The 132234-nt window shown below is 44.0% G+C and overlaps 4 protein-coding genes across 6 annotated transcripts; 2 read left to right on the forward strand and 2 right to left on the reverse strand.

The window, feature by feature from the left end:
* Positions 1 to 26500: 26500 nt before the first annotated feature.
* On the forward strand, positions 26501 to 28302 carry LOC136044849 (coiled-coil domain-containing protein 81-like). The gene is made up of 4 exons (XM_065730379.1): positions 26501 to 26911; positions 27347 to 27500; positions 27705 to 27961; positions 28150 to 28302. Exons 1-4 carry the CDS (start codon positions 26501 to 26503, stop codon positions 28237 to 28239), a joined length of 912 nt encoding a protein of 303 aa, XP_065586451.1. The 3' UTR covers positions 28240 to 28302.
* A 30399-nt stretch (positions 28303 to 58701) lies between these two features.
* On the forward strand, positions 58702 to 65215 carry RFXAP (regulatory factor X associated protein). The gene is made up of 5 exons (XM_065730380.1): positions 58702 to 58780; positions 59344 to 59555; positions 60210 to 60773; positions 62961 to 63068; positions 64980 to 65215. The coding sequence occupies exons 1-5, from the start codon at positions 58702 to 58704 to the stop codon at positions 65088 to 65090; spliced, it is 1074 nt and encodes a 357-aa protein (XP_065586452.1). The 3' UTR covers positions 65091 to 65215.
* A 9281-nt stretch (positions 65216 to 74496) lies between these two features.
* SMAD9 (SMAD family member 9) lies at positions 74497 to 110696 on the reverse strand. 3 transcript variants are annotated; one of them, XM_065730243.1, is made up of 8 exons: positions 110658 to 110678; positions 101101 to 101196; positions 95840 to 96463; positions 89196 to 89453; positions 86792 to 86902; positions 85164 to 85385; positions 80566 to 80822; positions 74497 to 75742 (listed from the first exon to the last, which is right to left on the reverse strand). In XM_065730243.1, exons 3-8 carry the CDS (start codon positions 96249 to 96251, stop codon positions 75599 to 75601), a joined length of 1404 nt encoding a protein of 467 aa, XP_065586315.1. In that variant the 5' UTR covers positions 96252 to 96463; positions 101101 to 101196; positions 110658 to 110678; the 3' UTR covers positions 74497 to 75598. The 3 variants fall into 3 exon arrangements, with proteins under 3 accessions (XP_065586315.1, XP_065586313.1, XP_065586314.1); XM_065730241.1 differs by having other exon boundaries at positions 86765 to 86902; XM_065730242.1 differs by lacking the exon at positions 101101 to 101196 and having other exon boundaries at positions 86765 to 86902; positions 110658 to 110696.
* Positions 110434 to 115623, reverse strand: LOC136044851 (putative lipid scramblase CLPTM1). The gene is given in 5 exon segments (XM_065730381.1): positions 110434 to 110912; positions 113023 to 113052; positions 113055 to 113333; positions 113336 to 113676; positions 115592 to 115623. Coding segments are annotated over 5 exon segments (1161 nt in total).
* Between the last annotated feature and the right edge of the window lie 16611 nt (positions 115624 to 132234).

Here is a 132234-nt window from a genome sequence, read left to right on the forward strand (position 1 = left end):
CGGAGTCTGTGTCTGGTTTGCATTTAACATGTCTCTTATTAGACCTCTTTTATTTCCTAAATGCTATTCTTTTTCTCATTACAGACATGACCTTTTAAGAATCAAAGAAAACTCTTCTAGTGTGAATTCAGTCTCCTGACCAACTTCCTTTAAGGCAGCCTTTTCAGACAGGAAGCAGTCTTTGCTATATTTTTCATTTGTTCTTTGATCATTTCCAACTGCATTTCTGTAATCTTTTCTACTTATAACTTTTCCTTGAGTCTTAGCCAATTCTCTTTTTTTTTTCATTGCTGTGAATACCTTTAATCTCTGTTTTTCTGTGCAGCTCATTAGTCTAAACTTGAAGATGAGCATGGTGAGTTGGATGACAAATAAAAAGCATTCCTGAAATCTCATTCCTGACCAAGAAATTAAAGGGAACCACACTTTGTGCTATAATTTCTTAACAGTTCTATAGATAAGATCATCCCTGACCTCTGAAAACACTCAGAACCCCAGTCAGCAGCATTCAACTTCCAAGCATGGCAGTACCAGAGCATAGTGCACACCTCAGCCTTTCTTCAGAGGTGATATTTGCTGAAACTGCTATTAAATGATTGAAAACATGTGAAAGTCAAATAAATTAACTCTTCATCCTATCTATCACTTTGTCTGGTGCTAGATTGATTTTCCACAGTAAATTATAGTCCTACCTATACTGACAGTGAAAGTTAGAATGGAGAAACTATGCTCTGACAGAGAAAAATAAACATTTTGAAGCATTTTGTCAACTCAGAGAGATTTACCTTACTACAAGATACTACACTCTGTGAGATTGGTGAACACAATGTTAATGTCTGTTGCTCTTCTTAGTTATAAGGACAAAGGTTTTAACAGAATTCTATGTAAAATATGGACTGTTTGAGTATTCCTAAAGGAGAAGTTAATAGGGCATAGAATACTATATTTCCAGCCTGACTGCATTGTTCAGGAAACAAAAGCAAACAAATAAACAAAAACTTAATTTCTTCTTCAAAATACAAAAGTGTGTTTTTAAATACGTGGGTGGCCACTGTTTAATCTCAGTAGTCAACTATTGTATTTTAGCATCTTCTGCAGTGATTTGCAAACCTACTTGTAAATAAATAAATAAATGGTAAAATTAAATTCAGTAAAATTATATGAAATAGTAAGAAAAGCAAAACCTTCTTGAAAGGATTTTAGGAGTTAAAATACTAGTAAGGGTCTCTGAGCACCTGATTCAGCTGTGGATGTTCTTGTTCATTGCAGGGGAGTTAGATTAGATGACCTATAACTATCCATTTCAACTCTTAAGGACTCTATGATACATTGATTCTATGAAGCTTACATAGATTTCAAGATCCTTGCAGCTTCAATCAGGCCATGCAGCCATCACGCAGCTTCCTGAGCCACCATGATCAACAATGGAAGTCACTGGTTATCAGGAGCAAAGGTTAGACTTACTATGAGATGTGCCAGACCAGGATACCTTTGCAATGAATTTCAACTGAAATCTCCTTGCCTGTTTCTTTTTTACCAGCCCCATCCCTGAGACATTCTTTCAGGTTTGCTATTTATTTGTTTTGTTGTACTTGCAGCCTGATAAGAAATTGAAATTCAGGTGCACTGGGCAATCCCTGCTCCAAAGAATACCTTATCCAAACACAGAAAGGAAAAGAAGAAAAACAGAGCTACTTTTCTCTTTTACAGATGGACTAGTTAGTTCTTTCACGCAGGAAGATAACTGTTTTTGATAAAGTTATACCAAAGGCAAACAACAAATAATGTGAGTTGGACCACAGCACCTCAAATACTTGTCTGGGGTCCCAGGTGGAAGAATCTCTGCTTCTTGGAATACTCAGAGTGTAGCTATGCTTTGTGTCTCTCAAACTTCCCTCTAACACAGCAAACAAAAACTGTGCTAGGCACACAGCCTGTGCTTAGTGTTCATCTTTATATATCAGCAGCTAAATGTGACTTAAGTTTATAATATAAAAAGAGGCTCATGCTAGGGACTTGCACTATCACGATGACATTGAAACGTTTTACTTTTCATTATCTTTTCATTATGTTGTTTTTGTTACTAACTGCTAGCTAATCCAGAGAGAATAAGCATCATGTACTAAAAGGAAAACATACATGCAAATGTAGTCAGCGGATCTATCCATCTAAACACAAATAGTTCTGCATAAGGTCAGCTGAATAACTCTCCAGGCTTCATCAACAGCACTGAACAGATTTTGACCTGCTTGAATGGGTGTCAAGACACTGAAATCGTCCATAAATGCCGATACGCAGATAATCCCCTACTTGCAAGCAGAATCCCACCTTCAGTGTAGACATCCACTCCTAAAGTACCTACTCCAGACTCCCATGGCAATTAATGGAGGGAAACAGCTAGAGGAACAAAACCTCCCAAGATCCAAAGCATCTGACCTGTTTCAGGTAAACCATAATCTGATGATGCTATTTGTGGTGTAGAACTGATTTTTGACAATCATGGAGCCTAGAGTGAGTAGTTCTGCTGCTGCCACTTCAGAGGTTTACCTGGGAGAGATGATCTGTACACACATCTGCACTTCGAATGCCCTGCTTGCTGAACAGTAAGTTATAGAGTAGCCATAACTTACTGTTCTTTCATGTGTTTATCCTGGAGGCCCTCCCAGCAAAGATCACTGACTTTCTTACACAACAGTTAAAAAAAATGCAGCCATAGCTAGAGGATTAAAAAACAAACAACAACAACAACAAAAAAACACTCATTCTACAGGTCCTTTATCAATGGCTGCTTGCTGGAGCAAGTTTCATTATATTCATATAAGCTGGAAATTGGCCATTAGATAGTTGAGAATAACAAGCTTCATCAGCGAAGTAGCAATTTTCAATGGAAAGATTCCTCTTGTGTTCCTTTCCAAGACTCACAGCAGGGGAAAAGTGAATGGTTCTCATAATTTAAACCAAATAAGGATGTAAGCAGTTACACCACTCAGATTTGTTAGCAATACATAATTCAACACATTCAAGATCAGGAACAGCAATACAACAGATAAACCACATCTCCTGCAGGAGAAGGAAGGTCCCTCCCTCCAGATGTGTACCTGAGTGTGAGAGCCCACTTGCTGCACCCCATAACATCATGCTACCTATGACCAAGAGCTCCATGGAGTGTGTTCCACCTGCTGAAGGCAGAGGTTGTAGAGCTGTTGGGCAGCTTCTAGCAGGTTTGGCTATTGCCAGTTACCCTCCCTTTATTTTCTATTGGTTCATGTAATTTGTGGTTTAGTTTGATATTTTTGTGGATGCCTGAAAAATGTGTATTCATCTGTAAACCTGTCATTCATTAAAATGCAATCAGCAGCACTGTCAGTTAATTAAAGGTTGTGTATTATAGCTTCTTGTAATTAAACAGGGAAAAAGAACTGTTACCATGCCCAGTTACTAAACTATTGGTAATGTATAAGATATAACACAAGATATACAACATGTAATAACATATAATTTGGTAGCTGGAAAGAGCTTGAACAAGTACAGGCTGGTGAGTATTAAAGGACTGCATCCAGGTGAGGAGTTCATAGGACAGGAGAGACAAAGACCTGCTGAGTGTGTCCAGAGGAGGGACACAAAAATGATCCAAGGGATGGAACATCTCCATACAAGTACAGGGTAGGAGAGCTGGGGCTGGTCAGCCTGGAGAAGAGAAGGCTCTGGAGAGAACTGAGAGCAGCATTTCAGTATCTAAAGGGGGCTACAAGAAAGAAGGGAACAGACTCCATAGCATGGTTTGTTGTAAGAAGTCAAGGGGAACTGGTTTCAGACTAAAAGAAAAGAGATTTAGACTGGATATAAGGAAGAAAATTTTAAATTAAGTGTGGTGAGACACTGGAACAGGTTGTGGTGGATGAACCATCCCTGGAGATGAGACAGTCTGTCCTCATAGGAGAGGTGTTCCATTCCATGAATCATTTTTGTGGTCCTCCTCTGGATGCATTCCAATAGGTCCATGTCTCTCCTGCCCCAAGGAGTTTACATCTGGACACAGTACTCCAGGTGAGGCCTCATCAAAACAAATCAGATTTACAGGGTCACCTGCCTTTCCCTGCTGGTCACACTTTTTTTCATGCAGACCAGGATATGGTTGGATTGCTGGACTGTGAGGGCACATTGCTGGCTCATGTGCAGCTTCCCATCCACCAGTACTCCAAGGTCCTTTTTGATAATGCTCTATCTTTACAGCCCCCAGCTTGTACTGATAGTGGGGGTGCCAATACCCAGGTGCAACACTTTGCACCTAGATTTGTAGAACCTCATGAGAATTTATTGGGCCTACTGCTCAAGCCTGTCTAGGTCCCTCTGGATGTTATCCCATCCCTTGAGTGTGTTGACTACACCTCACAGCTTGATGTCATCTCCAAACTTGTTGAGTGTGCACTCGACCCCACTGTCAGTGCAATTGATAAAGATATTAGAGTATCAGCTTCTGCACTGACCCCTAGGGGACACTACTCATCACTGATTCCCATCCAGGCATTGAGCCTCTGACCACCAAACCAGCTCCTTGAGAGGGCAAACAAAAATGTGGGCAGAGATGATGGCCTGCTGCCAAAGGTCATTCAGGAAACTAAGTAAGGTACACTGGGCTTTTATGGGTAAGTAAATGGTAAATAGATGGGAAGCAATACTAAGGAGCAAATGTTTGTTTTTCAGGTAAGATCTTTCAGCTATTTGACATAAATTTTGAGTGAGATGAAAGAAGGGTTTGGTAGCAGGCTACTGGGTTATTTACTGTTGAAGCTAAGTTATTCAGGTGTTGTAGGGATGAAATCAGGAATGAAGATGGATATCCCACAAGATGGACAATAAAACAGCAGATGAAATAATAACAATAAAACTGCAGGAAATAATGACAATAAAACTGCAGGAAAATATAAGGGGATGCCCTTCAAACAAACAAACAAACAAACAAATTCTAACTTGACGACTGAATTATTGAGTTCTGAGATGATCATCCCCACTCAATGGGATTACAATAGAAAATTGGTGCTTAGCTCTCAGTTGTGGTGAATTAAGCAAGGAAATCAGGAAGAAACAGTGGACATCATCAAGTAACATAAAAATCCAGTTAATGTTTATCTATAACTACATTTATCACAAAAACGGTGCTGTCTTTTCCTCCATCTCCAAAAGGTTGTTGTAGGACAGGAAGAAGACAGTGTGATATTCAAAGGTATGGAATGGCATTTCTACGAAGTAAGACTCTCCAAGCTGAAAAAGAGAGAGCTGGGAAATATGATAGAGGTGTGTAAAACTATTTTTCCAGGGAGAGAATGAAAGGGGATCGACTTCTGTTTTGCAGTGCAAGGATGAGGGAGCAGGAAATGAAGCTAGTGGGATCTAGATACAAAATGAAGAAGAGACAGTACTTCACTCAAAAGGTAGCTGACAAAGAATGCAGATGCTGAGAGTTTACCAGTTAAAAGTTTCTAAATAAATTCAAACAACATCTGGTTCAGGAGGTCTGTGACTTAAAAACGGATGAAGGCTAGGAGAATATTAGAGGAGATTATATCCACTTGCCCTAATTTTAATTTCTTCCCTGAAATGCCTACCAACTGCCACTGCTGGAGATAAGATACTGGAGTCAGTGGACTGCTGGCGTGATCCCAATTCATATATCACTTCCTTTCATACAAGTTCTATGTAAGTCCAGTGCTCCTTTGGATGGATGCAGGTTAACAGAATTATGGAACAGTGGGTATATTAACACAACCAGAAATTGGATGCTACAGACATGCAATTAAATGTATGTCTGTCATTTAAAAGATGTGTCTACAGAGCCTGAGTGTGTCCTTCCACTTCTCTGCCTCAAGGCACAGCACAGAACAGCTCTCTTTACTAGAGTTAATACAATGAAAGGTTTCTCTCTCTAGAGGAGACAATAACAGACAATAATAATTTTAAAAATTATGGCAAATAGAACAGTAATTATTTTCTGGGACTGCTAAAAAGATGTCAGCATGGTGTTCCAGGTGTGTTAGTTGAAGGACTTCACAGTACAAGGAGGTTATTTTACATAGAGCTGGGATATGCTCAGCATTACAAATTGTCTATGCTGTCAGCTACACCCTCCTGCATTAAATCATTACTTCTCCACAGCAATTTTCCTCCAGACTACATTTTCAACATTCATGGCAGATATCCCAGAGGTGTATGGGGTATGGGTGGGATCCTACACATCACAGAAAACTCCCTGAGGCCTATATTGGAATACATAGCAAAGAAATTAGGCTCAAAACTACCTGAATTCTGGGACTTTGTGGACAAGCACAAAAATGATTTATCTCACAGAGATGGATTTTGGTATTTATAGCAGAAGTGTTATTGAGCTTGCTGAAACATTTAGGGAAAAACAGGAATTATTTAATAAAAATGCTAATGTATAGAAATATGACTTTTCACAGTCTTATGGAAATATCACTACAAAGTGTTCACTAAAACTTTGTATTTGAAATCCAAACATAGGTGGTTTTTTCACTTTCTGATTCTACCAGTGTCTCATCAAACACCCACTATTAAGGGACAAAACATTGTCTGCTGTTCCTACGGGACAGCATCCCTGCACAGGAGGGGCCTGAGAGCTGCATTAAAGCAGGACTCTTTCTGCAATATACCAGTGAAGGAGGAATGGCCCAGAAGCTACCTTCACACTTCCTGCTTCTGTCCCAAAAAGAGTTTCAGTACTTTGCTGATCTTTGATGACTCTACAGGAAATTGTATGGCTTCCAACTGTGCCAAGGGAGATTCAGGCTGGACATTAGGAAATGCTACTTCTCTGAAAGGGTGGCCAGGCACTGGAATGGACTGCCCAGAGAGGTGGTGAAATCACCGACCCTGGGGGTGTTCAAGGAATGTTTGGATGTTGTGTTGAGGGACATGGTTTAGTGAGAGCTATTGGTTATAGCTGAATGGTTGGACTGGATGATCTTTTAGGTCTTTTCCAACCTTGGTGATTCTATGATTCATCCCAGCTACCTTCTAGCTCAGGCATGTAAATTCCTAGTAATGTAGAACAACTGCAACAGATCAGTAAGTAATTCATCCATTTTGTAGATCCATCTATTCCCTCTGTTTTCCCCCTCCCCCCGGAGGGCGCGGCTCTGCTCACGTGGCCGCGTGGCCACTGACGGGTGCAGGGTTTTTTTTTTCTTTTCCCTTTCTCTCTCCTCGGTTTCCTTTAGGTCACTGTCACACATAACACCGTGACACCTGCTTCACTGAAGCCTTCCATTTTCCAGACCCATTCACCCCCCACAGTCCAGGAGTCTTGAGGGGAAGTTCATATAGTGAAGACAGAAGCAAAGGAGGCATTCAGTATCGCCGCCTTCTTGGCATCCCCTGTTACCAGAACACCCCCCTCATTTAATAGGAGACCCATATTTTCCCTAGTCTCTCTTCTACTGTTGACATACTTAAAAAAACAACCAAACAAACAAAGCAAAACAAAAAAAAATTGACCTTTCTTATTAGCTTTTATCTCGTCTGCCAGATCCAATCCAGGTTCGCTTTGGCCTTCCTCGTCACATCCATGCAGGCTCTGACAACATTCCTATATTCTTCCCAAGTGGTCAGACCCTTTTTCCACATTTAACTGACAGTGATGATGATGTTTATTAGCTCATAAGAAGTTGTCCAGTACATGATTTTTAGAAGGAGGCAACTGATTTATAAATTAGTTTCACGACATATTAATTTTTCATTATAAAACTGAATTTTCATATATATTTTTTTAAGTTGCAGTTGGCCTGTAAACCTAATAAGGATAGCTGAATTATATCCATAGTTAACCAGATTACACTTTGAAAATTGTAAGGTTACAGGAATTAATAAGGAATGAAGTAATATAGTTAAGAAAACCCAGACTAGCTTCCCTTCCCTTTTCAGTGCCTATAAAATCAAACTGTGAATTCATTTCAGATTCATCAACCCCAAAATCTTTCAAATGTGCTCAGACAGTACACAGCTCCATGACCCAAGATTTGGTGATTACAGTGGTGAAAGTGCCCTTGAGGGATTCTATACATTCAATTTTAATGATATTATGTATATACAGGATGCTTGTTGAACTGAAATACAAAAAACTATTACTGCCATAGAACAGGCAGGTCTGAATACAAGAATCAAGGAATTGATTTGTTGAGTAAGAAGATGGCATTTTCGCATATCTGTTTTCAGAGTACAACTACAATATAATTATTTTTGACAATACATTTGAGTACATTACTCTAATGTATTCTGTAAAATTAATGAAGCCATAGTAATGGCAGGTAGAGCAGCAGCATTTGACTGTTCAGTTGTTAATCATAGAGTCAGCTCTTTAAATCAAGATTTTGTTCATTCTCTTGGTAGCAGAAGCAGAGTCTCAAGGGCTTTGGAGAAAAGCAATCTATAAGTTAATGAAACACAAATTAACAACAACAACAAAAAAAAAAAACAATAAACTTGTAAGGTAAGTAACAAAAGATGGCAGATCTTCTGTAGAAAGAGACCAAATTATTCTGTTCAAGGAATCACTGTGTATGCCTGCAAAACCGAGTTTGTTGTCACCTGCTTCTTTAAATGCCAGCTATCTTGGCAGTCACAAAGAATGCAGTCAGTTTACCTCTTACATGGAGACTTATGTGCATATACAGCAGCTATTTTCTGAACTCAGGAATTAATTGTCTGCTGAGAAGATGTGTCTTGCTCACATTGTAAATAAACTGAAATACATACTCAGGTATTGATAGATGCCTTAAATCCAGGTTTATTTTATCCTCCTGAATCAATAATTTCCTTTCTAAACGGGGAATCATCTAATTTTGCTTTCAACGTCCCCATGGGGCTTATTGTGGGTTAATTATTTCTGAAACTACATGGGCAGAGAAGGTAATTCCGATATAGGCTCATCAAGAATCAGAATTGAGATCTCTCTGGAGATCATATTCACGCCATGTAAGAATAAAATTAGTAAGTTCCCTTTAGTCCTATAATTTAACAATCCTTCCAGCTGAGAAGATGAGAAAATTCTGGCAGGACAATACCAATATCTTGTTATTTTTCACATGCTGGCAACAAAGGTAAACCACAGAAATGCACTGATAAAAGATTTATGACACATCAACTGGTTTTTTCTACATTTATTTTTGATTTCCATAATGTTACTGGAGAAAAAATAAGGTCCCTCTACCTTGAAGAATTGTAGAATGTTTTAGAATTCAGTATAACCATTCTTATCAGCTGTGTTTCTAACAGAGATGAGAAACTCATCACGAAAGAGAAGGAGAGTTAGTTATGGGCTAGTGAGGAAGCAATGGATCACCACTGATGAAGGTTGTTGTGATTTTGTGGTATTGATACCGGTATCCCACAACATCATGCTGGGAGTGAAAGAGTTAATGCTCTTGCGGGGAGTGGAAGAGGGGAGGAGCTCCAGACCTGACAACATCCTCTCTGGATGCAGCTCATTTCTCTCGGTGTCCCGCGCGGATGAAGCGTGCATTCTTTGCCTGCAGTTTTGCTAACCTAAGTCCTCGTACTTTGGTTACCTCTCTTTGTAGTTTCTGCGATTTTGTTAGATTTTGTAAAATTACCGTTCCTCCTTGAATCGCTGCTGGATTTTTTAGTTTTTTTATTTTTTATTTCAGGTCCAGTACCTATGTACCCTTCTTCCCCCAACCCCGTTCCCGGAGCACACAGCTCTGTGCGGGCGCCGCGTTGTCACCGACCTGCAGTTTCGTTTTTCCTCCCTTCCTTGTTTTTTTCCTTTGTGTCCCTGTCAGGGATAACACCATGACAGTCACCTTGAGAACATTTTGAACTCTGCTTTAGGTAACTGGGCTATAAAGCAGAAAAAGTTAGGAGGCCTTGATTACGTGATTTTACATGCAATATATATTCATCTTTACATCAGTTAAGCTGTAGATTCCTTTTGCTTAATGAGCAGGAAACATGCCCCTAGAAAATTAACATTTTCCAAAACATCCCAAGCCAGGAAATTAGCAGAGTGAAATGAAGGCATCTGCAAAAAGAACCTTCCTGCTCCCTTCTCTTGTGAGGGAAAAAAAGAAAAAGGATTTGCTGTTTTCTCTGCTGTGCTTACTCATATTGCTTTCTTGGCTTTGAAAGGAAAGAAGAACCAGAGAAGAAAGCCTATCTTCCCATCAGAGAGGCTCAAACAAAGCAGCAACTCCTTCTGATGTGCTCTTCCCTTCATCAGCCTGATGAGTGTTGTGGGGACCAACTCCACAAAGTGGTGGCATTGAGAACAGCTGGAAAGCTAGCAGGAGAAGCAAAGAGTTGGGTTGTTACTAAAGCTGCAATGCCTGAGGCTGCAGGAGGGCTTAGAAATACCCAAAACAGGGCTGGATCATTAGAAAATACTCATCCCTGTCACCCAGATTTGTGAAGCAGGCCATTTCTCATTTTCCTTGGACACTTAAGTGCACACTCAGGGCAGGCACAATACTCAGAAGCTTTTAGCTACCTGCTTTATACTGAATTCACTCATTCGCTTTTGCTGACTGAAAGGGAAGCTGAAAACGGCAGAGATAAATATCTCAACCTCTACCTCCTGCCCCTCTACCGATAGTCTTCAGACACCTCCAGTCTCAACATAGGATAGTTCTCGCTGCAAAAAGTGCTAAAGCTTTAACATAAAAGAAAGAAGAGAGAAAGAATGAGGTTGACTGAGAGCATAGAAGCAAGTTTCCTCTACACAGTCTTCCAGCCACTCTACCCTGAATCTGCAGCGTTGCCTGGGGTTCTTGTGGCCAAAGTGCAGGACCCGGCACTTGGTCTTGTTCAGCCTCATCCCATTGGCTTCAGCCCAGCTATTGAGCCTGTCCAGATCACTCTGTAGGGCTTCGCTACCGCCAGGCAGATCGACACTTCCAGGCAACCCGGTGTCATCTGCAAACTTACTGAGGGTGCACTCAGTGCCCTCATACAGGTCATGTGCTCCTGCAGATCTCTAGCTGCAAGGAACAGAGGGCCCAGTATGCCCCCCAGACCCAGAGCAGGGGAAGGTCTGATGCCGCCTTGGTTCCATGTCACAGATGCGTCTCTAGATCTATCTGTGTCCATGACAGGAGGAGAACAGGCTGACAGGCCCACCAATCCTAAAACGGAGACGGAGGGGGAGAATGAAGGGAACAAAGAGGGAAAGGAATAATAACACAAAAAAAGGAAAAAAAAATCATCAGCAGCCATCTGAGGTGGAAAGTTAATTTAATAATTCTAATAGCAGAAATACAAATTAGGTGGCATTGATGCTAATCAAACAAATAAATGACAGACTGTTCAAAACCAAAGGCCTCACCGTAAAGCTGAAAGTGAGACAGCTAGGGAGCACACACTGCTGAGATGAGCAGTGAGAGAGGGCAGTCTGGTGATTTGCGAGCACTTTGATCTTTCCCTCTGAACAGACATCTGCTGCTGAGCTCCATGGAAATGCTGGTTCTCTCTGCCATCCTCTTCAGGCTTTCAGCTGGCCATCTCAAAGAGGGCATGCATGTTCCACGGGTGTCTTCTGCCTGAAAAGCATCCAGCCAAATTCTATGGGGCTAACGCAGCACCCAAGGCCAAGCATCAGACCTGGGCCAAGTGAAAGGCTGTGAGACCTGCCCCACGGTCTTCTTCGAGCTCTAAGGCCAGCCTGCCCTTGCTGCACCAAGGGACTAAGGGAGTGCTGCCACCACCAAGCTCCAGATTAACCCAATTAAGAAGTTTAGGACTGAGAAGTTCAGGCTAGAGCAGCAAGAACCTCAGAAGACAGCAGGCTCAACAACTCATGGTGAGGCCACCCTGCCCAAGGTACCCACCACCAACACCTCTGGTGTGGTGCTGCTGGCACACAAGGGATCCACAGGTCTAGGGAGTGCCAACCTCTAAGGGGCAGAGCTGGGCTCCTGCCATGTCGGGGTGGGCAGCAGGCTGCTGATGCTAGCGTCATAATGGGCATTGGCATGTCACCATGGCAACGTCTATGTCACGGCCAACCAGGATGGCTCTAAAGGCAGTGGTGGCTCCTGCATCATAAAGGAGCACCTGGCAGAGAGCAGATGCCTCTGGAAGGGATGAGCTCTCCCAAGGCTGTTGCCAATGCTGAGCAACCTGCTTGCGTGAAGCGGACCGAGATAAAATTCTGGGAGGATGGTCCCACGACAGAGCGTGACTACAGAATGCCAGAGGTCACCGACAAAGGTACCCATGTCCACAGGGGCACCACAGGAGCAGAGCAGCCACCAAGTCCTCATAGTGAGAGGGCGAGAGCCAGCACGGGGACCAGCATGGAGCTGTCTCTGTGTGGGGCTGGGACCATGGCTACACTTTCCATCAGCCACCACCACCCTCACACCCCGAGGCAGTGGGAGTGCCAGGAAGTGGCAGATGCAGAGTGTGACCTGCTTTTCCTCTCCCCTTCAGATCGAATTGCAGTCTGGGATGCAGTGGCTGTCTATGTACAGCAACAGCTCCTGCTACACAAGGTGGGTCAGCAGCTTCTTCACTCTTGTGTCTTGGATAGCTAGGGAGCCCCCTTGCCTTGGGCCACAGAATGCAGTGTTTTCTCCCCAGCACACAGAACTGCAAACTCACCCTCAAAATGCCTATGAAGTACCAGTGGGCTTCCTGCATGCATGGTATGACTTGTGCTACATGCTGTACTGTGCTGGGGCTGATCCCAGTCTCTGGAAGACTCCAGGATTCCACACTGCTGCTCCTGCCCTGACGGCTGTGCTGAGTGCAAAGGGAAGGAGAGGACCAGGCGGATCCTTCCCAAAGCTGTCCTGCTGCCCTGGCTTGAACTTCTGAACAGTGGCAGAGGGCATGCCAGGACCTGAAGCGTAGTCCCTGCACAGGGCAGCCTTCAACTCTTCATCCAGTCTTAACCCTTCTGCCCTTCCTTTCTCTTCCATGCACAGGGGGTCCGAATTCCTACTTTTGGTTCCTTCAGCATTGTCTCCAAGTGGATTGTGGCTGACGATGAAACCATTTCTGTGCAGTGGCCCGTGTTTCGCCTGGCCAGGAACCTTGTGGAAACACATAGGCTCATGCATAACAAGGAATATCTGCCAGGTAGGAGAGGGCTTAAAGCCTTTCAGGCTGCACAGACAGGACAAATGGGGCTACCAACTCCATTCTCAAAAGCAAACCACCGCCTGCATGGAGCCCATCCAAGCATGGGCTCGACCAGGCTGCTGACTTCAATGAGTAGCTTGGAAAGCAGCGGTGGAAGAGCCAGTGCGTGACAGACTCTGACACTCCTGTGTGACTTTGCAGGCCATAAGGAGGTGGAGCCCCTCAAATACTCTGAGGTGGCTGCAGCCGCATCTGTGACCCGGCAGACAGGGAAGGCCTGCATATTCGGCACCACATTCCTTGTCTCCCACTGCCTGAGCAAGGGGGAGAACATTGCCTTTGTCCTGAAGGACATAGGAGTGCTCCTCATCGAAGGTACACGAGTACAGATGAAGTTCTACTACAACTTCCTTGAGAAGATCACTGGCAAAGAGAAACTAGAAAAATTTGTTTTCAAGGTGAGCTTTGGCTTTCTCCGTGGCTTGGGCAGTCCCATGGCCCTTGCTATGCCTGCATGTGGCCTGCCAGGACACGGCCAGCTGCTTGGGCCGTGGAAGCGCTGTGGTGTTGTCACCCCCTGCCTTGGGCTGCTCTGGTACTCTCGAGTGCCTCAGCTGTAGCATGGACATCCCACATCCTTGCTGTTCCACCCTTCTAGGTCCCAGGGCTGCTGGACATGGTGGTGTCCACGGTGGCACCTGTAGCCTCCCTGACCTCCTCTGGCCGAGTCGTTGTCTTTCCCATGTGAGTATGTTTGTGGATGTAGACGTTGCTTGATGCAGCTGGTCAGCTCTCCTTCAGTACCATTTGCTCCTTGTGACCGTGGGTGTCCTGACATGGGAACACAGGTAAAACTTGGTCAGAAAAGTCAGCCAGAAAATAAACCCCCCTGTGTTCCGGCTTGTCCCCAGATATCAGAGGGGCTGTGGGCGGCCGAGTTTAGGTTCTGAGGGATGTCCGATGTGGCGCTGTCAGTCTGTGAAGTGTTGCTGTTATGGATTCGCAAAAGGAGGAGAAGAAAACGAGAGCTTATCCATTTCAATAGTACCGCCAATATTTCTTTTGAGTCAGCGTACCAGGCTCCCCTGGAGCTTGCTAACATCTAAGGTCCCAGGTCACATTACCTAGGGAACTTCAGAAAGTCTTCTCTTTCAAGAGGTGGACATTTCAGCACATCACATATTCCGTGTGTCCCTGGACTGTAGACCTTTCTGTGAGGGAGGGATGAAGGAATTCAGGTGACATTTCCATTCCATTGTGGCCAGGGTGACTACGTTTTGCAGAACAGTTCTTGGTACTGGAGCGCAGACAAAGCTTGAGAATAATGGCCTTTAAGCAAAATGAAAATCTGCCTGTGAGCAGGTGATCCCAGAGAGCAGAAAGGGCAGCTGGAGTCCTGGGTCACACCAATTTCTTCTCCTTTTGTGCAGGTTTCAGGAGGAGTTTGTACCCAAACCACCGCCCCAGAAGTCTCACAAGGCCTCAGAATCCCCTTTATCACCTCATGGAGAGGGCAAGAATGGTAAAGCAGCTTCCATCTCCTTTGCGTACCATACGCAAATAACGTGCCATGGCGAATTGCCTAGCTCATGATCACCCAAAGGCTCTGGCTTGTGCAACGAATCGCATGCTTAGCACAGCCTCTTGTCCTGATAACATGTCGTTTGGGACTGGCCTGAGCACCCCTGCGTGTCACAGGGCCACCAGTTTGAGTCACTCCCCTCTGACAAGATCACTTCTTTCCAATTGCAGAAAAAATTTCTGAACTGCCACCCCTCCCCAGCTGGATCAACGTTACCTTTAAAGTGAAAGAACAGACCAAGAAGGAAAAGAGTGATTTCAAATGGATGTCCAGGTGAGACTGCAGGCTCAGGCTTGGGATCTGAACGGGCTCTTCTGTTGAGAGGACAAGAGCCCATTCCCCATTCCCAGACAGTCACTGTTCAGAGTGGATGGGTGGGGATGGGGCTGCTGGGAGCCCCCTTTTCACATGGCTGGCCCCTCTCCAGGGCTCAGGAGAGACCCAGCTCAGCGCAACAGCTCTGTGTGGGCACACTGCGCAGTTGCAGCCAAGGGTCCTGGCTTGGCTTTGCGGGATACAGCCCCGAAGCCATCACCCACTCAAGCAGACCCCTCCCACTGTGTTCTTTCAGACAGCGGCCAGCAGTCCCGAAGGCTTCTGCCCGAATGCAGCGTAAGAAAATAAAGAACGTAAAATATTCTTCCAAAAGGAGAGTGAAGGACATGGCTCCAGCAAAGTCCTCTCCCAAAAGAAAATCGAAGGATGTGGATTCAGCACAGGTGGTGCAATCCCAAACATACTCTCCCAAAAGCAAAGCAGAGGAAATGGCTCCAGCGCAGGCAGTGCAACCTCCAAGTTGCAGAGAGGATCACGGCGCGGTGAAAGCCCCAGATAAAGGACGAGTGACAGAAAAGGCAGAAGCAAAGCCCACAGACCACTGTGGATTCATATTCCTGCAGCAAACACCAATAGTAGCCCTATGGTCTTCGAGGTCTGAGACCACCCTCCTCAAGGAGAGCTCCTACTACAGCTCCACTTCAGGGCCACTGACACACAAGGGGAACGCATCTAGGCAGAGTCAGCCACCAAAGACCAAAGCAGGGCTCCCCAGGCCAAGGATGTCCTATCCATGCTGATCAGGGCATGGGGTGCCCAGGAGAAATGGAGCTCCACCTGAGGCTGAAAAACAGGTGCGTGATTCCTATCTGTGCCATTTGTGGGTGTCATCTCCTTGAAGAAATGCAGAGGTAGTGGGACAGTTGCTCTGACAGACGGGGCAGCTGTATTCCTTAGAGCATTGGGATCTTGAGTTCCTCATTTTCCAATGCCACACTCTTTCTCCTGGTGATATACAGCGCACACCAAAGCCCACATGTAGCTAGGCATGAAGCTTTCTGTAGCTAGGCATGAGACTTTTACTTTCCAACTCGCTGCTCCTTTAGATCCCTGGTTAGGAGAGAAGGGCTTTTTGGGTGGGCTTGGCATAGCAGCAAAACACCACTGCTGCACAACTTGTAGGGACAGCATAAAGAGAGGGAGAGAAATGGCTGCTTGCCCTCACTGATCTGACCTCATCTATGATGGCCTGATCAAGCCACATCTATGCGCGTGGGAAAAGAGCTCCCACTCTATTTTCTTAGAAGAGCCTCTCCTCTTACAGAAACCCATCGCTTGTTGGACCACATGGAAAGAGATGGAGGAAAATAACAGAACGGTCTTGCAGAAAATGGTCCTTTGCTCTGCTTTGGTAATTGGTGCACTGAACAAGATCCATCGGCCTCACAGAGACGCTCTTTCCCCCTGAAATGCAGTTCCAATACAAAACAATTGCAATTCATCATTTAATTTTGAATAAAAACTACTCCCCCATCAAAACAGATTGTTAAGGAATCATGTTGTACTTGAAGAACTCAACCCAGGCTGGAGAAGCAAAAGCCTGCTCTCTCAATCCCTGAAACACTGTTTCTCCCTTCCACCCTCATCAGGCACTCAGCCAGCCCTCTCTATGAGGGCATGGTTGTGTTCCTCCCAGACAGGTCATAGCTAGCGGTGATGGTGGCACCAGAAGAGGTGGGGTGGGGCTGCCAGGAGCCCCCACTTCACAGGCCCAGCCCTTCCCCAGCTCAGCTGGACAGCGCTGTGTGGCAAAGGCTGTGTTGCAGCCAAGGGTCCTGGTTTGGGGTTGCAAGGTGTGCCTCTTCTGAGCACTGCTGTCATGGTATGGTGTCGTATCCCATTATCCCCAAAATATCACATCATTGTGGGGATATTGGGAACATTTCCGAAGCAAGAAGGAGAAGGCCAGAGACTTTGAAAAATGATATGTGGAGGAGGTACTATATGTAACCGAGCACTCAATCTCTTGTCATCACTCCTGGCTCCTCACCTCTTGTGGACTGCTCTGCTCCTTTCCACTTTATCTTTGTGCTCACTAAGTCTTGCAGAAAGCAACCCCCTTTTTTTGTCCAGCCAATCCTCAGCTGAGAATTGACATCAGAACTTACTAGTGCTACAACACAAGGTACAATGTCAACACACACCTTAATATGTATCCGTGAAGAGGCACTCCTTCAACAGTGAGAGATGTAGATTGGTATCTGTGGTGCTATTAGATGGGGAGTGGGTACTCCAAGCCAACAGCCCAGCAACGCCAGCAGGCTGACTGACAAGGTCAGTTAAGGTAGGTCAGATCTGCTAACACCCAGAAACACTTAAAAGATAGCACAGGTATGCCACAGTGGGTCACAACAAACAAACATGCTAAATATATTCCTCTTTACATCAATTAAGCTGTAGATTCCTTTTGCTTAATGAGCAGGAAACATGCCCCTAGAAAATTAACATTCTCCAAAACATCCCAAGCCAGGAAATTAGCAGAGTGAAATGAAGGCATCTGCAAAAAGAACCTTCCTGCTCCCTTCTCTTGTGAGGGAAAAAAAGAAAAAGGATTTGCTGTTTTCTCTGCTGTGCTTACTCATATTGCTTTCTTGGCTTTGAAAGGAAAGAAGAACCAGAGAAGAAAGCCTATCTTCCCATCAGAGAGGCTCAAACAAAGCAGCAACTCCTTCTGATGTGCTCTTCCCTTCATCAGCCTGATGAGTGTTGTGGGGACCAACTCCACAAAGTGGTGGCATTGAGAACAGCTGGAAAGCTAGCAGGAGAAGCAAAGAGTTGGGTTGTTACTAAAGCTGCAATGCCTGAGGCTGCAGGAGGGCTTAGAAATACCCAAAACAGGGCTGGATCATTAGAAAATACTCATCCCTGTCACCCAGATTTGTGAAGCAGGCCCTTTCTCATTTTCCTTGGACACTTAAGTGCACACTCAGGGCAGGCACAATACTCAGAAGCTTTCAGCTACCTGCTTTACACCGAATTCACTCATTCGCTTTTGCTGACTGAAAGGGAAGCTGAAAACGGCAGAGATAAATATCTCAACCTCTACCTCCTGCCCCTCTACCGATAGTCTTCAAACACCTCCAGTCTCAACACAGGATAGTTCTCGCTGCAAAAAGTGCTAAAGCTTTAACATAAAAGAAATAAGAGAGAAAGAATGAGGTTGACTGAGAGCATAGAAGCAAGTTTCCTCTACACAGTCTTCCAGCCACTCTACCCTGAATCTGCAGCGTTGCCTGGGGTTCTTGTGGCCAAAGTGAAGGACCCGGCACTTGGTCTTGTTCAGCCTCATCCCATTGGCTTCAGCCCAGCTATTGAGCCTGTCCAGATCACTCTGTAGGGCTTCGCTACCGCCAGGCAGATCGACACTTCCAGGCAACCCGGTGTCATCTGCAAACTTACTGAGGGTGCACTCAGTGCCCTCATGCAGGTCATTAATAAAGATATTGAAGAGGACAGGCCCCAGTACCATCGTCGCCCTGCAGAACACCACTCATGATCAACTGGTCTACTAGTAAGAGTGGTGAGTTTTTTTTCTGAAAGTGGTCAGGCACTGGAATGGCCTGCCTAGGGAGGTGGTTGAGGCACCATCCCTAGCGCTGTTCAAGAAGCGTTTAGATGAGGTGCTAAAGGATTTGATTTAGTAGTTGGGTAGGGATAGTGATAGGAGGATGGTTGGACTAGATGATCTTGTAGGTCCTTTCCAACCTTATGAACCTATGAACCTATGAACCTATGAGTAGTTCTCTATTGGAAGAAGTATTGGTGATGATCTTGAGGGAGATCACACGACATGTGCATGGCAATAAAGGGATCAGACCCAGCCAGCACGGGTTCACCAGGGGCAGGTCGTGCTTGTCCAACCTCATCTCCTTCTATGACTGGGTGACCAGACAGGTAGATGAGGGAAAGGCTGTTGATGTAGTCTACCTGGACTTCAGCAAGGCCTTTGACACGGTCTCCCACAGTATTCTCCTAAGGAAACTGGCAGCCCGTGGTGTGGGCAGGTTCACTCTTCTCTGGGTGGAGAACTGGCTGGAGGGCCGTGCCCAGAGGGTAGTGGTTAATGGAGTTAAGTCCAGCTGGCGTCCTGTTATGAGTGGTGTCCCCCAAGGGTCAGTTTTGGGGCCCATCTTGTTTAATATCTTTATTGATGACCTAGACGAGGGAATTGAGTGTACCCTCAGTAAGTTTGCAGATGACACAAAGCTGGGAGGATGTGTCAAACTGCCTGAGGGTAGGGAGGCCCTTCAGAGGGATTTGGATAGGCTGAACAGCTGGGCTGAGCAAAATGGGATGAGGTTCAATAAGACCAAATGCCGGGTCCTGCACTTTGGCCACAATAACCCCATGCAATGCTATAGGCTTGGGGCAGAATGGCTTGAAGAATGTAGAGAGGAAAAGGACCTGGGGGTGTTGGTTGATGCTCGGCTCAACATGAGCCGGCAGTGTGCCCAGGTGGCCAAGAAGGCCAACAGCATCCTGGCCTGTATTAGAAATAGTGTTGCCAGCAGGAGCAGGGAGGTGATCATCCCCCTGTACTCAGCTCTGGTACGGCCGCACCTTGAGTACTGTGTTCAGTTTTGGGCCCCTCACTACAAGAAGGACATTGAGGCCCTGGAGCGTGTTCAGAGAAGGGCAACAAAACTGGTGAGGGGTCTGGAGCACAAGTCTTATGAGGAGCGGCTGAGGGAGCTGGGATTGTTCAGTCTGGAGAAGAGGAGGCTCAGAGGAGACCTTATTGCACTCTACCACTTCCTGAAGGGGGGTTGTGGTGAGGAGGGGGTAGGCCTCTTCTCCCTGATAAGTAATGACAGGACGAGAGGGAATGGCCACAAGTTGCGCCGGGGAAGATTTAGATTAGACCTGAGGAAGCATTTCTTTTCTGAAAGAGTGGTCAGGCACTGGAATGGCCTGCCTAGGGAGGTGGTTGAGGCACCATCCCTAGCGCTGTTCAAGAAGCGTTTAGATGAGGTGCTAAAGGACTTAATTTAGTAGTTGGGTAGAGATAGTGATAGGAGGATGGTTGGACTAGATGATCTTATAGGTCCTTTCCAACCTTATGAACTTATGAACTTATGAACTTATGGTGATAGGTGAAAGGTTGGACTAGATGATCATATGTCTTTTCCAATCTTGGTGATGGTATGATTCTGTGACTCTCTGATTGTTGAGTACCTCAGCCTCCTCCTTGTCCGTTTTAACCAACCTGCCTGGATTGCTCACTATGGAAGGTACACCATCCTTAACTTTCCTTTCCAAGCTTATATATATGTAGGAGAATTCCTTATTCTTCTTTGCACTCCTTGCCAAGTCCGGTGTCATTTGTGCCTCAGCCTTCCTGACCTCATCCCTACACAGCATCCCTATAGAGCCCGGCAGCTCTCTCTCGCGAGAGGCTGACGTGGCGTAGGCATTGCCAGGGCAACGGCGGGGGATTTAAAACGGTCAGAACCTGGAAGTACCACTCAGTCCTCGTGATCAACTGCTTTGAAATAGGCACAGCCGGAGCTGCAGTGGCTGATTGAGGTACAGGGCAGGTTTTCAGGAGATTCCAGTCTCTCAGGAACCGAGTGAGAGCGGCCAGTCCCTATGGCTGTTCTCCAGAGAGGTTAACGAGGCGTTAACAAGGCGTAGGCGTTGCCAGGGTTTCAGCGCCTTCACCCTCACCCCTCAGCTGAATAGGGCTCAGGGAGGGCAGCGAAGTGTCACTACCCACTGTTTGTTTGTTTGTGCTTTTTCTTTTTTTTTTTTTAATATATATATATATTTCTTTAATTATTATTATTTATTTATTTTTAAGTTATTACAATTCATATCTCTCTATATTATTATTATTATAAACTATTATTTATTTATTTATTTACGTTCAATTTTTCATTTATTTGTTTTTATTTTTTTTTGTGCCATGGTCTCTACTAGACAGAGGGCTTGCCTTAAAAAGGCTGTGGCGACCCAGACAGAAGGTCTGCCTAGAAGCGTGGCTACACAGGTCTCTGGTTGCAAGGAGTGCCAGAGCCTGCTGCTGCTGGATGAGGGTGCTAAGCAGTTCTCCTGTGCAAGGTGTGAGCAAGTGGAAGATCTGCTTAGCATGGTGGTTGAACTGAAAGAGGAGGTTGAGAGACTGAGGGCCATCAGGGACTGTGAGCGGGAGATTGACTGGTGGAGAAGCTCCCTAGAGCACCAGAGAGAAAGGCACCGGGGAGATCCCCCGCAGTTGGTGGTGGACTCCCTGACCTGTCCCCGTAGGGCAGAAGAGGGATATCTTAAGGGATAGGGAGGGCTGGCAGAGAGTCCCTGCTCAGTACCCTGCTCGGTACTGTGGGCAATCTCCCCCTCTGCCTCCCCAGTGTCCCCAGATACCCCTAAGCAATAGATTTGCAGCATTGGAAGTTGAAGAGGTGATAAGGGGTGAAGTGCAGGAAAATTCCCGCAGGAGGTCACCAATGGCAAGGCAGTCACCTCCGTGCATTGAGACTGCTACTACTAAGAAAGAAAGGAAGGTGATCGTAGTGGGTGGCTCCCTTCTAAAGGGAACTGAGGGCCCCATTTGCAGACCAGACCCAAACCGCAGGGAAGCGTGCTGTCTCCCTGGGGCTCGGATCAGGGACATTGGTAGAAGACTCCCGGACTTGATACGCCCCACCGACTACTACCCGTTACTCGTAGTTCAGGCAGACTGCAATGAAATATCTCAGAGAAGTCTGCGAACTATGAAAAGAGATTTCAGGGGATTAGGGCGATTAGTTCAAGGGGTAGGAGCACAAGTGGTGTTTGCTTCCATACCTTCTGGGGCGGTGAAGGACACAGAATGGGCTAGGAAAACACAGGTGATGAATAATTGGCTGAGGGGTTGGTGTAGGGACAGACACTTAGGGTTTTTTGACCACGGGGCAGTTTACTCGGCTCCTGGCCTGTTATCTGTTGATGGGATGCACCTATCTCAAAGGGGAAAACGAATCCTAGCACAGGAGCTAGCTGGACTCATTGAGAGAGCTTTAAACTAGCTGTAATGGGGGAAGGGGATAAAACAGGGCTCACCAGTAAAGAGCCTAAGGAGTCTGTGCTGCAGAAAGGGGTGAGGCAGATATCTCAGCTGAAGTGCATCTATACCAATGCACACAGCATGGGCAATAAACAAGAGGAGCTTGAAGTCATTGTGAGGCAGGCTAACTATGACCTTGTGGCTATTACAGAAACATGGTGGGACCTCTCCCATGACTGGAATACTGGGATTGATGGCTACAAGCTCTTCAGAAGGGATAGACAGGGAAGAAAGGGTGGTGGCATAGCTCTCTATATCGAAGAGTGTTTTGATGTTGAAGAGCTTGAGGTTGGAAATGATAAAGTGGAGTCCCTATGGATAAGGATCAGGGGGATGGTCTTTAGGAGTGACATCGTGGTGGGGGTCTGTTATAGACCACCTAGTCAGGATGAAGAAATAGATGAGGTGTTCTATAAACAACTCGTAGATGTTGCACGATGGCCAGCACTTGTTCTCATGGGGGACTTCAACTTCCCTGACATATGCTGGAAATATAATACTGCGCAGAGGAAGCAGTCCTTGAGATTTCTAGAATGTGTGGATGACTGCTTCCTGACACAGCTGGTCCAAGAGCCTACCAGGGGAGATGCCTTGCTAGACCTACTTCCCCTAACAGGGAAGGACTAGTAGGAGATGTGAAGGTTGGAGATTGTCTTGGCCAGAGTGACCATGAAATGGTGGAGTTTGCTATTCTGGGTGACATCAAGAGGGTGACTAGCAAAACTACTACCTTGGACTTCCGGAGGGCAGACTTTGACCTGTTCAGGACACTTGTTGCAAGGGTCCCTTGGGACTTGCTCCTGAGGGGTAAAGGAGTCCAGGAAGCCTGGATGCTCCTCAAGATGGAAATCTTAAAGGCACAGGAGCAGGCTGTCCCGGAGTCCCATGTCGAGCCAGAGGAGGAAAAGACCAGTGTGGATGAACCGGGAACTTTTGTTGAGACTCCGAGAGAAAAGAAGAGTCTATGTCCTCTGGAAGATGGGTCAGGCTACTTGGGGTGACTACAGAGAACTGGCCAAGATCTGCAGGCAGAAAATTAGAAATGCTAAAGCCCAGCTTTAACTTAGACTGGCTACTGCTGTAAAGGAGAACAGGAAATCCTTTTACAAATATATTAACAGCAAGAGAAGAACTAAGGAGAATTTTTCTCCTTTACTTGATGAGGCAGGGAATGTAACCACAGAGGATAAGGAAGAAGTTGGCCAGAAGTTGCGCCGGGGAAGATTTAGATTAGACCTGAGGAAACATTTTTTCTCTGAAAGAGTGGTCAGGCACTGGAATGGCCTGCCTAGGGAGGTGGTTGAGGCACCATCCCTAGTGCTGTTCAAGAAGCGTTTAGATGAGGTGCTGAGGGATTTATTTAGTGGTTTAGTGGGTAGGGATGGTGTTAGAAGGATGGTTGGACTAGATTATCTTGTAGGTCCTTTCCAACCTTATGAACCTATGAACCTATACTTTTCCTCCTGGACTACCTGTCCCTGCTTCCACAGCCAGTGCATTTTCTTCTTCCTCTCCAGTTTGGCAGGTACCAGTTCAGCCCTTTATATCTCTTTCCTTCAAATGCGACCTGCATCGACTTGTATGCACCACTGCCTTACACGGGGAAAAAAACCCTATCCCTCACTGCCTGGGACATGAGGATGACGGGGGTTTTCGAAGGGAGAATCATAGAATGATCAGTCAAAATCATAGATTAGTCTGGTCCTATTTGGTGTCCAAACCTACATCACGTTTCAGCCAGTAATATCATAACTGCTGTTAATGGTTGGTCTGTCCCAGTGTGGTCTCTTGGGCATTTTGCATCTACTTCTGGTGACGAAGACAAAATGTACTGGCTTAGTACAGTAGAAGAATATCCACTGCACATACCCCAACACTGTAAGTTAGTGAAATTTTTGACAGGTATGTCCAGGTGACCTTTCAACTCCATGGGCATTAAAAGAGAGCATCAAATGACAACTGGCCATCACACAGAATCACAGAATCATAGAGGTTGGAAGGGACCTCTAGAGATCATCAAGTCCAACCCCCCTGCCAAAGCAGGCTCCCTACACCAGGTAAGGCAATCCTTGATCCACTTTAAAAGCAGTCTTGCACATCTCTTTTGCTTGACAGAAAGCAGGCTGAAGAGAGAGCATACCAAGGGTCATAAAATCATAGACTCATAGAATCACAGAATGGCCTGGGTTAAAAGAGACCTCAAAGATCACCTAGTTTCAACCACCCCACCATGCGCAGGGTTGCCAGCCACTAAAGCAGGCTGCTCACAGCCACATGCAGCCTCGCCTTCAGTGCCTCCAGGGATGGGGCATCCACAACCTCTCTGGACAACCTGCTCCACTGTGTCACCAGCCTCTGAGTGAAAAACTTCCTCCTAACATCTGCAGTGTCTCGGGCATGGACTCAGATGTGAACGATCCAAATCGTTTATTACAGGTTTTAACATCCCTTATATACTTTCACAATTTCTCTCTTGTAACTTTCCCACCTGCCTTTACATATCAACAATATAACTTCCCAAAACAGTCCTTAACCGTGCGTACAGGCGATTATCCAGTCAGGACTGTGAATCTTCCCAAGCCATGCACTCTTCCTCCAATTAGGGCTTGCCATCGTGCAGCTTACTTGAACTTGTTTTCCTCTTCTTCTGGAAGTGTCCTTGGTTCTCAGCCTTCCTTTTTTGTGCTGTTTATCCTGTTCCACAACTGCAGCTCTAAATATACTTTTTGTATTCCCACAAACATCTAACCTAAATTTCCACCATCTTAGTTTAAAACCATTCCCCCATGTCCTATCACGATAAACCCCTGTAAACAGTCATGTCCCTCTCCTGTTTGTATGCTCTCCCTTTGTTATGGTTTTATGATTTTTGTTGTATTATTGATATTCTACATCATAACATCATGTGGTGTATTGGGAGTTAGAGTTAATGCTCTAGCTCTGTTCTGGGTATACCTGACCGGGAATCAAACCCGGGCTGTGGCGGTGCGAGTGCCGGCTCCTAACCACTAGACCATAGCATTAACCACATGATGTTATGATGTGGAATATCAATAATACAACAAAAATCATAAAACCATAACACCTTTCAAGTACTGGAAGGCCGCAGTGAGGTCTCCCCAGAGCCTTATCTTCTCCAAGCCCAGTTACTACAGCCTGCCTTCTTAGAAGATGTAGTCCAGCCCCCGATCATCATCATGGCCCTCCTCTGGACCCTCTCCAAACGCTCCACAGCTTTCCTGCGTTGGGAGCCCCAGAACTGGACACAGTAGTTCAGATGTAGCCTTAAGAAAAAAGGTGCCCAAGTTAACAAGTGCTCCTGTAGATCTCTAGCTGCACGGAGAAGTGGGCCCAGTATGCCCTCCAGACCCAATACAGGGGAAGGTCTGATGCCACCCTGCATCCATTTGTCACAGAGGCGTCTCTGGATCTATCTGTGTCCATGACAAGAGGAGAGAAGGCCAACAGGCTCACCAGCCCTAAAAGGGAAAAGGAGGTGAAGGGAATGAAGAGGGAAAGGAATAGTAACAGAAAAAGGAAAAAAACACAGCGGCAACGACCTGAGGAGGAAAGTTAATTTAATAATTCTAATAGCAGAAATACAAATTAGGTGGCATTGATGCTAATCAAACAAATAAATGACAGACTGTTCTAAGGCCTCACCGTAAAGCTGAAAGTGAGACAGCTAGGGAGCACACACTGCTGAGATGAGCAGTGAGAGAGGGCAGTCTGGTGATTTGCGAGCACTTTGATCTTTCCCTCTGAACAGACATCTGCTGCTGAGCTCCATGGAAATGCTGGTTCTCTCTGCCATCCTCTTCAGGCTTTCAGCTGGCCATCTCAAAGAGGGCATGCATGTTCCACGGGTGTCTTCTGCCTGAAAAGCATCCAGCCAAATTCTATGGGGCTAACGCAGCACCCAAGGCCAAGCACCAGACCTGGGCCAAGTGAAAGGCTGTGAGACCTGCCCCACGGTCTTCTTCGAGCTCTAAGGCCAGCCTGCCCTTGCTGCACCAAGGGACTAAGGGAGTGCTGCCACCACCAAGCTCCAGATTAACCCAATTAAGAAGCTTAGGACTGAGAAGTTCAGGCTAGAGCGGCAAGAACCTCAGAAGACAGCAGGCTCAACAACTCATGGTGAGGCCAGCCTGCCCAAGGTACCCACCACCAACACCTCTGGTGTGGTGCTGCTGGCACACAAGGGATCCACAGGTCTAGGGAGTGCCAACCTCTAAGGGGCAGAGCTGGGCTCCTGCCATGTCGGGGTGGGCAGCAGGCTGCTGATGCTAGCGTCATAATGGGCATTGGCATGTCACCATGGCAACGTCTATGTCACGGCCAACCAGGATGGCTCTAAAGGCAGAGCACAGCAGTGGCTCCTGCATCATAAAGGAGCACCTGGCAGAGAGCAGATGCCTCTGGAAAGGATGAGCTCTCCCAAGGCTGTTGCCAATGCTGAGCAACCTGCTTGCGTGAAGCGGACCGAGATAAAATTCTGGGAGGATGGCCCCAGGACAGAGCGTGACTACAGAATGCCAGAGGTCACCGCCAAAGGTACCCATGTCCACAGGGGCACCACAGGAGCAGAGCTGCCACCAAGTCCTCATAGTGAGAGGGCGAGAGCCAGCACGGGGACCAGCATGGAGCTGTCTCTGTGTGGGGCTGGGACCATGGCTACACTTTCCATCAGCCACCACCACCCTCACACCCCGAGGCAGTGGGAGTGCCAGGAAGTGGCAGATGCAGAGTGTGACCTGCTTTTCCCCTCCCCTTCAGATCGAATTGCAGTCTGGGATGCAGTGGCTGTCTATGTACAGCAACAGCTCCTGCTACGTAAGGTGGGTCAGCACCTTCTTCACTCTTGTGTCTTGGATAGCTAGGGAGCCCCCTTGCCTTGGGCCACAGAATGCAGTGTTTCCTCCCCAGCACACAGAACTGCAAACTCACCCTCAAAATGCCTATGAAGTACCAGTGGGCTTCCCACATGCATGGTATGACTTGTGCTACATGCTGTACTGTGCTGGGGCTGATCCCAGTCTCTGGAAGACTCCAGGATTCCACACTGCTGCTCCTGCCCTGACGGCTGTGCTGAGGGCAAAGGGAAGGAGAGGACCAGGCGGATCCTTCCCAAAGCTGTCCCGCTGCCCTGGCTTGAACTTCTGAACAGTGGCAGAGGGCATGCCAGGACCTGAAGCGTAGTCCCTGCACAGGGCAGCCTTCAACTCTTCATCCAGTCTTAACCCTTCTGCCCTTCCTTTCTCTTCCATGCACAGGGGGTCCGAATTCCTACTTTTGGTTCCTTCAGCATTGTCTCCAAGCAGATTGAGGTTGAGGGTCGAACCAGAGTTCTGCACTGGCCTGCGTTTTGCCTGGCCAGGAACCTTGTGGAAACACATAGGCTCATGCATAACAAGGAATATCTGCCAGGTAGGAGAGGGCTTAAAGCCTTTCAGGCTGCACAGACAGGACAAATGGGGCTACCAACTCCATTCTCAAAAGCAAACCACCACCTGCATGGAGCCCATCCAAGCATGGGCTCGACCAGGCTGCTGACTTCAATGAGTAGCTTGGAAAGCAGCGGTGGAAGAGCCAGTGCGTGACAGACTCTGACACTCCTGTGTGACTTTGCAGGCCATAAGGAGGTGGAGCCCCTCAAATACTCTGAGGTGGCTGCAGCCGCATCTGTGACCCGGCAGACAGGGAAGGCCTGCATATTCGGCACCACATTCCTTGTCTCCCACTGCCTGAGCAAGGGAGAGAACATTGCCTTTGTCCTGAAGGACATAGGAGTGCTCCTCATCGAAGGAACACGAGTACAAATGAAGTTCTACTACGACTTACTCGCGAAGATCACTGGCAAAAGGAAGCTAGAAAAAGTTGTTTTCAAGGTGAGCTTTGGCTTTCTTCATGGCTTGGGCAGTCCCATGGCGCTTGCTATGCCTGCATGTGGCCTGCCAGGACACGGTCAGCTGCTTGGTGGTTTTGCCAGCTCCGTCTGCCTTGGGCTGCTCTGGTACTCTCCAATGCCTCAGCTGTAGCATGGACATCCCACATCCTTGCTGTTCCACCCCTCTAGGTCCCCAGGCTGCTGGACATGGTGGTGTCCACGGTGGCACCTGTAGCCTCCCTGACCTCCTCTGGCCGAGTCATTGTCTTTCCCATGTGAGTATGTTTGTGGATGTAGACGTTGCTTGATGCAGCTGGTCAGCTCTCCTTCAGTACCATTTGCTCCTTGTGACCGTGGGTGTCCTGACATGGGAACACAGGTAAAACTTGGTCAGAAAAGTCAGCCAGAAAATAAACCCCCCTGTGTTCCGGCTTGTCCCCAGATATCAGAGGGGCTGTGGGCGGCTGAGTTTAGGTTCTGAGGGATGTCCGATGTGGCGCTGTCAGTCTGTGAAGTATTGCTGTTAGGATTCACACCGCACCACCCAATTCATTTCAGTGAGAGTGTCTGAATGGGCTCTCACAACGACTCTTAAGGGATGTGGCCATACCTATGGAGAACCCTCACAGCTCCATTCATGTATCCTATGGCTTATTACCATCACAGATTACAGACTGGTTTGCATTGACTGCAAAGCATGCAATGTTGACCAAGTACAGGAATAACACAGCTGACTACAATCACGTTAAATCGTGGCATAGCCCTATAGAGTTTTCTGAGTTTCTTGAGGAAGAACTCAGCACAACCAAGTGTGTGAGTCTCACCCAACAGGCGTTGGAAGAGCGGAGCAAGCCACAGCTTATTTTCTGCTACCAGTTTGTCTGCAATGTTATCTTCCCCTCTTGTGGATGGCATCCTTCCACCACGCTAAATTCCTTCTCTCCTATGCTATCTTATGCTCTTGTTTACTTTCAAATTGAGTATGAGTCATTGATGTCAAATATACTTTTGTCCTTCAAAGTTTACTGCAAACACATTTTTCATAGAAAAGAGGACCAGAAAACGAGAGCTCATCCATTCCAATAGTACCACGAATAGTTCTTTGAGTCAGCATACCAGGTTCCCCTGGTGCTTGCTAACAGCTAAGGTTCCAGGTCACATTGCCTAGGAAACTTCAGGATGGCTTGACCTGCTCTCTAGAGGCTGAGATTTTAGCACGTCACATATTCCGTGTGTCCCTGGACTGTAGACCTTTCTGTGAGGGAGGGATGAAGGAATTCAGGTGACATTTTCATTCCATTGTGGCCAGGGTGACTACGTTTTGCAGGACAGTTCTTGGTACTGGAGCGCAGACAAAGCTTGAGAATAATGGCCTTTAAGCAAAATGAAAATCTGCCTGTGAGCAGGTGATCCCAGAGAGCAGAAAGGGCAGCTGGAGTCCTGGGTCACACCAATTTCTTCTCCTTTTGTACAGGTTTCAAGGGGAGTTTGTACCCAAATCACTGCCCCAGAAACCCCAGAAGGCCTTAGAAGCCCCTTTGCAATCTCTTGGACCAAGCCCAAGACAAGAAGTGATATCAGGAAGATATCCAGGTGAGACTGCAGGCTCAGGCTTGGGATCTGAACAGGCTCTTCCATTGAGAGGACAAGAGCCCATTCCCCATTCCCAGACAGTCACTGTTCAGAGTGGAAGGGTGGGGATGGGGCTGCTGGGAGCCCCCTTTTCACATGGCTGGCCCCTCTCAAGGGCTCAGGAGAGACCCAGTACCCAGTGGGCATACTGCGCAGATGCAGCCAAGGGTCCCGGCTTGGCCTTGCAGGATACAGCCCTGAAGCCATCACCCACTCAAGCAGACCCCTCCCACTGTGTTCTTTCAGTCAGATACAAGCGGATCTGGAGGCTTCTGTCCAAGTACAGCCTAAGAAAATAGAGGAAACACAATACCAGAAGCAAAGCAAAAGACGTGGCTCCAGCACAGGCAGCGAAAACCCCAAAATCCTCTCCCAAAAGAAAATCGAAGGATGTGGCTCCAGCACAGGTGGTGCAATCCCAAACATACTCTCCCAAAAGCAAAGCAGAGGAAATGGCTCCAGCGCAGACAGCGCAACCTCCAAGTTGCAGAGAGGATCGCGGCGCGGTGAAAGCCCCAGATAAAGGACGAGTGACAGAAAGGCAGAAGCAAAGCCCACAGACCACTGTGGAGCCATTTGCCTGCAGCAAACACCAATAGTAGTCCTATGGTCTTCAAGCTCTGAGATAACCCTCCTCGCGGAGAGCTCCTACTACAGCTCCACTTCAGTGCCACTGACGCACAAGGGGAACGCATCTAGGCAGAGTCAGCCACCAAAGACCAAAGCAGGGCTCCCCAGGCCAAGGATGTCCTATCCACGCTGATCAGGACATGGGGTGCCCAGAAGAAATGGAGCTCCACCTGAGGCTGAAAAACAGGTGCGTGATTCCTATCTGTGCCATTTGTGGGTGTCATCTCCTTGAAGAAATGCAGAGGTAGAGGGACAATGGGGACTCACTGCCAAGACCCTATGGCTCTGACAGACAGGGCAGCTGTATTCCTTAGAGCATTGGGATTTTGAGTTCCTCATTTTCCAATGCCACACTCTTTCTCCTGGTGATATACAGAGCACACCAAAGCCCACATGTAGCTAGGTGTCACGGTGTTATCCGTGACAGTGACCCAAGGGAAACCAAGAAGGGAGAGAGGAGAGAAAAAGAAACTGCGTCAGTGGCCACGCAGCCGCCCGAGCAGAGCCGCACTCCGGGAGGGGGAGGGGGGAAAACAGCAGGAAGAGATGAGTCTACAAAAACAATGGCACGATCTGAGAAGGAATGGTAACTTTACTAAATCTAATAAAATTGAACAATTGCGAGAGAGAGAAAGTTTCCAAACCAAAAGCTGTGAGCTTACGTTAAGGAGGAACTGCAGGGGAAGCACACGTGCTGAACCTCCACGGCAGCCCAGAGCAACGCGCCCAGGCAGAGCGCCGCCTGGCATCCGGTGCGGAGCTCCGCCCCTCTGCTGCTCCCACAGCATTAACTCCTTAACTGCTGCATGATGCTCTGATGTGGAATACCAGCATCAAAACCACAAAACCACAACATTCCACCCCTTATTCCACATCATCACATCATGCTTAACACACATCTATACATAACCAAAACAGTAATAACATAAGTTACATAGAAACATACATATATATATATACATATACATGTAATTACAGACTGCATTCCCCCAATATCAAATTCCCTTGTGGGACACACTGGACGTCCCCATTTTTATCCATTACCCACCAGGTGCACCCAGGTCCCTGCGCAAAAACGGTTCCACGGAGGGGTTTGCCCTTTCCAGAGGCTGGAAGGACCCACACCGCTTTTCCTACCATGCTCCTTACATGTACCACAGGGACCTTATCTCCCTCTATGGTCTGTAGGGAGCTGGACTGTGTAGGATCCTCTCGGTTGACTGATCCCCTAGTGTTGACCAGCCAGGTGGCTTCTGCCAGATGCTTCTCCCAGTGCTTAAATGTCCCGCCACCCATTGCTCTCAATGTGGTTTTTAACAACCCATTGTAGCGCTCAATCTTACCAGCAGCTGGTGCATGGTAGGGGATATGGTAGATCCATTCAATGCCGTGTTCTTTGGCCCAGATATCCACAAGAGAATTTTTGAAATGAGTCCCATTATCGGACTCAATTCTCTCTGGAGTGCCATGTCGCCATAGGACTTGTTTCTCGAGCCCTAAGATGGTGTTTCGGGCAGTAGCATGGGGTACTGCGTACCACCCAGTGGTCGCCTCCACCACGGTGAGCACATAACGCTTTCCATCGTGAGTTCGTGGCAACCTGCCACGCCTCCCCATATTTATACTTTTCCCATCGCCCTTCCTGCCAGAGAGGTTTCATCCTCTTGACCTGTTTAATTATGGCACATGTGTCACAGTCATGGATAACCTGTGCAACGGCATCCATAGTTAAGTCCACCCCTCGGTCTCTAGCCCACTTATAGGTCGCATCCCTTCCTTGATGGCCTGAGGTCTCATGGGCCCACCAAGCTAAAAATAGCTCTCCTTTGTTCTGCCAGTCCAAGTCTATCTGAGACACCTCAATTTTGGCAGCTCGATCTACCTGATGGTTATTTTTCTGCTCTTCAGTAGCTCGATTCTTGGGCACATGAGCATCTACATGACGCACCTTTACACCCAACCTTTTTGTTCGGGCAGCAATGTCTTTCCACAGTTCAGCAGCCCAAATAGGTTTACCCTTCCGCTGCCAGTTGTCCTGTCCCCACTGCTGCAACCACCCCCAAGTGGGTGCATCTTGCCACCATCCAAGAGTCAGTATAAAGATATAGCATGGGCCACCTCTCCCGTTCAGCCACATCTAAGGCCAGCTGGACAGCCTTTACCTCCGCAACTTGGCTTGACTCTCCTTCTCCTTCGGTGGCCTTCTGCAACTCGTCGTGTGGGGCTCCACACAGCAGCCTTCCATCTGCAATGCTTCCCAACAATACGACACGATCCATCATTGATGAGGGCTTAAGTCTTTTCATTCTCTGGTAGTTCATTATATGGTGGGCCTCTTTAGCACGTGGTATCTCCTCTGATGGGGATGTTCCAAATTTCTTGCTCGAACCCCCTCGTATGCTGCCAAAATCTCCTTCTCAGCTGGAGTCCTTCTCAGCACTCCTCTGAACCACTGTACGCTCTGCTCCAAAATCCAAGGGGTCGGCCTCGGGTCTCCCCAGAGGCTCCTTGCCACAGACTCCAAGTGGGACCTTTCTCTCCAGCAGCAGTGTAGAGGATGTTTTTTACATCCTGTCCCAACCGTACTGGCCCCAGGGCCACAGCACGGGCTATCTCCTGCTTAATTTGCTCAAAGGCCTGCTGCTGTTCAGGACCCCATGCAAAATTATTCTTTTTTCAGGTCACCTGATAGAGGGGGCTTACTATGAGGCTGTAGTTTGGGATGTGCATCCTCCAAAAACCTACTACACCCAGAAAAGACTGTGTCTCTTTCTTGCTAGTGGGTGGTGACATACTGGTGATTTTGTCAATCACATCTCCTGGAATGTGACGACGTCCATCTTGCCATTTTACTCCCAGGAACTGAATTTCTTGGGCAGGTCCCTTCACTTTGTTCCGTTTAATAGCAAAACCAGCACCCAGAAGAATTTGGATTATTCGCTCTCCTTTTTTAAAAACTTCCTCTGCTGTATCTCCCCACACAACAATGTCATCGATGTACTGGAGGTGCTCAGGTGCCCCACCCTGTTCCAGTGTGGTTTGAATCAGCCCATGGCAAATGGTTGGGCTGTGTTTCCACCCCTGGGGCAAATGGTTCCAGGTGTACTGAACGCCCCTCCAGGTGAAAGCAAACTGTGGTCTGCACTCTGTGGCCAAAGGAATAGAAAAGAATGCATTAGCGATGTCAATAGTGGCATACCACTTAGCTGCTTTTGACTCCAGTTCATATTGCAGCTCCAACGTATCTGGCACAGCAGCACTCAGTGGGGGTGTGACTTCATTCAGGCCACGGTAATCTACCGTCAGCCTCCATTCTCCACTGGCTTTACGCACCGGCCATATGGGGCTGTTAAAAGGTGAGTGAGTCTTGCTGATCACTCCCTGGCTCTCTAGCTGACGGATCAAGTTATGAATGGGGAGCAAGGAATCCCTGTTGGTGCGGTACTGCCGTCTGTGGACTGTTTTTGTAGCAATAGGTACCTGCTGCTCTTTCACTTTCAGTACCCCCACAACAGACGGATCTTCTGACAGGCCAGGTAACATAGACAGCTCCTGAATGTTGTCTGCATCTACAGCAGCTACTCCAAAAGCCCATCGGTATCCCTTGGGATCCTTGAAATGTCCCCTTCTGAGATAGTCAATACCGAGTATGCATGGAGCCCCCTGTCCAGTCACTATGGGATGCTTCTGCCAGGTTTTACCGGTGAGGCTTATTTCTGCCTCCAACACAGACAGTTCCTGAGAACCCCCAGTTACTCCAGAAATATGAATAAATTCTGTCCCTTTATAACTCGAGGGCATTAGAGTGCACTGTGCACCAGTGTCCACCAGTGCCTTATATCTTTGTGGCCCTAATGTGCCAGGCCATCTAATCCACACAGTCCAATACACTCTATTATCCCTTTCCCTCTGCTGGCTGAGGGCAGGGCCCCTCTATTGGTTACCTGCAGTGACAGGAGCAATTTTGTTGGTGGCTGATCTCTGCTGTAGTTCTCTCACCCGTGCTCGCAGTGCAAGAGTGGGTTTTTTATGCCACTTCCTCATGTCCTCTCCGTTTTCTCGTAAGAAGCTCCACATGGCCACACGTGACATGATGTTACTGCTGTCATTTGCTCGTGCAGAGAGGCGGTTGCCTTTGGTGGCTGAGACTTTCATCAGTTTCATCAATTGCTTCAACAGATTCTTTGGGTCATGCTCGTCTTCATCAGGTGTTTCCAATACTGACACAGGTTCATCCCTATTCATCAGTAATGACAGTTCCTCCAGTATAGTTTTCTGTGTCTTCTTCATCTCACCTACTTCTTCTGCTACTATAGCAGCAATGGAAGCACGTGATGGTGGAAACTGTTGTTCAAAGTTTTGGAGTGTAATAGTCAATTCATAAGCTGGGAGTCTTCTGTCTTGACCCTCGAATCTATGGAACATTGCTAACAGTGTACTTGCGTACCTCTCTGGTGCTGTTTTTGAGAGCTTACGATATACATCAGGTGTACACCTTACTCTATCAGGATCACGGTCCTGGTGTGGATTGTTAGGGACGAAATTGGGATCATACAGCATCTCTACTATGGCTGTTTCTCTCAAAAATTGGATGCCTTTCTCCACGGTGTTCTATCTTTCCACCTTAGGCTCCAGATCATCTTTGTAAGGATATCTTTCCTTTACAGCCACTAGTACTCGTTCCCAGAGGGTAGCGACTCCATTCAGACATCTGCCAATTCTTCTGTCGATAGCTGGGTCTCGAGCAATGCTTCCCAGTTGGCGGGCTTCACTGCCATCTAGGGACATGCTGCTGGCACCGTTGTCCCAACACCGCAGCAACCAGGTGACAATAGATTCACCTGAGCGCCGTACAAACTCCTTTCTTGAACCTTGTATTTCAGTCATCTTTAGGGGCTGACAAGTAGTGGTAACAGTGACTTCATCATCATCGCTGTCTTCTTCATGTCTCTCACTTTTCTTAGTGGCCTTTCTAGGTGGTGGTGGTGGTGGTGCTGAGAAGGGCCCCTCGCCTGGATCTTCCTCTTCTTTCTCTGCTTCTTCTTCTTTCCGTTCTAGGCGCAAGGATGTCCATGTCCATTTCTGGCCTTCCACAGGGGCAACCGACACTGATACCGGTGCTTCCTGTGATTGGTCAAGTCTAACTTCGAGGTTTTCATTTTTGCTTTGGACCTTGGTTTGGAAACCATTTATCTCCAGAATATCAAATATAGCTCGGTAAACACAAGCCAGACCCCAAACAATACATTCCTTCTCAGATCATCCTGAGTCATATGACTCCTTACCTAAACACTCACTGAATTTCTCAGGATCCCACAGGTGCTCAAGATCAAAATTGCATAACACTGGGGGTCCCCACGCTTCTAATTTCTTTCCTAATTTTTTCCACCTTCCCTGCCATTCAACACTCTGGTTTTGAGGAAAGATTCCTCCACATGATGTAAATTACTGTTGCAGAGAGTGCATTCAGAAAAACAGATAACACAGTTGCCAGGCTGACATCTTGAATATAGGTAAAGACCTGAAAAGAGTAACTGGAAACCAATCCAAATGCCGCATAATCTGTCACGTTAGCCCGGGTGTTTAGGCAGGAGGTATGTAACCCCCTCAGCACACTAAAGTAGCTGTATGCACACATTACTCCGGTGCTGAACATGAGGAACTTAAAAAGACGCCAGCATGCTATAAGGTACAAGAAAAACCTTAGTCCACTTAGCACCAGATTTACAATGGAGTATAAATACTGCATTGCCCGCATTGCGGGTGACCCAAGGGAAACCGAGAAGGAGAGAAAAAGAAACTGCGTTGGTGGCCACGCAGCCGCACGAGCAGAGCCGCGCTCCGGGGGAGGGGGGAAAACAGCGGGAAGAGATGAGTCGACATAAACAACGGCATGATCTGAGAAGGAACGGTAACTTTACTAAATCTAATAAAATTGAACAATTGCAAGAGAGAGAAAGTTTCCAAACCAAAAGCTGTGAGCTTACGTTAAGGAGGACCTGCAGGGGAAGCACATGTGCTGAAGCTCCACGGCAGCCCAGAGGAACGCGCCCAGGCAGAGCGCCGCCTGCATCCGGTGCGGAGCTCCGCCCCTCTGCTGCTCCCACAGCATTAACTCCTTAACTGCTGCATGATGCTCTGATGTGGAATACCGGCATCAAAACCACAAAACCACAGCACTAGGCATGAAGCTTTCTGTAGCTAGGCATGAGACTTTTACTTTCCAACTCGCTGCACCTTTAGATCCCTGGTTAGGAGAGAAGGGCTTTTTGGGTGGGCTTGGCATAGCAGCAAAACACCACTGCTGCACAACTTGTAGGGACAGCATAAAGAGAGGGAGAGAAATGGCTGCTTGCCCTCACTGATCTGACCTCATCTATGATGGCCTGATCAAGCCACATCTATGCGCGTGGGAAAAGAGCTCCCGCTCTATTTTCTTGGAAGAGCCTCTCCTCTTACAGAAACCCATCGCTTGTTGGACCACATGGAAAGAGATGGAGGAAAATAACAGAACGGTCTTGCAGAAAACGGTCCTTTGCTCTGCTTTGGTAATTGGTGCACTGAACAAGATCCATCGGCCTCACAGAGACGCTCTTTCCCCCTGAAATGCAGTTCCAATACAAAACAATTGCAATTCATCATTTAATTTTGAATAAAAACTACTCCCCCATCAAAACAGATTGTTAAGGAATCATGTTGTACTTGAAGAACTCAACCCAGGCTGGAGAAGCAAAAGCCTGCTCTCTCAATCCCTGAAACACTGTTTCTCCCTTCCACCCTCATCAGGCACTCAGCCAGCCCTCTCTATGAGGGCATGGTTGTGTTCCTCCCAGACAGGTCATAGCTGGCGGTGATGGTGGCACCAGAAGAGGTGGGATGGGGCTGCCAGGAGCTCCCACTTCACAGGCCCAGCCCTTCCCCAGCTCAGCTGGACAGCGCTGTGTGGCAAAGGCTGTGTTGCAGCCAAGGGTCCTGGTTTGGGGTTGCAAGGTGTGCCTCTTCTGAGCACTGCTGTCATGAGAATTTTTCCAAGAACACTGTGGGGTTACTTGAGATCATCTTAAGCTCTGCTTTTTGTAACTGGGCTATAAAGCAGAAAAAGTTAGGAGGCCTTGATTACGTGATTTTACATGCAATATATATTCATCTTTACATCAATTAAGCTGTAGATTCCTTTTGCTTAATGAGCAGGCAACATGCCCCTAGAAAATTAACATTCTCCAAAACATCCCAAGCCAGGAAATTAGCAGAGTGAAATGAAGGCATCTGCAAAAAGAACCTTCCTGCTCCCTTCTCTTGTGAGGGAAAAAAAGAAAAAGGATTTGCTGTTTTCTCTGCTGTGCTTACTCATATTGCTTTCTTGGCTTTGAAAGGAAAGAAGAACCAGAGAAGAAAGCCTATCTTCCCATCAGAGAGGCTCAAACAAAGCAGCAACTCCTTCTGATGTGCTCTTCCCTTCATCAGCCTGATGAGTGTTGTGGGGACCAACTCCACAAAGTGGTGGCATTGAGAACAGTTGGAAAGCTAGCAGGAGAAGCAAAGAGTTGGGTTGTTACTAAAGCTGCAATGCCTGAGGCTGCAGGAGGGCATAGAAATACCCAAAACAGGGCTGGATCATTAGAAAATACTCATCCCTGTCACCCAGATTTGTGAAGCAGGCCCTTTCTCATTTTCCTTGGACACTTAAGTGCACACTCAGGGCAGGCACAACACTCAGAAGCTTTCAGCTACCTGCTTTACACCGAATTCACTCATTCGCTTTTGCTGACTGAAAGGGAAGCTGAAAATGGCAGATATAAATATCTCAACCTCTACCTCCTGCCCCTCTACCGATAGTCTTCAAACACCTCCAGTCTCAACATAGGATAGTTCTCGCTGCAAAAAGTGCTAAAGCTTTAACATAAAAGAAATAAGAGAGAAAGAATGAGGTTGACTGAGAGCATAGAATCAAAGTGCTAGAAAGGAAACATTAGGAAAGCAGCTAGCTCCCACTTCTTTAAGATTTTTACATAACATTCAGAACTTTTAAAATAGGTTAGTACCTTTTTCAGATAGAAAAATAAAATAAAAAAGAAGTTGTTTCTGCCCTTTATAGATAATTGTCTCAAACGAAACCCATCTGTCATGTTGAAATGCAATTTAGTGTCTCATTATAGAAATTACAGGCAGAAAAACTGCACCCAGTTCAGGTTTTAAATGAATTTCTGCACTGATTTACTAATGTTAAGTGGTTTGAGGTATTGATACTGTGCCCAGAATGAAAATAAGTTTGGATCCTTTCAAAGTTTCTACACATTCCCTTCAGCAGATGTAAGTTCATTATTTTATTCATGGTCATTGAAAATTAGCACCACAGGTTCATTGTTCAACTGAATGTTGACCGTAAGTTGGAGACAGGATGTGCAGGTTGAACAGCTGAATATACATATGAATGTGATAATCAATAGCTGGCATTTTTTACCAATTCAAAATGAGCTGGTTACATTTCAAACTTACCACCAATAGAGAGGAAAAACACTCTGTACATTTACAAAATCAGGTAGCATACTCTCTAAACATGGAGATTCAACTTAAGGAAGGTAAAAAAAAAAATCACCTTTTTTGCCACAGTGTATTGTAGCTGTATTACATTGCAGTAATATTTACGGCTTACACTCAACAAATCTACTAGCTATATACAAAAAAGGTAAAGAGGACTATTAATGCCTCCCACTTTTGTTCTTCATTTGAGGAAATGAAGGACTAATCCAAGATCCTCAAGCGTGCTTAATCACAAATTAGTGCAGGTGTGGGATTAATTATCTCTGAGTATTAGAGACAGTGATTTGCTAAAGGTCACCAGGAATCCTGCGACCGTTTCAAAAAAGGAACATGAATGAGGTGAATATGAATCCAAACGTAGAACCAAACACTGCTTCTGACTTCCACAGGGAGTTATTTACAAACCCCAAGGAGACTGCTTTGATGGGAATCTCACTGGTTCTTTGCAGCTATGCAAACAACTGACTAATAAGCAAAAGGAGCTGTGGTTTTGCAAAGTATTTGTCACCCTGCAGTGATTATTCTGTATATGGTGGTTAAGTGTCAGCTGGCTTGCCTTTCGAAAAACAAGCTAAGCTAACTAAGAAACAGGATTAGGAGAAATAGTTTTAAATTGGAAGAGGGTAGATTTAGACTAGACCTTAGGAAGAAATTCTTTACAGTGAGGGTGGTGAGACACTGGAACATGTTGCCCAGTGAGGCTGTGGATGCCTGCTCCCTGGAAGCATTCAAGGCCAGGCTGGATGGGGCTGTGAGCAACCTGGTTTAGAGAGAGGTGTCCCTTCCTGTGGCAGGGGGTTGGAACTACATGTTCTTAAAGGTCCCTTCCAACCCAAACCATTCTATGATTCTAACTCACACTTGCTCTCCCGTGAAAATAGCAGTCATGGTGTAAACTTGCCTTTTTTTAACTTGTTCATGTAGTCACTTCTGACTTCAAGGATTAGCAGATGTGCCCCAAAGGTGAAAACTGGACAGCTCTTTTTCTTTTATCCCACTTTTAATGGTAAGTTATGTTCAAGTATTTTGTGGGTTTGGTTTTGTTTTTTTTTGCTTTTCTAGTTTTGAATATGAAATAGGATCAGTGCAATTCTCTGACAGAAGTTCTATCATTGCTGAGCTGATTAGAAATCCAGAAGCAACACAGCTGAGCTCCATTATAAGCTATCAGTAACAATCACCACTGGGAATTACTGTGTACTACCAAAGAACAAAATCCATTTTAAATTGGAATGAGAGATATAGGACAGTCAAGGAAGCTTGGAAGGTGACTGGGTAGTGTTATCAATTAAACAGTTTTTTAAAAGTAACCATTTTTCAAAGCTTTATCTTCTCATGTGGTATAAGGCCAGGCCCTCAGGGATTCTGGATGTCATCGGAGGCAAAATTTGGCAGGAAAGAGAGAGTTGGCTGTAAATCGCTTCTGATGGCTTGTTTCCTTGAAAGCCTGCTGTAGTATAATCACTGAACTTCTCAGAGCACTCAATCATGCAATTGCTATACTCTTAAGAGGGCTCCAACAAAATGCCTATCAAGCAGCCAAAAAGCTGTCACACGTACAGAACCCCTGCCATGGATTGAAGCCTTGAAGTCTGCACTCAGCTGACTTCCTGAAGCTGAAGGACATTTTACTCTCTCCCCACTGCTGTTTGACACAATTATCACGACCCAAATTTGATGCTGACCAGCTATGTGCTTCTGTATGAACGCGTAACATGAAAAGCAACATGCCATCAGCCCTGTTACAAACCCAGTCCCGATGGCTCCATTCTCAGAACAGCACAGGGAGATGTACGGTGGAGTTAATTAAAAAAAAAAATTAAAAGAAAAATTAAAAAGAAAATTAGCAAGAGTTTAGTGCCAACCATCAGCATCCTTACATTTATTTGTAGAACAGTGAGTTCAGTAGCTACTGGTTCTTCCTCATCTTCATCTGAAATAGCCTCTTGCAACCTTGCTGCTATTCAATCCTTGTCATGACCTGGGCCATCTCCCTGAGTGATCATTGCTGCCACTTAATAAGGAAATATGGTCTTACGTAAGCAGCTAGATTAACAGGCATTAATAGTACAGTAAAATTATTGAAATTTCCTCAGACTTCTTTTTCTTTGAGCTACTTCCTTCCTAATTTGGAAGAATCATTTCTATTTGCAAGAGGAAACCATACATTCCCTATAAATCAACTTTTTTCTCTGTGTTGAACTAGCTAGCATACAGCAAGACAAGAGGTCGAGGAATGTGACAATTCGCTCTCCCCCGAAACCACAAAAGAACCTCATATTGTCCACTGAGAGTGATCTCAGATGGTTGAGAATGCTCATTTTTAAGAATACCTTTGAGCACGTTTGTTTACATTTGAATCTAAAGCTGAACTGACTTGAAAAGAACATTGAAGGGTCATCCCAAAGCCCCTGCTCCCATGGCAACATTATCCATGCTTAGGATCTTTTTTTCTTCTCAGAATGTCCTCTTCTCTATATGCTTTTTTATATGCTTCCATAAAGTGAAAGCTACCGTACTAGGATTTAGCAGTGACTGGCAAAGAGCACTGCAATGCATGGTACAGGCAGAGGATGATGCTGGATGTGGGGAGCTGTTCATTGTGCTTCCACCTCTCTCTAGAGATGGTGCTAGCTTACAGCCCTGCATTGCTTCATGACATGCACTGTGCCTTTACTCCTCACAGTGTCCCTTGACTTCTAACTTGCATATTCCAGGTCATCTGCTGAGGATAAAGGGCCACTTCTTAGCTATAACACCTCTGTGAGAGGCCAACCAGCAGGTATTGTGGATCTTTGTTTACGTAACGTAAAAATAGAAGTCTAGTTCACTTTAGTGATGATACCAATCAACTTCAGCCCAAATTCCCAGTCAGAGTTCTTCTAATTTCCATATATGCCAATATAAGACAGATATTAAACTGCTGCTTGGACCTAAACCATAGGTCCTTCAAAAATTCTGTTGCCCAGATTTTAGATTAATTACTAATCCTATTACCTGATGTCAAAATTCTTAATTTCTTACCCCCATCACCTCTTCTTGAGCTGAGGCTATCTGCATCTGGAAGAGAATTATGAGTCAATCATGAGTCCTAACAAGCCAAATGCTGCACACAGTTAGCTGCCTATTTACAGTTTTAAAGACACATTAATCGTGTTAAGAGTTGCAGTGACTTATAAGCAATCAGGATCCCTGGGATAGGTTTCATTCCTCCTGGCTGAGTAATAGGCTGACACAGTCAGTTGGCATTTTTTGTCAGTGTAGGTCATACAGAAGTGCATACTCTTGTGAAGGAAGATCTGGTGCTAGGAGTTGAATGGAAATCTGCAGCTTCTAATACACACTTGTAGTCCCAATTCCAGTATTTGAACATGGAATGTTTTTTTTTAGAGTTTTCATACGTCTGTTCTTTCCCATTAGTAGCTCCTAAACTCAGGGCTCAACTATGCTTTAGACACTGCTAATATCTATTATAATGAGTAATACTTGTCCAGGGATGCAGGATAGCCTTTGTTTGGTAAAGCTCTTTTGGAAGACAATATTGTCTGCCATGTGATCATTCAGGTGAGACAGCACTGACCACAACAGACAATCTTTTGCTTACTGTGTTGGACCTGATTCCACACAAAACCCCAAAGTCTTAAGGTACTCCACACAGCATTTGACTTTGTGTCCCCCCCCGAGGTACTGCTTATGCCATGATTGCACAGTTCTCTTTAAAGTTTCCTGTAAGAACCTCTTCTGCAGATTGTGTTTGCAGATGGAAATCTTCATGTACTGTAGCTGACAGACACAGCTGACTTCAAGTCTAAAAGACAGTGGAGGACACTTTCTGCTCTTCTAAAAACTTTCATATTAGAAATAGTTCCCCAGTCAAACATTAGGGACTGCATCAGGTGGCTGCTTGTCTATATGCTCTTCCAAGGCATTTCACAAACTAAGAGATAGAGATCAAATGTGTTCTTAATGGAGGCAGCAGCAATCTGCAGAGACGGACAGCTTTTAAAATGCAGTGACAAATGTAACCAGCATCTGCTGCAGGAACAGTTTTATTCGTTCTTTTTTGCATACAGAAACAAGCATGGGCTTCATTCTTTTGCTGTTGTATTGGGGCCTTAATGATATTTGCTTCAGTTACAGTGGAGTCTTTTGTATGATTGTGCACCAAAAAATATTCATTTCCTTGAATTGTTTAAAAACAAGGAACAGAACATGGGACAGGATGCCATCCTGAATGAATTAGGAGGAAACATTGGTCTTGTACCACTGTCTCCATTTTTATCTTGTTTGTTTTTTCCACTGAATCTTTCAGAATCAACTATTTGGAGGGAGAAGGCCAAGTTCAAGACTTCCATGGAGTTATGCCAAGAGAGAATTTGGCCCCAGTGTTTCTTTTTGTGTATGATGAATTGGCAGCCTTGTGCCTGTAGCCAAAGTGAGCAGATGTAAGGAATTCTTGTGACAATTTTATTCTTTTATGCCTCAACAAAACATAAAATATTGCAAATAGGTGTTTTCAGCCTATTATTTTATACATCAAATGTGACTGTCGGGTATCCAGAAGCATTTGTTTTAGTTTACATTCAGCTCTGGAAGCCATCACAGAACAGCCATTAACTGTTATGCGTTGACTATTCTGCTGTTCTTCCTTTCCTGCTCCTGAAAAAAAGTGCAGAAGCAGCAAAGCTGCTAAAGAAGTGACAGATATCCTTGTAATTCATAGGTCACAAAACGCAGAAGGACTTTCAACTGTCAGGCCTCATCTACAGAACAGAGCTGTTGAAGAGAAAATAGTAAAAAAATTAAAAGATTTGGCAGTATGTTCACATATTCACATGTAGTTCTCCATTTGAACTCAGTAAACTTCTAACTTATCCCAGCCCCACCAGTAATCCTACAGCACTCACTAGTTTAGGCATTCTTTAGAATGGAAACATTTCTATGTTAAGTTCTGGAGAATCACAAGGAATTGTGTGAAGACAAATCTAATTTCCACATCTTCAGATCAAGAAGAATTTTTTATTTCAGTGACAGCACTCCAGACTTCATAAGAATGAAGTGTGTCTTTTATCACTTACTGTGTTTTGAGAAGAGTGAGAGAGGTTGGTTTACTGGTTTTTGTTTTGTTTTGGTTTTGTTTGTTTTCAGACATTTAATAAAAAATTCTTCAACTGTATATCTTTGACTTCAGCTTATTTAGCCTGTTTAAGAGCTTTTCGCTTATTTATTTAATTTTCTGGGCTCCCTGGTACAAAAAAGACAAGGACTTCCTTGAAAGAGTCCAGCAGAGGGCCACAGAGATGATAAAGGGCAGGGAAAACCTCCCTTAAGAGGAAGGGCTGGGAGGCCTGGAGCAGTTTAGCCTTGAGAAAAGAAGACTCAGAGGGGATCTGAGACATGTCTAAAAATAGGGAGCAGGAGGCAAAGGGATGAAGCTGGACTCTTCTCTGCAGTGTGTGGTGATAGGACAAGGGGAAATGGCCACAAACTGAAGCATAGGAAGTTCTGCAAAAATGTGGTGGGAACTTCTTCCCAGTGCGGTGACGGAGCAATGGCACAGCTGCACAGAGAGGTGGTGGAGTCTCCTTCTCTGGAGACGTTCCAGACCCGCCTGGACGCCTACCTGTGCAATCTGGGCTAGGGAGCTGCTTTGGCAGGGGGTTGGACTTGATCTCTAGAAATCCCTTCAAACCCCTACAATTCTGTGATTTATTAGTTGTCTTCTTCTTATGATTCTGGGACTCTTGGTAGGTGCAGCATTACAAATGAAAGAGACAGTTCACGTGCCACAAAAACTTCTGGGTAAGTAGTTGATAGAACACAATCTGGCTAGAAGAGCAACCACACGAGATTAGGAAGTGAGAATTTAGCACATTTTCCCTTCAAGGAATTTTTCTTGATGGCTCATATTTTACCTCTTCCCTTCCTTCTCCTCCTCTACCCTCTTTACCTCTCTCCTCCTCTCTCAGCCCATTCTGTTTTCCTTCCTTTCCCTTGCCTTGCCTTCCCTGCAGAACTTCAAATTATGCCCCATATTTTTTAATTCATCCCTCCCAAAACTCACAGCATGAGTTTCTGCAGTTGGTATCTCCTTAGAAAGACCAGTTTTCTCTCAGGATATATTTCTTCCTTAAGCCTTCCGCTATGAAATGTGAAGTCTGACTGTGCACCTCAGCTACGCATGGGAGGAACATTTTGAGAAGGAGAATGTGAGAAGACAGTGATAAAACTTACCTAAAATGTCAAAGCTGTTTTGCATTAGACATTTGGGGTAAAGGGGTCCAGGAAGCCTGGATGCTCCTCAAGATGGAAATCTTAAAGGCACAGGAGCAGGCTGTCCCGGAGTCCCGTAAGTCGAGCCGGAGGAGAAAAAGACCAGTGTGGATGAACCGGGAACTTTTGTTGAGACTCCGAGAGAAAAGAAGAGTCTATGTCCTCTGGAAGATTGGACAGGCTACTTGGGGTGACTACAGAGAACTTGCCAAGATTTGCAGACAGAAAGTTAGAAATGCAAAAGCCCAGCTTGAACTTAGACTGGCTACTGCTGTAAAGGAGAACAGGAAATCCTTTTACAAATATATTAACAGCAAGAGAAGAACTAAGGAGAATTTCTCTCCTTTACTTGATGAGGCAGGGAATGTAACCACAGAGGATAAGGAAAAGACTGAGGTTCTCAATGCCTTTTTCACATTTGTCTTTAATAGACAGAGCAGTTATCCACAGAGTACTTGCCCTGACCTGGAAGTCCGGGACGGGGCGCATAATGCACCCCCTGTGATCCAAGCAGAGACGGTCAGAGATCTTCTCCTCCATCTGAACTGCCACAAGTCCATGGGACCAGATGGGATCCACCCAAGGGTGCTGAGGGAGCTAGCAGAGGTGATTGCCGAGCCACTTTCTGCCATCTATCAGAATTCCTGGTTATCTGGAGAGGTCCCACAAGATTGGAGGCTTGCCGATGTGACTCCCATCTACAAGAAAGGCCGTAAGGAAGACCCGGGGAACTACAGGCCTGTCAGCCTGACCTCGGTATCATGGAAAGTCATGGAGCAGATGATCTTGAGGGAGATCACACAGCATGTCCATGGCAGCCATGGGATCAGACCCAGCCAGCATGGGTTCACAAAGGGCAGGTTGTGCTTGTCCAACCTCATCTCCTTCTATGACTGGGTGACCAGACAGGTAGATGAGGGAAAGGCTGTTGATGTAGTCTACCTGGACTTCAGCAAGGCCTTTGACACGGTCTCCCACAGTATTCTCCTAAGGAAACTGGCGGCCTGTGGTGTGGGCAGGTTCACTCTTCTCTGGGTGGAGAACTGGCTGGAGGGCCGTGCCCAGAGGGTAGTGGTTAATGGAGTTAAGTCCAGCTGGCGTCCTGTTACGAGTGGTATCCCCCAAGGGTCGGTATTGGGGCCCATCTTGTTTAATATCTTTATTGATGATCTAGACGAGGGAATTGAGTGTACCCTCAGTAAGTTTGCAGATGACACCAAGTTGGGAGGATGTGTCAAACTGCCTGAGGGTAGGGAGGCCCTACAGAGGGATCTGGATAGGCTGAACAGCTGGGCTGAGCTCAATGGGATGAGGTTCAATAAGGCCAGGTGTCAGGTCCTGCACTTTGGCCACAATAACCCCATGCAGTACTATAGGTTTGGGGCGGAATGGCTTGAAGAATGTAGAGAGGAAAAGGACCTGGGGGTGTTGGTTGATGCTCGGCTCAACATGAGCCGGCAGTGTGCCCAGGTGGCCAAGAAGGCCAACAGCATCCTGGCCTGTATTAGAAATAGTGTAGCCAGCAGGAGCAGGGAGGTGATCATCCCCCTGTACTCAGCTCTGGTACGGCCGCACCTCGAGTACTGTGTTCAGTTTTGGGCCCCTCACTACAAGAAGGACATTGAGGCCCTGGAGCGTGTTCAGAGAAGGGCAACAAAACTGGTGAGGGGTCTGGAGCACAAGTCTTATGAGGAGCGGCTGAGGGAGCTGGGATTGTTTAGTCTGGAGAAGAGGAGGCTCAGAGGAGACCTTATTGCACTCTACCACTTCCTGAAGGGGGGTTGTGGTGAGGAGGGGGTGGGCCTCTTCTCCCTGATAAATAATGACAGGACGAGAGGGAATGGCCACAAGTTGCGCCGGGGAAGATTTAGATTAGACCTGAGGAAACATTTTTTTCTCTGAAAGAGTGGTCAGGCACTGGAATGGCCTGCCTAGGGAGGTGGTTGAGGCACCATCCCTAGCGCTGTTCAAGAAGCGTTTAGATGAGGTGCTAAGGGATTTATTTAGTGGGTTAGTGGGTAGGGATGGTGTTAGGAGGATGGTTGGACTAGATGATCTTGTAGGTCCTTTCCAACCTGATGTATCTATGAACCTATGAACCTATCCCTTAGGCATGACTTTCTGTCTGTGCAGAAGCCTACACAGCCTCCCTTAACTAGAAACTTGTATATAGGCATAAACAAATGGTAAGAAAGAATCAAGAGAGAATGGCTATTGTTGGGAACACGATGTCAAACTACTCCAGGACTAAGCCATGTTGTTAAGCACAGCTACTGCTACAGAAGAGAGGATTAACCTCACAGACTGCATTTTGCTTTAATAACTAGCTTTGCCCATTAGCTGTAATTAAATTTACTTCATGGGGTAGCCATGATCCAAGTTTAAATGACTTTGAAGCATATATTTTATAAATATATCTATTTATATATATTTTTTATAAAGATGATTGGAAAACTTGAAGAATTAGATGCTGCTTTTTTTCTGCTTCAGTATCTGTGTTTCAATACAGAGAAAAATATATTTGAAAATTCTTCCTGATAGAAAATTAAGGGCAGCAGGTAAGAAAGTGATCTTTGCTCTGAAATTGCTCTACCTGTGCATGTAGAGGGCTACGGTGACTAGAGAACAAGTCTGAGGTATAAGGGAAGAGGTAGAGAAGAAGAGAAGAAGTTTTTGTCTTGCCACAACACTGGTAATGGAGAAACGAGCCTTCCCCAGAACATGGTGGAGGGGAAAGAAATATATGTGGAACATTTCCACTAAATTTAGCTGACTCATTATATTTAAACATTAAAAAGATTTGCAAACTATCCTAGCTAGTATGAATGGTCTCTATGATCCTTAATATTAATAATTCGAGTACCATCAAAATTAAGATTAATGATACCTACAGTTGAGCTGAAGATGCTTTACAGAGTTTTAAATGAGAAGGGGGTATTAGATTATCTGATTTGGATCCATAGTGTTCCACAGACCATTTCACAGATGTATCACCCAGTTCCCTTGTGTTTGGCTAAATACGTTTTCCAGCAGTTTAGTGAGGCCTGAATCCAAGAAACAGAAAGCTTGAGAATCCACCACTGCTTAATTAGGTTAATCCAGTGGCTAATCAGCTTCACTCAAAAAATTGTGCCAAAAGTTCCATCTGAATCTGTGTTAAGTAATGTTTCCAGAAGCATGGGGTTTTGTTTTGGTTTGGTTTGGTTTTTTTTTTGCTAATATTTCCTCTATTTAATTCAAGCTCTTTACTAATATTCTCTCATCATAAAGGTACTTACAATGATATCACACCTCAAGTTTTATTTTTCAGAGAACACATTTTGTGTCTCATTCTAAAGCTATCCTTGCATGTTCCTCTGTCTGAAACCCTTTTGTGAAGGTTCTTCTCATTTATTCTTTATATATACATATATATATAATGCTTGTTACTTTTAGTTCAGAATCAAGTTTCACCAGTGTTCTACAAGAAAGTAACCTTGTCTTCCTAACTGTAAGTATTGAAAGTGACCTTTTCTTCATCACTGGGAGTTTTTGGTGAGATAACTGCACACTGTGACGTTTAAACCATTTAAAGAACCACACTGTTGTAGTAGAGGTTCAGCACTTTGTAAGCTTGGCTTGAATTTCACGTTCTCAGCTTTGCACTTGGCTGTGATAACGACTACCTTGTTCGAGGGTGCTAGGGACACTGCCAAAGCCTCACTGTGATTTACCATACCATGCATCTGGAAATGGTCTGCAGTTTTCATCAGCCGTGAGTTTGTATTTATTTCTAGATCATTAATTCAAATGTTGAAAAATAGAAGGATTAGTACAACCCCAGCACAGACTGTCATATTCAGCTGTGGATGCCATGAGAACAATTCATCACTCATATCTGTTTAAAGAACCAGCTTCCAGACTATTTTCTTTGCTATTTCTTTCCAATTCATATACAATACATATCTCTAGCAGAATGCACCAGTACACTGCCAATACTTCTTCCAAAGCCTAAGTAAGTATTGTATTTTTAATCAAAGAAACATATACTACCCTAAAAATACGATTTAAAATTCAGACTCACTTAAAAAACCCTGTTTCCTATCGATGACCCGTTACTTATTCTGTTTGCTATCCAATTCCTTAACAGCTGTAACTCGCATCCAGTCTTCACTACTGAAGATTTATCCACCTGTGACTTTTACCAGCACATCCTGTAAATACTGCTTTGAGCCATCCTCCCTTTCTTTGGAATATCGCCACAGCACTACCAGCCTTCTTGTCCCTTGGAATAGCTGCTGGTGTTCCAAGATGTACAGATCTAAATTTCAGCAGACAAGAGGTCTATCTGGTCAGCACCTTGGGTCTCTGGGTACAAAGTACATAGGCCTGTAGACTTGAGAAAATTTTTCTTTCGCAGATGTTTAATATTGTCCTTAGTTGCTATTAAACTGTAAAACACTTTTCATTTCCTCTTCTGTTAGAAGAAAAGCATCATACATCTTATAACCAAGTAACAAAAAAATTTAAACTGCTGTTTTCTTCCTTATTAACTTTATAATCTCCATTAATGTACCTAAGCAGGATTTCTTTTCTAAAACTCTTCAGCTTCTCATTCCATTCTATGTGATGCTAGCATTCTGTAGCAATTTTTCTGCATTTCATGATTATGTATTAATTGCTAGAGACAGCTCCTACCATATTTTTTACTACACGTTTTTTAATTATAAACCCTATTCTGTCTTCATTACTGTGCCAAGACCGGCTCTAAGCCAAAGTTCTCCTTTGCAATAGATTGGAACTATTGGAACTATACAGTAAATTCTGCTCTTAGAAAAACTGTTTTCATTCTTTTCCTTCCTACACAATTGCATTCAATTATTATTTTTTTATATTTGAAATCTTAAATCTAATACACATTCTGTACACATTTATGTTCAGTGCATTTTTTTTTAATTACTGTTTCATGGAGAGTTTATTTTTCCACAATGACTGCAGTTAGTCTTGTTACTGGTCTATACATAACCACGATTTTTCCAGTCAGTAATAATTTCTTCTTTAACATAATCTAGCACAGTCACCCTTTCCTGCTGCATCTCTCACGTAATAAAATTTTGCCTCACATTTTTAGAAAGTTTTACAATATCTTTGCACTGGTGGTCTCAGCCATCATTCCCAGGTGTTCCACACTTCCCATTTAATAGCATGATGTATTTGTTACAGCATTGACTGTTGATCTGCCTGACGAGAGCATGCTTGAAAGATCGTTACTCTAAGTAACTATATGGGAATAAAGAAGCAGATAAGACTAATAATGCAAGAGATAGGTTAAAGAGCAACTCTCATGGATTACATTAAAGCACTTAGTAGTGCTGGCTGTCTTGTCTGTCAGCAAGCTACTGAGAAATTAAGGATATTATCTATCAGTTCACATCTGATGCTAGTGGAAATAGGTCAAATACATCTGCAACTCACCATGTCACTGCTAGCATGTGACACACTAATCTTTGCAACAACAAATCCAGGTCACGAGCAAACTAGAAAGACTAAACTCAGTGAAAGAAATGACTGGCCTTCACAGGAATCACTGCAGTTAGTAGTGGTGAATGATTTTCATGCTAATGCTCCTCTTTGTTCTTTTTGGATCTTACAATCTCACCTGAATAAAAAATAAATTAAAATAAAAGCATGGCAACTTTCTTTGGAATGAAGGCTGGAGCTCCAGAAGACATTGTCAACGAATAACATGGCTTGGAGGTCCAAATTCTGCTTGAAGTGCTATTTGCATAGACATGTGGAAATTGGCAGGGTTGACTTTGTTCTTACCAATTTTGTTACGGTTGCACAGGCTTTAAATCACAACTGAATTTGTCAGTTGGCAATCTTACATAATAGATAATAAACAAATGGATGTAAACATAGATTCAGATTATTAATACTGTTATAAAAACTAACAATAGAGCCTATTAAAATAGATGGGAAGGCAAACTGTTACATCTAGATTCTCCCCATCTTAATACAGGTAGTTTCAGAGGAGCACAGTGATCTAAACTTCCAGCTTGTGTTTATTACACAAAGCAAAGCATAACATATACAAAGTTCTCAAGAAATACTTGTCCTTAGTTCCTTGACTGAACAGTTACTGAAAATCCACAACAGCCAGGATAGCATTTTTGAAAAGGAAACTCTGTGCTCTGCTTCTTCAAAGAGCTGATCTTGTCTGACTGAGTGCTGTCACTTGAAGTAGCAAGGCAACTTCCTCACGAAACCTCCATGAATAACTGCTGCTTCTACAGATCTGCAGATGGACGTCTCATATGTACAAAGCTGTATAATCTCTAAATTTCCTTTTCTAGCATGTGAAGCCAGGAGCATGACTCCGCACAGCCAATGAGTTTGCAGTGACCAAATTAACTTTTAGTTTTCTGTATGCCAATAGCTGCTTCTAAAATAATAACCAGGATCTGGAAAGAAACTGAGTATCTACTGAGTAGTAGAAGCTATTGACCCCAGCTGGGAGAATTTCATCCAGTGAATCACAGCCTATGTCTGTAATGGCTAAGAATTATGCAGAAACAGACATGCCTCAGCCAAATGGGTTGGCAAGCTACAAGGGAGTTTGCAAAAATGTCCTGAAATAATACATGAAGCTCTTTTACCTGGAAATAGCTGTTAATGCTCAAGTGCAAAAAAGCTTGTCATATGCCTCCAGAAATACTTGCATCAGGTATATGTAGCTCCAAGTGCCAACGTGTTATGAAGACTATAAATACGAATGCTTTAGGTGTAGTTGCATGAAAGTGTTCCCAGCACCAGCAGTCTTGAAGCATCTAGTAACTAACCAAGGAGTCAGTCCTAGATGTCTCAAAGAGAAGGTAGATAAAGGCAATTAGAATTAAGAAGCAAACAACTATGCAGTGCTTTGATTGTTCATTAATGAATTTTGAGCTGTCCAAGAGCTGATCTTGGTCAGGTTCTTGGATTTTGAGCCAACCTGATCCAACTGGAAATCTGGACCCTGATTTAAAAGCAGGTAGACTCAAATGAACTTTCCAGTAGTCCATTAATTCTGGAGGTTTGCAGGCAAGCATTCAGATCCAAATTAAAAATGCTTTTGGTTGTTGGGATGAAAGGCAGAAAATAGCTGTATGCTCAAAGAGAGCATATTTGACAAGAAAATGCTATTCCTGTTCCTGAATATACAAGCTTTGTAATACGAGTTTTAGAAAGAAGAAATAATTTCTTAGACACAATTAGTCATGTTCCGAAGCCATGCTTCAGTTCTGCAGAGTGCTAATTCCTCCCTTCTCCCCTGCAAAAATTAACTCCTTTAGTTTGAATTTGACCATTATGAAGTCCCTATATATGAATTTCCTTTGCACATGTATTTGCCAAGCATTTCAAAAAGAATTCGAATAAGTTATTGTGCAAAATAAAACTGAACTGTTAGAAAGCCAGGAGTGTGGCTGTTTTTCTCCTCATTTTCTGCAGAGGAGAAGAGTGGGCTAGCAAAGCACATAGATCAGGAACATGCAAATCTTATTAACTGACTGTTATTAACATGTAATTTCATAAATCAGAGCATTTTGTCTTTATCAAAAACATTCTACATCTTTGTCATTCTCTTTCTCCAAAAATGGGTACACTGCAGACAAGAATTGTTATGCTCTTGCTTTCTGTCAACAGCAGCAACATCCTTAAACAGGATAAGTCCAAGCAAAAAAGTTCAACTTCTTACTGAAAAACAAAGCAGCAGAACTTGTGACTGCGTAGAAGTATTTGCAAAGTTGCTATTTCACACATTCAACAAAGTGACAGAAAATTGTGTAAAGATATCTCCAGTTCAAGTAAAGAACTTCCTGTGAATGGGTTAGAACCATCCATGAAGGGGTCTCTGATGTGTGAAATAAATCTTTCAGAAACCAAGATACTTTCAACAACTCGTGTGTGACAAATGCATGGCACTGAGCCAAAAATAGGAATCACAAATTTTGCTGCAAAGATAGCTTTGCCAGAACTGCGTCTTCCAACAGTGTGGAATGACATGTAAAACCTTACTAAGAGAACTGCTCAGGAAACATTTCATTGCTTGATTAACGTGTGAAAAGACGCCTCGGAACAAAACAAGTGTGAATGACTCTAAGGTGTGAGTGACCCCAAGAGGTGACTCTTTTAGATCATGGAACAGTATCATGGTAAACAAATGTTAGCAGCATTACCAAATATTATGGAAAGGAAAGAAAAGATGCTGAAATTCAGATACAGGCATGTGTTTCTTACACTTTTCAGTCTCTGATGTTGGCAACGGACAGTGCAGCTGATAAGATATATGCTCTGCTAATTCAGGATTGTTTCCCTTATCTAGAGCTTTGCTTCCATCTAGTTTTAGCTTTCTTAATAAGTGAGCTCTCACTATTTGTACTGGAAGATGATGTTTAACAGCATAAAAATTGAGCATATTGCAATTATTTGTTCTTATTTTTGTTAAAGTATCCCATTACTTATGTTTACTGCTTCATTAAGCAGGGTGACTATGTGTACTTTTACTACTTTAAGTAATTTTCTTCTCAGTTATTCACTCTTTCTTGGCTATACAAACAGAAATCTTTCAGCATTTGATTTTAAAATGGTCCTGAATCAAATGATTTCGATTGAGAAGGAAAACAAGAGACAAATAGAATTAGTAAGCACTGACCTCTATCAACACAATAGCTGTTCTGAACCACAAAGGGGTGCACCATAACTCACATGGAACACAATACATTTTGGGACATTCAGGGATGCTGGCTCTGCAGGGCAGGAGAGTATGCAAAATTAAATTGATTTGCTTGCATGCTAAAAGCAATAATCTTCCATCCATTCGCAGCAAGTGGAAATCATCTAGGCTAAGAAAATGGCCACCAGATAAGGACGACTTCAGCAATTAAAACATCATCAATGAAATAATGTTCTGCAATTTACAAATGCTAATTGTAATTAAAGCTGTTGAGCTCATAGGGACTAATAAATGTCTTATACAAGATTAAAGGCATACTCCAAATCATGGGTGTTCAACCTTTTGGCTTTCCTAGGCCTCACTGAGTGTGTAGAGTTGTCATGGGCTGCATATAAAATATATAATATAGTTAATGTATATAAGCAACAAAACTTCTTTGTTAATATTTTTTTTTATTACAACAGTAAATAGAACAACAACAACATCATAAAACTGGTGGGAAATTTGATCTTTTTTTGTGAAACTGAAGCATCAGTGTGGCTGCAATTCTTACAGAGTTCTCAAGGTGTTTGCCAGAGATTTTTGATGAAATCCTACTCTTTGTATACTTCATCCTTGAAAATATTTGCTCACAAATGTACGTGCTGTCAAAAGTGACGTCATGCATAAGGAGTAATTGTGAAGGGAGGATATTTATCTCTGGTAAGATGGGGCTTATAAAAGATATAAAGAGACATGAACCAATTCTCCAGTTGAATATCTGATTGCAACTGCACATTTGATTTGAAAACTTGCAGGAAATGCATTTATGATGACTGAAAATGGAGTCACAAATATACAAAAAAGTTGATAACTTTTTTTGGCACTCCTGAAGCTTATTCTCAAATTCCTCTATCAAAACAGAAATCATGGGTGCATATTTTTCATTGTACGCAGGACCATGGTGAGCCAGTGTTTAAAACACACAAAACTATTTGCTATAAATTGAGTTAGTGCTGCACTGTGTCCTTGCTATCAAGTAAAGATGAGTGATCTTTCCCTGCTGCTCAGCACTGGTGAAGCCACACCTGGAGTGCTGTGTCCCGTTCCAGGCTCCCATGTATAAGAGAGACCTGGACATACTGGAGAAAGTCCCGTGGACAGCTACCAAGATATTCAGGGCCTGGAGAACCTCTCCTGTGAGGAAAGACTGAGAAGGCTGTGACTGTTCACCTGGAGAAGAGAAGGCTCAGGAGGATCTCATCAATGTCCATAAATGGCCAAATGGAGGGGGTCAACAGGATGGAGCCAGGCCCTGTTAGTGATGCTCAGTGGCATCATAGGCCCAGAGGCCATGGGCATAAACTGGAGCACAGGAGGTTACCTCTGAGCACCAGAGCACTTCTGTGCTGCATGGATGACGGAGCACTGCTGGCACAAAGCTGCTCAGAGGCTGTGGGGTCTCCTCCTTGGGGATCTTCTAGGGATGTGGCCCTGGGCACCCTGCTCTGGGTGTCCCTGCCGGAGCAGGAATCTAGTCAGGTGTCCTCCAGAAGTCCCTGCCAACTCCAACCATTCTGTGATTCTGTGACTTATAAGCTGGTTTGTTTACATCTAATTGAAAGTAAACAAATGAAAGGGTAGACTTGCTTTCAGCAGACTTATTTATCTGCTGTCATGAGACAAAGGTAAAGACATAGAAAGATAAGAGCCTAAGGAAAGAAACCCATTTCTGATGGCCATTTTACATCAGCCACACATACATTACAAGCATTATACCATTCAAGCCACATTTATGTTCACGTAGTTGGGGTTATTTATTTATATCAACTATCTGCAAAAATAGATTAATTTGTAATTCATGAAGACAGATATGCTTCTGGCTTCCTAGTACTGTTGGGAAACAGAAGTAGCTGGATAGTATCAAAAGCAGTATTTATAGTATATGATAAAATTGGAATTAAACTTTTGTAGACTTACTTGAAAAACAAGTGTTAAGAAAATGTACTGACAACTGCAGTAACATTTGCTTTGTGATTGATGGAAGGATTCAGAAGTCACTGTTACCTGGAAATCAGTATCAGTGAGCACACTGATCACTGTGCACTTTGACATCCTTTGAGGGAATATCTGTTTTGAAGTTTCTGAGTTTTTGTGCTTTTCCATGACTGTGCCACTGTGCAATATAACTGGAATCCAAGAGCAGGGGAAGAATAAAAGGGAGGATGTCTAAGCAGTAAGAGGTACAATAAAGAAAGAAAATCTCCCATACCTATATACTTGCATTTTGATGATCAAATGAAGTGTTTCTAAAGAGATGTGCTTTAAAAATAATTACTTCTCAGATTTCTCCATCAGTCCTCATTCCCTTGTATCTTTCAAGTACCTTTCAAAGCTGTTTTAAAAATCCAAGTGCTCTCCTTCAGTTGACCTTTTCATTTTATAGCTGAGCAATAAGGTTACAAGATAATTTGCATTTAGATTATGTTTTCTTCGTAGGGCCATCACACCATTGGATGCATGAATTTCATTGTCCCTTCTTCTCACTGAAGTTCTTAATGTGGCCCGTGCTCTTCAAGATGAAGGCAAATGCACTTCTGTGTAAAATATGCAGCAATTGAGTGAACAGAATTCAAAACACCACTCACAGGAAAATGCAGATATAACTTTCAGAACTTGAAAATATTACTGCAGCTAAACTAATCAGTACTTTTTTGGCCTGTAAAGAGGACAGATCAGGCTCTCCAGTCACTGTCGACAATGAGAACTTGCTATGTTGACGCCTTATATTTTCTTAAGCAGGTGATTAATCTCTGGAATAAATCTTAATCCTTGCCAGCCTGTTTGTCACTGGTTTTAGGCAGCAGTGGCTTCCCCAGAAACTAGATTTGTTTATTATTCTCCTGAATTTTACCCTGTACCTGTTTGCTTTTTGTTGGTTGTTTTTTGTTTTTTTTTAATAATGTGTTGTTTCCTGAGACAATTAAAGACTATGTATTAAGAACTGGCACAAGGAGCTACAACGTTAAAACGAACCATTTCACAAATGAAAGAGAGGCAGCAAAAATTTGGCATCTCCTCTTAACTGTACGTGGGAAGGCAAAACATGATGCAGCTGCTCCCGGCTGGCTAGCAGTGATGTACAGATTAGGTACAACATTCAGAAAACATGACCTTCCTTCCCCAAAAGCTGAAATGCCAGAAGTTCAGCCCAAGAAAACTAATCTTCATTTGTTTTCCATCACAATGTTTCTCTTTCTCAGAAAACCAGTCAGGAAAAAAAAAATAGCATCAATGGTTGCTTTTTAGGAAGGACTGCATTTGTTAGTAGTTCCTAATTTATTTCCTGTTTATATTTCTATGCCCTCAAGCAAGCAGAGGACAAGGTCCTGTGGTAATGAGAATTGGGTAATACCTTACGTAGCAGTTCAATAACACGCTCCCTAAATATCAAATCAATTTGCTAATTAATTAACCCCCACAGTACTTTTGTTAGGCATTGTTAGTTTTCTGATTTATTTTTTTCCCTTGGTGAGAACTAGGCACAGAAACATGCTTTTAGACTCTCCAACGGGACCCCCAAGTGTCTGGGGCAGTGTCCAACTCATTCTAAAAGACAGGGCTTTTCCAGAAGAGCATTTGCATGGAAACCTTCACACTGGAAGTGGTTTTCTCCTTTAGCCCTGAGTTGTTTAAATCTACTGGTCTTACTGGACTGTACCAAAGCCCAGCTGATTCAGGGAGGTTTGAAAAAAGCAGCAGGGAAAGGCACTTCAGCTTTGAATATCATGAGTATCAGCCTCCAATATTTGCATTTTAATTATAGTGCGGGTGTGTGAAGTGAGTGTGGGTGGAGAAAAATGCTTTTATTTGGGAATCATTATTAATTCTGAATTATTTTAATTCATGTCAGGGACAGTTAGAATTTTAAGTAGGCGTTCTTTCAAGCTGCATTCAAACTGAAAGAAATAAACTAATATTATTTCAGTTGATCTATATTGCAAAAAAAAAAAAAAAAAAAAGCTCAAAACATTTACTGATACCCTCTACTCTGAGCTCACCATCTAAAGAGATAAGAGACAGAATGATAAAGCTCCATGTTATTGTTAAATGCTTAACTACTAGTGTAGATACAAGGCCGAGGGTCCCAAAGGAGGTCTTGTGAGGAGTGACTACAGCAGAAATGAAAGGAGCTGTGAGGTGGGCGTGGGGAAGTGTCTCCATTGACAAAAAGAAATAGTCTTCAGTATCAGTTTAAACAGTAGAGCTGGGAGTTGTCTTGTTAATTTTAATGGTGATCAGTGGGTCAAAGGAGATGAGGATAAAGTACTCGGTTGTAATTTGTCTGAGTCATAAGCTGTTTTGACAGATGAGGGAGAACTGTCTTAGGCACGGTCAAGGTTGAAAGTGAACAGCTACAACTGTAAATGGCATAATAATTTATCTTAATGACAGCTGTGGCAATTAGCAAAGAACAAATGGAATCAGCATGGTTTCTTTAGTATGAGATGAACTTATGTGTACAATGAGAAAGGCTAGAACTCATAGAGAGAAGGGAGGAAAGAAAAATGAAGAGGAAGTAAACAGCAGATGATCATGGAGATGAAAGTCAGTGGGACTTCTCTGTGAAAGTTATGAAAATTCAGCACCTGTACCACAGAAAGATGATGAAGTAGGAATGGAAGGCTGGCAATATATATATATGTATGTGTGTGTGGGGGGGGGGCCTTCTCCAAGCTAAACAAGCCCAACTTCCTCAGCCTTTCTTCATAGGAGAGGTGCTCCAGCCGTCAAATCATACTAAAGTATTTTTACTTAGAAAATAATTGTGGAGGCAAACATTGGATGATCACGGTCTCAGCTGCACCGTTAAGCCCTGTAATAGCTGAAAGAATCCACAAGTCATGCTGAAGTGAGCCAAGGTGATAATCCATGCCCAAATCAATGATGGAAAGGGTAAGAAAGCTGGAAGTTGCGAGTGCAGTAGTAGAATGGCGGCCATTCTGTTCTGTCTTCATGAGGCCCTGTCATCCAAAATCCTGGAAGAAAACTCTCTAACTCCAATGTGGTGTTAGAAAGCAGCATTCTTTTATTCCTCACGATACGTACCAGGTGATCTGACAAGCAAGCATGCCCTCTTAAGAGTTCAGGCTCTTTTAAACAGTTAAAACATACATATGCAGTACACTGGTATACATATTCATTCTTCTTCAAGGTCTCACAGATATGTGCTAATGTCCTTTTGGGTACGCTCAGTGATATCTAGAGTGGTCAACTGCCCTCTTACTTCTTCCCCTTTTTCCACCATCAGATTAATCACTGAAGCCTTTGGTCCACTTCCATCCACTTTTCCCTGGTTTGGAAGATTTCCATTGCTTATTAGGCCATAGTGAGCCAGTCTTTAAAAATAATGTATGGGAACCTGAGGAAAATGTCCTTGCACATTTTGAGGCAAAAGATAAAAGTATTCTGTTGTGACTCCTGTAGTTCTCATGAGGCAAAATCATTGAGGCAAAAGTATTGTTATGTCCTCAGTGCAAAATTATTGAGGAAAAATTCACCTCCTGAAGCTGAAAGTTTTAGAACTATCACTTATGGATTCCTTTTGCTGAACTCATATATTGGTTCTTAAGCTAATGTACTCTTCCCTATTGCTTGTCAAACCAACCTCTATCAGCCCCATCTGGAGTATTACATCCAAGTCTGGGGCCCCCAACACAAGAAAGATGTGGAGCTGCTGGAGAGTCAGGAGGAGGGCCATGAAGATGAACAGAGGGCTGAAGCACCTCCTCTAAGAAGACAGGCTGAGGGAAATGGGCTTGTTTGGCCTGGAGAAGGCTACAAGGTAACTTCATCGCAGCCTTCAAGTATCTAAAAGGGGATTATAAAAAGGAGGAAAATCAACTTTTCACTTGGGTAGATAGAGATAGGACATGGGGAATGTATTTAAGGTCAAGGAGGGAAGGTTTAAATTGGATGTCAGGAGGAAGTTCTTCAGAGAGAGGTGAGGTGCCGGCACAAGCTGCCCAGACAGGCTGTGCGTGCTCCATCCCTGGAGGCGTTGAAGACCAGGTTGTATGGAGCCTTGGGCAACCTGGTCTTGTACTGGATCTGGAGGTTGGTGGCCTGTGGCTGAAACTTGATGATCCTTGGGGTCCCTTCCAAGCAACGCCATTCTATGACTCTATGATATGATTCATAAGGAGGCTGAGTGCAGATCCTCATCGGGACACAATGTGCGCAGACAGCCACACCCATTCCCACATGCATGCCGAGGAGGCCTGCAGCAAGACAAGGTCAGAACAGAGCACACCAGGTGCCTCGTGACAGAGCTAGGAGGCGCTTCTTCACCGCGTGACAGCGGACAGCCCCAACACCAAAACCCGCGAGGCCTCTGCGAGGCGCACAAGATGGCGCCCGCGGCGGTACGCAGGCGGCCCTGGGGCGCAAGCGCGGTGAGCGCTGGGCGGCGGCGCATGCGCACTGGTGCGGCTGACGGGCTGAGGCGCCGTCGGGCGCGGCGGGCTCGCTGACCGGCGTCCTGCGGGCCAGCCCCGCCGTTGCTCCCCCCTCGTCCGCCTCCTCCTCCTCCTCGCCGCCGCAGCAGCTGGCGCTGCTCGTGATGCAGCCGTGCGGCGGCGGCGAGGAGGAGGCGGCGGCGGGAGGGGGGGTGCTGCCGTGCGCCGATGCGCCGCCGTCCGCCGCGGGCGGCCTGATGTTGTTCTACGAGCTGGGCCCCGGCGAGGCCGAGGCGGGGGAGGAGGAGGCGGCAGCGGCGGCGGCGGGCGGCGAGAGCACGGCCAGCCCTGAAGAGCTGGAGGAGGAGGAGCAGGCGGCGGCCTCCAGCGGCGAGGCGGCGGCGGCGGGCGGCGGCTGCAAGAGCTGCACGTACCAGGGCTGCAGCGAGACCACCACGCAGGTGGCGAAGCAGCGCAAGCCGTGGATGTGCAAGCGGCACCGCAACAAGATGTACAAGGACAAGTACAAGCGCAAGAAGAGTGACCAGGCCCTGGGGGGCGGCGGCGCCGCGGCCGCCAACGCGGGGAGCGGCCCCAGAGCCGAGGTGAGGCGGGGCGGGTGTGAAAGCCGTTATTTCTGAGCCGCGACTGACCGCCAATGGGCAGGGAAGCGTCACGTAGATGCAAGTGCCGTCTACTTTGTGCTTCGCCCACAGCGTTTGTTTTGCAGCGAGGACTTGCGTGCTTCTGGCTTCTTCCCCCTTGCCATTCTGTGAAGCTTTTCCACCTTTATTCACTACTCAGCCTGGAGAAGAGAAGGCTCCGGGGTGGCATCGTTGCAGTCTACCAGTACTTAAAGAGACCTAATGAGCCGGAGGGAAATTCAGTTTTTACATGGATTCATAGTGATGAGACATGGGGAAACAACTTCTAGTTAAAGGAATGGAGGCTTAGATTAGATGTCGGGGGAAACTTTTCACCTACACGGTGGGAAAGTGCTGGTACAGGCTGCCTGGAGACGTTGTGGTTGCCCCATCCTTGGAGGTGTCCAAGGACAGGCAGGATGGCACCCTGCGTTGCCTGATCTAGTCCCTAATTTAGTCGCTGGCAGCCCTGCCCACAGCAGAGGGGTTGGATTGGGCTGATCCTTTGAGTTCCCTTCCAACCCAAGCCGTTCTATGATTTTCTTTCTTAGCTAAGAGGAAGAAACAATTACTGCATGCAGTAATGAAGATGCAGGTGAATTCTGGATTTACATGCTTATATGACTTGCTACGTTCCTTTCCCAATAGTTCAGCATGGTGAGGTCACAAAGTGGACAAGTATTTTCCTTTGCTCAGGAAAGGAGACAGTATGGGAGAGTGGTACAACTGGAGCATTTTGTGTAGCGATGGGTTAAGGTGATTTGGTCTGTGGCATGCAGTAGTGATGATTGTGTTCTGGAAAACAGAGGGCTTGTTTCTCTGAGGTTGCTTGGAATGTAATACCTGTAAGGCCTGAACCTGCAGAGAAAAGCAGGAATAGCAGGACTTTTTATAAGGGCATGTAGTGACAGGACAAGGGGAAATTATTTTAAACTGGAAGAAGGTCAATTTGGTCTAGGCATTAGGAAGAAATTATTTACTGTGAGGGTGGTGAGACACTGGGACATGTTGCCCAGAGAGCTGTAGATGCCTCCTTCCTAGAAGTATTCAAGGCCAGGCTGGATGGGGCTTTGTGTAACCTGGAATAGAGGGAGGTGTCCCTCCCTGTAGCAGGGGGGTTGGAACTAGATGATCTTAAAGGTCCCTTCCAACTCAGATTTTTCTGTGATAGTCATAAACTTGGCATGCTTTTGCTGCACTGGAGGTGTCTTCTGTGGCTTTGACAAACACCTCTGGAATTGGATTCCTAATAGAAGTTTTACTTCTCACCTTTATGGACAGGGTTGAAGTTAAAGATAACTGGGCTAGGATGATTTTTTGTTCTTAAGCTAACCCTTTCAGGTGAAAAGGAAGTATTGGTAAAGAGATTTCAAGGATGGGGAGGGTATTGGGCAGGAGGGATGAAATACTATAAGGCCAAAAAATTGTCCCAAGTTGTGAATGTGATACACATACGATTAGTATTATGACTGAAATTTTCCAAAGTGTGTTTTCTCTGTAGAATATCATAGAGCTACATTGTTTAGAAGACATTCTAATTCATGAGTGGTAGTTGTATAAGGAACAGGATAAACATGCAAACGAGAAGTATGTAGATTTTGTTTCTTGTGTACAGCTTTGACAAGTCCATGCTAGTTTTCTGAAGTATGTTATGTTTTGCTATTAAAAACGTTGTTCCCACCCAACTGCAAATGCTAAACATTGCTCACTTCTACCAATTGAAGGTGGGAGTGTTGTGAGTGACTTCACTTACAAGAAATACAGTTGGATTCAAGATGTGAACTACCCATTTTAACTTAGAGCCATAAAATCACCAAGATTGGAAGAGCCTTCTAAGGTCATCCAGTTTAACCTATCAGCAATATTTCACTCTAAGTCACGTCCCTCATTGCAGCATCAAAACATTTCTTGAGCACCTGACTTGGTTCAATTTGCAGTTTAGAAGAGTAACTCAAACTCATCTGTATTGCTGTGAAAGACAGCATGGAAGGGAAAAGAGACCAGATGTTGAATAAATACAGTTGTGTTATTTTCCTCTGTAGGTCGATAAGATGAACAGATTCTTTACTCTTCTTCAGTAAAAAGTAAATATGTGATAGCAGCTTTTGTAGTCTCACTTCTCTGTTCTGTTTTGTCTTTAATGCTCAGGATTGTGTTGAAGGCTCAGTTTCTGCTACGAAACAGAGAACGGGCTCCATTGGAGATCGCCCAGCAAGACCGACTCTTCTAGAACAAGTATTGAATAAAAAGAGGCTGGTAAGTTATTTGAGTCCATGACCTCAAAGAAAATGTAAAGGCAGTGTAGCAATGTTTCGGTGTCACCCTCTGTGAAAGATGAAAAATCAGTTGAATGATGCGTGTGCATATTTTCAGTTTTGAAATACATTGCAGTACAGATGTCTGCTACTGCATGAAATGCAGAGGTTACTGAATATAATCTTTGCTTATTTACTGAAATTGGGGGTTTTGTTGTACTAGGAGCTATCATTATAATCAATTCATCCAACTTTTCTGTAAAGTTTCAGATAGACTTGAAGTCCATGTTCTTCTGCAAACTCTGCTATGGTATGATGTTTGTAGACTGCATAGGGTGGCATATGTTACAAGTTTTGAAATGCTTCTGCTTCTGTAAGTCTTCTTAAAGAATTGTGCCTAATGAAGGGAAATAATTCAGTACTTAACTGTTGTTTGGGCTTTTTCATTGCAGTTCTTTCTGTTTCATTGGTTTGCTTACTATCTTATTCCACGAGAAGTTAATAGAACTGTGCCTGCTCTCTGTAAGCTGTGCAAAGCAGTCTTACAATCCATGCAGCCCTTGTTCAGAAATGTTAAAAGAAGCATCAGAGAAAGCACAGAATTGTAGGGGCTGGAAGGGACCTCCAGAGATCATGGAGTCCAACCCCCTGCCAAAGCAGCTCCCTAGCCCAGGTTGCACAGGTAGGCGTCCAGGCGGGTCTGGAACGTCTGCAGAGAAGGAGACTCCACCACCTCTCTGTGCAGCTGTGCCACTGCTCCGTCACTGCACTGGGAAGAAGAAAATCTTAAGTATACAGACTTACTTTCTTGAATACTGCATGTATAGCAGTGGGTGGAAGTGCTGGTGTTTTTGTATCACAGGCTGTGGCAGTAAGGGGTGGTAAAATGGGGAAGAGCTTTGAAATGCTATAAAATGGAACTAGCCTGTGCAGTGAAGTGACTTGAGAAAGCTAATGTAAGCTATGGAGAAGCAGGCTGCACATCTGTTCGGTGAGCTGGTTGTTATTAATCTTACCTATTCAGTACAGCTGGAGGTTTAAGTTGAATGCAGAATCATTGCTTTCAGCTGTGATCTCTGCAGAATTGCTTCCTAATAGCATAAAATTCTCTGCCCTTAGCTGGAAACTGCTGATCCTTTTCAGCATAAGTCTAGGTTGGAAGGTTGAGTACCTGGTACACTTAGTTGTCCACTACGCTCAATGAACAGCAAGTCTAGGGAATTAATTTGGTTGAAAAATAGCTTTTTTCCTGCTTTATATTTTGGATGGTTCCATTTCTGACCTTCTTTGCCATTTTGCCTTACAAAGACTTGTGCTGCCACCTTGCAGGAATAAGAATGAACAGTGCCAAGTTGGAAGGCAGGCTGTTTGGAATGGGTTAAGCAGTGCTCTTTGCAAGAGTCCATCTGCAGCTTTAGGCTTGTTTCATTTTGCTTGTTTCAGCAAATTTCTATTCACTTCCATCTAAGCTGACTTACAGGGAGTTTATTCTTAAAATCTCATGTCCAGTGATAATTAGCTTCATGATCAGCAGTGGAATTTCTTCAGATGCATTCACCTAATCAGTTCCTAATTGGCTTTCCCTTTCTAGGTTAGAGGATAAGATGCAGGTGGTTTTAGATACTCTTATCTTTTGATTGAAGGCAGAGCATTGGTTTTTTTAATGCATTCTTTTTGGCTGGAGTACTCTTCTTGATAAATGCTGGGATATCATGAAATGGATGTTGAACATGAGCTTTGCTACACAATTACAGTTACTGAAGTTGTTACAGCTTCAAACACTACAGCAGGGAAGGTGGAAATTGGCTCAGACAGAAGTGTGATTGAAATGCATTTGTATGTCATAGTGCTCACTATTTTATATGGCTGTTTTTTTTTCCTTTAAAGTCGAGTCTGCTTTCTTTCCTTGCAGTCCCTGCTCAGAAGTCCAGAAGTAGTGCAGTTCCTGCAGAAACAACAGCAGCTGTTAAGTCAGCAGGCTTTGGAACAACGGCAGCAGCAGTTTCAAGGAGCACCTGGATAATCAGAACAGATCAGTGACCTGCTGATGAGTGTGGTGCTGAAGGAGGAATGGGATGTATATTTTCTTCAAATATGAAAAAAAAAAAATCGAAATGTTAAAAGGAAAAGTAAAGCTGCTGTCACGTATTTTTACTTGGTTCTTGTTTGCACTTTTGAAGTTTTGAGCTGCTTGGGTGTTTGTGAACTTGTGAGCAAATCTGGAGGAGTATTTTTGATTCTTTTTAAAACTTAGATTTTTCTTTTTAGTGGGAATATGTTTATGTCAGTAACGTTTAGCTGTACACCCTTTTCCTACCAAAGTCTTCCACTAAATTAACATTTTTCTACATGAAGATTTACTGTTAAACAAGTCACTCTTTGATGACAATCATTGAAGGAATTCAGTTACTTTCTATGGAAGTTGTGAAATAGTCCAATTTGAGCCAATCCTGTGGCATGACTTAACAGCAATTCCTCAGGGATGTGAGCAGCTTCTGTCCAGTAGTCTTGCACTGAAGGCTAAAGACAACATGCCGTTAAGAAGTCAACCAGTGGCTCAGTGTAGATCAGGTGATCCTCCTGCTTTGTATTCATTATATGCAAGTTGAGCAGGTTTGAAATGCTTCTCTGTGTGTGCAAAGCATGTAAAGGAATAGGTGTTCAAAATCTCCAAATGGGAGAAATAGGAAAGTGCTTTTGAGAAGAGTTTGTGTTGTAATGTATGCAGTGAAGAGTTGGACCTTGTTTTGTGAAGTTCTTTCGGAGGACCAACTTGTAACACATGAAATCACATAACTTACATAAATGAGTGGTATTCTCATTTGTGAGTGAATAAGTTAAAGCTTTTAACTCAAAGGTTTTTAACAGCAAACACATCCAAAATGTAAAATGGGTTTGTGCATTTGTTCTCCATATGTTTTCTTTCTCCTGAAAAAGTATAGTCCCAGTTATTTTAGTAAGATAACTGATACCTAATCAGCTCAAGTGCTGAACTTCTCAGGTTTTCAGCCAATTCAGATGAACTTGCAGTTGATTTGGTTAAGAATCCAAACACTTATTGAAGTAATGAGTCCCAAGTTTTGTATTAACCTTGTTTCCTAATAGAAGCTGTCTGAATGGTGGAGGTGCTTATTGAAGTACTACTTGCAGCACTTTGATTTGCTGAATAATATCTGTTCAGGAGTTTTTGTTGCAGTCCTATGGGGTTTTTATAAGCTATGCTTTTTGTATGTGTAACAGTCATTCAGTAGGGATTTTTGTATTCAGCATTGTGTATGTTTTTCTTTAAAAAAGAGATCCAAAAACTTTGTACCAGCAGTTCTGGACCAATAAGTGTTTGAGTAAATCTGTTGGGTTTTTTTGTTTGTTGTTGTTTGGTTATGTTTGTATGTAACTTTGTGTTTTTTTCTCTATTATAAAATGGCTAGCTCTGGCTAGGTGACATGAAAACTGTTGCGTTCCCACGCTGAGGTTATTTTAGCTTTTGAGTGAAATCAAATCACTGTTCGTGTTAGAATATTTGTGAAAATGTGTATTTCCAGCCCATTACAAGGAAGCATTTGTTTTATTGTTCTAGACGGTCATCTTACAAAAGCATGTAGGCAAACAGCTCTGCCTGGGTGCTTCAAAAAAAGAAGTAATTCTAGGCACCCAACTTCTCCTTTGCCAGTTTTACTGACAGTTATTTTTCCACTTTCCCATTTCTGGTTTTACCATATTGTGTGTCATTATTCTTAAGGTATTTTTTTCGGTTCCTCTTTTTCAAGGAACACATGACACGTAAGACATGCTCTTAAGAGTATTTGCTTTTACTGGACAAACAAGGCAATGTAATGAAGTGCTTTCAGAAATTTTGGTTGGTGGTGTCCCTCTGCATCTATGCGATAGAAATTTGTTCATTATAGCTATACATAATTCACTGTACTGTATGTATATTGTATTTTTTTGGAGACACTGTGCTCTCTACTTTAAAAATACTTCTGCATGTAGTCTCATAGCATTTGGAGTCCTTGTGATTTTTTTTCATTGCAGTTGTGTTTGTGTTTATTTAATTTGTTGTGAGTTTTTTTTTACTTCCTAAACTTTCTTTTGTGTTTCTTAGGGACTTGGAAAAAGTGATCAAGTTTCCTTCTTCACTAGCAGAAGGATAAAAATGTACATTTCGTGTTTTATGTAATGTGCTTGCCTTAGCAGATAGGAAGATGTGCTATACCACTGATAGAAGGCTTTTTCTGAAGAAAGGAGAATTCTTCTTGCATCTAAACCAAGGCAGTATTAACAATCTGATTTGGAGGACGTAAAGGCAAAGGGACCAGTGCAAACAAGATGTTACAAAAAGAAGGAACATGCTCACCTGTCTCTGAAGATCAAGGCTCACAGGGAAAGATCTCCTTCAAGAGATTCTTCCTCAGTAGTAGTCAGCCCTTAAATGAGGTCTAAGAGCAGTGGAGCCTGATTCCACCCCTACTGGTCACACAGGTGAATTTCCTTCACCTGAGCTCCCAGTGCTGACCAGGTCTTTCTTTCAGGTGCTCAGTCAGTGATTCAGGCTGTGACTCAGCAGTCCCCATACAGAGAGAGACAAATATTTAAGCTATAGTTCAGGTTTGTGTTTTTTCTTGTTTGAGCATATTTTTAAGTTTTTAAAACGTGGGAACTTCTAGAATGAAAGTTATAAGCCACTTTGTAGTGGAACTACATAAGTCAGACCTGGCTTGGCCTCCTTACCCAGCTGCATTTGGAACGTCTCCAGGAGTTTTTGAAGCCTCTCCTAGTGGTGTTTTGTTTGAAAGCCTCAAAGGTGATCAAACAAGGGGATGTGAATTTTTTACTCAGTTTACTGCCCACTTATCCAGTCCATACATCACCAATTTGAGTAAGATAATACAGGATATCATACCAAGGACCTTTCAGAAGACAAGGTAAACGTTGTTTGCTCCCCTCTTACCTGTTCTAGGGTGAATACCCTGAATGAATGGTGCCCACACAGTATAATGAAGATGAACAGTATATTTTTGGATGGCTTATCCAGATTGTATAAAGACACCTGATAAATTAGGAAGGGCTCACCTGTCACCAAAGATTGAGGCTTGTCTGGAGCTCCACATGGGAGGGATCTCCAGAAAGAGATCCTTCCCCAGTGGTGGTCAGCCCTTAAATGAGGCCTGGGAGAGGTGGAGCCAGACTCCTCCCCTTCTGGTCACACAGGTACATTGCCTTCACCTGTGCTCCTGCGGCTGACTCAGTGCTTTCCTCAGGTGATCATCAGTGGTTCAGGCCGTGATTCAACAGCTCCCATACACCTGTGGAGCCAGGTGCTGCAATGTGGATGGCAGTCACTTGGTCAGCTGTTGTTTACTCTTGGTAGATGATTGCTGGCTGTTTGCTCATAGCCCTGTCATGTATGGGATTGGAAATGGCCTTGAGGATTCAGGAAATGATGTGAGACTGAGCAGCCTGTAGTTTCCTGGATTCTCTTCTCCTTTCTTGAAGATTACGCCTTCTTTTTCCTTTGTCCCATGGTAATGAACCTCCTCCTGGTCACTGTTACCTTTGAGAAGTGATAAGAGTGAGGCCATGCAATGACACTGTCAGCTCTTCCAGCACCCTTGGTGGCATCCCATCTGGTCTCATGGATTTGTGCGCGTCTTGAATAGCATAAGCGATCCCAAACTGTGTTTTTCTCCTATGGGTATGCTTCACATACACTGCAATCAGGCCTGGGGAGTGGGGATTGTAGACAACAAGCTTTACAAGGGAAAACCAAGAGACAAGAAGCACCAGGTATTGCAGGGGTTGGAAGGGACCAACCCCCTGATAAAGCAGGTACCCTATAACAGGTCGCACAGGTGGGTGCCAGCTCAGGTCTTGGCTATCTCCATAGAAGGGGACTCCACAGCCTCTCTGGGCAGGCTGTCCCAGTGCTGTTGCCTTTAGCATTAAGTTCTTCTGCGTGTTAGTGCAGACCTTGCTATGTTTGAGGTTTAGGCCATTACACCTCGTCTTATCAGCGTACACCACTGAGAAGAACCTGCCTCATCTATTTTTCTCCCACCTCCATTTAGATACTTAAAAACATTTATCCTTTCCTGGATTGCTTCCAGATGAGCTTTAACAAAAACCTTACACTTCTCTTTTCCCCCTAATGTTTTCCGTGGGCAGTGGCAGAGGCGCTGCGTGCCGTGGCCGTTTGTAATCCCTAATTTTATGGCGGGCCACGCATTTCCTAGATGGCAGCCAAATTCAGTGTGCTTTGGGACACAGCCTGCCCTGCTGCAGCATGGTAGATGAGAGCGTACAGATTCTGGTCTTTGTCCCACGTTCAGCCCATAGCTGAGATATAGCACATAGCTCTTGACAGATGGCACGCACACAAAGCTAGTGTGGTCTGCCCAGGCAGCTCTCACATAGCCATGCTCACGCTTGGGTGAGTGCTACAAGACTATCTTGAAGCTGGTGTGCTTGGACAGTGTGGCAGCACAGGGTAGAAAAGGGGCACAGAGAGTGTGTGTTAAAACAGACTGCTTAATCTCAAAATAAATGCAGCTTGCTGAAGATCTGCGGAGCGATGTGCATCCCAGTGTCCTGTATTTCCAGTGGTCTGTGAGATGTGCTGGGAGCTGGGCTGTCCTGTTTGGGCGGTGTCAGATGGGATTCTCAGGTGTGACCCACCAGTGGGTAAGGAATAGGGCAGCACTGCCAGGTTCAGGTCTGCCACTTCTCAAAGTAAGCTGAACTATCGTCTTGAATCTTCAGATCTACCACAGGAGAGCTAATGAGGGACACATATACTTTATAGCAGGCAGATTTTATGCTGTTGTAATTTTCAATCCATTTTATATGGTGTTTAGCATCCCATTCTGCTGGGAAACCCCACTGATCCTCTTGCATAATGCTTGTATAAATAAAGGCTTTCTAAAAGCTCTGGTTTCCGCCGTCACTCCTTGTCAGATGGGGACCTACAGCTTTCCAAAGCCTCTCTCTTTCAAGTAAGAAAATAGGAAGGAACAAGGCAGAGTTCTTAAATCAGAAATAACTTTATTAACAGTAAAACACAAGACGTGAATAATCCCTTTTACAATAGAATAGGTCCAGCCAAAGAAAATGGAGTGTGTTGAGAAGCATACTGTTCAAACATCAGGCTAAATATGTTGACTTCAGGATGCCTCAAATCAGATGCAACAGGAGGAGTGCCTGGGAGAACATCCACTTGATAAGCATTGGTTGTATTTTTCTGTGTCGGGGCATGGGGCTGATAGAGGACACTGAACTGCCCCAATGCCTCAGGCTCCTGAAACTAAGTACGTCTCTGAGATTTTCTGTTCTCAAGAGGCAAGAGTTCAAGTAGTGTTATTTGCACAGTGATCCACACTGCTTTTACAGAATCTCACTAGCTCTGAATACTACTTACTTTCTTCTAGGTGGTGAAGAAGTTTTGCCTGGACTGTGATGGGCAAGAGAGAGCAGAACTGTTCATAGACAGAAGTGGTGCCATTAAATCTTTATGTATTTCACAGTTCTTTTCTGTGCCAGGCTGTGATAGCTAGTTCTTTACATAAAAAAACACCCCACACTTTGCTCAAATCCCCCATTGCGGTCCCTTGGCTGCATACATCCCTACAAGATGTGCACCAGCCCTGGAGGTGTTCCAGGAATGTTTAGATGTTGTGTTGAGGAACATGGTTTAGTGAGAACTACTGGTGACGGTTGGACGGGCTGATCTTGGAGGTCTTTTCCAACCTTGGTGATTCTGTGATTCTATGCAGATTATGGCTTCGTTAATCCACGGCAAGACCTGGTTCTTCACTTTCTTGTCTCACTTCTCAGCCCGATTTAAATCAGAGGCGATACTGAAAGGATGGATTAAACTGCTAACACTGAATTACCTGAAGGAAACACGCTGTGCTATGCTTAATCTGTACTTACAAAGTATTATAAATAATTAAAACTGAACTCCAATTGCTTGAGTAAGTGGGGGAAAAAATATCTAGAGGTGCTTTCTCTCTGCTTACCATTATGTTTGTTCCCTTGCTCTCTTGTTTGCAAAGCATTTCTTGGATATAACTGTGAATCAGTAAGACATAACACAAAGCTCAGCATCAAAAAATCACTTTGAAACAGATGTGCTCGCTACAGTGGAAGTGCAAGGGGTCAGACTTTACCAATTTCTTTCTAGCTTTTCTTTGCTGATGAGGTCTGTATTTAAAATTATTAACTGGTTGGTCTATTCCTTCCTATTCTATCCATATGCAATATTATTTGAAGACTAACACGAACTATAAAATAGCAGCATCTATGGATAATAAAAACACTATGACTTGAAGATGTAAAAACTGTTCACCATTAGCTGCATGTGTTCACACTGGCCGTATTGGAAGAGAAGCTGACTGGAGGACATAGTGGTTATGTTTGTCTTGCAGAAGAGACACAGCCTGCAACTCAGCCTCATTACCTGCACAGGCACCAGCTTTGCAAGCCCAGCCCAGCTCCAAGTGGAGGTCTCCTCTTGGTTGGACTCACACCTCACCTCCCTTGCAGGTAAGTGTGGCACCAGTATGGTAATGTAGCATGAAGGGCACCTGGGCAAGCTGGCTGGGAAGCCCTGGGGTGAAAGGCAACAGGATCCTGGTCACTCCTGCCACTCTGGAGCTTCCATGATGGTCACAAACTAAGGGCTGTGTCTTATGCTGATACACACTGTCTGCACTAGAGACACTGAGCCCTAAACAAAGTCTAAATGCCCACTTGGGCTTTCAGCACCAGAGAAGTCAATAAATAGTAATACAGTTCATACAAGCTACGTACTCGAGACCCCTTCGAAGTCTACTAAGGTCTATCAAGCTCCTTGATCGTCTGCATCCAACCAGAGCTGACATCTCTGCCTGAGTGGCCTCTGCACATCCAGTGGTTTGTGTGGAACTGCTGAGACTTTGATTCACAGCACCTATCAGCCAAGGATGAGTGCCAGAAGCAAGGAGGAACATGGGTGGATTAGACAAAGCTGTAGCCACAAATGTCTGATTTGCTCCATTTTAAGAGCTATGTGATGGGATGATGTTTACAATGAGAGATGTTTCCAGTGCTGGTTTTATACTCCTGAAACATTAATATCTAACAACTCTGTCCTGCACTGAACTCACGCAGAAATAGCTGAGGGTAAATAAACATGCTTCATCCTGACACTGTCTCCACTAACAGAGAGCTCCTGCCTGCGGCGACCACTTACCACTGAATGTCTGCACGGAGCCACAGAACAATGTAAACTAGAAGGGATCTCTGTGAGGCACCCACTCTGATGCCCTGCTTGAGGCAGAGACCTCTCCAAGGAGGCTGCTCAGGCTGTGGGAATGCTTAACACAGTGCTTGCTGGCTGAGTTCTCTGTGAGGAGGGATCTGACAGGGAGGCAAAGCCCGTGCTGCACTTCTGAGTGCTCCAACTATCACCATAATGTCTTGATCATCTTGATGTTGCAGTGCAAGATATGGGCCTGAGCAGAGCAGTGGTGCTGTTGGAATGGTTTCAAGCAGTGTGCAAGACCTGCATCAGTCCCCTCTGGATGTGAACACTAATACTGGTGCTGCTGAGGAACTGGCAGCAATCAGAGAGTTTTTTCTCAACTACTTAACAGGAAAACAAGAGGTCTGAGTATCATGATTGATGCTCTTTATGCCACGGCCTGACCAAACTCCCTTCGCTGCCTGATGATGCATAGTCCTTCTCCACAGAAACCTTCAAGAGAGTTTGATGTTGATGGCTCAAAAGACATTTAAAAAATCTGCCTTGAGCTAAGCAGTCTCCCTGTAAGTGGTTTTAAATCCCTTAGGATGTCCATCTCAAAAGCCTGGGTATTAATGACTGCCTTTAAAGGCTATAAATTGAACACACAGGGCGATGGGTTCATGAAGATCTTAGAGCACAAAAGATCTCCTTCCAGAATGGGGAGGCATTACAGTGAGATAGAAAGGACTGAACTGAGGCCACAAGGGCTACCTGTGTGAGAAGTGGTGCAAGAGGAGAAATACGGGAACAGAAAAGCTGCTCTGAGTTTACCAACTTGCATTTAAACACCAACACTTACTGAGGAGGCATCGATACCAGGCTGCGAGGCCACCTCCCCACGGGTTCACTTCACCTCCCTTTGGATGCATCCAATGTAGCAGTCTGTCTCTGACCATGATCCTCTACACTCAGTGGGCAGAGAGAAGAATACTCAGGGCGTGGTGTATCTGATCCACCCGAAAGACCTTGTGATGGACAATGCCTCAGAAAACCTGCTTATCTTCACTGTCTTCACTTCTTCCTCTGCAGCATCAACAGGGAACTGGGCTCTGGAGCTGCCCAAGAGCAGTGAACCTTAGCACAGCCACCTTTGCTCTCTGGTGAGAGGAGACAATACTGGCGATGTCTAAAAGCAACACTTAGGATTCTCTGTGTGTGAGGAGGTTTCAGCCTAAGAGGCAAGGAAGAATTCAGGATGAAGGACAGTGCTTAATCCCGAACAGGGGAGCTGATTTCCCTGTCCTTAGCTGCTAAATGAAGGGATAAGCAATTTGAAAAGCATAGCTGGGGAAAGGGCACAACAGACACCCTGAAAACAATGCTACTAACAGCTCAAAACAGTGACACTGAAGACCAAGGGAGCTGAGGAGAAGGTCTGCTTCCAAACCCATCTTTCTCCAGTCTGTGAAGCAGTAAATGGCACAGCTGGAATTTGGGTGGAATATTTCTACTGGAATCACTGCCACAGGTAATGCTTTTCTTACTCCACATGATGATGCTGATGGCAAACACTGACAGAGTAGAGTTATTCATATTTACTGAGCTTCCTATAAACCTGCAGTTCTGCTCAGACTTAACAAGCACCTGTTCTCCTGTACCCTGCCAGTAGCATCTAAAAGACACAGAAGGTCTTCCCAGTGGATATCACTTGGTTTGCATATGTGATGTACCTGAAGATTTCACACATTCTCTTGTAATTAAGCAGTAAAATGTGTAGCACCAGATATTGTGTGAGAAGAAAAGAAATATTCTGTAAAACGTATCTTTCTCAGTGTAATTGTAGTGTAGAGGTTTGAGAAGTTATCACTCTCGTTGCCCCTCAGTGCAAAGCAGTTTTCAGGGTCCTGTTACACTCGGAGGGAAATAATCCTTTACCCTTTCAGCAAGGTAACGTGGGCCATCAAAACGTAGTGGTGTTTTAGCTGCGTCCCCAGAAAGGAACAGCATTTGGAAAGGCTGGCTCTGGGGACAACAGAATGGACAACAATTCCTTACAGGACCACACACAAGGAACTGTACGCAAGCTCTGCACATAGATTTCTCTTGTTTATGCTTCTGCTACCTCACCATCCTGTGCGGGTGAGGCCACAACACTGCAAATGCTGTGAGCAACCATCCATGGGTATGTACAAAGTGCCAGGAGCCCTTCTGCCAAAGCTGGGCACTGCAGTCAGGCTGAGGAGTGGCACAGCACAGGGCACAGCCTGACTGCCTCTCACCTCCTCCTCTCTGTATCTTGTGAGCACAGGCCTTCCTGTTCCCAGCACAGACTGTGCTGAGCTGAATGATATCGTTTCTCAGTTCTTCAAAGCACACTTCATTTCCTTTTCCTGAACCACTGTTCAAGTCCCTTTTAGACGTACCCTTGGTATCAGCACAGTAGTCTAACTATAGATAGTCCTAACTTCAAAACAAACAACATCAATACTGTATAATGGATAGGATTCAGTTTACATGCCGGATACGTATGTAAGTATGTATGTACTTTGCAAAAAAGCACTGGAAGTTAATTAGATTTTAAACTTCTAGGCATATACTTCAATTATTTTTCTTAGGAGCTCTTTGCTTTTCAGTGCAGCAGTACCATAACTACTGTGTTAAGTGTATCAGACCACTCAGATGTGTCCAGAGCCAAAGGCATCCCAAGGGCTCTCTCCTCCTGCCAGACCCAGGGGTCTCAGCTCCTCATGGGATTTGCTGTCCCACAGTGATTTGCAGTATGGAGACAGACCAGAATTGCCGTTCAATCCTTCAGTTCACTGGATAAAAGTCATCTCTATGCTTAAGTCCTGTGCACCACCTAAGGTCCTCTCTTAGATCTGAAGTTAGGATGTAAAATGAAGACAAACGGTGCCGAGATCTGACTTTTGGTGCCTGCAGAAGGGTGAATTTCACCTACTAGGAACAGCTACAGCCAGGTTTCTGGATCCATGTGAAAGTGCTGAGAATTCGCATCGTTTACTGGCATGGCTGGGGAATGAGGATGCTCACAGAGACTGCTTGACACTTTTGCAGGAACTTGGCTCATTTTGAGAACAGACATGCTATACCTGAATTCCTAAACTTATTGTACTGGCATCAGAGTAACTGGAAACCACAAAATGTAGCATGAAAAAAAAAAAGGAGAGTAAACTATGTATAGATATATTTACATCTGCATACATCTACATATAGAAGCTTCTGTTCACTGGAAATCCTATAAGCCACTGCCTGCAATAGCATCCATCCCAAGGGAATTCTAGAGATGATTCTTAAGAGACTGAAGAGATGGGGTTATGAGGTGAGCCCATCTGTGTCAGCACCTTATCCAGCCACTGCAATGGTCCGTGCAGGTGGATCTCAATCCAGCAGGGCGTGCTTGTAACATCCTGGCGATGATACTCTGCTCCCCAGCCCTACAAAAGCACCAGAGGACCAGAAAGTGAGTCTTTATAAAAAGGACATCAGTAAATCATAAATTCAGAGCTGCTGGTTTACGATAGCTACCGGTAGCCCATCACCCAACTCACCAAGATTTAATGCTTTGTCCTGGGATACTTTCCTCTAAAAACTTTGCTCCTTTTTAAGTTTATAACTATCATAGTTACCAGGAACTCTGTACTATTGAATTAAAAATGCTTCTCCACACTTCCAGCTGGCGAGGAATGGCCTGTTTCTAAGTCTGGCTGCTTACAAACAGCCTTCAGGGAATGGACCCTGCTTTTTGCATGCTGGATACATGCCAGTCTACTAGGCTGCTGTCTGCACAGACAAAAAGCAGTCCAGGTCCTGTCATAACACTTCAGCAGGACTGGTAATGTTCCTGGACACTGCTTCATTCATCGGCAGAGGTGCACCCTACACATGTGAGGCTCTAGAACTTGTATGTATTTCTCTATGTATTTGGAAATTTCCAGCAAGGTTCCCTCATCCTCTTTACCTTCAACTAAATAAATGTATAGACATTTTCTGTAGTTTTTCTATCCTTCTATCTTTTCTTATCCTGCAGTAATTTCTTCAGATCTTTCTGGAAGATAAGGGACATGGAGCTTCTGTCAGAAGATGGACAAACAGCATTGGCAGGGAAAAAATAGAAGCAGGAGCCCCCAGCCTCAAGGGGGCACAGTGTGTGCTTGTTAAGGAAGCAGCCATTCTGACAGAGTTTGAGCTACATACACTGATTTTAGCCACCTATGTGAATTCCTAGAACGGTGTGATGGGGTTAACAAAGTGCCTCTGGTCTCAACCAGGTGCTTTTATGAACACAGAATTACAGAAGTCTTAACATTCAGCATCCAACCTCAGAGACTCACTGCTTGCCTCTTTTCAACCCAAAGGCAGAAGCTTTGAGTCGTGATGCTTAAGCACAGTACCACTCTCTGTGGTTTCACAGCAATGCAGAGGAAACCAAGGGAGAGCCTTTCTTACAGCTAACTGGCTGCATCACTGACAAAACGGAGCTCAGAGCTCCACAGGGCAGTCCCACTGCAGGATGATGCTCTTAATTTGTGGGCCACCAGTCACAGAAACTGAACCTTAACTTTAATTACGGTTGTCAGGAGGTGTGATATTTTTGGCATGAAAAGGGTCATGGAGACTGATGCTTGCCTAAACTGTACCTAAGGCACCTAAGGGTACCTAAACTGAAGACTGCTGAACACTTCAAAGTACTGTATGCCTGGTACAAAAAAGACAGCGTCCTCCTCAAAAAAGTCCAGCAGAGGGCTACAAAGATGATAAAGGGCGTGGAACATCTCCCTGATGAGGAAAGGCTGAGAGAGCTGGGTCTGTTCAGCCTTGAAAAAAGATGACTCAGGGGGGATCTGATCAACGTCTATACATATCTAAGGAGCAGGAGGGAAATGGACAAGGCTGGACTCTTCTCAGCAGTGTGTGGCGATAGGATGAGGGGAAATGGCCACAAACTGAAACATAGGAAGTTCTGCACAAATGTGTGTGGGAACTTCTTCCCAGTGCAGTGACGGAGCAGTGGCACAGCTGCACAGAGAGGTGGTGGAGTCTCCTTCTCTGGAGACGTTCCAGACCCGCCTGGACGCCTACCTGTGCAACCTGGGCTAGGGAGCTGCTTTGGCAGGGGGTTGGACTCCATGGTCTCTGGAGGTCCCTTCCAACCACAACAGCTCTGTGATTCTGTGATATAGGTACCAGTGCAAAACCAGTGATTCTGTATCGAGGCTTCTAGAAGCCAGTTCTCTAGAAAACCAATGGCAAAATTAGGACCAACACCAACTGGATGCTGTAAGTGGCCTAGACAAATCCATTGATGAAGAAAAGAGACAGAGAGCAGAAGGTGAAGATGTGAACCTAACAAAGCCCAAAGTGTGCTTTTAATCAAGAAGCATTTTTCTGGCCTTCAGAAAATTTATCAGTCTAGAAAGTGCCTGAGTTCATGGGCACCTCAGGTAAGTGTTCTGGAAATGACTATATCAAAAGCCACCCTTTAAGTGTTGTCATGCTTCTGATTTGTTAAGAGTCTACTAATTACTCAGTTGCACTGAAGATACATGGCCAAAGGGTAAGTGTCAGAGGACACCTCCCCTGACTAGCAGGACAGAAAGCCTATAGGAACAGTAATTACAGGTTGCAAATGCAACCTGTCTGATTTTCAGGAGTTTGGCAGTCTGTGTAAGTGACTGGGCATCTCCCTCTGCTGGCAGCTCCCAAACACTTCCACCCTCCTACCTATTGCCTGTGCTGCTTTCCTGGCCCGGGATGCGCTGCCAGAGGGTAAAATGTCCCGGGGGAGGATTCTCCTGTTCTCCCTCAGATCTCACAGCCTCCCAGGGTCAGCCCCAGGACCAGAATGAATTCAGAGGTGGAGCTTTTCTAAGGCTGGAATAAAATTAGAACCATTTGCAAAGCTGTGGTGTTGTTTTGCACGGTGGATGGGAAGAAGATCCCAGTACACACACAAGGAGTGTAGAAATGAGCTTTCCACAGTGGAGAAATAAGCTGGGGAATCCTGCTGCTCCTGCCACACCTTCCCAACCTTGCACAGTCTGGAGCAATATGGGAGGGAGGGCTCTAGGTTCAGTGCTCAGTTCAGTGGAGATCTCTGACTCTCTGCTTTGTGCATCAGATGTTTCATCTGTGGAGAAGGGACAACAGCCAACCTTGTTTTGTTAGGTTTATCAGCAGCGTTGTGTGGATGACAATTATTACCTGCTCTCCCTGGTAATAGCTGCACATGTGCCTGAGGGTTGGCTCCTCCCAGCTGCTGTATGAGCACACTAGGGGTACCAGAGAAGACAGGAGCTTCACTTCCCTCTGTCTCATGTCCTGCCTCCAGAAAGTGGCTCAGTCCTGGCAAGCTTCTCATGTCCTGGTGCCTACCCAGCCCTGCCTCCCAGCTCATGCACTGGTGATCTAGGAGTCTGGGACCACTGATCTAATGTGCTCCTCTGCCATTGCATATCCAAAACTCAAGAATAATTATGACCCAGAACTAAATACACCCAGACTCACACCTTGGGAAAGAAATAATTTGAGAAGAATGAGTACAGGAAAGCGTTTTTATGGGCCAGGAAGAGTCTAGTTGACATTTGCATAGCCTTTTTCCAAAGGTCATGGGAAAAGGTTCACAATAAATCCCTGCACTGGTGTTCTGGTGCCTGAGGCACTATAGTGGCTACTATAGTTTCAACAAAGCAAGGTGATAATATTGCAGTAGTATTATTTAGTGCATCAATGCCACCACTTTTTGCTGCCATGCTGGGCTCGGAGGCAGATAACACATCAAAGAGACTGCCCTTGAGTTGCTGAGATAATGACAATATTGCGTAACTGGCTATACTGCCTTTACAAACAACATGCCCATTCACGTCTTCCATTAAAGAAAATGCTGCTTGTTGGGTTTCTTGCTTTCCTTTTTTCCCCTAATGCTTGCGTGTGAACAAGATGCCAGTCCCTTCCCAAGAACAAAGCAACTCCATGGTCACAAGCATGGAGATTATGGTTTGGACTCTTGTGAGAAGTTACAGGGCATTCTTAATGCTCTCAGAGTTAAGTAGATGGGTCCCTAAGGATGGCTGGAAAAAATCACAACCAGAAAGCTGTGAAGGACCCAACTCATCTGCTTTTCAGAATACAGGGGGGAACTGGACTAGAGCCTCAAGCAGTTTTGTAACATCTTAGATGTTAATTCAAGGCTTGACTCATTCATTTGTACAAACCAAATCTGCGTGACAAATGGACACACTCAAGCCACTTTTTATGGTGACTAATAAGACCAACTTGCTTCTGATGGTGCAGCTTCCCTAGTTTGCAGGCTGAATGCTGCTGCCAGCTATAGTGCTGCTTCCCAGCAGCACTATAGGAAGTCACAGTCTAGTATATCTGTAGTCTTGAAGTATTCACTATTCTCCAAGGTTTAAGTGCTACAACTGACACCAAAGTAAATCCTAAATACTAAAAAGGGTCAAGAAATATTCTAGTAAGAAGGCCACTCAGAAGATTCAAGAAACTCCCACAAAGACCAATACACCACACACAGAGCAGTCACAATGCAAAGTTCAGATTTCAAAGACATGGAAACAGTAAAGGCTTTGGTTGCCTACTATCTCCTCTAATTAGGGGAAGATCAGTTGTTCTTTTGGGCATTGTATTCTGCTGGAAAGAAGCTCTTCTGTTAGTGTGACTGCCAGTGTGAATGCCATCAGGAATTAAGATAATCTCGAGGCAGGGATCAGACAGGTGGCAAACAATGACAATTACAACAAGCTTTGTGGGAGGACCTAGTATTTCTTGACTGATCACATATATACGAGTTTATAGTAATGGTGAGACTGTAAATTTGTCTAGAGACATAAGGACATTTTTTTTTCAGATCCGTGGCCCTACCAAACCCTACTGCAAAGCAATAAGAATGGGAGGGATCACAACTGTCTAAGAGCTAAGTTTTCACACTGCTAAACCCACCTAAACTGAACTCCTCATGCAGTGAATGGGGGAACACCATCATTCAGTCTCTGCTTGTTTTTAGTATGAATCTGTGAGATACTTTGTTTTTGGAGTCCATGAAGTTCTTAAGTTGATCACAGATTTTTATCACCTACAAGTTTAAGGCAACACTGGAAAACAGTTAGTCTGGATTGCAATTTGCAGCTTGGGTGCATATCCCTACTTGGGAAGGATCTGATAAGGTCTAGTTTTGCACTAAAGCTAGGAAGTGATGGGATTCCCCTTTTCATAAAGGCAAGAGAAAACAAAGAAGCCTTACTTTAACAAAGCTCATTCGAATCGTACACATCTTTGTCAGCTCATATACCACTTCAAAACCATGATTGACTGACTGGGCAAGCAGCTGGGCAAAGAGCTGGTTATTGAAGATCTTGAGGCTGCAGCCACTGGGGATCTTGCAGACAGTGGCTGGGTGGAAACCATGCTGATAGTTACAATTGCGGCTCTGCACAAAAATACTGCTGTCACTGACACATTCAGCATACACTTCCCCACCAACATAATAAAGATGAACACCTAGGAAAAGAAAACAAGACAGGTATTATTTCTCCATCGTTTACCACACGCTTCATATCATAGGTTTGGTTCTGTGAATTCTTTAACTATTTTATTGGTGTGGGCATATAAGCCCACATTAATCCAGGAACTTATGTCATTTAGAAGACAGAAAACTGTGTATAACCCTATATCTACAATGGACCCATCAGAATTAAGAGAAATTTGTCCAAAACAGTATTTCAAGATATGAGTACAGGAGTGAAATTCATCCCCCAGTTAAGATCGATTTACTTCTTTAATTCAGTAGCACGGTACTTTATCAAACACACACACACACATACACAGGAATGTCAAACATATGCCAGCCATATTAAAGCACGGATCAAATCTCTTAAAGAACTGACAAATCTGTTACACATTACACATCCAAATCTATTTTCACCACTGAGCACATGCATGCTGACCAAGACCCACTTCACTGCACGCTATGCTTTACTACAAGGTCCTGCCACACGCCATTCAAACACACATGGTGTGTACACATGGCACAGTCATACAGAAACACGTTTACATTTGCACAACCCTCACTTACCAAATCCTTCTTGTTAAAAGCAAACTTAAGCAAGAAAACGACTGATCTGGTGAACTTCTCAGTGTCCAAGTGACTTACCAACATTAACTCTCAAACTTTTACCATGTCCTGGGAAAAGGAAGATGGAAGCACTTCCATCCACTCAAGGACTCATCCACCCAGGATGAAAATATATATAAACTGTTGTGAGCATTTTTGTCAGCCCAATTTGGCAACCTTAGAGTTAGGGATCCTGTGTAAGCTAGTTGTGTAGATGCCTTTGTTATCTGATAGATGAGAGGCACTGTGACCAGTCCATTCACCCTGTCCACCACAGAGTGCAGGCTCACTCAACTCAAAATGATGGAAGTCTGTGCTTGTGCAGTAAAGGTTCACTCTTCCCCTGCCCTTGCTACTTTTTCCCACACCTGCCTTCAAGCTGCAGCAATGCCTGGGGACTGGGCAGCCACCCAGGCCAGGAAACTGAACCGCATGAAAACTAATAAACTTAAAAACAAACAGAGCAAAACAACAACAAAGATGTATTTGCAATGAGCTCTTCTTCAGTACCAGTGTGGCAATGGGGACCTAGACTGCTTAAATGTGAGCATGAAACCACACCCTGAAAGGGACCGAGTCATCCTGTGAAGATACCTAGACATTCAACCTTCCCATGGCTAGATTAGGGAAGATTAACCCCTCCCATGGGCAAGAGAGGTATAAGAACTCTGTTCTTTCTTCTCATAAAAAACCACTACTAAACAAAAATAAAATCCTCCTTTCTACTCCCAGAGATGGCATTCAAACCTTTACATACAAAGGCACATGTTCACAGAGTCTAAGTGTAATGTCTGCAAAGCTAGTGATAACTATGCTTTATTAACCCAGTTGTAATTTGTTTTATTCCTGTTGTCTTTCATACAAAAATGACTGCTTACATTAACCAGTCTCTGTTCCTGATTCTGTGGTCATGACAGCAAGGGACAGCAGCACATCCTTAAAACAAAAACAGCCTCTGAACAGGAGTGGGAAAGGATTGGGGAAAAGCAGGTTGAGTGGGAAAAGGATCTGGGAAAAATACGCTCTCCCATAGACTTCCAGTGTGACTCAGACAAGAACCTTAGTCTGTCTTCAAGCCATCACTTGACTTCTACTTCTATATACCCACGAGATCTCAAATTAAATGTGAGTGACAGGCGGTGTGGCTCACAGCACAAGCTGGTACTTCACTGAGAACAGAGGTGAGACCACAGCTCCATTAGACCGACCAGTCAGCAGCTTCAGACGCACGTGGAGATGTGCTTTGTGACTGCTAGGACTTGACCCATGTCTCCTTTCCATTCTGTGGAAGGGGGATGAAAAGGAAGGGTTAAGACAGTAAAATCACAGAGGTCTTGGCTGATGCTGGAGTCCAGTCCTGAAACAGACTGCTAACACAGGGAAGGAAGGGAAGAATAAGGACATGTATTCATTTGCCTCCTTTTGAATCTTCAGGTGTGATGACTGATTGAGGGTGACTGCATTTCTGGGTGCTCAAGTGCAAAGCTTTAAAGGCTGAGTTTTCATACTGAGTACCCAACTTCCAACTTTCAAAGGCATTACCAAAACTGGGTACTATAATAACAAACACAAAAGTCATTTTTCAAAGTGGCTCTAATTTTCTTTTTCCTTGTGGACTCTTAAAAAGCAACAAATATAACAGTGACAAAATGTTACTGAATATTTCCATTCTTCTGCTGTTCACTCACCAGAGATAAGCACCCTAAAGAAGCCAACCAGCAAAATGCATATTTGTAAAAGGCCAAAGCAAAGGTCCATACGTTTCAGCAGGATTTCACTGCTCTCTGCAGAAACAGATGGAGATTCAGCAGTCTCCAAGCATCCACATCTTTCTGGCACTCTGACTGGTAGTGTCCTTTTTGTCCTTGAAGTCTGGCTGCTGAAACAGGTCCAATTGCTAGTAGATGTTGCATTGTGTTCTGGATTGTTTTTAGCTTTGATGTGGTATTTCCAGGAAACCGTTTCACGCTGATACACTAGATGACAATTCAATCGCATATCCTTATCCTACTGAGCTAATCTTGTTTACTCACTCCTTTTTCTCCCTTGTTAACATGTGACAATTGTATCAATTTCAGTAGCTTTCATCTGTCCAGTGTGCCTTTGAACTGCATGGAGCTGCTCTGTGCTCTTCTGCAGGCCTGTACCGGTGCCACTTCTATTCCACTTCAACGTGTTTTTTTAGGATTTGCATAAACAGAGAAGAGCATTAAAATGAAGGATCTCAGATATACTAAGCTCCTCTCTAGGCAACCTGCTCCCTTCCCTGGGGCAGATTCCTAGTGTAAGACTTAAAAGAGCTTTTAGTCAATGAAGACGCATCTTCAGATTTGAAAGGATGAAGACTATTAGCATTTACCTCACACTCTTTCTGTTCTGCCTCTTCGTATTTTGGGGCTGAAATTCACAGGATGTAAGATCCTCAAATGACGGCTTTGGCTGGGATTTTTTATTGTTCTTCTTTTAGGGCCGGGCTCAGCTTTGATCTACACCCCTTTGACAGCTGATGCTGACAGAGAATCTTGGTCCCATTTTCTGAGTAAGTTAAATGTAGATGTACAACTCATTTTCACTGCTCACAACAATTAACTGTGACAGACACTTGTAGCATCACACCACCTTCACACAGTACATTCGTAGCACGGGTACTTTTTTTCCTTCTGGAGAAAAGTGAAGGAGCTGAGTACAACATCTCTCAGCCTTCCAGTTCACTGCTGTTTGTAAAAACTGTGTCACATCTGTCTCAGACCTTCCTCATACTCGGTCATTCAACACTAGACTATCAAGAGTCAATTAAAATATTGCTCTAGGCCTGGGAAATGAGGTAAGGTTGACAAGATAATAGGAGTGAGACAATTAAGAGTTAATTAGCCCAGCAGGGAAACCATTCCCAGGCAGCTACTGGTGAGAGGATGGGTTGGCAAGATAATGAGTCTAGACTGGATATACTAGAAGAGGCAAAGCTTCACCTGCACAGAGAAGTGGTCAGTGCAGGGCTTATGACTCGCTGCCAAAAACACCAACAAATTCTGGGAGAATACCAAGCCCTACCCGACCCGAGCAAGCTGGGATGGTGAGCATGTGGCCAAGTGTATCCAGGTGTGGCCTCATTCCACTGGTCACCAAAAGCAGATGATCTTGTTTGCACAAGATGTGCATACACCAGAAGTGAAGCATACAAGGAGAACTGCTGGAGGCAGAATCCAAGACTTTGCTTTACTAGTGAGAATTTGACAAGGCAGGGAATCAGATTGGACTGCTTTCCTTATGTTGCTACAGCAAAAAAAATCTATAAAGGCAACTCTTGTAGAGTTCTTCAACTAAATAACTCAACTGCTAAGTGTTTCATCCATCTCCCTTTGTTATTTGGTGGTAGAAGCACCAGCCCTGAGGCACCAGCAATTATCCTTTTAGTGGCATTTCAATGGCAATATTCCCAGTTGCCAGAAGCTCTAATAAATAAAATGAAAATACATACTGCTAAATTAGAACTTACAACTATAAACAACATTTTTCTCTTCACTGGCCAAGTAAATAACTTTCGTAAGTAGATACTCTGCTGACTGTTATTCAGTCAGAAAAGAAACAACTGCCTTTCTTCTATTTCAGAAGTAATCTCAGCTTTGGTTTTAAGACAAGCACATCTGACAGATCAGCTAGAATTGTTAATGCAGTATATGGTTCTCTTGAGCTCTGAATATTCCCTAGGAGAAGGGATTTGCTCTTACCTTTTCCTATGTGTCTTCTGGTATTTTCTATAGTAGAATTGCGGTTTACATTTGAGAGCAGTCCCAGGCAGAACCTGTTTTTGTTATTTGAGGGATCTGTGAATCCATCTATAAGGATACTTCGAGAGGAAGCCTGGAATGTCTCTCCTACCCTGTTGTTGAGTTCATAATAGGCAACTGAGCACCAGTGTTGTGGTTCCTCATAGCAAACAGGCCGAAAATCTGTAGGAAAAAAAAATTAATTAGCTGCTGGGGTCTTAGTAATATTCTTTTTAACAATTGTTTTCTGTTTATTTTCTTCTCTTCTGGCCCCTTCATGCACCCAGCTCTTCATCTTAACAGTCATTTATATCAGACCATCTCAACAGCAGCTTCTGCTTCTTAATTTTATGACCAAAACTCCAAGTGTGCAAGGGCTGGTATACCAGTTTAGTTAACTATGAGCCTCACTATGAGTCCCACTTGTTCTTAAGAAAGTGGTAACCCTAATGTATTAAATTAAGGACATGCTAACATTCCTTGTTAAACTGAGGCCCAATCTCTACACTGAAAGTAGTAGGGGATACATGCGCTCTGCACACGAGCAGGAGCTAGGGATGACAGATGGCCTCAAAGTAAGTCAAAACTGAGCCAAGCCTTAAGTCTAGTAATCAAATGCTGGAGTTCAGAAGTAATCAATCATTTATCCCCCTCCACCTTTCTTTCTTTGCAAGCTTTGAGGCTTTGTGCTTCCATGTGGGTGAAGAAATGTCACCAAGGTCATTTCTTTCGGATCTACCCCTGCCCAGGTTTTTTAACACACAGACAGCAAAAGACTCGCTTGTCCTACAAGAATTACTGGGAAACTTAATCCTGCTTGCCTACCACAGGCATATGAGACCTCCTGCCCCAGAGCACCTCTGTCCACAGCCAAGACTTCCAAACAAGACTCACTAAGGCTGTGATCAGGGATGGTAAATAATGCTAAAGAGATTAAAGTCTCAACAACTTATTTAAAAATATCGGTGTCTTAAACCTAACAATTATCTAGCCATTCTGTGTACATACTTGTTATTAACATTACCAACCTCAACTTCCTTCTCCTCCAGTTGTGATACAGACACGTTCTTCACTGTTTCAGAAAACTGTACTTCACTAGAATATGTCCTTTTATATTCTAGCCATCCAGTAATGTAACATTAATGCAAAGATGGTAATAAGAAAGTTTCTGAACATAAGACTTGATCGTATATGAAACCTAAAACTGGTGGTGATAAAGAAATCATTTTTTATATAGATAGTGCTCTTCTGTGTTGTATTACTCCCCATCCTTGACTTTATCTTTGTCTTTACAATGTAGATAACAGTGCTTGCTTTCATTAACAACTTTCTAACTGTAGTAGTTCACGGTTTCAAGTAGGGTCTAATCTCTCTAACTTCACATATAAGTCACGGAATTCTTAGATCATCTTACTCTCCCAGCTAATGGACAGATCTAATACACAGCCTAACTCTCAAAGCTGTCTGAGACCTATTAGTACAGATCACTAAATATTGTTGTTCAAATAATACTTTTTGGCTTAACAGTTTTTCTTTGAAAAATAGAGTAAATAGTTATTTACTTTCAGTTTCTCCATCGGCAGATTTACCTCCATTGGGCAAAGACAGTACTAGCTGGCTTTCAGCTATTGCATCCATTGACCGCCCGTTGTGGTTTCCTGGAGTTTCTCTTGCATGGTAAGGTGGGGGTGGAGTTTCCACTATTAGAGAGAAGGAAGGAAAGGAAAGAAGAAAGGACATCTAAATCAATACCTTGGTAAATTCTGCCTAGCTTTTCCTAGTGCATACATACCACTTCTTCAGCACTGTTTACCTACAGTGTCAACAGTATGCAGGCTGGTTCGGCCTGGTTCCGCGATGACTGGTGCAGGGGACCTTGCAGGATCCATGCAGGATCCTTCAGTTCCAGGCTTCTCTCCTAAATGTAAAACCCTCATAGAGGATGATTTAACAACAGAAACTAACTTTAATTTCTCCTCAGGGAGGAAGTTCTCTTTCTTCATAGACTTTAAAGAAAGCCTATGGAAAGTATTTTATTCTGAAGTGAGACTTGGCAAAACGCCCTCCAGATTTGTCCTTTTTACCTCTGTCCAAGCTATATGACATCCCATCAAACAGTGAAGAATGAAGTACCAAGCCACAGTGTGCCCAGCTCCTGGTTTGTTTCCATCTTGGCATAGTAAGATAGAAACTGGAAGGTGGTTCTGTCCCATGTCCGTAGAAATAACCATTGAAAATTCCAAATACACATTGCACAGTAATGTTTCTGATTATTCTATTAGGTAGTATTCATGATACAGGTATCTCGTACACTAAAATATACAGGGCATAACCCTCCCACAAAAATGAAGCACGCTAAAATAATAAAACAAAATAAAGAAACAATGAAAGATAATATGAAGTTACAGAAAGGAAATAATGTGGTTATACAAGTATTTTTGCTGTTTGCACCTCAGCTAGTCACTATAAACATTCTATATACTCACTTCTATACACAGTGCAGCTCAGAAACTTTAGACATGCACCTTACTATGAAATGAATAATGTTCTAGGAGTGCCTATTTTTCTCTCCTGACTACAGAGCAGACAGCAAATAAACAATTGCATCAGATGCAGAAATTTGCATTGCTGACATCTCTGTTTGGTCTCACCAATCCCACTCAAGGCTCTTGATACAATCCTAGTTTGCTTTAGATAGTTGTTCAACCCTGATTCTTACACAGGCAAATTATATTTATCAGCATTCCTTGAGCTGTGATATAATGAAGTTCCAGCTGAGCCACTTACATTTTTAAGTAGCTTTGCAAGGTCCCAAGTTCAGTTAAATTACACAAGTCATAGTCATTATATGCTTTGCAATGGTCCTGACTTACCTGTCAGGACCAGCTCCGCAAAATCCAGATTGGTTACAGAGAGGTGAAAGAAAGAAATGGGAGGAAGACAAACAAGTCCTACTGCTCGTGAACATGTTTGGATGTTGCTAAGTGTGAGTTAATCTGAACTACAGATCTAGAGAAGAAATGAACAACAATTAACTGGATGTACGAGGAAGGGAAAATGTGTTGAAAGTGTCCGGCTTAAAAGGAAGTTCAAATACTACAAATAAAACTAAACATCTTACTTGCACTTAAAATCACAATAGGCATATCATTAAATGTATGAATTCAAAAGCTTTGTAGTTGATATATTAAAACACTAATCTACAAGATTCTGACCTGAATTCATCCTTTTGAAAAAGCTGAGTTCACTGAAACTATTTCAGAGTGACAACAAAGTGCAGAAGTGAAACTGAACCATGCTTTGATATTAAAGCTAGCTCTCAGTTGTGTTGTATGATACCTTCTTGGTACATTCAGTTAAATTTTCAGTAATTAGAGGAGTACCAGGTAAGAAGTTCAAAACACAAATGATCTGAATGACTTAACCCTGCTGAGTTTAGAACTGCAGATCTGATAAAACATGTTCCAAAGTCATGGGAATTTGCCTGTTGGCTTTACCAAGTTTTGGACCAAATTATTAAACATCTCAAATTCCTGAAGTTTACAGTCAATGGGTTCATCACGTATTAAAAACTATTTCTGTGTACCAATTTCCTCACTTTATTTAGTCTCTCCTGTGGAGTTTATAAAGGTTCCATCCTCACCATCTTTCTTAAAGGTGACTAACTTACGTGAGCAGCTCTGGGCAGAAGGAGCCTTGGCACACCTAATCCTCTCCTGAACTTTTCCTTTATAGTAATCACAAAAGCTCATTCATGCATTCTAGGAGTGGAATGATTACAGCTCTTAGCTGCTTGAGAAGCCAGGAGAAGGACTGGGGGACAACACTAAGACATAGTCCCAAGAAATCTCATTCCAAATCCATCCTGTCCAACATTGCAATTTGTAGCTCCAGCTACAAGCCTGGAGGGAACACCAAGAACTGACTCTCGATCCCAGGCCCTAGCAAGAACTTCAACTGCCTCAGTCAGAATTTCTGAAAGTTCATTCTTACCCGTAAGCTGATACGGACTTCCTGGTCCAGAAGAGCTTCCTGGTGAGTTGGGGTAGCTGATGCTGTTAGGCGACTGGGAGAACATGTGGCTGGGTGATGCTGGAAAAGGAGTGCACGGAGGATGCTGGAAAGAATCAGGATAGGTGGCATTGTGTGGCATCAGTGGCTCGCTGTGCAGAGAAGTATTCCGGAACTTGGCGAGAAGGCTGAGGTGAGGGTTAAACTCACTGTGTCTTGGAACAAGTACAGGAGGTAGGACTGAAAACAAAAACAAGAACAGAGAAAACCTGTTCAGCATTGCACTCTTGAAAGTGTATCTCATTGTCAGTAAAAAAGAGCCATACTCCTTGCTATCCATATCTATATTGCTCTGTATATACAAGTCATTGAACAGCAACAAATCTGCCCAAAAACATGAATCAAAACCTGACATTTGACCATTTTCCAAGATTTGCAACCAGTTTCCACGTTTGTATGTGCAAAGTAAGGTCTCCTTCCTAACTTAAACAAGGTACCATAAAATTCACATATACAGCATGTGCACAAAGCCTTCTTACAGAAATGCAAGTGTCATATTTCTCCTCCTCAACATTATCTGTCTTCCTTCCTGAAATAGTGACTACATCAGGGGTTTGCTAAATATCATCAGATTTTTCCAAAATCAAAACCAAGTTTAATAACAACTAACAGTGCTCAGCAATACAGTATATTATTTTACCACCAGATTGGCAAACAGATCAGAAGCTAAAGACTATATTTAAAAGGTTTGCAGGTACGTGAAAGTGCTGCCAGCCAGACAGTGGGATCTTTAAAAGGACATATAAATGGCAATTGAAATATTGCAGCAATATTAATCTAGTTCTTGCAATACAGTTAGAAAAGACCTACTGCGAAGAGACAAATGTAAATGGTTGATAATCAAGACATGAAAAATGCAAGAAAACTGAAATTCAAATTCATCCATGCAAAAACTGATCTCATAGAAGAAATAATCTCTCCTCATGCAGCCTCTTCACTTACCTTTTATACTGTCAGTGCTGCAACAGTATTACTGCATGGATAAACCCGACATTCACCCCAAGTGTTTTCAGATTTTGAATTCTGACTTATCAGAAGCAAGAGCAAAAGTGGAGTCAAAGAACTGCAGCAGACAGTAAGTACTATCTGGGTTACCTATAATGATGTTGCCCTGACACTGGAACACAAAGAGGCTTGCTAAATATTCCTGCATATGGGAGTTCAACTTTAGGGCCTGACTGGGTCCCTCTGTAGCTGTTGAAGGGGAAACAGCACCTGCAAGGTGCAGTTCATGTACCCCAAGAGTTCCATAGTCACTAGCTCACTTAGCACCTAATTGTCTTTGCTAAGCCCTTAAACACAGCCATGAGGAATCAATCCCCAAGATCTAAAAGCCTCAGAAGAAGATAAGGAGGCAATCTGCTTTATTGTGGCAAGGATGAATTGTTCCAACAACTGGAACAATCCAGTGGGCTTGTACTGATTGACCTGGTGTCTAGAGTTCCTCTGGCCTAAAACCTAGCAGCACCTAATCCTTCAGTGTCTCCTTACTAGCTTATGGATAGCAATGTGCACTCTTAGTTATAAATGCTGACACAAATATGTTGTTTGAACGTGTTTTAACAGATTGTTTAGGTCCAAAAGCCCTGTCAAGGTAAGGCTAATTCTTTTTAGGTAGGTTAGCTAGCACCTTTTAATTACAGTGAGCTCTCATTTATACAGTCTAATGAAAGAGTGGAATAATTGCTACAAAGCAAATACTACAGAAATAATGCAAAATGTGTGCATGAGAAGGAACATGTTCCTTGGAGATCAGCGTACCACACTACTGACCCAGCTGGGGCTGTGGAAACAGAAAGGGCCATCTAGTACCACTGGCACATTGTCCAGCTCCTTGTGGCACCGTGCTCCTGCCCTGCCACTGGCACACAGCATGTGAGAATCTGCCAGTCACCAATGAACAGCAAAACTGACCACTAAACACATACAAATCTTAGAGTGATGCCCCCTAACATGGTTCACTGTAGAAGTTAACTTCTTACCTGCCTGGAAATGTAAGAACTGGGATTCCTGTTATGAGATTATGTGCAGCCCATTCTCTGGATCAAAACATATCCAAGTAGCTACTGGACAGCACAGGGCTGATACTCCACATCTTACTTTCTTCCCTTCACCCCTTATCTGCATGATGATGTTTTTGTTGTCACCCTGTAATGCCTTTTGATGCAGAAAGCTATTTCTGCTTCTTTACCTCTTCTTTTGTGCTTTGGTTCTACGAGACTCCTCATGGAGGACTCGTAGAGACAATACAGGCATTGACATCTCAGCCTGTTACCCAGGCTGCCACAGATCCCTGCATAGCCAGTGGAGAGAAGGACTTCTTCAGCACTTGATTCTTTTGCACTGTATGGGATCAAGACACTACCACCACTGCAGATGTGGTTTTGTCCAGCTAAATCCCTCCCAGTGCATGCTCCTGAGAGCAGCTCCAGGCTGTGAGAGCAGCTCCAGGCTTTGAGCTGCTGCTTCTGCAGTTTTTCCCTTGCTGCTCCATGGGATTGGCGTGACGCTTGCCAGATTTACTGCTCCCTGCCCAGCTCTGACCAGTAGCCATGGAAAACTGTGGAGATCCCTTTGCACCCAGCAGTGGTGCTGAGCAATGCTGTGCAGGGATAGGGGGCAAGCAGCTTGCTGCAGGCCCCACTGCTAGGAAAGCAATATCCTCTGGCCCTGTGAGAACTCAGCGTGACTCCTTTTCTAAATGAAAGCTGAGAACTGAGATGTGTCAACAGTACTTGCCAGGGAAAGCCTTTAACTGGCCCTGAGTGAGTCAGCAAGAGGAATTTTCTAGCCTTGCAAGGCCTTGAATTCATTTCCAGCTCTGACCAGGTTACTCCTTTAATTTCTGTTTTGCTGCACAGTTTATGCCACCTCAGTCAATCTTTCCACTGGCTGCCTAGAGGGCTAAGGCCTCTACAGTGGTGACGAATTCAGACATTTTTTTTTGTTTGTGGCTAAAAAAATCCCCTAAGGGCTCTGTTCTTCTTTTGGTAGCAGATGCTTCTCTCAACAATCTTGAAAGAACTGTGACCAGAGGCATGAAACTGAGTGACAGAGTCTCTCAGGTCTTCACAATTGACCTGCATCGTCACCACTCTGTGGGATCTTTTTTCTTTTACCTTCTATTATCAAAAGCCAGGGATGGACCCTTTGTGTGCAACCCTAATAGCTGACAATGTTCAACTGAAGACAAATACAGTCATGTCCCAAGTCCTGCCGCTGTTTCTCCTGCTCTGTTCTCTCCTGCTCTCTCCAGCTGTTAATTCTTGCCAGAAACCTGGTTGGCCCCATGGTCACTGAGTTTATGATTTCAGACGCTAGCAAGTAAATTATCTGCTTCATCCTTTAATTTCAGGTGCAACATCTGCACTGCTATTCGTGACACATCAGCTCATCTTCACAGCCTCCCGACTTTGGAAGCCTACTCTCTGGTGAGATCTACCTGTTTCCTATGCCCATGCCCATTCCAAATGTCAAACACGTGGCCAATAGTAAGATCATCAGGTGGTCTTCCAGTTGAGAAGACACCAGATCGCAGTCCTACCAAAAGCGATCAGTCTAAGTTAAAAGTTCAATTAGGTTTCTGCCATCTACAACACTGCATATTATAACATTCACACACGAATGAACTCCTATAAAATAATGAGATAAATGCTTAGGCAGCTTTATATTTTTCCCAAACTGCAGACTGTCCTGAGAATCAACCATTTAGACTTTTGACAAGCTCTTCAAGGGGAAAACAGAGCCTATCCACCCTATTTCCCTTAACGCTAGGTGGCCTAACACCTCACTGCACTGTGAAGTTGCACAAATAGAATATCTGTGGTTTGTTATGTAGGGTGTTTTTTTTTGTTTATTTTTCTGAACAGAACCTGTTGCTCGGCAGACCTGCAAAGAGGAGATCCACTGGGGACACTTGCAGTAGCAAGGAATGCTACACACAATCCAGGCAGTGCTGGACAGCACAAACTATGATGTGTCTGGGCAGCATGAAGACACAGGCTGCTCTCTGATGACAGAGGCCTAGGGATCTGCCAGGACATAAGAGAAAGGGCAAGTCCCTCCCACCTCTGACACAACTCACTCATGCTGAAAAATTAATGGATCTGGCCACAGAGTGGTTGATTCATTGAGACACATTAGAATAATGAAAGTGAGCCCCAAAAGGATGGACACTTGTACGAAAGTAATACTGGCTTCTGGAGTGTAAAGAAACACACTGCTGAATCACTTAACGGGTGTATTCTATAACTCATGGGGATGAGGTTCAGAGAATCCTACAAAACCCTAAGATTTCTGACAGCCTAGATAGAAGCCTAGAAGACTTCCCTTAGCTAAAAGAGGACATTTATTTGAACAGACTGGCACCTGGATAAATTGCTCCCAACTTCCAACATTTCCCCATCAAACTCATTTCTTCTCTTTCTTCATCCCTGTCTCTTTGTAGTGCTGCTTTCTGACTGCAGCTCAGAGCTGCATTACTGCCACTTGCAGTGCTGCGAGTTATTTCTCCTGCTGCTGCCCCAGCACATTTGAGTGGGTTGTGTTCCTTGCTGCCCCTCATCTTTAGCAGGGAGGTAACTCTCCCAGGAGCCTCAGAGTCTCAGCTATCCCTGTGCAAAGCGTGATGGGGTAGAATACAAGAACAGCTCCCAGGTCCTGTAGCAACTGGAAAAGCACAGAATGCACCTTTGTAGCTGCGCTCTTTCCCCTCCAAAACAAGCTGGTCATGTCCAAGTTACTCAAAAGTGCCTTATGTGGACTGAGCCCTGTACCCTGAGAATCTCTAATATGTGATAGTATGCACAAATCACAGCCGTGCCATGGAGCACACAAGCATTTCAGCAATTCTCAGGCTGTAGCCTAGCCATGTTTCATTTATGAGTACAGACATGGCCAGCCTGCATTTAGCCAGTCAGGATAAATGATGGGGATGTATTCACAGCTGAAGTCTGAGCTTCATGACTGGAGGAAGCACTGGAAGCCATTTAGCAGCTGCTAGTTAATGCAGTACTAGCGTTTGTAGAACAGATGAGAAGACCAGAGTTTAAAACAGCCTTGTGCAGAGCTGTCAGAAACTGCACTGAGGAGGCTCCATTAACTACACTAGAGGTACAACAGAAGAAATGAGAAAGCACCAGAGACTACAGCCTTTCCAGAGAAAGATACACAAAATGGGATATTTTATGAGCATCTTTTCTTAGATTCTCGGAGAGTTTATTTTAGAAAGGCAGAAGATCAGCTCTTTCCACTGAAAACTGTTGACAACATGCACCACTCCCTGCAGCTGCAAAATTTTTAGTTCTGACAATGTTTACAGCAGCTCAGATACAACTTCAAAATGACAGCTTTGCTGCTGTGGAAGGACTATCAGGAAGGGGAACAGCTCCATTTAACAAATGTTAACAAATGTCTTTCCCTTATTTCATCTGTGTGAAAAGAAACATCCCACAGTTCACTTATCTGATGCTAATGTCACCTCAGAGTAAAGTTCATGCCAGACAAAGAGTAATCTCAGAATAATAAGTATACACTTACCAACCATATCCATTAGTAAATTAAATTACCATGATTTTTGGCAGCAAAAGAGAGTGAGGTTAGACATTAGAAATCACTTTGAACTGTAAGGATAGCAAAGCAATAGATTCACTTGCCTGCGGAGGTTGTAGAGCCTCTATCACATGGGATTTTTAGTGCTAATTAGGAAAACATCTGTCAGGAATGTACCTGGCAATTTGTTCTGTCTTGAGAGTAGGGGGAGAGGGGAACAAGATGATCGCTTGAGATATCTGCCAGCCCTATGGAAGTCAACACTGAACACTATAATTCTCTAACAGCTGTTTCAACTGATACAAAGCCCAACTGAATGACCCTTCAGTGAGGTCATAAATTTTCTATGCTGACCAAGTCTAGTCTGAAGAGGATCATCAACTGAAAATTTCAAAGCTTTAAGAGAAGATGGGGGATTTATTTCACATAAACTACCCAATGAGGTAATTAAATCCCACTGAAGGCAGAGCATCAGGCATTTTAATAAGAATCAACTAACCTGTTTCCACATCCATAGCAACAGAAGCCATCTTACTGCAACTCTAATCTTTAAGAGAGCTAGAGATACGTGGGTTTTTTTGTTTGTTTGGTTGGTTTTTTTTGGGGGGGATCAGTGAGTTATTTTTGTTTTTCGGACAATGAGGCATAAATCCAGCCAAAGTGGTAAGCCTACACTGGTGCACTAGTCTTCAGGCTCACGGACAAACTCATGACAGCAGCATACAGGAGTAGGATTAGAGGGTGGCCAGCAGCCATGTTCACGAAGAGAAGCTTTGCTTTCAGGACCCTGGACAAGATATTTGGGGGTGCAATGGAGTGAGGACCCCAGCCAGGATCCTCCTCCTCACAGTTGGTATCTGTGATGCTGCTACACAGGGAAAGAGCCAGGGTCCTTCACCATCAAACAAAGCCTACCTTTTCAGATCTCAAAGAACTCACTAGACTGTATCAGGTACAGACCTGCCAGCACAAGAGCTAATAGAGAGACGCGAATCATTTGGAGATGATATAATTACCTGGGGTTTCCACCCGCCGGTAGTGGTAGGGGTTAATGCACACTTCTTTCTGTTTTGAGCCAAATGGAAACTCACAGCATTCCAGTGGTTTCAATTCATGGTGAGATTGTAAATCAGGCCAGCGCCACACTCTGCAGTATATGACATGGGGGAGCCCCTTGCGGTGAGACACCTGCAGCCGCCCATCCAAGGAACGTGGGATCGTAACACATTTACTGGGCTGACCCGGGCAGCTTAGAGCCCTTTCCAGTTCTTCCATGGCACCTTTCTTCTTCTTTAGTTTCTTCACCAAGGAATCGACAGCCTTTTCTGCCCACTTTTCCTCTTCATCTCCTTGTTTCCAGCCCAGCAGCCTTTTCACTGCAGGGCTGGTGAAGGAGAACAAGGAACTGATAGGAGTGCTGGAGTGCATAAGAAGCAGAGATTACACACCAGTGTCAGCAGAAGCAGAGATCACTCTCCTGCCTTTTAAGGCTTGGACAGAGTTTTCACAATACTGAGATGGATGTTTCTTTCAGAAAGAGGTTCTTCCACAGATAAGTTTCTATAGTCTTACGTGCTGGTTACAAGTAGTCCAACAGGCTGGGTCTCAGAACTTTCCAAACACCAAGAAGCTGCCAAAGCCTGGAAAAACAACACAATACACAGTTAAACTTCACACACTCCTTTCATTGTTGCTTCAATAAAATATGCTAAAAGATAAATGATTCAAAATGGGTATTCAATTTTCAATGCTTTTCTGTTTGTTTCTTCCGCTGTTAATTTGGGGTCCAAGTCTCCTCTCCTTGCTACCCACCACACTCATTTTAGAGTTGAGCCTCAGCAAGTATTAAGTATCCAGTCACTTTCACTTTGCACTTGGACTTAAGTGCACTAGGCAAATTACTGCAGTGTTGGTATTACATTTAACACAAAAGAAAATGTACCTTTTTTATGTTGGTAGCTCTAGCTTCAACTCAAGCATCTTCTAAAAATTAAATGTGTAATACCAAATTGTATGGGAGTAATGAGTAGACTACTTTTCTGAATTCAACTTCCCCTCTGCCCCTCCAATCTCATTTTACTTGTCAAGAATTGTACAATATTAACTGCAAAATTCTTTTTCAATTCAACAATTCCCAAGTAGTGCCTTTGAAAGATCTATCACTATTCTCTAGGCTTATTTACATTGTCTCAGATGCAAGAGAAAATCTTGTTTGCCTTGCCAGTTCATTTGGCTGTCTCCAACAACTCGAACCTTTTTGGACGAAAATCACAGGCTTTTGGACACAGTTTGAGCTGGATGGATCCTGGGTTATTTCTGCTAGGAGTTGCTACATCTGACAGAGTCCAACAGAAAGCGTTTAGTTCTTCAGGGTTTTTCTTTGTTTTTATTTTACTTTTTTCTTTCTTTCTTTCTTTTTTTTTTTCTTAATGTAGCTGGAGCCAGTCTAATTTTAGATGAAAACAACATATTTCCACTGACTAGAACTCTCAGGGAAAACGTCCTTGTATGTCAAGCTATTTACTGCTTTAAATATACTTCATGGAACCCCTATACATACCAAGTCCAAAGGGCTGAACAAAACATTTAAAGCAGGAGACAAGGGGAGCTAAAATGGATGCCTCCACAGAAGCAGCTCCATGACTGCCCTGGTGGGAGCACCTGAGTCCTTCCCACCCCTCCTGCAGCCACTGAGTGAACAGATATTGCTGGTGTTGGGAGTAGCAGCACTTCACAGACAGTGCTACTCTGCAGCTTTCTTAAATTCACAGCTATTATAAAAGTTCAAAGGGCACACGGGGACATGAAGCGCAGACACAGGCAGAACATGTTGAGACAGGATGCCAATCCCAAAGCCTTGTTCTCTGGCAGAGGCTGACAGCCTCAGCACCGCGCAACTCCATAGCATGCTCCAGAGCTCAAGAAGCACTTGGACAACGCTCTCGGACATATGGTTTAATTTTTAGGTAGTCCTTTGTGGAGCCAGGAGTTGGGCTCTAAGATCTTTGTGGATCCTTTCCAACACGGGATGTTTTGAGATTCTACACTGCAAGATATGCACACATGGCCTGGGGCACCAGAACTGCTCAGGCAACCTTTCGTATTTGCTGGGAACTAATGACTGCCTACCATGAAGGTGACTCTCTGGTGCATCACAAGCCCCAGTAGCAGCTGCTATTCCATTTGGAGATTCATGCTCCATGCATCAGGGGACATGAGGTCTAGCTCTCCCCAACTGTCAAGAGAGGCTCTTGACAGAACACAGAAACAATCACCACACTTGCACCACTGAACAATCAATAACTGATTTCACAGAACTGCCCAACTCATCCCAGCAAAGAGAAACTTCAGCTTCTGGATTTCTTTCCCCCCTCTGTAAACATACAATGACCTGGGGCATTTAGCTGGAGAGTTGTTTATGCCTCTTAATCAAAACTGAAGTCTGTTCCAAACATTTAGAGGGTACAAGTGAAAAAGAAATAAGTTCAGAGTGGCTTACTACAGGAAAATACCATTACTAGTAGTAAGGCTGCTCTGAAAGTAATGCTTCCTATTTTATGATGTTGGCCCAAGATATCAGAGGCAGCTGATTGTAGTATGGCAATAGAGGTCAAATCTTCCCACCAAAATCACAATACATTTTTTTGATGTGTGACAGATGGCACCAGAGGGGCAGTCTGATAAAATGGTGTCTGATATGGGAGTGTGTATGAAGCAAAGGTGTGTCACTGAATTCCTCAATGTGGGAAAAATGGCATCCACTGACATTCAACACTTGCTGAAGGTTTACGGAGCCCAAACATTATGTGAGCACAGTGAGGCAGTGGGTGGTATGTTTCAGGCAGTGGTGACAGTGGGTCACCTCTGCTGAAGCACATTTTCACAAGCACAGTGAAAATACATAACTAATGATGGTGACTATGCTGAGAAACAGTGTTTTGTCATTGAGAATTTGCTCTATCAGTCTTGTGCTCCTTGAATCTGTTATAGTTTTCTGTGGAAATAAATAAGAGGCATTACCTTTGGAGCAACCTGTGGCTGAAATTTAGGCAGTCTAATGCCTCAAAGAGAGGAGGCTCGACCCTCAGAGCCCAGCACTTCCTATGTAAGCTGTATAGTTGCAGTGTCTGTCCTCTGCTGCCCTCATCACAACCTGCTGGCTTCCACATGCCACCACACTGCTGTCATTACTTGGCTGCACCAAACCACATCCTCACGCGAGAAAGTAAAACAATGCTGGGATGGCTGTGGATCAGCCCTGGAAGCAGCAGAAAGCACAGACAGCCTGGGACGAAAGCCCACAGCACCAGCAGTGGTGTGGAAGCCTCTGCTCCAGGCTGATGGAGAAAATGGCTCCCAGTTCTTATCTGAGGGGGTCTCCGGGGCGTTAGTGTGTGTCAACAACTGCCTCTGATAAGTTAATGCAACACTGCAATCATCAGATATGAAAACATACACGTTCACGTAAGAGTATTGTCCCAAGATTTTCTTTTCCATTTTGACCAAGGTTTTAAATAAACACATTAATCTCTTTCAGTCAAATTAAATAACTCAACAGTGACATCAGTATGAGTCTGAGCACTATTGTTGCTAGTGGGAGAGTCGCCAAGGGTATGTGTATAAAAGCAAAAGCAGTGCTTTGCAGACCATGTGATGCAGTCTCAGATAAGTATATTGCACAATTTCCCATCGTTCTCCCCCTAGTTTCTTCTAAAATCTTTTTCTCCCCAGATCTAACTGACATTCAAAATGTAAGTGGCATTAAATATACTGAACAGCTTTCAAATAACATCATTATCAGAACAAGCTAGTTTAATATTACGACATTACATAATGCTGCATATTATTCAGCAAACTAAGCCATGTGCTGCTAGGCTTAGATACTCCATTATGAAATACCTAGGCAGCCACTCTGCTCCAGGGCCGTAAACACAGAGATGTTAATCCACGATTTAATTTTAACCATCTCTTAGGACAGCAGTTGTTTAAACTGTATGCCTCCTGTACCAGGCAACTTGCCCATCAGACTGGAAACTTCCAATGCTGAGATGTTTTAAAACTGACAGATTTGATGGCCTGATGACTGATCTCATTTCTTGATGCTTGTGACTTGAGAATGGAGGGAAGCAATACAGCTTTGACCTATATCCCCAGCATTCACACAAAGCCCATACCACGATGGAAGTTCTGGCATGGTTGCTTGTATCTCCTTTAGTGACTGTACGATGCACAATGGTGAGGACAAGATACACATCCTTCAGAGACCTCCTTAACACAATTTCTTCTTCTGAGGCAACATGGAAAGCTTTGTCTATGGTAAATCTTCCATGCTTCCTTTATTCTATTTCCAAGTTTAGCATAAGTTATGAAATGTGCGTTATAGAAGAGACAGAAGGCATACCCCATGTGAACACAGACCTACCTTGTTGTTTCTGTGGTCTAGAGGAACAGGAAATAATGGGATTGGAAACATTTCAGCCTAGTTCACGTGTTCTGTGCTCCCTGCACAGGTTCCTACTTTAGCTATGTCTACACTAGTAGGTTAAACAGTGCTGGGGAACATTTCTAAGCATGAGAAATTGATTATGTATAGTGTAAACTGTCACCATAGTAACTGAAATGGCTTTGGTCTGTGCCAATACCAATCTCTCTAATGTTTCTCGTGTGTGATCCAGGAGTAAGCAGGGTCCAGCAGTCACTCCAAATATGAAGTCTGCACAGAGACACCTGATTTTGGAGGCTGACTCAACGACTGCATGGAAGCAAGCATCTCCATCCCAGCTGGGCTCAAGGCCAAGAACAGTATCAGTCATGTTGGATTTACTAGTTTGGGGGCAGCCTTGGGGTAGAATTCACTTGACCACATTAACACGTCCAAATTGTTGACACTCATATCTGACCTAGTCACCCTGAAATCCCTAAATAAGTAATCAAGAAAAATATGTGCATTCTAACTCACTGTCACCTGAGAAAAAAATCAACAAAATCAGGCACTGCACACAATGAATGCTGGGCGAGATGAGTCTCACTGCAGATTTGAATGACTGCTCTGGACAGAGAGCAGAAGGGACTGGAATACTTCCTCCAACATGCAGGCCTGTCTTTCGCCTGTCAGGGTAGAACTTGCTTTTAGGCCCTCAGGTCAACAGGAGAAACATGATCCTCTACAGTAACCTCCACTGCTGTGCTTACAACCTGTACTGCTGAAGAGCTTGATATATTGTAGTCACAGAAAAGCAGAAGAAACACTTTCATCATGAGCTTGCTGTTAGCTGACCTTAGTGAAGTCCTGCTGAAGTCAGTAGGAAGGGTTCCAAAGCTCATGGAAATTGAACGTGTCCTCCTCTGTATCTCACATGGCAATATGCTGACACTGTGGAAAGATTTGGGGAAATTTAGGTTTGGCTTTATGTATAAAGGCCTTGCTGTGTTAGGGAAGCTTTGCATCATCCCCCAGCAGAACATCTGTGCAGGCTGCTGTGTTGCTGAAGTTTCCTGCTAATTCAATTTCAGTGGAATTGTATCAGTCCTCATTAAATTCCACTTTAAGCTGCATGCAGAAGCCAAACAGAAAAGCTGCTGGAATGCTGGTGAAAACAGACTTAAAACACTACCACATAAAAGCACGGTGCCTAATCATCCTCACAAGACTATTTGTGCATGGCTAGTATGCAGATGTGTATATATATCTGGTCTCAGCATAAAATTCCAAGACTGCCCTGCCTCAGCTAACTAAGCCATGAGAAGCATGGCTATCAGTCTTGAAAATGGCTGACATCATCAGTCTCGGTGTCATTGCAGCAGCTAAGTAAGGCCACAGAGGGAGATTTCTCAGAGGGTCGTCTAGACATAAGCTGTGCAGTTCTTGGACATTGCACGCAGTTGGGAAATGGAAGAGTGAGACAATTATAACTGGAAGTCTCAGCTCAGTCACAACAGAACCAGAAGGGAGAAAATTATTTTAGTCAAACAAGTGTTAAAAAGGAATGTTGTAAACACACGTGATTAGTTATTTTTACCTAGCACTGATTTACTTATTGCTTCCTACTACGAAAGAGAAAAGCCTGTGGGTTTTCTCAGAGCTGATACTGCTGTAATTGAGACTTGATAGCAGGCAGTGCATATCAAGGGCTGTGGGCTGGCAAAGATCTTCCTCTGTCACAGCGTCACCGCTATTTGCTGCATGGATCTCCCACATCTCAGCAGAAGAAAGAGTTTTTTAAATAAATAAATAAAATATTGTTTACAAATTCTTTGGGTCCCAAAAGAGTGAGTAACCTCCCCAAGCTTGCCCTGGGCATGCTCCCACACCCTGAAGCACAAATCTTGCACTAGCCCAGGCTTTTGCAGGCACAGCTGTTCAGTGCAGGGCAGGAGATGTTTTTACACGTGTTTACTCCTCAAGAGTGTCATGGAAATGCATATGTGAGCTACACACACACACACACACACACACACTGCTACTCCAGTAATCAGCTCACAGCTCAGTAACAGCAGCCCCACTCTTTATACATGTAAATCACCTTCAGAAGACTCATGTTTTATTTGTGGCACTCGTGGCACAGTTTGGCATCCTCCAGGCTTCTTCTTGTGATGGGGACCAGCAAGACAAGGTTGTTGTTATGAACCCATCCAAAACCACTGTCTTTCGCACCCAACAAAACACGGTGAATGAATTATTCATCACATTGTTACCAAGTTCTTCCACAACCACAGAACCTGACACCCAGGGTTTTAATTAAATGGGATGTAAAGGAGGTGGGTTTTTTGTTTTTTTAATTAAGAAACTCAAGTTCTTCCTGGTTTGACCCCGGTGTGCTCCACTGAAAACAGCTGTGATGATATGAGGTAAAGTACTTGAGACTCAAATTTGTCCATGTTTCACACAGCCCTGGCAATATCTCATTGTTTATTCCTATAAGCTTAAGTGAATAATGCAAACTTCTGAAACTCATTTTCTTGTTTATTTCAACTTTGTTCTGAAAGCTTTTCTACACTAAATTTTAAGTGAAGCCATTGATATTAAAGAGCAAATCCCACAGCACTTCTCTGGGCGCTCCTCTGCACTGTGGAGACCTCACTGCATCTGCTGCTTCCAGGTTAAAATGAAGATGAAACCTGATGCCAGTGTCTAAACATCTGTTGACTTCCAAATAATCTCTCTGAGCTCTCAAATATTACCTGAGCTACTTACTGAGACTACTAGGCGTAGTCCAGCTTCTCCGGTCAGGAATAAGACATTCACTCACTATAAAGAGGGACACATTCTGGCATATAAACTGTGCAACTTAACACAGTTACATATATTTTCACAAGCCAAGCACTTGTGTCTGTTTAAGAGGTACAAATTCAGTCACAACAGAAAAGTAAGTACCCTGCTCGCCTCTGGTATGTCCAGGATGCCTGACTGGGAAGGGATGTGCTACTTCCTGCAGCGGGACCACTCCAAGCGTGCACATCTACAAGACACAGTACAGCTGCAGACTGAGTGCTGAATGACTTCATCTTTTGAGTACCAGAAGCAGCAAAGCCGTGTTAGACAGGAAGAAAGGAGGGTCATGGACATGGCAACAGTATGCAAATGTAGAAAATGTGCAAGTAGGATAGCAGCAATCTGTCTTTCATGTCCTTGTGAAGAGACAAGGAAAATACATAATAGTAGAGGGATACTGACTGCTGCTGGAGGTCTGAGTAGATTACAGTATCATGGCATAGTGGGAGGGAAGGAACTCGGGAGCACATCTGGCCCAACCCCAGCTCCAGCGGGGACACCTAAAGCAGAGTGCTCAGGAACGTGTCCAGGTGGCTTCTGAAGCAAAGAGGGGACTCCAGAGCCTCCAAGACTTACAGACTTTTCTTGAAGAATAACTATGCTGGCCTTAAGGAGGAAGAAAGCCTCCTGAGAACTCTACTGGCCCTACAGCCTTCTACTGTGATCAAGCCAAAAAGCCTCTCTTTTCAAGTGCAGCACTATACTAGCATGGTTGCACTGTTTCAAGCCCTAGGCCAACTTGGGCAGCGCTCCTACATCCCACTGCTCAGGATAAACATGCTCACTGAAAACACAGGACTAGAAATTCGCACTAATTTGCGCCTTTGAAAATCTCCCACAATATTTGAAAACACCACACAAAATTACCATAACCAAAATCCATGCAAAAATATGAAACTGGACCAACTTATCACTATGATCTCTCCTTGACCGTGCTTCCTTCCTCAGTATTAAACTGTAAAGGAAACCTGTGACTGCCATGTTTATATGGAGTCGACCAAAGTATATTCTCTGGCTTGGCCACACTGAAGTCCCTAAGATGCAATCCCAGAGGATATAACTTCTCCTCTACCCCACACCCTGCTCCCTCCAGGCAGGAAGAAGACCCATTCCCCTTGCCCCTTCCCGTGGCTGACTTGCTTTGACCATCAATCCTGACAAAATGCCCATCTCTCAATTGCCTTCCATCTTCCCAAGATAAGAGGCTAAGGGGTACACCATGGGGAAGTTCTGATGATGAATTTGTGGAAGAAGACAAGAGGCAGTGAGAGATGAAAGCACGGTGCATCAACCTGCCCTGGGGAGACAACATGTCTTCTTGTAGCTCTGGTTCTCCCCATTTCATGGACAGTCTGTCCTGCATTCTTCACATACTCACCATTCCCAGAGAAACTGTAGCAAAGCCCATCGGTGTTTCTAAAAACGGAACAGTTGGAAATACGCAAAAAAACAGAGTTCCTGCTTTTAAAATAAACGCTGACTCGTCTCTAATACAAAGCATGCGGCCAAGTGCCTCCAGAACAAACACTTAACAAAGGAAGAAGGGGACTAGAAAAGAATTTCAGCTTGACTGCTGCCCTGAAGTTTATATCCACACTAATCAGATACTGTAATCCTTGTTATCAATCACTGGTGTTCTTGGAGCAATTCCCAAATACCCATTTTAGGAAAAGGATTTGCTTAGTTAGATATTAAGAATGTTTTGGATAAGGATACTTCTAAAGAATGGTTGCTCCACCTAGGATCTGGTGCTCAAGGCTGGTGGGGAGGTTACCCTGAAAGTTTAATGTCTTAAGTTGATGGAAAGGAATGCACTTTCTGAGCTCAAGATGTACATTTACAGCACATACATGTGAAATGGGTAGGGCAAATCGTGTAGCACACCCCATCTGCCTAGCAGGAGATGTGGGCCCAGTTCTGTGGCACTCAGCACTGTGCCTGGTAGCTTCATTTCCTGCTGGGATGCACAGAAATGAAGGGAGGTCAACTCCCTTTGTCAGATCTGCAAGGTTTCATCTTGACACGCAGCAACTGTATTTCATGCTTTGAAATCAGCTGCCTAGTTCTGTCATGTACCTCAAGTCATAGAACCAAAGGAACCTGGGATGCTGTGGCCCACAAGAACTCAAAGTGACAGAGCACCTCTAGTCATAGGCCTGGCTGCAGCCCAGCATGTAGGCTTCACACCTGACACCTAAGGCCCCAGACAGACATCAGAGGGGCCTGCCTGAAAGGCTACTTTGCTCCATTATGGAGTTAATGCAGCAGACATCTTTGACAGATTTAGTATCACTGAATGCAACACACAGCTTGGCGAGTGAAATGTAGATTAATAGATCACACAGACTGCCAATAAAACGCTCAAAAGCAAGAACTTCCAGAAGTGGTCCCACTTTGACTGACAGCAGGCCTAGAAACAGACTCTTCCTCCTGTGGGCATGTCCACATAGGAGTGTACGTTTCATACACAAAACTTTCCATATATATCATGTTAGCAGTTTTTCATGCAATCACATTAGCACTTCATTGTGTTCAAGCCATATCACATTCTATCTGTTTTTCCTAAAACGTTTTCATTGCACATCACTGTGGGAAATTGTTAGCTCACTAAGATGACATATAGGCTCTCCTGCAAGAAGAGCTGCATCCTCCTGTGCTAACTGAGCCCTCAGTGGCCTGTGAAACCCTGCAGGGAAGAGGGAAGGGCTTACATCCTAGAAAACAGCAAAAAAGAAGTTGGATGACAGGAAGGCACCGATATCATGGGTTTTATCTGTGTAGAGATCCAATTGAGCAGAAGGGACTGCCTTGGACAAGGGGCCAATGCTCCCAAGCATTTCCATCAAGAATATCTGGTTATGTTTGGACTCTCTCTGGAAGCTATTTCACAACATGAACAAGAGCAAAAGGCGCAAGAACATGTCTACCTAGTTCCCTCCTGTGGGGTGTAAATGAGACAGCTGGCCATTACCAGTGACTTCAGCTGAAGAGGTGGGTGCTCTGCAAAACAGAACACTTGCTTATGAGATTAAACAGCCTTCATATGCCTACATTTGAGCCCGGGAGCATAAAATGAGGCCTGAATTATCTTTAACATACAGGATGGCAAGAAATGGTAACAACCAGCTTCAGAAAACGCAGAATATTATCAGAGGGCACTGAGCCTTTAGAAGGACTGCATGTCTCTTCTGCACACCCACCCCATAGGTGCAGGGAACACCTCATCACTCCAGCTCCGTTTCTACCCTTCCTCTCCCTTCCTATCACTCAGATGTGCCCAAGTCCCAGGCAGGTTCCCACCAACAAGCTGGTGTCCCAGCAGAAGTCTAGCAGAGCATGCAGCACAGCAAGCAAGGGAGCCGTAGGCTGCGCCTCACACCAGAATGAATTTCAGTCTCTCTACTCTAGATGTCCCCGTGGAGGCACTGTGCCCTACATGAAGTAATCCAAGATCTCTTGATTAAAGAGATATATTAGCTACCTCATATGTGCTGCAGGGTAAGAAACTGCATGTTGGCAGCTGGGCAAATCCAGAGCAATTGGATGGAGACAAGCAGGTTTAGATAGGCCAGGTCAGCAAGTAACCACAAGGGAGTCTTGAAATCCATGTGAAATCCTCATGCCTTTGGTCCCTTCTGAGCTCCCAGGACAGTGTGTGGGATCACACCCTACCACAAGCCTCTGGGTAAGTGATTTTCCCTCAGGTTTCTCTATCTGTCATGTTGGTATCCTGACAATGACAGCTTTGTAAAAGCCTTTTGGTATGTCCTGATGAGGAAGACTACACAAGAATGCTTAAAAAATAATTTCTCATTACAGAAAGGCATAGCAAGAAGACGTTAAATGATTAAGCACTGTTTAAATGTACTGACCTCTGTAACACAGTTATTTGCATTATAAAGTATTCTTAATTATATGGAGCTTTGCTGTTAGCAAACACCACTTTATGGAAAGGTCCCACCACCAACAGCTCACTGCCTTGTGTTCTCACAGCACAGCTGCCTGACCAAGTACAATACAAGGCAGAACAAACACAGAGTAACAGTTATCAAGCAAGGACCAATCTTGCTCCTTTTGTAGCCAGGTAATGAGGGTGAAAGAAAGCCTGAAGCAGAACAAACTGGAATGACCCAAGGGTCTGCTAATTTTCTTCCCTCCTCCTCTCTGTCTTTCAGAGGACCACAAGACCGAGGCCAATGGATCTGGAGAACTCTGGACACAGGGAAAACTTTCAAGGTCTAAACAAAGAGCAGGAGCAGATAAAAACTCTGTAAGGTCGGCATGGAGATGTTCTGGAAAGGAAAGCAGAAGATAAAGGATTTTGGCTGGGGTCACACTGACTGTGAATAGAACATAGGTGGGAGAAGAGAAGGTTGGGAAACAGAAGGTTGCAGTATCAAGCTGGATGGTTGCCACACTGTGGACTAATGCTTTGGCAGCTGCAAACAGAAGGAAGGAGGAATGTAAGAAGCCATGCAAAGAAAAAACATCAAGAGACATCTGGGAGTACCAGCTTGTAAGGAAACAGAGCAGTCAAAAGATGATGCTGAGTTTGGCAGAGGGGAGGACAGAGGGGGAGAGGGGGAAGGAAACAAGTGCAGAACAGCAGGATGCAGAAAAGATACGGCACTTCTCCTCCCAGTGAGAAACACCTGGATCCTCATGCTGTCTCAATAAAAACAACACAAAACACAGAGATCATCATTTTCTTTCTTCTTTCTGTTCTGTTTTGTCTTTTTACATAGAGGCAACCATGTCAACTGGGAATCTGTCTCCACTTCAATTGTGTCCTTGTTGTGTCCTTGTCCAGAGGAGCTGAACCTCAAAGCAAACTGCTCAACCTGTCAGAGATGCTGCAATAGTTCTTTCAGAAACCTGCCACCGGTCCTGTGGAACAATCCATCCAAAAAACACAGGCATTTTTACTCAAAGCTGGGCAGAAAAAAGTTTCACCTGTTTTGTTTTAAATACATACATATGTTTGTCAGGATCTCGGTCTGGGCTCTGATCCCACAGTCTATTAGATCTAACTCATCCACAAAAGCACAGCGCAGTTTTCAGCTACTATAATAAATACGCAGAGCCCTAGACTCTTTAATTCACCTCTTCATCTGTAAAATTCCCATGCCATTACCATTCAAACATTATAAAAGAATGTAAGCTGGGAAATAATTGGGGATATTTTTGAAAAATTAATTTTATTACACTGTATTCAGTCTAATGTTTCTTACAACAAATGTTCTCAAAGACAGTAATAGGAAAGCAATGGTTCTCTCAAACTGTCATTGCTATTACTATCTTTTGCTGTTAATGCACAGTAACACTAATGATTCCTTATACCAGCCTGCAGCAGGAAACCAGGCAGCCTACCATAACAACTTTCTGTACGTTTTTGCTGTGGTGTTTTCAGTTAAAATATGTATGATATTTTTAATTATTTCTTCCTCGGTCCATGTCATTATTATTTGCAACAGGCATACTGCAACAGGAATCTATGTATACTTTCACTACATTTTTACCACAAACCACTCAGAGCATATGTATTTTTTCCCCTTTTGGCTCCCCTTCTTCTGTCGGGTTCCTCTGGAGCAGGGTGCCCCGTACAGCTGATGCTGCAATTACTGTTTGTGAGTATCAGTGCCAGCGATAAACGCTAACTGGTGTTTTGGTTAGAGGTCACTTGTAATTAGTAGTCATTGTCCTCTGAATTTAACAATGGAAAAATAAAACTTTATCGAGACAGATTAGCCAGGCCATCAGAATTACAGCACTTTAGCATTCAGCAGAGAGGATTACATGACACCCTATCTGCCAAGCCGATAACAGCAGATAGCTGAGGATTCAAGCTCGAGATGAACAAAGTCTGTAAAAGAATAAAAGGGGAGAAAGGAGGATTAACTGTCCAGATGTTATGTGATATGCTACGCCAACATTTCTGTGCTCCTATTTTAGTGGGTTGGGCCTTGCCTTGTCCCCAGTGAAGGCAGATGGGGTACTGCCACTAGCTTGTGGCAGGAGCTCCCAGTGCTACCCAGTGCCACGCCTCCACCTTCTGTAGGTATGTGGCATATGTGTGTGTGCTCTCAGCCTGGGACAAGTGCGCTGATAAAATATTAATGCTTAACTGCTTTGCAAAGTTGTGCAGTTGAGAGCTTAGAGCAAACCTTTGTGTGTGTTCAGTTTAGCTCTGCATGTAAATAAAAGCATCCATCCCCAAGTCCTGATAATACACAGATCCTGATCAAGTTGGGATCCATGATAAAATACAACGGGCCCTTATTTGATCTGTTTTTGCACTTGCTGTTTATACGCCTGTAACAGAGCGAAGAAGAAAACGTTTGTAACTCCATCACAAAGGACAGACAGGAATAGAAATTACTGCAGAACTCAGAACACAGAACACACTGCGTACTTCTTGATATGATTCACTCTAAAAATACTTTGTGGCACACTTCTTCTAGCTACTACGTCAAAGAAACTCAATATGCAAAAGAAATGAACAAAAAATTACACCTGAAGCCTCCACTCTAAAGTATAGCAGGAAACAAACGCAAACCAAGCGGGCATGGGCACTTATCAAATCTGGGCAGCGGGAGCTGTCTGCCTGAATGACGTTTGGATGAGTGATGACATTCGTCCTCCTGTGGCTGAGGGGAAGAGTTTTGCGGCATTTTCTTGAGCTTATGCTCTGGGAGCCGAGGAGGGCATCGCCACCGCACATCTCTGCGCACGGGAGATGCAAAGCACCGAAACTCGTGCTCTCCGCAGTGTCCTTCCCAGCAGCCACAAACTTGAACGCGCTCCAGAGACGTGCACATCACTTCCTACTGCTGCCACGGCACAGCTCATTCACCCAAGAGTTGGCCATTCCGGGCTGCGCTTTTTTCGTTCCACTAATCTGTAAAACCCGAGCAATTAACAGCGCGCGCGTGTTTGCGCGCACGCCTGCGTGTGTGTGTCTCGTTTATTTTTATTCCCACTGACGCAGCCCTGGCCAGGATCAAATTAATTCACCCACAAAATCAAAGCGGGAAAACACAAAGTTGCCACCACGCGATATCGGAATCGATACAAACGATGGGATCGATACAAACGGGCCCGGCCGCGCGTCCCTCCGGCTCGGGGTGCAGCGGACCGGGCTTTGGTTTGGACGGAGCTGGAACACAAACCCACATCCCCAAATTTCTGCTCTGTTACATTTGGGAGCGCGTCCGGTGGCGGCATTTCCCGAACGGGAAAAACAAAAGTAAACACCTCTGCGAGGAAAAACTATCTCCGAGCGCGTCATGTGGCTTTTGTTTTCCTCCAGGAAAGCAGCCCTCGCAGCGGGAAGGCTTGTCAGCCTCCAGCCATCCACAGCAACGCTCCTTCTCCCCGCGCTCCTCCTTTTCGCTCGCAGCCCTGGCGTCGCCGCGTCTCCCGCATCCCGGCCCCCTCCCGCCCGGGGCACCGTCCCGGGGGGATGCCGCCCGCCCCCGGCGCGAAGTTTCGGGGCCGTCCTCCGCGTGCCCCCCGCCGCACCGCACTCCGACCCGGGACCCTGCCGTGAGCCCGGCTCTTACCTGCCACCGGCGCGGGCTGGGGTCTCGGCGCGCCGCGGGCGGGAGCGGGGCTGCAGCTGCGCGGCGGCGGTGGGGCCCGGGCGCAGCGGCAGCGGCAGCGGCAGCAGCAGCCCCGGCCGGCGTCAGTCAGGCGGGAGCCGCCAGCCTGTATTAGTGCGCCGGGCTGGAGCGCGGCCAGCAGCGCCGCTGCCGCCGGCCCGCCCCTGCGCTCCCCCCGCCGCCCGCCCCGCGCGTACGCTCTTTCTCTCTCTCTCTCTCACACACACACACACACACACGCACACACACACACAGACACACACACACACAGACACACAGACACGCTCACCTCCTCGGGCCGTGCTGCGAAGGGGCACCAGCTTTTTTCACGCTCCTCTGCCTGCACGCCACGCCAGGCATGTCAGCCAGGGAGGCATCCTACAGCCTTCATCCCACTGTCACACCAGTACTTGTGGCTGTGGGGGCCGGGTGCTGGGGTTCCACCAGAGGAGCAGGCAGAGCTTGGAATTTGCTGCCCAGTGGTTTCATGAGCTAATCTCGAACTTCCATTTACCTCCTAACAGTAATTCAAACATAAATGGTTTCATAAACTGGAGTGTAATACCTGCTCAGGGTTGTGAATGGTCGCATTGGTTTGTGGGACTGGCCAGAGAGCAGCAAACTGTTACTGGGAAGTGGATGTATGCCTTAGATATCACCTACTAAACCCTCAAATTACCTATGAGTAACCATTTCTAACCAAATTCTAGTGTATTAGCTGTAATAACAACAGGCTGAGAGATACATATCAGGGAACCCTCATGCAGGCACTGGTACCAGAGGACGCTAGAAGAGATACGTGGCCGGGAATGTAGGGCTCGAGGCAATGTGAGGAATCGGTAGTGGCTGAGCCAGACTGATTGCATAGAGGGTTCCAGTTAAATTGTACCGAGCTCTTGAAGTCAATCAATAAGTATGATTAAAGATACCATCCTGCTGACATTTTCGCCAAAATTCTTTTCCTTGTAAAACATGACAGAAAAGCTAATGTTGTTTGTGCAGACATCAGAAAGCCACAATGGGATTACAGCTCCGCAGTACAAATTCATCAAGGCATGTGTGTGAGGGCTGTGAGAGAGAAGGGGGATGTAATGTAACTCCCTGAATTCCTCTCTTTACCACTTTGGTCCAAAGCATCTTAAAATATTGCTGCTTCCTCACTGCCGTCTCCCTTCTCCTCAAGGAGGCTTCTTGACAGATGAGTGGCAGAGGACATGCTGTTATTTATAAATCACTGTAAACATTTATGAAGTGCCAATCACACGTCCAAACTCAGCATGCCTGGAGATTTTACATCCACAATGCTGTTTATTTTTAACTTAGCCACTTAAAACATCAATCTGTATAAAGATTATGAGGAAAGTAATATAATTACATGAAATACATCACAGTTCTGTGGCAGCAGAGTTGCATATTTAGGTCTAAAAGCTATTGGTGAAGCTCTCACCTTAGCCCACTCTATTAAATCCTACACTTTTGCCCTGGCAAGCAGCTGCTGTCCCACACTGCATCATATGGATGAGGATGCCCTCCCTCAGCCTGCACATCACACACACTCTTTTTCAAAGTGAATAAATAAATAAATAAATAAAATAACCTTCATTTTCTACTCTGCCCTGCTTGTCTTAAATATTGCTAAGACACATTAGCTCATGTTGGCCATTGAGTCAAGCCAGACACATGGATAGTTACGATGCCTAGGCTGGGGTAGAACTCTCTGAGGCATGACTCTTGACTTGATTGCGAATCTAAGGCCTTTCATACTCGAGTTCCACTGAATTCATTGCTTCTGCTCCAAGTGATAAAATCTCTGCTTTCTCATTTCTCTGCTCGCAACTGCTGCGGCCAGCAAAGAGGTGGCAGAACAAGGTGGTCTGCAGTCCATCATCATTGGTGGTGGTGTGACTCAAAGTGCTTGTTCTGCTACTGGAGCTATCCTGACCAGCAGGGGATAGCAGCAGACAGCTACTGCCTAGATTTGTCATTCAGTCTTTGGATCTTTACTTTAATAGTAGCTTTGGGTTAAATAGACACAGTTACATTTGCAAAACAAGTAGATTGCATTCATGTGTGGTGGTGCCAATTTTAACTGCGTTTGGAAAAAAAGTCTGATTAGGTGGTCGAGTGATTATCTAGTATCAAGTGAGATCTCTAGACTTTGATATGCTACAGATGATACTGTAGGGAATACAATTGTTTTTCAGGTTATACTGTTGACATGGAGTTATCTTTACATAGATCTGTGTCCATGGCAGGGGAACAGCAGGCCCATAGGCCCCCTGTCCTGAAAAAAAAAGAGGAGAGGGGAGGCACTGCTCCTGCTTGCCGCTGACCATAAACTTGTTGATGCATGTCAGTAGATCCAGCACTGGTAGAGGTAAATGAAGAAGATCACTTCGTCATGCAGGCAGCTGATGCAGTACATGATGATGAAGGCTAACAGGTTGTAGATGAAGGTGTTAAGCTCTCTGTAGCTCTGCATATGCCATGGCAGCTGTGCTACCAGCTGCAGTTTGTAGTTTATGTACAGCTGCAGCATCATTGTGATGAACCCCAAGGTGAGCAGAAAGCTGTAGAGCATGCCCGGCAGCCACGAGTACCAACCCTTGTGCTCCAGGTAGAGCAGGCTGCACAGCAGTAGCAGCCCAGCAGCAGGAACAGCAGCCACGGCAGGTAGCAGAATATTGTGTGATCGTATACCTTGGTGGAGGACTCGATGCAGGTGGACTTGTTGGTGAAGGAGATGCATGGGAGCAGCCCCAGCACTTTGTTCTCCTGGTCCAACTGCATGTCCATGACTTTGGTGATCTTCCAGAGGACAATGAGGAGACCCATGAAGACGCTGAGCTGCACCACAAAGTTGGTCTCCTCGTTCCAGATGTAGAGTAGCACCACTAGTGATTGGAAGACCCTGAAGAAGATGGAGTGCACCAACTGCCCCCCCAGTGACCAGCGGCAGTTCCAGAAAACCAAGAACCTCCTGTCCAGGGAGACAGAGGTGGACCCAGGGGTGATCAAGAGGGTGGAAGACTACGGTCCCATGGAGGTCATCTCACACTGTCACACCGACCTGACCATCAACATTCTGGATGACAACATGCTGTTGGCTGCCTTGGACCAATATGTCAAATTCGATGCCATCAATGCAGACTACTACCCCACTTCAACGGCTACTGGAACCTGCAGAAGGACTGCTTCCCCATCAATGAGTTGCTGCAGTGCCTGCCCTTCTGCCTCTCATTCTGCCCACTGTCCCTCTGACGCTGGCAGCTCTATGCCATGTAGAGCACACAATCACCGTGGAAAAAAAAAGACATGGGGGTCAGTGGTTTACAGGTCGGTTCGGCCCAGTTCTGTGAGTTAATGGGGCAGGAAGATCCACGGACAGACACCCTGGGAAAGAGGAAAAGGGAAAAGGGGACAGGGTAGGGAGATGGGAGATGGGCCTAAAAACAAAACAGTGGGAACAACCTGAGGAGGAAAGTTAATTTACTAAGTAAGATATTGAAATGCAAGGTAATACAATATAACACAATATAATTGGAATTGAGGTCGATAAATCATATAAAATGAGAGAGAGAGAGTGTCCAGAACTGACAGCCTTATTCTAAAGCTGAAGGCAAGATGGCTAAGGAGCATGCATTGCCAAGACAAGCAGAAAAAAAAAAAGACAGTCTTGGGACTTGTAGTCAGTTTTATCTTTCCCTCTGAACTGAAAACAGGAACGCAAAGTCCTCTGGGGTACGTAGTTGCACTTTTCCTCTGAGAACCAGGTACCTGGAAATTTGTCAGTCCACAGAACTGAGCATTAACTCTTGAACTCCCAGTGCCTTACGCGATGTAATGATGTGGAATACCAATAACGAAATCATAAAACCACAGCAGCTGTCTTATCACAATGTCTGAATATGTGCATGCATTACCTCTCATCTGCCAACCTACTGATGAGGAGAGGGGCTCACATATCACACCTCCTCTTTTCCCCTTTCTCTATCACACACACTAAGTCCTTTCCCTAAAGTCCAAATCTTTGTCAGTGTGGCTTTCAGATCCTCTGCTCTCATGTTCAGGGTTCATTTCTGCTGGCGTGACCACCTGTCAGCCCCTGCACCACTTAGGATCTGCTAATTCCATTCCTCACATGCTGTTATCCCTGATGACAGCCTGGTTTCCTATCCTGCCCCTTGTAAGAGAAAATGTCCTACTTTGGCCTGCACACAGTCTAACTTTCCGTCTCAACTGCCATCCTGTAAAACATGGACCAGCCTTCTTTACTCAAATATCAAAACTCAGTCTGAGAATATTCTCCTTTCTTTGGTCTGCATTTTGTCTTTTTATGCTAGAAAGTTCTGTAAACAAAAGTGAAGGGATATGGCACTATCCACCACCCACCATGAAACAACTGCTGTAACAGCAGTGTCAAGCATTCCATGTGCAAGGGAGATACCTCAACCTTCTCAATGTGCTCTGGCATGGGCAGCATCATGGTTTTACAGTGCGAGTTACATTTTCCTCGTGGGCTCTCTCTAGGCAAAAAGAAAGCAGACACTTGTCTCTGGCAGCAGATTCTTGGGAACAGCAAAATAGTTGTGGTTCTGCTGCCTGCTTCTTTGGTGTCAGAGCCCTGGAAAGTGAGGGCTGTTCCTGTAACTGGGAATGTAGCCAGGTGTGCATTGCTGTGGAAAGGAAGGATGCTACTTTAAGTATCCTTCCCTTAAGATCACCATCCCTTAGTGGGTGCGTGAGGAAGACCAAATCCTGCCACAGTGTCAACTCCACTCCTTTTGTTCCCCTTCCCTGCATGGGACTGGATCAACGCCAGCCCCACATGCTTGGACTTAGCTAAGTGTGATGCTGCATGTGATGTCTAGGAGCTTGGAGACTGCTCAGTTTACCTTTTTTTCTTATTCACAGGTTTGTTGGGCATCTTGATATCCAGACAAAGCTCTAGCAGTTAGTGCACATCTGTACCAAGCTTTACAATAGACACTTGAACAGTCAGAAGGTCCTCTGCCACACATCTTTTACAGCACACGTCAAATTCTGTACAGGCATGTTTCAGGATGCTCACATCAATTTTCTGCATGTTTGTAGCATAAGATAAAAGTTCTCAGAAGAAAAACAGGTGGAAAAAACAGCTGCTATCTGATGCAACACGTTGGTCAATACAGAGTCACAGAGACTGTGCTGGGCAGCTCTTTGTTCTCCCATAGCAAAGAAATTAGAATTTCTCTTGTCTCACTACGCTTTGCTTCAGACTTCAGAAATGAAGCTATAAATTCAGAGAATCATAGAAGCAGAAGATGGAGGCAGCAGAGAGGTTTGGAGATGCATGAATAAAGGGAGAGAAAGGAAATACGGAATCTTCAGTACAGTGGACATGTAACAAGAAGCACCCAAGAAAACTATGTAACTCTATAACTAGCACAGAAATTCACAGAGACACCCAGTGAGCATACTGAGTGGCTTCAAGTACTGCCACCACAGTGTGGACTGTCACTTCTGGGGGACTTACAACTAGTAAGATCCAAAACTTATCATTGATCTTCATGGCATTTGTCATTCAGATTCAGAAAAGGTGTCCAGAGGCAAATGAGCACAATGATGGGGGAAAATGAATATTTACTGTCAGTTGACAACCAAAAATATCTCAGGCATTTAAAATGGCTGCAACTAAACTTACTACAGTTTTTAGAACTAGGAAGAATGATTTTTCCAGTCAGTATTGTAATTGAGCTAAAAATATTTGTTCCTGTGTGTATGTAAGTACCTGCTGAAACAGCTGCACAAGAATGAAGTCATATTATCTATGGTTAAAGGGGCAAATTCTACTCTGAGCTACAAGAACATAAATTTGAAGTAATTCCAGTGGAAGTTGTCATCATTTTATTATATCAAAAGCTCCATATATTCCCTCATTTTTTTCTTTTTGTTTTTCTTTTTTTTTTCTTTTACAAGACCCAACTTTAGACCACCAGAGTTTTTACTGAATTTAGTTCCAGCTCTCCTTCTTATTATTTGTGCTGAATTTGTTCTCTGCTGCAGAGTACAGCTCTGAGATGCTTAGAAAAATGTGATCATTAGGATATGTTTTTATTCCAAATCATGTGGCTAGGCCCCAAACTAGCTGACATTACTTGGAAGTCCATGATCTCCTTGTCAGCAGTCTTTTTAATTCCCCACAAAACTACGAGCTCAGGTGGAGGAAGAGGACAAAGAGAATCCACTTTTGCATCTGTTGTACTTTTTGCATAACAATGTTGATGACTGAGTAGACCTTAGAAGGTGAACTACAGAAGGATTCTGTTTCCATTTAGCCAGCACTGGCTGAAATGTGTCACTTCCCTGCAGTTTGTCTGACCTGGCTGAAATATTTATGTGTCTCAGTCTCTGTTGGCATTGGTTCAAGAACCAGTGTAATTCCTTGCCTTTTTTTCACCTTCTGAACTTCACGCCTGTTGTTGGGAAGAATCAGATGAACTATCAGGCATTTCATCTGATTCCATCCTTTATCCTAGTAGTCGGAACAATTTTCTTGTTGAGGATTTGCTTGGATGAAAAGAAACAGCATGTAGAGATTCACATTCAGAGGAAGAGTGAGCCCCTGTCCTCCATACATACCCAGAATTTCTAGAATTTTGGCTTCAAAACCAATAGCAATGGTTGAGTTAGAGCAATTCTGGAAGATGTGAAGATTTTGAAGCCTTTGGTGATGGAAAACTCATTGCAGACCTTGATGTTGTACAACTGTTGCATGGTTAAGTTTATCCTTCCTGTGAAGTAAAACAGCTACCACAAAATCACAGAATATCTTGGAGAGATAACACTGAAGACCTCTTAGATTCCAGGTCAGAGTCTCATTTTCTCATGTGTCTGCCAACACTCCTTGTTTCTGTACGTCAGTGTACTTTCAAGCATGTGGATGCATGCAGTATTTTCTAGCACTAGGCTTACAAGCAGATATTGGAATAAATTCCCTGCTGATTGGCAGAATTCCTTTCAGTGATGAGCATATTATTAGCTAACTGACATCTGGTCCTTCCTTGAAAATGGAGTGGTCCTGAAGTCCTCGCCTGCCCTATTTACAATCTGACCGTACTGTCCTGAATTTTTTCTCTTCCTTTTTACCAGTGCCATGATTTGTGTCATTGGCAAAATTCTCAGTAACGACTTCATAGTTTATTCTGAGTCTTTGTTAAAACCATAGTTAAATAGTGTAAGGTCAAGGAATGATCTCTTTGGGCCCTCGTTAAAAACCCATCAGGTTGATAAAATTTTCCCCATTTATGATGACATTTTCAGATGTAGGAACTAGCCAGTTTTTAATCAGTTTAGAATAATACAAATTCAATACAGCTTACATTAATTTCCTAATTAAAATGTCAGGTAGTATGAAGCTGAATACCTCTGAAAAGTCTGTAATATCAGACCTATTTCCTTTACCAGCCAAACTTTTAATTCAGTTTTAATTTCAGCAGATACTTTTTTGTTGACTGATGTTAACTCACATTGTCCTCCCTTAATTCTTAATTGAGTAAGACCTGCATGCCGTGTTCCACTGCGCTACCTGAGATTGTTTTTTTGCTCTGAGAGACTGCTGATTACACCACTTATGCTATATATCTCCCTTAATACATTGACATTATGTTTGCTGTCTTCTGATTTAATGCTACCAGCCTTCCAAAACCCACTGAAACAAAGTGCACGGGTCAGAGAGCTCCTCAGTGTACACCTTTAAAATTCTTGAGATCAAGGTATCAGGACCTGATGATTTCACAGTGTCTTAAGTTGTGCTTTGCTTTTGAACATCATCCTCAATACTGTTGAAATAGAAAATATATTTTTAACTGGTAGCAAAGATAATGTATCATTTCACTTCTTTCAGATGCTTTATGAAAAGTCTTTGCTTCATTACTCACAGTTCTATCATTTCCACCGACGATATGAATTGTCGATTAAAGTACTTTGGATTTCTGGGATGCTTAGTTCCTTTCTTACTTCTAATTCAAGTAGCCATGGATTTCTTTTCTTTTGTTCCTCCTTGTTCTTTTTTCCCTAAAATCTGTACTTCTTTTTTGTCTCCTGTGTTTTATAGAATACATTTGCATTCATACCCCTCCTGAGTCTGTCTGCTCTCTGTTAACTAGAACTGCCTCCTTTCTCAGCTGGACTGTGGTTTTCAAAGCATCTTCTAGAATGTTTTAGGCAGTTCCTAATTATTATTCCATTTTCTATTTATGTTCTTTCTCTTCAGCTGATTTCGCTTTTAACTATTTTCAGATTTGTTTCAGACTGGCTTTTTGCTTTGTTTGTTTGTTTGTTAAATTGCCAAGTACATGTATAGCTGTCTGGATTGTGTTATGGGTTACACGTCACAAAAACGACCAGGTCATAACACTTGCACTTAAGTGATCTCTTTAACTTAATGATAGATTTCTCTAATAGTCAACATTGAGTCTAATCATACTTGTTTCATGTTAGAAAGAGAATGTTTGGGGTGAGAAAAGTCATCTTTAGCTAGCAGAACTTTTCACAAGAAGTTATCGACCTCAGAGAGCCCCTCCTGACTCCTCCTGGAAGTACATTTAAAAGTGAGACTGTAGAGACATTTTTCATTAAGCCACATTTTTAATGAAGATTAGTTATGAAAACCATCAACATGTTTTGAAAGATATGTTAAGAACATGGTCAGCATAACCTACAAATTCCTTTCCTCTTCTTGTTACATCTATTTTTTTTTTCATTTAAAACTCATCCGAACAAGTTCTGTCTATATACCCTTGCTACAAAATAGATACAAAATACTTTTGTTGTTAGAATGGTAAAGTTATATGGAAGTATCACTAGTATTATTAGTAGTATGTGAACTTCTTAATAGTTCTTACCGTATTTGATCTTCATAAACCAGCCATAGTTGAGCAGTGATCCCTAAAATGTCCTTGCGTGCTGTGTTTATTTAGAAGGTATGATTATTTGGATCCTCTGAAGCTCATGTGGTTTCTTCATATACTTGCTGTAGAAATGGAAAAACAACAGTCAAATCAACAAGTTGGTAACATTCTTTTTTTATTTTTAATCTGGCTGCCTTTTTCCTGGACTTACTACCTCATTAAAAAATGTCTCAAAATAGGAAGGATAATCTCTGTACAGACATGCTACATTTTCTATGAAAGACCATCTTGGAATGTTATTTGAAGCTCTCCTCACTGAACTGTGTCCTCAGATTTCCCTCTCCAAATGAAAACATGAAAAGATGTTCACAATTAATGTTGATGGCAAACATCTCCTTAATGATGTTTTATTTTAAAACACTCCCATGTTTTAAACAAAGATAGAATATATGCCTTCCAGGGTTAAAAAAGACATCTCTATAAACTAGACTGTTTAGAAATCAAAATATAACGAGAGGAAAAAAAACCTTAGTGATATTTGACAGACAAAAACATCGTACTGATAAGCACAGCTTATTTACACACAGTGCTGGCATTAAAGCAGAATACAGTGCATAGAAAGGAAAATGCCATTTGTGTTAGCAAACTCACTGTATTTTAATTAAAAACTTGATTTATATGGATCAGACCTATCTGTATTTTCACTATCTGTCAAAAGTAAAAAAAAGCCTCATAAACTTATAGCTGCTTCAAGCAATAGGGGTCAAGCAATGCCCCATTTTACAATGTAGTTGCTTTAAAAACAAGCTGGGGACCAACTGAATATTTTGGCTAGAGGCTCCAAGAAGAAAACTGTTGAGCTGCAATCCGCCCCTTGAAAATATATCAACAGCAATTCACTTTGAGATCATGAAATTACTCCTAATTCCATAGGACCAGTAGCAAAGGTCTGTTTTGAGGTCTCTGCCTCTCAAAGGGAAATGCATTTGATAATTCATACCCTGATTTAAAGTTGACTGCTGCTTATGGGAACTATCACCATTCTTCAATAAGTTATAGATTAAGCACTTATTAAGTAAAGATTGCAAGACTAAGCATGTGATAAATTCAATCCTCTGGGAATCACCTGGCACCAAATACCAGGCCTCATATTTAATCAAGTTATCAGAGAAGCTTAGTTATATGAAATCTGTTTTACTGAATATCAGTTCAGTTAATATTTGTTAGACATCCAAAATATACAAATCATAATGAATATTTTATACTTACAAAGATTTTTTAACCCACTCATTACCTAAGACAGAATACTTTGAGGTAGTGCATTAGTCTCACAGCTGTAAGACTTATTACAGAATAAATAGTTTTCCTATATAGGAAAAGAGATCAACATTTAAAAATGCTCCACTAAAATATAATTCCACATGTATCACAATATAAAGGCAGGATGAAATGAATCTGTCCCTTAATTTGTGAAATAGTTACTTATTTTCTAGAATATTACTGTTTTTGCATCACAGAGATATACAGACGTGTGTGTACAGTGTTGCCTTTTTTTTTTTCATCTTGTCCACCTCCCACTCCATATCCTAGGAAATTTTCTCACTGCTTCCTCAGGGACTTTTGCTCAAATGCGCATGAAATGAAGCTTTTTTGTTAGTTTGTTTTGTGGCTTTTGAAGTTTTACTTCCCTCCCTCACAAGACTTAAAGGCACCATATTCTACAAACTATCGCATTTAGATGCAGTGAAACCCCAGGTTACTGCGCACTAATGCAATAATGAGAAATGTAATTAAAGTCACTACTATAATAACATCTTATCGGAATGCACAATGAAGATAAACTTGCTTATTCCAGAGACAGAGGGCTTATTGCATAGGAAGCAGTGTGTTCTGATGGATTCTTTGATCTACAACCAGTATCTTTGTTAACTGCAAGGGTGGAGAAGGGCTTGGTGTATATTGCTACATTTTCCTTCAGCTGCCAAGGGAGGAATAATTAAAAATAAGGGGGGACTTCAGGATCAAAGAAAGGGAAAAAGTTAGGCTGCCTAGTGAGCAGGCTGAGGGGAAAAGTTTTTTAAAAGACCTTCATTAGTAAATATTTAGAAAGCGCAGATGCTGAATAAACACCTAATTTAGCTGGACTTCAGCAGGACAGTTGCTGTATGAAGAAAATCAAAAGACTCAAAAAATAGAACGAGGTTGGTGGCGAGTTTGTAAGCTGTATAGAAACAACCGCAGCGATGCACAAGGTATCAGGTTTTTGTCATAAAGGACAACAAATTACTCCGCCTCATCTCTCCGTGTTTTGTATACACATGAGATTGAATGGCAACTGAGGGCCTCAGAGACACTTCAGGAGTCATTCCTGGGAATGGGGTGAGATGGTGTCAGCATCCTGCCCCGTGGCACTGCATATTCCCAATGGGTAGAGTCAGCTAGCTCCAGTCTTTCCCGAAGGTGCCACTAATGAGTTGGGGGAAATAAAGAAGAATAGGACCGATTTCTTTTTGTCCGCTTAAGGCTTGCCAAAGCTGGAGTTTATTCAGAATGCTTAAACACTCAGTGCGTGGTTCCATCTTTGCAGAGTCCAAGTGGAAATGACTCAGCATGAAAAAAAAAAAAGAGCATGCCGCCCTGTTGTAATTCACGTAATTAAAATATTCTGCTTAAATGCATTACATCTCCCCCCACACACATCAAAGCCTTGTGTTTCCTCAGACTCTTCATTTACATTTAGAGAAGGCAGCATTCTTAAGCTCTTGAGAGAGAATAAACGTGGTGTGGCCCGGGCATCTCTGCCTAGGTGTGGATAACAAATCACAGCTCTGTGTGAAAACACGAGGTCTCAAGCAAACACCTCGTGTTTAGTACGTCCTGCAGCAGTGCCACAACTCTGTTACCTTTTGCTGTGCTAATGGCTGTATGGCTAATTTAGTTGACATGGGCCTGCAATAGAGTGCCTAGGGCCATTAATGATCTACAACACCATCAGCCCAGCTGTGTAGGAAAGCTAAGCTACAAGTGTTAAGGAATCAGCATGGGAATTTATATCCTAGCTGGAGGTGAGTGAGTTTTATTGTATTTGGCATTTCTGTTACGGATGGTGTGCTACTTCTGTGCTACTGTTGGTATTTGAATAGCAATGGGATAAAATTAAGCCTTTCTGCACTGTCTTACCTGGAAGCCACTGTGTGGTAGAGAATGCAGCCTCTCAGCCATCATTCTAGGGGAATAAGGACTTGGAGATCTTGATGTGGGAAGAGCAGCATTGTGGGTTTTGGACCAGAAAAGGGAGTTACAATTCCACTGAAAGCCATGCAGAGCCAGCAGTAATTCGTATTTGGGCTGCTTGAACTGAGTGACAGGAAGCAGGGCAGGTGCTGCCTTGTGAGGCTTTGCTGGAGAGAGGAGTGGGTAGGAAAGATGAAGAAAGGCATTTAGTGCTCTTCCTGCTCTCACAACAGGTCCAAGAGGCCAACCCATGTAAACAAGGAGAACAGGTCAAAGGGTGGCAGCCTTGGGAAAGGAGATGGATGTTGCCCTCCCCTCCAATAGTTAGCTGGGCTCATTTTGGAGTGGCACCAGGCCAGGGATGCTGGGGCACAAAAGAAGTGAGAGCAAGTGTCAGGCTGTGGTGGAGATAATCCTGTATCTAGGTGTCAGGCCAGATCTTTGCCTTAGGGGACTATACTCTGGCTCACTGACAGTATCAGAGACTTTCCCAGTGGAGTCAGCCACCCCATGGGCTGGAATCTGCCACCCAGCCCTTGGCTGATGCCGATCCTCTCTTCAGGTTGCCTTGTTGTTATTTGGAAGTTCCAATGGACCAGCACTATGTCCTGGGGTATTGCATTGTGTGTCTTGCTAAGGCAAGACCTAACTGTGTATCACTGACTGATAAAAACTGCCCCACGGTGATTCTTCTGGGGATGTAGAAATGAGATCATGTTTGGGAAAAATTTCCTCGCTCAACTTGTTTGTTTTTTCCTTGGATCTTCTAATCTAGTTTTCTGTATCAGAAATAACTGAATGTTGCTTACAAAACAGTGGTTTCCCAACTAATTACGCCTTAATGAAGAGTTTGGGAATGGGGCTCATCTTTGCACCAGGGATGCATGATCCCCTTCTGGTAAAGTTTTGATGGCAGCTGACATGATTTTCCCTGCATGCTCTAGCCCTTCTGATGAAAGCCACTGACTGTAGGCATGTGGTCACAGACAGGGCAACTTCACAGCTTGAGGTAGGTGGCTGGGCTCTTCGTACTGAACAAGACTGGGTGCTCCCGTAATGGAGTCAGTGTGGTGTGTGTACAGCTCTGTGATGGTCTTTAGCTGATCAAAAGAGGACTACTATCAGCAGGGACTGCCCTTCCTTCCCTGGCTATGCCTTCCCTTCCCTTGTGCAGGCATTTATAACTGGGTCTGAGTGTGGGGAGTTTGATGGATAACAGGCACAGCTGAAAACAAAGCACTCTTCGGATGCATTAGTGTTCAGATGGATAACATGCTGATATATGTGTGGTTGTGCAGTAGTGACACGAGGGAAGAGATGAGGATGTACAAGAACACCAAGATCACACCTTTTATCAGTAGGGCAGTCTCACAGTGATGTCTCCCTGTATTGATGGTAGAGATGTTCTGTATTCTTTTGTATGGCAATTTCTAGTTTCATTTTATGTGGGGAGAGCAAAGCCATTTGGAATCAGCTGCTAGAAAACAGAATAAAGAGATGTATTATAAAAGGCATTTGATTGACAGGAGGACTTCACAAAGGACTTACAACTCTCTTTTGGAGAGTGAGCACCACACTATCTGAGGAGGAAGGTAGGAAGTGAGGGCATGTGTTAGCACAGTAATATAATGGTTGTAGCAAAATAAAGCAGAGGGACTCTGGATCCTCCTTAACTTAAAATTTTAAACCATGGTACCTCCTTCCTAGAACATTCACTGAGCTATGGAAAGGTGTAGCATCAGGTCCCTGAACCCTTGTCAAAATCAGGCAGTTGTTCAGTAAGGGGTGCAAGACTCTTGAAGACATAGACTAAGTGGAGAAGTACACAGCTCCTTTATTACAGAGGGATGTGTCTGAGAATGGGAATTCTTGGTTCTCATCCATGTGCTGGTAACTGCTTCACAACTCTTGCCTGTCAAGTAATTGAATAAAATGAATCTGCGGGACTGGAAACAAGACCCAGGACTCCTTCCCAAGAGGATATTTAAACTTTTCATTGGAAAAGATTTAAACTTTTCATTGGATGTATTTTGTCAGCAATGATTTTATTACTCAGTGGCTATTAATCACATGCCTTACTGTGGCATTCATATTTCACGTCATTAGCCTTTTACTTTCTGGCAAAAATGTAGTAGATCTGTAAGACTGACTGTTCCCTGCTGTTGAAAAATCCAAGGCATCATAAAACTTGAGAAGCCTTACACTAATACAATCAATCTGCTAAATGATGTCTATATCTGAAATGTAGTGTGCATGTATAATGCTGCACAACAGAAACCAAAACGCTGGTAGCAGTGCCTCTTCTGGCATTTGGTGAGTTTCTTGTAGGTGAAGGTCTGTACACTCTGATTTAGTGACACAACAAACACAACGGAGTGTTGTTATATAACGTTTTGATGTCAGGGTTGTGTCATTAAAATAATGATTGCATCTTTGATTTTTTTTCTATTATTGATTTATTTTTTGGCGATGAAAGATAATGTTTGCCACGGAGTTTACATCCAGTGAATGTTTCCTATAAGCTTGTTTGCTGTGCAAAGCAAAGTCCTCGGAACTGCGAGTCGGTTCATTTTGAAGCCCTTGACTCTCTTACTGTCTACAGAGGCAATGAGCACCGTAGGTGCATTGCTCATTTTGGTCTGATCTTCTTGAGAATGAAGAATTCATCTATACTGGATGCAGTCTTGCCTGGAAGGACTGCATGGGATTAAAGTGTAAGAGAATATAAATGCAGATCAAATGATGGGCAAAATGTTGACAAGTCCATAGCAGAACATGGAGTCCTATAAGCAAAACTGAAGCTTTTGCAGAGCTAGGAATGCGTAGTTCCTGAAAAACTTTTTGGTTCCTTGTGCATTACTGTGTAGGTACAGCTGAGAATGCCAATCCGTATGCTTGGTAACTTTTCCTAAATCTGAAATTACAGGATTGAGTGAGATAGCTTTATGAATGATCACTCTGCAGATGTTTTCCCAAAACATCTTGCTTGAATGAAAAATAAAAGCTCATTGTTCAATCACATGCAACTTTAGTATGCAATAGATTTGCACTTAGTAGCAGAAGTATGCTCCCCAAAGTAATCACCACATAATAATACGTCCTTAAAGTGGGGAATGTAATTGATTGATGTTGACTGTACACCTACAGCGCTATATGCATAATGCTTATATTAATAGAGAAGAAAGGAGCTAAACCCCCAGGATTTTTAGTGCAGACTGCTGAAAGGGTAAACAGGGTCAATGAAATCACTTCATATCCCCCTGTGAATGCTTGATATTCACTATGAGGAGCTTTTATTCCAGCATATTTAAATCTTTTGCCCTCACACTGGAAAATTTAGTAGTTGGGTGTTTTTTTTTTTTTTTTTTTAGTGTAAATAAATTATCATGCCCATCTTCCAATAGGGATAGATAGATGTACTATATAATCTTACATAAATCCCAGGTTGCCAGGAATAGAAAGAATTCTTCATTATTTTACAAGCCAGAGAAATCAGTACATGTAAAATTAGATTCCTTTAAGCATGCAGGTCTGTTCAAGCCACTCCTGAAATACTTCTGTTATAGGGAGGGTGATGCAGCAAGATCAACCTTCTCTCACTGCTTTATCTGAGACTCTTTCAGTACTGGAGGTGCAGCATCCATGCTTTTGGGGAATGGAGTGGGCCTTGTACTGAATTTTTCTTCATTCCTTCCAGTCTTTTCAGTTTTCTGAATGTAAGATGCAACTGTGTTCTCTACTCCTTTGAGCAGTTGTTACAGGTGTAACTTGTTTCTAGGTCACCTGAGCAGCGACCCTGTATTTGGGACTTTATCATGATCCTCTTCACTTATCTAGAGTAGGCAATGTATAGGATATGAAGTTAGCTCCTCTTTGTGTAGCATGAGGCTTAGGATGGCACTGGTGAAAGACAAACATCACACACATAGGCAAAATGCTGGGTTACATCTCCATTCTACATTATTTTTGTAGGGTCTGACAACTCATAGCACTGTGTACTTTTTGTTTACAACTTAGAGAAGAGAATGGCTATAGTAAGTAATGGCTAGTGAAACAGTAAGTAATGTCCACACTAAGTAGTAGTATAGGCTATAGATGAGTGGCTGTAATAGGTTGTCTAGCTGTATATATTGATTTTGGTAAACAATTTCTCCATAATTGATTCTTTTGGTAAATGAAATGGTCTGTATATTTTTGCTATGGGATCACTTGCTCTATATGCAGGTATAGGTATGGGTATAAGAATTTCAGATGTATCATAGAAGTTGAGGCAATACCTAAATAAATGAATAGTGCACACTGAAGTTACTTAAACCTAATACATTCCTGTGTAGTCAAAAATTCCTTCTGTAGCTTTCTAGCAAATACTTGAATGAAGTTACTTGCTGTCTCCTTTACGAGAATAACTGGAACTTTTTGCAGTCCTGTTGCAATACTTCTGCTGAATACTGATGAATTTTAATTCTGTTCCTGTCCTTCTGAAGCATTTTATTGAGAAAATAAATCATCGAGAGCAATAGAATTAGACATAACATCAGAAAACATTTTTTTTCTGAGACCAGAATTTTATTGTTTGATTAAAAAACAGTAAAGTCTGTCCTAGCCTCATCTGTTCTTCAGCTATCATTATCACGAAAGCTCCTACCAGGCTGAATCTAGCCAGACTTGTAAAACTACCAAAGGAAGAGCTGACACAGTGGATTAGCACTTCCAAAACTTATGACTTGGCTTAAAGATTGGAAGACAGCCATGGATACGGTGTTGGTTTTTTGTTTTTTGGCAGCAAGATAGAAAAGTTATCAGCAGTTCTGTTGTTGAGACCTCAAATGGCATCAGACACAGCCAGCCAAAAAGAGTTAGAAATTCTTTGTGGTTTTGACCTAGTTCCTGGTTTGACAGCAGATGATTTAGAGTATGCAGAAGGATAGCTCATGACAGTCCGTGCAACTGAGCTTGCAATGTGGCTACAGGATGAAGCCTGTCCTTGACATAACTGAATGACTTCCATAGTTAAACCTCTCTCCACTTAACAAAGATAGGAAGATAAAGATTTGTCCCACATGTGGAAGGCTGCTTTCCAGAGACCATGCAAAGTGGATTTGCCAGAACTATTTGCAGAACTGAATGACTCTTCATCATTCTGTGGTTCAAACAGTTCTTCTGATCTCCAGTCCAAAAGCTGACACTCAGTATTTCTCTTTGTTTTGTAGCGGGATCTTTATACAGATTCAGAATAACCCAGATGAAACATTAGAACATGGCAAAAAACAGATGGGAATTCCAGAGTTAATGTCACCTCATTCTTAAAGAATATTGCATAGAACACGCCAGCAGCAAAGCCTTGGATTCAGTCTAGATTTTGAAGCTCACTCTACTAAAACAATTAACGACTGATAATTCAAAGGAGGGCAGCGATCTCAATAGCAGAACATGAAGACACAAGGAAAGCAGGACCTGGCTGCTGGAAAGTCATGGACCTGAGAGGGGCTTGAAGCTGAGCAGCTAAGAAGGATCACCTGTGGCTAAGCCACTTCTGTTTGTCTGGTCTGCTGCTGTTTCTTGTCTACTGATCAAACACATGGAAAAAGGCTGTGAGCTTGAGGAAGTTGTTTGTATAATTTGCTGCTTGTATGGCAGTGCTGGGAAGTGTGGCAGAGTGCAAGTAGACAAAGATAACCACTTGCAGCCTGTGAGAGAGCTTATAACTGAGTACTGTTCAGTGTTGGTAGAACACGTCCTTGGAAAGGGTATGAGTGAGTAGGATCGGATGCAATACCTGGCATCTGCAAGGAGTGCCAGGAGGAGCACTCCCAACTAGTGGCTTTCCTCATGGCCAGTTTGAGGCATTCCCTATGGGACTGCTGTAGGAGTGCGTACACTGCAGCTAGCAACACACCATGCTGCTGCAAACCTGTGCTGCTGCAGCTTGGCTGCTCCCATTTGCCTGAAGTACGTCAAATTATTTCTAATGACTGCCATTGTACATTTACAGAGCTTCTGTGCTGACCAGACTAGGCTGGCTGCTTCTTTGCTAGCTACGGACTGCTCCTACCAGTAGATTACGTGCACTGAGAGTTCACCTCCTTCAGCAGAAAGGGAGATGTGGAGCATATTGCTTTAGCAAAATAAGGTCTATCCATGGCACTAATGAATGTGTGTATAATAAGGCTGTGTGTGCATGTATCCAGTATAAGAATATGGCAGATAGACAGACAACTTATGAACTGATTGACTGTTACCTGCAGAAGTGTGCTACTATCTGGAAAACTTCTCCAAACATGAGGGAACTGGAAAAAAGTGTTTTTTTTTTTTTTTTTTTTTTTTTTAATTTTCTTTAAGCCAGGGAAATCTCTATTTAAGTAATTAGGGCAATTGAACAAATTTATGAAATGGATGGATCTTCAAAAATCTTAAAAACTATTGAGGAAAATTGAAGCTAGTTAGCTCTTTCTCTACTGATAGATCTTTTAAATGAAATCATATTTAACCCACTCCTCTCAGCTATGATCTCACAACTATTATTTAAGCACAGTCATATAAAAATACCATCTCTTTTTCCAGCAAGAAACAAAAGGTTTGTCTGTAGTTCTCCCCTGAGCCTTGGTGACCCCCTGGGCTGGCGTGGTTGAGACTCCCTTATGTGCTGTTGGCTAACGCAATAGGCACGACATAGCAGCATCCAATTCCTAACCTCTGAATCCCTATCCCGAAGAGGTAGATAACTTATGGTTCAGTTGGCAGGGTGCAGTCTTCAGCAGTACTGGAACACTGCTTTAATTCATGCCCCTTGAGCTACAACAGACATGCCACTGCATCCCTAAGAAACATACACGGATCATAAATAAGGTTAGATGCTATTTTAAGTAATAAACATTGAGATACAGAAACTTCATTGCAGCCTCCTATCTTTGTCTGTCTCTTCATTTAGACTATTTTTAGTTTGCAGTCAGCATGATGACTATGAACCTAAGGAACACTTGGACAATAGGTACATAAATAATTATGGATAGGTCTCCAGAGTCTTCAATAGCAGCAGAGGGACTCAGCTTATATACTGGCTGGGACTAGCCAGTGCCTTGGAGTTACTGGTATGTATGCTGATACACATGCATACAAGGTGATGAAACACTTATCTGCGCTTCTCTGCATTGGTGGTGGTTGAGAGATCTGCACAGGAGCTCTGAGAGTTGTAAACTGATACATTACTATTGATACAGCATGAACCGGAGCTGTTTTCTGCACTTGGCTCTTTATGATCCACAGCATAGATTTCTGATTACTTTATATGGCTGAAAACTGCTTACAGCAGAGTTACTATTCATTTCAGAGTTATCCCGCTTTGTGATAATGCTGGAGAGTTACCAGAACTAGTTAATCATAGAATCATAGAATGGCTTGGGTTGGAAGGGAACTCAAGGATCATAGAATCATAGAATCAATCATAGAATCATAGAATCATAAAATGATTTGGGTTGGAAAGGACCCTCAAGGATCATCAAGTTCCAACCCCCCTACCACAGGCATGGTAACCAGCTGCTATATCAAGTAGTAGATCAGGTTGCCCTGGGCCCCATCCAACCTGGCCTTGAACACCTCCAGGGATGGGGCATGCACAAGCTCTATGGACAGCCTGTTCCAATGTCTCACCATCTTGTCAGTTAAAAACTTCCCCCTGATATGTAATCTAAATCTTCTATTCTTTAGTTAAAACTATTCCCCTTGTCCTATCATTGTCCTATACCCATGTAAAAAGTTGATTTCCCTCCTGTTTATAATCATAAAATCATAGAATCCTTAGAGTTGGAAGGGACCTTTAAAGATCATTGTAATCTCCCTTTAAGTATTGGAAGGCTGTAATGAGGTCTCCCCACAGCCTTGTCTTCAGATTGAATAAGCCCAGCTCTCTCAGCCTGGAGAGGTGCTCCATCCTCCTAATCATCCTCATGGCCCTCCTCTGGATCCTCTCCAACACTCAACATCTTTCCTGTGTTGGGGGCCCCAGGCCTGGCTGCAGTACTCCAGATGGGGCCTTATGAAAGAGGGAGACAATTCCTTCCCTCTCCCTGCTGGCTACCCCGTTCTGATGCAGACCAGGACACTGTTGGCCTTCTGGGCTGCAAGCACACATTGCTGTCTCATGTTAAGTTTTTCATCTACCAGTATCCCTAAGTCTTACTCTGCAGGGCTACTCTCAGGGAATTCTTCTCCCAGTATACATATCTGGGATTATTGCAACTCAAGTACCAAACCTCGCACTTTGCTTGGTTGAACCTCATTAGGTTCCCAAGGGTCCACCTTTCAAGTTTATCAAGGTCTCTCAGGATGGCATCCCTTTCTTTTTGTCGTATCAACTGCTCCACTCAGCTTGGTGTCATCAGTGAACTTTCTGAGGGTGCACTCGATCCCATCATCTGTGTCACTGATAAAGATGTTAGAGTACCAGTCCCAGGACAGACCCCGCTTGTCACTTGTCCAGCAATGCCATCACTCCATCACAGTAGGCCATCTGATTGGTCATGCAAGACCTTCCTTTGGTGAAGCCATGCTGGCTGCCTCAGATCACCTGCTCATCCCTCATGTGCCTTAACATCTCTTCCAGGAGGATCTGCTCCATGATCTTCCCAGGCACAGAGGTTAGGCTCACCAACCTGTAGTAACCCAGATCCTCCTTCCTCCCCTTCATGTAAATGGGAGTGATATTTTCCTTTTTATGTTCCCCAGGGACTTCACCTGACAGCCACGACTTTTTAAATATGATGGAGAGCAGCTGTGCAAACACATCAGCGAGTCCCTTAGGAACACGGGGTGCCTGTCGTCTGGCCCCTTAGACTTGTACCTGAGGCAGATTCACACTTGCTCTGCCCTTCCAATGCAAGAATGTTTGCTCCCCAAGTTCCTATCAGGAGGTTCAGGGATGTGAGAAATATGAGAGCCCAAGCTGCCAGTAAAGACTGAGGCAAAGAACTCATTGAGTACCTCAGCCTTCTCCTTGTCTGTTGTAGCCAGTTCTCCTCTCACTTACCAGAGGAGACACAGTCTCTCTGGTCTATCTATTCTGATCAATGAACCTATAGAACCACTTCCTGTGGTTTTTGACATCCCTTGCCAAGTTCAGTTCCATCTGTGCCTTGGCTTTCCTAATCATAGAATAGAATGGTTTGGGTTGGAAGAGATCTTTAAGATCATGTAGTTCCGACCCCCTGCTATAGGCAGGGACACCTCCCTCTAGACCAGGTTGCTCAAAGCCCCATCCAGCCTGGCCTTGAATGCTTCCATGGATGGGACATGCATAACCTCTCTGGGCAACCTGTTCCAGTGTCTCACCACCCTCACAGTAAAGAATTTCTTCCTAAGGTCTAGTCTAAATCTACCCTCTTCCTGTTTAAAGCCATTTCCCTTTGTTCTGTCCCTGC

Source organism: Cyrtonyx montezumae, unplaced genomic scaffold (assembly GCF_038088225.1).
Source record: "Cyrtonyx montezumae isolate F1298 unplaced genomic scaffold, pur_monq_1.0 scaffold_12, whole genome shotgun sequence".
Lineage (NCBI taxonomy): Eukaryota > Metazoa > Chordata > Aves > Galliformes > Odontophoridae > Cyrtonyx > Cyrtonyx montezumae.

Bases quoted from the DNA above. Each gene is read 5' to 3' on its own strand.
- LOC136044849 (XM_065730379.1), top strand. From the start codon at position 26,501: ATGAGCTCTCCCAAGGCTGTTGCCAATGCTGAGCAACCTGCTTGCGTG. The intron at 26,912-27,346 runs GTGGGTCAGCAC...TTCCATGCACAG, and splicing joins AACAGCTCCTGCTACGTAAG to GGGGTCCGAATTCCTACTTT. The intron at 27,962-28,149 runs GTGAGCTTTGGC...CCACCCCTCTAG, and splicing joins TAGAAAAAGTTGTTTTCAAG to GTCCCCAGGCTGCTGGACAT.
- RFXAP (XM_065730380.1), top strand. From the start codon at position 58,702: ATGGCGGCCATTCTGTTCTGTCTTCATGAGGCCCTGTCATCCAAAATC. The intron at 59,556-60,209 runs GTAACTTCATCG...TGCGGCTGACGG, and splicing joins GGCCTGGAGAAGGCTACAAG to GCTGAGGCGCCGTCGGGCGC. The intron at 63,069-64,979 runs GTAAGTTATTTG...CTTTCCTTGCAG, and splicing joins TATTGAATAAAAAGAGGCTG to TCCCTGCTCAGAAGTCCAGA.
- SMAD9 (XM_065730242.1), bottom strand. From the start codon at position 96,251: ATGCACTCCAGCACTCCTATCAGTTCCTTGTTCTCCTTCACCAGCCCT. The intron at 85,386-86,764 runs GTAAATAACTAT...TTTTTCCTACAG, and splicing joins TGCCGATGGAGAAACTGAAA to ATTTTCGGCCTGTTTGCTAT. The intron at 75,743-80,565 runs GTAAGGCTTCTT...GTGCTTTTGTAG, and splicing joins TTCGAATGAGCTTTGTTAAA to GGCTGGGGAGCAGAGTATCA.